Source organism: Agelaius tricolor, unplaced genomic scaffold, assembly GCF_023055355.1.
Source record: "Agelaius tricolor isolate 1412-34295 unplaced genomic scaffold, bAgeTri1.0.p SCAF_1, whole genome shotgun sequence".
NCBI classification, from domain to species: Eukaryota; Metazoa; Chordata; class Aves; order Passeriformes; family Icteridae; genus Agelaius; species Agelaius tricolor.
In genome coordinates, this window is record NW_027269261.1 from 108,351,457 (window position 1) to 108,475,412 (window position 123,956).

The window sequence follows — 123,956 nt, forward strand, 5'->3', positions numbered from 1 at the left end:
CAGTAAAGTTGTACATGGCTACAGTTCAGCTTGCACAGACAGAGCCTGGAGGGTGAATCAGTGCAGGATGATGGAGGTTCAGCTGAAATTCCCTCTGGTTTTAACAGTCTCTTTTTTTTTCTGACCATAGAGATAATGAAGGGGTAAATGCCTTATCTCCTCCTTTCCTCATTCTTGCTATTTACCCCCTCAAAGTTCCTGACTGATTATTCAAATTAAAAAAAAAAAAAAAGAAAAAAAGTAATTCTTTTTTACTTCAGACTTCCAGCTGTGTTAGCGTATCTGTTTATTTACATGTTTCCAGGTCTGGCTAAGCACAATAGGATGGTTCTACAGAGCTGAATGAGGCTTGTCTCCCCTTATTAAGTGTCAGTTTATAATTGAGTGGCACAGGGATTTTTAAGGAGAATTAGTTATCCAAACCCAGAAAAGGCCAAATGAAGGCTATAAGGAAGTGTTCTGTAACAATATCTATGTCTGTTTATATATCTATATCATCTATCTATAATAAGGAGTTACAGAAAATTCCTTGTTGTGGTTTGGTTTCCATAGAATTTTCCTAAGGGTTCCACTATTAACTTTTAAGTACCATATGTAGCATGTCACCAAGCTGAAGTGCATGAATCCCATTTGTCACCTATATTAAGGAAAGGGCATGCTGAGGCAGACAGTTGTCTAGGCTTTCTGACTGTTCCTCAGATTGGTAGTTATTTTTTTTAGAAAGGCAGTGAGAGTTGTGGTTAACAAATTTTGTGGAAAATTCTTTTCTCTAAGAGAGATTCTTTTCTCTCTTTCATTAAGAGATGTTTTCATTCTTGTGCAGTAAAAACGGAAAATGAGAGAATCTTATTCCCATCAGAGAAAGAATTTTTAGCAGGCAGATTAGACTTCCCAAATTCCATTGTACAAATTAGCCTTAATTTCTATATCCTTAGAGTGAGGTTAATATTTTTGTAAGTACCAAAAATAACTCCCTGGAAGTATGCTAAGTGGCAAGCAGCACTGATACACTGCATAACACGTACAATTAGGGGAGCGCTGACCTTACCTGATTATAATCTTCAACCAGTAACCAACAAATAGAAAAGAATTTCTTAGGCCATCAAAAAATTCTTCAGTCATTCAAAGAGTCTTGAATTACTGTCATGAAACACTCAAATGAACACTTATTTGAGATGAACTTTGAGTAATGAATTTACTTACGTTTAGTAAGCAAATATATATGTATCTATTATAGTACGCCTAATCTATAACTTTGGAATACCTTCCTTTTTTCAAAATTACTTTTTACTTCAAAAATGGTTGAATATTTGCCCCAATTTCCTTAATGTAGAATATTTATTTCACGTAATTACAGTGGTGTTCATTTCTGTTCTAGTAAGACATCTTGTGTTTGATATGTTTGTGTTTAGTGCATTGTAAATTTTATGATTCTTTTAAATTCATATTGTATGGTTAGAGGGATTTACCTCAAATCAGATCATAATCTGAGAGTATCTCAACTAGCTACTGTATGTAAATCAGTGGTATAGAAGTTACAACAAAATATGTAAATATAGGTACACACACTTTTTTAAACTGAAAGGTGATGAAAACTGAGGAAACTTGTTTTTATTTTATCAGATCAGATCTGTGATTCCCTTTGTCTTAATGCAAAGCTGAACACTTCCTTAAATATAAAATTCTACACATGACATTCTCAGATGTTTTCTCAGAGAAGCTTTCAAAGCTGATGTTTTATTTACTCAGATCTCTGTGGTCTATGGTAAATCTTTAAAAGTTCAGTTGTTTCAGCTTTGCTAATGGCCTAATTAACCTCTATGTTTGTATAATCAAATTCAATTTACTTAAATTTTTAAGGTTTTACTTCATAAGAAAAATAGTCTAATGAATAGGCTACTAAGCTGAAATTGAAGTTACAGCAGCTCACTTTTCAACTCAATCATATGGCCATCAGCAATAACAAGAAAATAAAGTATTTTAGTCTATGTTTCCTATCTGTAAAATTAGGAGAACACTTCTATTTCTTTCATGGTTGTCAAAAGAAATAAAATTCATTAATGGCTATGAGGTTTTCAGATCCTGAGATGAAAAACATACAGATGCACATACAGTAGTAAACTAAACAGTGACAGAAGATGGGTCTGAACACAGGAACCCATTCATCTGCATAAACATTGAACCAATTAGGTTTTTTTTCTAAGTAATGTAGGGCACAACTCACAAGTTAGAAGGAGAAGGCACCATTTCCAATTATGGGGTTGTACCTGGCCACTATTTGAAATTTAGAGAGTTTAATAATACGGACCTTGGCTACCCCAAGTCAACTGGCCAAGAGACAAAGACATGGAGCCAATTAGTCCTGAGATGCACTTTCTCTATGCCCATAACTGATGGGTGCATTTCCTGGTGATAAAATCAGATCTGCATGCCACAATATACAGTGCATTACTGTTTTAAGTGAGCAGATTTGAGGAAGGAAACATTTCCCATTCCACAACAATCACTTTTTGGAAAACTCTCTGGTCTGCACATTGTAGATGCTCAGAAAACAAAGGATTTTCCAATTTTTCTTTCTTTTTTAACTGAGAGACAGAGAACAAGATGCCACATTGGTTACCTCTGCTCCCAAAAAAACGTTTAAGAGACTTGTTTAAAGCCATTGTCTGGATTCAGCAGGCAAATTATTTCTTACTTGACCATCTCCAATTTGTACAATGCACTTATTATATCATATTAAACTCTAACAAATTCTGCTTGGAATTACCCAAGTATTTGACCAGGTGAGTTCATGTCCTAAGAGCTACAGTTTTTTCAATGTCCTTAATTTTGACACAGCCTTACATGAGCACTGATCTTGCAAGCTGTTCCACCCAAGTGAGCCCATGCAGCTCTGCACAGCTCCAGCAGAATTGCAGATATAAGTTTCACCTAGGTTAGCATTTTTTACCATAACTAAAGCCATCTTTTACATGGCTTGCCTTATTTCACACATCACAGAATCAAAGACTCACTGAGAAAGGGACCTCTGGAGATCATCCAATCCTCCTCTGCTCAAAATAATGATGCCCGTCAAAATTTAATTATCTTTAAGGATGGAGATTCCACCTCTCTGGACAACCTATGTCAGCATTTGATCATCTTCAAAGTTGTTTAAAAGGAATTTCCAGTATTTCTGCTTGTGTCCATTGCCTCTTGCGTTTTCACTGAGCATAACCAAGAACTTGGCTCTGTCTTCTCTCCTTCTCCCATTAGGTATTTGTTATATTCATTGCTCAGGTTCCCCCTGAGCCTTCTGTTCTTCAGGCTAAACAGTTCCAGCTCTCTCAGCCTCTTCTCACATGGCAGATGCCCTAATCCCTGAATCATCTACGTGGCCCATTGCAGGACTCACTCCAGCTTATCTTTCCTGTTCAGTTTGACATCAACCAGAACCCCCATCTCATTTACTGCCACGATGCTTTCCAGCTAGGCACCTCCAACATTTGCTGATGGGTGGAATTGTTCTTTCCTAGGTGCAAAACTTGTGTCTTCTCCTGGTTGAACTTAGGGGATGCCTCTCAACCCATTGCTCCAGCCCATCCAGGTCCCACTGAATGGCACTGTGACTGTCTGACCTATCAATCACTCTTTGCAGCTTTGCACTTGAGCAAGAAAAATGCTTTTATAACTCATCTATTAAATTTATCTTTAAAAAGCCTCTAATTTCTCTAAGACACTTGTTAGCCTTTGTGCAGGCTCTTTCTGGGTTTTGTCTCATAGAAAGTGTAAGGCAACTCAACTCTCTCCCTGCAAAAATCCACATCAAAGCTACCATGACTTTTAAAGAGAAAAGGGATATTTTCGTTGGGTCTTTTCTTCATGTCTGTTCCTTTTCATAGAATTCATCTCAAGTTTACAACTCTTGTCAATCCTGGGATACACTCCTAAAATGGACTGTTCTTCAAACAAAATTGTTGTAAGCAATAAAATGCCTTCAAGGGTCTTCCATTGCACAGGAAAGCAAAGTAATGCAAGGAAATAAAATCTTTGTCTTAGTAAATTCCCTTTCAAAAGTAAAACTGAATCTTTATAGAGTCCTGCAGGATCAGAGGAACTTGGTAGAAACCAAGACTTTGGAAGAGGTATTTGCAGTGTTTTTTAGTTTTTTTCTAGAAACAATGTTTGAAGAGAAGCTGGAAAAGGCAAAATCCTTGACATATGGCAGGTTCTGAAACAATGATCAGGATATCAGTATGTTTGAAAGGGTAAGAAGGGTAATGCAAGATCCAAACCAAGTACTATATTTAAAATATGCAGTTATTCCAGATGAGTGTCACTTAATTTCAGAGGATTGTCAGTTTATAATCTTTTATTAGTGTAACCCTTGATTATGCAAGGCAAAAACTAAAACAAATACAAACCATGCATATGGTGGCAAATATCTTCTGCTTTTTCCAAGAATGTCTTACCCACTACTTGCTTTGTATGTTGCCACTGGAGAGTTTATATCAATCCAGTCTTCATCTCTCTCATGAATGCTTTATCCCTTTACTTCTTTCCAGGCTTGTTTGTTAGATTTTCCTCCTTCTTCTGAAGAAAGCAATCTTGATAGGTTTTGCTAATGATCATGCCCTCTACACTAACTATAAAACACATATAATTAATGATGGAAGCAAAAGGTTAAGTAAACTAAAGGTCATGACAATTGAGGCTGATTTCATTAGACAGCATTGGTATGTTATTGCTCCCAATGCAGAAATCTAGGTTTAAAGATAATGCATTCATTAAACTGGGCCACAGGAAATGATCATTCTTCTGTTACTGTTGGGTCACCTGCAACTCTTAATTTAATTAGGGTCATAAGAAGACACTGCTAACAAATAACCTGAAAATTACATGTGAGTGTGCTTTCATCAAAATGACTCACATTTTGATCTTCCACATTTACTCATTGGGTAAAATTTCCCAGTATGAAAAATCAATCTTATATACAAGGGTGGAAAATTCAGTGACACTGATTTGTGTCACTTCCATTTTCATCTCTTGGTAATAAGAGAGGAATAGGACACTTGGGTCCATGTGTTTTGAAAAAATAACAAGCTAGGATTAGGAAAGGGATACTTTGTCACATGAAAACTGAAGCATGGTACTTAAAGAAACACACAAAAATGGCAACTTTCAGCTCCCTACATTAAGGATATGTTGCTGAAGTACAAATAAACTGCTTGGGAAAAGGACAGTATTTAAAACTAGAAAGTACATTCTTGGCTACTTAATTACATATTGGTCTATATAAATTGTAGCACTGGAGGTCCAGAATAATTTCTTTGATACCTCCAGTGCCTGCAGCGGAGTTTTTCTACCAACAAATTTAGCCAAAATTACTAAGCCTAATAGCTTCAGAGTCTCAGTCAGCTTATGCAGTGTTCTGTTCCTGAGAGAGAAAAATGTCAGACACCTAGATGTCTCTAATATATTCACAGTTCATCACTCAACTTTTCAGCTGCTGAGTGTCACTCCTGCCTTCTCTCTTCCTCCATGTCCACCTAGCTCTGGCATGGAGTCTTCTCTTCTGTGGCTTCATTAACCAGCCAAATATTACTGCTACTCACATAGCTGGTCCTTCAGTGACTGTCAAATTTTTGACGCTCCAGTTTCTCTGCCCTCCTTTTCATCATCAGGATTTCTTCCTTGATTGCTTGGAGAATCTTTGCCTCTGCCGCCATTCTGCAGCTAACCAATTTGTTCCCTTCATTTTGAGCCTCAGACATGGCTTTGTTATTTATACTGCAGAATCTGTTGGAAAAAGTTGTGAGATCTTTCTGTTTCCACAGAAAGCTGATTCTCCACTTCCTAGTTCAGCTTTTACTTTGGCCAAGGAACCCTTCTTTTTCTCTGCAATTTTTATTTCTGTCTGTTATCTGTCACGTTTTTGGGGGTTTTTTTGGTTTTTTTTTTGTTTGGTTGGTTGGGTTTTTTTGCATTTCTTGCTTTTTTACAAGAATAAATAAGTAGGATTTGTGAGGATCTCCCTTCAATGCTTCCTTCCCCACTCAGATTTTAACTTGGACTCTGCCTAATTGAAATTTTCCAAATTTCTTCTGATAGTGAGTACAATGGGACTTAAACTATTCTGACTTTTAGTCAGAAAAAAACTTCAAAATGTATTAAAAAGCCAAGCTTTTATTTCCATTGTCTTTTTTATTTATTTATTTTAAATGGTATGGGAAATATGAAGAAAGACTCTTCTGTATCAAAGCAGTCTCCATTTGAATCAGTGTCACTTTCAATCAGTTCACCCTTTAGCAATGTGGTTTATTTCTGCAATTAACCTATGGGTGAATTCTGATTGACTGAAACTGAAGTGGCAGAGGTAAGCCAGGAGTGAAACAAAATCTTTTGAGACAATATTTTTGAGTAGTTTAAGCCTTGCTTATCAATTAATGTTTCATTCTTAAAATTCAAGAGTAACAATAAGAGTGATGCTGCGAATGAAGGCTCGGACATTATTATTCTAGTTGCATATTATTCTAGTCCAGTGGAAATGCAGAGAAGCTCTTTTTAAATCATGTTAACTTCTCTGCTTGGTTTTTCAATATTCAATAGAATAGGGAAATGCTGACCTAACTGACTGTAATTAGTTCTTGTGATTGGAGCAATGGTAGATGAAGAAACAAAGTAAATGTATAAGCCAACTGTGCCTTTCCACCCACAGATGCATGAGGCAGGCACTTTCTCACTCTACGCCCCCAACTCCAAGTAATCATTTCCTTTCTTCACCACTGTACACTTTCAAAAATGTTCTGTAATTTTTTTCTACCAGTTAACAATTCAATTTTTTGAACCTGCAGTTCCCAAAGGAAACTAGTTCAAACTCCTTAAATCAAGCTGCTCTAAGGAGGCAGACAGTTTCAGCTGATGAAAACCACATCCAGTGTAATGCAATAAAGCCCACAGACCAGTCTCAGCCATAACATAAAATTTATTCCTAATGTTAACATTTTCTTATGGCTATTACTCTTAAAGGCTACACATATTGATTTAAAAAGCATTAAATAGTAAGGGTTAACCAAGTCCATGTCCCTGAATTCCTAAAACAGTATTTGAACATGACTGTCATCATTTTAAAGTAATTGTTTATGTGTGAAGATCTTGTGCACTAATTCAGCTTCACCATAAATCCCTCATCCTGCCTCAGACTCTTTGCTGTTACTGTTGATGAGCATTATATGAAAAGCTCCATATTATTTCTCCTTTTTAAAAAGTGCCATAAGCTCCACTCTCTAATTATTCTGAAGAGGAGCATTCTGAAACCTTTCTCTTTGAACTGATCCTGAATCCAGGAATCAGAAATAGAACAAACATTTAAAAACTTGGTCAAAGCTACCACTTTGGGTAATCAGCTAGACACAAGGAGACCTGTGTCCTTATTTCCTCCCTACTAACCTTTTCTTTAATGGTGGTATAATGTAAAATACAGAAGAAATCTGTATTGAGAGCAGAAACCACTCAAGTGGTTGAGTCTCATTTTTAAAGCTGGCTCTTATAAACAGAGCCCTCATAGTGGACACTCCCCTGCTCCCCTCCTTCTCTGCTTCCCCTCCTCTGACCAAACTCACTGTGGGGTCAAGGCCATGTCTCTACCAGTGAATAAAAAAGCCCAGGGCTCATTTTCTGCTACGCTGCAGCTGACTAGCCTGGCTCATCTCACAACCATACAAAAGTTTTAGCCAGTTGTTCCTAAAACCAGACCAAGAGGAATCTGCCCATTAGGGCTTCACTTTCTCCTATGCTATGGTTTGGCAGGGGCAAAATGTTTGTCTTCTTCCTTAAAACCAATATCTATGTGACACATACATGACATGCTCATTCCCATTAATAGGAAAGCTCAAGCTAACACTGTTTTTGGAGCTGCATGTGTGGCCTTGGCCTAAAAAGCAGAAAGCAGAATCTGCTTTCACTGTGGGGGTTCACACCTTCCTTTTTAGTTTGGTAAAGGTTGGTAAAAAATGGCTTAGAAAAGGTGTGGAGAAGTAACAGTTAAGGCTTGGCTTGGCAGAGCCCTCTGGATGTGCCTGTGTAATAAATTGACTATGCAGCAACTAAATAAATGCCTAAAAAGTCATTTTTTATAAAATAATTTTCTCTGATTACCATATTGAATGTTCATGTGCTTAGATATCTGCCTAGGTCTGCAAACAGAACATTTTTGAGAATCTCACATTAAAATTTAAAGCTTCATAAAATGCTGCATAATTTTCATAAGGCCACAAAATAAAGCAGAACAGCATATTTTGGCACAGCTTTTTCAAACAAACTTCTAAAGAAATCACTTCATTTCTTTGGCCCCACTGGCAAATGCAAATAAAATAGGAGAAAGACACATGGAAAATAGGAAACTCCTCTGTTACCAGCACTTTCATGGGATCATTAAAAAAATAAAAGAAACCCAAAGGCAAAGAAGGAGACTAATGGCTAAAAAGAGGACAGAGATAGTTATGTAACTGCACACAGCCATTGACAGCTAAGAAACAGTTTGGACCATGAGCATTTCTGGGGGAAAGAAAACAAGACCCTCACCAGTGTCCTTCTATAGCACATTTCACATCACTTTTGCTGCCAGCATGCAGGGAACATTTAGCTTTAAAACTGCAGTAATTTCTTTTGGTTGAGTTTTATAGCAGACTTGATGTGGTTTTAAAAAATAAATCTCTTAGTTAAACGAAAAAAAGACAAATGCAAGACCAGAATGAGGAAAAAACATAGATTAAGAGGAAGCTCCAAGGGGCAAAAAGTTAAGCCTGGAAACTGGGGAGCAGAGGCAGAGACTCACTGCCAAGAGCATCTCAGTCATATCAGTGTGTCCATTGGCCAGCATAGCTTAGTCTGCAATGTGTGAAAATGAATTTATGAAGATCAGCATTACTGTTGGCTAGAAGAGCTGTCATAAATATCTTCAGGAAGCAGCAGCATCTCTCCTATTAATTGTGAGGGGCAAGGACAGGGGAGGCTGATTAGAAAACCATGAGGAAAGTATGGGAAGTTATTGGGCAAATAGGATAGACTAAAAGAAGGAAGAGCAAAGGGGTCTGGGAATGCAGTGGAGGAGGAAAAAAAAATTTAGAAGCACATCTGCAAAATGTGGATTGGGATGGCAGGCCACTTTAACAGGTCACGTTAGGAAGAAATGCCATGGCTCATGAAAATGCCTAGTACTGTTTAATCTGCATAGGAAGAAACAAATTTTCCAGCAAGTTCTCAGGGGGAAACCCTATGAACAAGGTTGGTGGAAAAAAGCTGAAAAAAAGAGAAAGCAATAGGAAAAAAATGTGCAGTGTTTTCACAGTCTGATTTATTGAAGGAGTTCAATTCTGCTTATGTTCCATATATAATTTGTTTTATACAAACTTGCTATAAAATTAGGTTACATCGTATTCTGAGGGCACAGCAAAACAAAGCACGTGGGGAAGTTTCTTTTTCTGCAAAAATAAATACCTCAGCAGAAATAGTGGGTATCAGGAAGGAACTCTTCCCCATCTATAAGAAATAAATAAAAATTAGGTGAAAAACCAACTTCTGATCATGATTAGGTTTTGCTTGTTTATTTTTCAGAAAAGATTGTGTAGTCTCAGACTATTAGCCAAATACACCTAAAGCTGTGTTAAGGCAATATAGCTCTGTGCTAGGCTAGATTTACATATATGCACACACACAGAGTATGCACCAAATTCTAGGTAACAGAGTCAAATATTAGGATTCTAGAGAAATGCAGGCACTTAAAATCTATTCTGTGAAACATGAAGCAGCATTCTATGGCTGTGCTGAGATAAGTTGAAGTGAAACAGTTTGGTCATTTGGTTTCTGGAAGGCTGCCTCCTGAGCCTTGGAAGCATCTCTGTTCCACACAAAACCTTTCTGAGCTAAGTAAGGCACAGTATTTGAAGGATAGAGACATTTCACAGCTGCTTTAATCACAGGCTAAGATCACAGAGCAAAATTCTGTGTAAAGCTTTTTCTGTTGAAAGGAAGTTATAAAGCTATGTATGATAAGAATTTTAGTGCTGACTTTGTGCTTACTTATACCAAAAAATGCTAATAAATTATTGAAAGCCTTACTGTACCCTCAACAATTAAATCTACAAAGGAAAGCCCAAGAGTGGGAAGTTCAAGGCAAGCATACGAAAGCCTAATGATAGAAAATACATGAGAACTGGGCTCACTACAGTCTGTGTTTTTATCTTGTTCTCTTAAGAAAATGGAATTGCATTTGCTATCCATCTCTTTGCTCTCGGGCTAATTTTGAACCCTTTTCACAGTTTCAGCCCAAATCAACATAAAGGACCCAGAAACACTTCGTGTCATGAGGAAAACCAGCAATCAGGAAAATGAGACTGCTAACTGGTGTCCTCTCCAGATGGAAGATGGTGTGACTTCACCAGTTGCCTACTGTTTGACTCACCAGCTGGCTAATCCTCAGCACATGTAAGGAACCACACTGCTGAGAACCAAATCCATTTTGCCAGTGCATGTGCAAAGTGGTGACTACTGGAGCCTGTGTAGAGTGGATTGGTAGCAAAAGGAACATGGATCCATAGGTAGCCAAACTTTGTTAACCCTTCTATTTTTAGAACAAAGACAATATACCTTTGGGTGAAGTTGATGCTGGCTTATGACAGTATGTAAACTACCATTGGGTATTCCACAGTTAAGTCAGGACAAGCTAGAAAAATAAAACTTCGGCATTTTTAAAGCCTCATATACCAGTAAAGGAAACCAATCATGCTGCAAGGCTACTGGGAACAGACAAGTTCTGGACAAACCAGCTGTACAGTGGGAATCCAGTCTGCTTTGTGGATGTGGACTGTACATCAGCAGGTCGTGGCTGCAGCTGGTTAAAGTGCTGTTAAGACGCACAAGATCCACACAGGAGCGATGCCCTCCCACCTGCTAGCGGCAGATTTGGGGGTGAGCAGCAGCGCATGAGGACACCGCAGCTGGAGCGTCCGGTCCCCGGGGCGGCGGAGCCGGACGCGACCGCAGCTGCCAAGCGGCCTCCATGATGCGCGGCCAAGGAGGCGCCTGGGGGAGGAGGTTGTCGGCTGCATGCGGCGACCGGGGCCCTCGCCCCGGGCGAGTGCGGGCTCCGGCGGGGCCGTCGAGCGGCTCCCGGGGGCGCGGCCGGCCCCGCCCCGCCCGCCGGCTCCCGCTGCCCTGGAGCGCCCCCGCGCGCAGCCGCCGGTGCCGCCCGCCCGCCCGCGGGGAGGGCGGCGGGGCAGGTGCGCGGCGGCTGCGGCGGCGTGAGCCAGCGCCGGGGCCGTGTCCGCCCGCCGCCGCCGCCCCTCCTCGCTGGCTGCCGCTGCCGCCGCCTTCCCGCCGGGAGCACCGGTTCCCTCTGCCGCCGCAGCTCGCTTTCTCCTCCTCCTCCTCCGTTCCGTCCTCCCAGTGGCTCGGGAAGGCAGAGCCCCCCGCCGGGGCCGCCCGTCGGTGGGTGCGTGCCCCCCAGCCCCCGCGCTCGCCTCGCCACCGCGGCAGCCGCCGGCACAGCCCCGCTCAGCCCGGCCACCATGGCGTGCGGGAGGTAAGCGAGCTCCCTTCACCTCTCCCTTCGCGGGTCTCGCCCTCCCGCCGGCGCCGCACCTGCCGGGGCGCTGGTGGGCGGCCGCGGGGAGGGGACGGCCGGCGGGTTTCTCCAGTGCCGGCGGAAAAGTTGCGCTGGGCGGAGGCGGAGCGGCGCCGCATTGTTGTGTGTGCGGGCGCGGGTGCTCCCTGCGGGCGGCGGCGGGGCGGGTGTACTTCCGGGTTCGCACCTTTCTCCCTTCGCCGCCGCCGCCGCGCCCCCTCCTCCGCCGGCTGCCGCTGCCCCCGAGCCCGCCCGCTCCGGCCCCGGCTGCCCGCGCCCGAGCCGCCGGCACGGGGAAAGGGGGCGCCGGGCCGCGCCGCCCGTCAAACGCCAACGACGACGGCAGCCGCGGTGGAGGAAAGGGTGAAGGGACCAAGCTGCCCCCCGCGCCGAGCGGGGCGCAGCGCCCCGCCGAGAGCCGTGGCGGCCGGGGCCGGGGGAGCGGCCGCGGGGACGGTGCGGCAGCCCGACGCCAGGGGGCGGCCCGCGCCCCGCCGACAGCCGCCGCCGGATGGCGGTGACCGCCCGGCGAGCGGCCGCGGCCGGGAGGGACGGGCAGGGACCGGCGTGGGGCGCCCGCGGCCCGGCGGAAGGGAAGGCCGGGGGAGGAGAGCGCACTGACGGCGGGACGGGACCCGCCGGGCGACGCGTCCGCTCCGAGGCGGCTGGGGAGCGGAGGATGGGGCGGAGGCGGCGCGCCCCGAAGGGTGCGGGGCTCGACCGCCCTGCGGTAACCACCGGCGGGGCGGGCGGGGGCCGCGAGTCACGCGCGGCGCCGTGTGCGCGGTGCGGGGGGTTTAACGCGAGTGGCGGCCGGGCCGCCATCTTGGATAGCTCCCGCCGCGGCGCGGGGAGCGCGGGGTCGCGGCCGGGCGCTGCCCGCCCCCGGCCGGGCCGCGGGGACAGCGCCGGGGCCGGGGCCGCGTCCCCGCCGGCGAGGCGGCGGCCGGGCTCTCCGGGGCGCCGTGACACGGAGCCCCGCGGCTGGCTCTGAGGTGCCGGCCAGGCGCGGTGCGGGACGCGGCGCGGGGGAGAACAAATAAAGTGCCGAAATGCCTCACACACGCCTTGCTCCTCCCGGTCTGCTTGCGCGCCCGCGGTTCCGCGTGGCCGCTGCCTCCGCGGGGAGGGTACGGCCGCGGTGTCTCCGGGCTCCGCGGGCAGCGAGCGTGTCTGAGCGCCGGCAGCTCCGCTCGGCTGTTGTGTCATTGTAGTACACCCTACAGCGGGTCAGATAACCAGCTCTCGAATGAGAACGGTAATCTGAAAATAAGTAAACAGCAGCAATGCACGCATTTTGTTCAAGCTGTAATAAAATATGCAATTGGCGTAGCTAAATAAATTTTTAAAGTCTAATTAATTTTAAGTATCTTTTTAGCTTTAACATGAGGGAATTACGCATTTTAATCTGATAAACATATTACCTAAAGAGATTTGATTCATTTACTTGTTTCTCTCTTACCAGCCGGTTAGCTTATTAGTGATGGTGAGTAAATGATGTACGATTATCTTGCAGTGATGGGACAAAACCATAGTGCATGCTACACTGATTTGTTCACAGACTTGACTACTTTTCCTTATGTAACTGGTCTTGCTGTTCTTTTTAAATAGGCCGTTCACAGGGCTGTGGGTTTTTCCCCACCTGTTTTGGAATTTCCCATCTTGCATAGAAATTGCAAGTATGGAGAAGTGTCCTGTGATAGACAAGTCATCAGACACTAAGAAAATAGTTACAGCTAAATTTGGTCATAGTTAATTTAAATGTAGTTGTGTATACTTTCAGTGATATCTGGATATAACATTGTGCTGAAGTGCAATAGTGAGTGTTTACTCTTCAATTGATATCTGTATGCTTCACATTTGTTTTTTAAAACATACTGCTGAGAAAAAAAAAAAATAACCAAACAAACAGAAAACCCTTAAAGCTTCAGAGGAGGTAATACTGACAAACTTGTTTGAAAAAATATTTGTAATATATGCAGCTAAGCCATAATTCTTCAAAGGATGATGATTTCTTTTCCCCTTTGGTACAAGAGTAGTAAGAATCAATGTTGAATTAAATTATGACCTAAATTATTAATACACCAGGAAGTCAAGTTTCCTTTGCTGTAGTCAAATGAATCATGTATGTAATGGCAAAGGTAGTGATTATATCTGATGTTTGTCCCTTGCAGTAGCTACAAAAATGCAGCTGTACTAAAAACTCTGCCTGTGTGTATATTCCAAAAGTAACTGCCTTCTACTCTGATCATTTTAAAATACATTCTGTAAAGGACATGTGCTGCTATCTCACTTTTATCAAAACTTTTTTTTTTTTTTAATTTTTAATTAATCTGAAAATTTATTAGCTGGCATGTACTGAGAATTTCATGAGAGGGAAGACGGAAGGAAGAAGGAAACCCCACATGCTCTCCCTCCTAGGCCTGAGCAGGTGCAGTCTAGGCCATTTGCAGGATGCAGTGGTAGGTCACACGCAGTGTTTCATATTGCGTCGCCGAGCACAGAAGTGAATTTTAAAGCCCAAGCTGTTAAGCCATTTGTTCCTCCTCTTTTTGCGGTTTGTAACCCCGTGGCAGTGTTTTGTTTGGGCGGCAGCTGAAGCCCGCGGCGCGCAGCCGATCCTGGGCCGGAGAGGCGAGGCGCCGCTGCGAGCGGGGCGCTGGGCCGGCAGCGGCTTCCAGAGGAGCCTTTTCCCGGGGCGGGCGGGCAGCCGCGCATCCCCCGGGGGCGGCAGCGCGGTGCCCCGGGAGGGGCGGCCCGGGCCGGCAGCGCGGTGCCCCGCGGCCGGGGGCGGCCGGCTCGGCTGCGCGGGGCCCCGCGGGGCGCGGCCCCTCCCTCCTCGGTGTCGCGGCGCTGTCCGCGGTGCTGAACCCGGACGCGGCCATGTTACTGCCGAGGGCCGGCCCGCCCGTCCCGGCACCGGCTGCCGCCGCCGCCGCTCTCGGGCACTGCAGCGCACGGGTCACGGCAGCGCTCACCCACGGCCTTCATGTCATACACCGGATCGCGCCGCCGGTGTCGGATGCTGACAGCAAAATCAATGGCAAATGCCACAGCGCTTTCTCCTTCGGAACACGAGCGCTCCCAGCAACGCAGATTTTTTTGTAGCCAACTTGTAGCTTAACATTACCTATGTGAAATGGAAATGTGCAGGTGAAAGCAGCAACTAGACGAGAACTTGGTATTCGCTGTTTTTAACCACAGGTTCAATTCATGAAAGGATGTTTTGAAAGTGAATATCAAAACAGCATATCATCAGTGGGCACGAAATAACCACTCATGGCACAGGGAAGGTTCAAGGAAAAGCAGGTATCCATTAGCAGCAATGCAGACACAGGCATAAGGTTTTCTCCTTTTTTCTTCTGTTTAAAAAAAAAAAAATTTAGAAAGGTGTGCTGTCTAGCAGATCTTTTTTTCCAAATTCACTTTAATGTGCTGCAATATCTCTACTACATGAAAAAAAAAAAGCTTTTTTACATCTCAGAGACAAGCATTCATTTTCTGTAATTGCACACTGAATGTTTCAAATATAGTTGCACAATAAAAGGCAAATATGCTCCTCTGGTGTGATGTGTAGAGGCTGACAAAAAAAAAAGACAAAACCAACATGGAGTGTTTCTTATGGGAGGATTACACTTTTAAAAATATACATTCTGCTTCTAAAAATAGAATTAATTGATATGCAGAATGAATTGACCTTCAAATTAAAGGTCAGAGGTCACAAACCAGGACAAAGGTCATGCAGCTCATTTTCAAGCAATCAGTTTCTAGTTTTTTCATAGTTGAACAAAAGCTTAATTATACAGAAGGGTAAGGACTGTAATACCTAACTAGTCAGTTCTAACAGAGAAATAGAAGTAGTTTTACACAATTCCCTATTTTCTTGAATGTAGTTCTGTTAGGGAATTATTTGTGCTGTTACTGATGCAAAAATGTGTCTGTCTTAAAATATTTAAATGCATTTCTTAAGTTAACATGTAATAATCCACCATCTTTACTTAATATTACTGCTTCAGAGATAAGAGGGTTGTGTAGCCATTTCTGGTTTTTTTTCTGTGATTTTAGCAAAAAAAAAAATCCTGCTTATGCTATTTTTTCAATAAAGTTAGATTGCAGGTCCATTCATTTTGGCATTCATGCACATACTTCTTATTTCTAGCAAACCACTTCCCCATAATCCTACTTCCAGTCTGCAGCATGCTGTAAGTCCAAATGCAGTAATTAGAGAGACCTAATACCTGACTGTTTAACAAGTATGTGTATGTGATAATTATTTTGTTATAAGTGCTAAGATTCAGTGTTCTGACAATTTGAAGGTACTGGTTCAAGGTTGATATCAGTAATATCACATTTAACCTAAACCAAGCTTTCATAAATATTCTGAAGGTATTTAACAAATATTCTCTAGGCTGACCATATGCAGTAATGAAACACCTAAGGATAACTACTAGAAATTCAACTGTTAAAATGTGTACACTCACTCACTAATAATTTTGTATGACATATTAGGTTTTTGCTTTTTTTTCCTGATACTTTATATCCTGTACCTACTTCAGCTACTGATGTGTACATTGTTTTTAAAGTTTTCATCTTTTCTTTTAGAGATTGTGAATTTTAGTTATATATCACTGATGTTCTTGTTTACTTTTTTTTCCTGGTTTGAATTAATAACCTATCTCCCCAAAAGTTTATAAAAAGTGACTATTGCATTACTTTATTTGTTTGGTCGTTTTAAACAATGACTCACTTAGAAGCCATTGACATACAGGACTGATGTCCACTCCACTTGAAATGGGAAAGATGTGCCCTGAACTATCCACTCTTCTAGGAAAGTGAATATTGGTGTTTGAAATACAGACACTCATCTGCTCTTTACTTTCTACAATGTTTGATTTGATTATTTTAATGGACAATATCCATATCAGTACTTGATAAGCATATTGCAAAATACAAATTATTATAAAATCCATCATTAGTAGTGCTCTCAAGTAATAATTCAGTGATTAAAAAACCCAAAAAATTAAGAAATAGGATTCTGTGGATGAATAGCACATGCAAATAAGACAAAAGTTCTGTGCAAAGGAAGAGATATGTGAAGGTGTGTAAATTCCATCAAAACAAGTGTTAATGTAAAACATCTCAGAAAAGAGATCTGAACAAACCATAATAAAATTGTTATAAAAGAAAATCAAAATGATTCCATTTTTAAAATAAAAATTGTAGTGCCATCACTTTTGACAGGATGATATTAAAATCCTACTTGGCTGCAGTATTTTTATAACCTAGGTGAAAGTTGTAAGTTACACAAATACTGAATTCAGCTTGTCATAAGATTCGTTCTTAATTTGACCTTTAGCAGAGTTTTTTTTCAGTACTTCATTTGGCATTGTTTTGTTTGCATTATTTTTGTTTGAAATAAAATCTCCCTCTCTGTATGTAGTTTCTCACAGAAATAAATAACAAAATAAATCAGTGATCAAGCTCTGAAAAATGTTACCTACTTATGATTTGAGAATAAGGGCTTTTAAAGTTCTTTTCCTTACAAAGTACTGAGAGGAAGTAATTTAAGAAGTACAAAGAAAAATCCATCTGAAAACATGTAATAAGATCACAAGGTAGTTTTCTCATTGTTTCATTTGCTGTATAGCAAATCGATGTGCAGCAATTTCAAATGCCCTTGCTAACAGTAAACTGGGAACAAAATACTTTAAATATGTAGGAAGTAGAACAGTAGTGATCCATTTTTACGTTGTGTGTTTAAAAATTTCATCTTTGAATCACAGAATATTGTTTGAAACATACCTGGTTTACATTGCTTTTTAATTATATAATTATGATCATTGTTTAAGATATGAATATTCAAATGCAGACCATAAGAAATTGCAGATTTTACTAAATCAAATACACTAAATATGAAAATTGTATCTAATTAATTTCAATCCTTTAAACAAAAATAACCTTGTTCAGCATATTCCTTTGTTATGTATTATTAACATTTTAAACTAAAAAAATGTTAATAGTTTTGTTGCTTAAACAATTGTTAGTATAGTAGTAGCATTTAATTTTGAGGAGAAACTGATCCTAGAGTTGTCAGGCTTTGATTGGCTCCCATTCTGATATTGTGTGGAGTTCTTTACCCTTTTTATTGCCCAAAAGAATCAGATTCCTAACAATGGTGGAAGCACATTCAGCCTTTCTTTGTTCCAGTTCTCACTGTAGTCAAATAACATTCTTTCACATAATTAAAAGGTGTATAACTGGATGTTTGTTTGCTCATTTCCTAAAAACTAAGATATGCTTAGCCTCTTTCATATCAGAAAAAAACTATATCTGGGCTATTGCATAGCTGGGTTATTTACCTGAAGCTGTAGTTACCCTCCTTCAGATCAATGACAAAAGTGAGTGAAATTAGCAAAGAATGCAAAGTTTTCATTTGCTAGTTGTTCAATTAATTTCCTTAAATCAGCATTGTGAAAATATTTTTAAATATCTCACACATGCTTGCTTTCACCTTCACATGCTAGAAAAGTACTGTAATGGTGTATAAACAGAAATATGGAAGAAAAGCAAAGAAAATTATGGCTAAACAAAGAATAAAATTGTGAGAGCTTTCAACTTTATCCACCCTCTCATTACATAAGGACATTAACACTTGAGTGTACCTTTTCCGGAAATCTTAATTTTTCTGATATATGCATTTCAAAGTAACAATATTGAACTGAACAAAATGAAAAGGGGAAAAAAAGAGTTTAAATAATAAAAACATCTCAGGAGGAAATCCAATATTTAGAATTGCACATTGAGGAATCTGTGTAAAACATGTAAATTCAGAGTGCCAGACAACACTAATTTCTGAGTTTTGAAATCAAAATACTGTGTGCATAATGCTTCTATCAGCAGTCAAGAACAGTAAATAAGATTAATTTTTACTGACTGGTTCAAATGACAGCGAAGTTTGTTAATATATCTGACTGGTGTGTATGTGTATATAGATACATTTTAAAAGCTCATGTTTTATGCTCTTACTATGCTTAGGTTCTGTCCACAGAGTTTTAAAATGTTGTGTATACTTTGCAGCATTCATCTATTAAGTCTTCACTCCCAATGAGTTAACTAAAAGAAGATCCTTTCAACACTGGAATGTTTTCCCCTATTCCTTTGCATCACTATTGTCCTTGTTTGTTATAAAATAAAGGATTGGTGGGTTTTGTTTTCTAGTTCTTCTACTCTCTAATCATACTTAAAGTACCCAGCATTCTTTAAAAAAATACTGCTGGCTTTACTCTGGAAGAAAACAGTCCCCTGGCTACTTCTGTGAAAGAAACAAATTTAACATATTAATTTTTCTTTTCAACTTACTTTTAGAGGAAAGTGTATATCTTAAGTGGAATAACTATTTATGTCTGCTTTCTTCCAAACAAACGATGTTTCTAAATCCTTTGGCAGGAAACCTGCTTAAGGTAATGAATTCAAAACAATCCATATCTCAGAGAATTCATTTTAAATAGATACAAACTTGGTTTTATTTTTTACTGATCGATAAGTTTTCAAAAATAGCTTACATAAGCTGTAAAGTTAGTTGAATTACAGAATGTTCTACTTGTAAGGGGAAGTGGATTACCTTTGTTGGGAGTCTGTCAGTGTGCCTTTACCTGATACTGCACTTTTCATTGTATTTTCTATCCAGCAATAATTCCATATGGTGTTCTCTTGCATTATTTTTCATGCTTACTGTTACAGTGTCCTTCCACATGCTGTGAATGCCTGGTAAAAATAAGGATTGCTTTCAAAGCTAGTGACTTTTTTCCCTGAAACATCTTGCTGTCCTAGTACACAATTCCTCAGCAGCATTTATTTACTTACTTGCAGTTACAAAGTTCATGTAAATGCCAAGGTAGTTTCAGAAGTAAAATGCCAAAATAATTATTTGGTTTGTACAGCATAAGCAGGCACAGGAGAGTTCACCATGAGCCATTTCAGAGCCCAAACCTGCTTCTATTTAAATCAGGAACTGATTCTGTATGTCTTTCAGTAGGATATAGTAAAATACATGCCAGAATAATTTTTCATTTAAACTATCTATTTAAATGAGGTAATAAAATTTAAATGCCCAGGCTCTTCTACACTAACATATCTTATGCCAAGCTTTAGGTATTGTATCAGGAAGCTTTTTGTAATAATTATTAAAAAATTAGATATCCATGTTTCTGCTTAATAATCTAATATGTGACTCTCTAGAATATGATGCTTAAAAATGTGTTACAAAATGACAATACTGGAAACAACAATAACTTGAACTTGTCCTGTTTTCTGCTACAGTTTTTAAGAACTGTACTTTCCTCCTTTGAATCCCAACACCACTCCCCCAAATACTTATTTTTAATCCCTTCATAAACTGAAGCAGGCTATGTTCCAAAGCCAAGAACGGATCCTTTACTCTATGCTTGCATATTTCATTATGTTGCATAAATAATGCAAGTAAATCTGAAAGACACAAAAGCCACATGGCCACAGGTTGGCAGAACAAAGAAGCAGATACAAGAGATTGGGCTTCAGTGCTTGAAGGTGTAAAAGCAGAGTTAGGTTTAGTACTAGACAAAAGTCTACACAATTCCATTGGAAAACTTAGTTACTACAAAAGAAGAGGAACTGAATCAGCTTGCCAGTGTTGTTGCACTGAATAGAAAAATTGTTACCACCCCCTTTCCCCATTTCTGGTGTATGAAAGTATTCAGGATATTTAAGGGAAAAGAAGATAGAGAAAATGGGTTCTAATTTGTCTTTGTTCATTCTTGTGACTTTTCTCACTCCTACCAATTCTATTTTTTGGTTTTTAGTAAGAGAGCAGGGTAGCTGTCCAGATGTCCTCTTAAATTGGAAAAAAGATAAGACTCAGATTTCTCTAAAACAGAAGAGAAATGGGCTTATATCTAAACAGGTTGATACTACAATTCCTTGTTTCTTTTTGCATGGGTTTTAGTTAACATGGATTATTCAGAAAGATAGTAGGGTGACAGGAAGGCAGGCTTGTGGCAGGTGAGTTTGTGCATGCTCCTGTCTATTCATCCTTCACTTGTTAAGCAAACTGGACAACCTAAGTAAGAAGAATACTCCAAAACCAAGGTATTTTCCTTAATGCTTCATGCCATGAGCAGCGGGTTTTTTCTGTGTGATATTTTCGTTGACATTATACAAAATAAGCCAGGCCTTTTTCAACTCTAGCAAAAGTACACCTTTTATGAAGTTTCAGTCAAGTCACACATGTATATTTGTATGACTGATTGATTTTGTTGAGATCGACACCTAGAATTTAATATTATTACATACATATTATTACATAAAAGCATTTTTCTGCTGATCCTCAAAAGTTGGCATTGAGTTACTATTTTGACCATGAAAGAATCCTGGAGAATTATTTTTATTGGCTTTTCTTAAATCATATACAAGGTATGACTGGATTGTTTATTATGTACAATTTAAGCATAGTAAAGACAAGTCATTAGTTCTTAGGTTACCTACTGCGATTAAATATTTATAAAGAAAAATAACACCTTCCAATATTCCGCAAATCTGTGTCTTTTCCCTCTTGTCATCAATTGTGTAGCTTTCCTAAGAGATTAAAGAAAGGGGCAATGCTTTTATTGGTGCTTGGGGGCAGGGGGAAAGCAGCACTTAATTTTTTTCTCTTGGTTATCTCACTGTGGTTCTGATGAACTAGGTAAGTCTCAAACAGTAGGTTTACAGGTCACTTCATGGAGTCAATGCCCTGGCATTTTATGGCCTCCTAATGAGCCGTTAAACTGGAGCTGAGGTAATTAAATACGGTACTCTGGGACAGTGAACGCGGTACTGACTGCAGCTCTCTGATTTTAGGTTCCTCAGAAGACGATGAGGTCATTCAAGAAGGTCTCCTCAGGCTCAGGTCAGTCTTCTCTCCAGCGTCTTACGTGGCTGACTGTGTATCTGTAAAACTGAGGTGCTTCAGCACTTCTGTCCTGCTGACTCTCATGAACTAACCACTGGGTGGGATGGGAAAGAACCGCTAATTATGTCCATAGGCTTCAGAGTTCTTGTTGGATGCAGTCTTGAGTGTTCGGCTTCTGTAAGAAAAATAAACAATTACATAAGGAATTTTATTTACAATAACCCCATGTCACATACCTGTCACAAATGGTGGGAGCCCACGGGTTCGTATGAGCGCTGCGGGACCGCCACCGCGGCAGGCGCGCCGGTGGGCGCACACACCTCAATCATGGACTAAAATTTAAACCCGTTCTTTCCGTGCCGCTGCCACACTAGCGCCACGCAGCTCCTCCGATTGCGACGCCTCAGCAGTGCCGTCTGTCCAGCCCCTCTACTCGCCCGTCCGGCCCCTTTGCCCGCCCGTCCATCCCCCTGCCCGTCCATCCCCCTGCTCGCCCGTCCGTCCATCCTCCTGCCCGTCTGTCCGTCCCCCTGCCTGCCCGTCCGTCTGTCCGTCCCCCTGCCCGCCCGTCCGTCCCCCTGCCCGTCTGTCCGTCCGTCCCCCTGCCCGGGCGCCCTCCGTGCCCGCCGGGGCGGCGCATGCGCGGGCCGGGGCGCGCAGCTCCCCGCGGAGCGGCGCTGCGCCCCCGAGGGAAGGACGCGCGTCCTGGGGACACCGCGATCCCGCACCGCGATCCCGCACCGCGCTCCTGCAGCGGTGGGCGGCCTGGGGCGGGCGATGGCAGGCGCCGGGGGTTGTCTGTGTGCTGGGGCGGGAGGAGCTGTCTGTGTCACCGCAGGCCAGAGCGCTGGGCACTTGCCCGTCGGGGAGGATGACGCGCGCAAAAGCCGCGCTGTCCCGCCTGAGGGGACGGGCTGGAGCGAAAGCGCCCGAGGCGCGGACCCGTCCGCTCATCGTCCTGCGTCTGCCGAGCGGGCGGCGAAGCGGTGACACTGGGCCGTGTGGCCGGTCCCTCCGCGGTGGCCCGTGTTCCCTGCGGGGCGTCAGCCCTGTCAGACGGTCTCCCGCGACGACTTCAGAGCCTCCTTAAATCCCCCGGGGAAGCGGCCGCTATCAGTTGCAAATCCGCAGCTGGGAGACGGTTAATGTACGTGAGACCACATCCTGCACCCGAACTCTCTGAGGGAGCGCCTCCCGCGTCCTCCCGCCCGCGGATCCCACGCGGGATCACAGTAATAGGCAGTACTTTCAGGAGTTCCCCGCAAACCGCCGGCACGCCCGGCAGAGATGCACGGACGGCAGGGCGGGCCCGCGCCGCACCCACGGCCGCCGCTTCTCGTCCCAACAGAACGTGTTCGCAAAGCTCCTGCTTGAAACCGCGCTCCTACCCCAGTTCGAGTAGCGGCGCTTGCGAACCTCGGCCGGCGCTGCCCTGTCCCCATGAGGGAGCAGGGTCGGGCTCCGGGCATCCGGGAGCGCCCGCCTTGGGTGTGACGGCTGAGGAGCGCCGGGGAAGCTAAAAAAGCCGAGCTGCTGCGGCGGCCGGGACCGAGGGGAGAGAGGCGCTTTCTGAGCCCTGAAACTGCATTTCCCGAAAAGAGCCGCGGTTCGGGACGGCCGCGGTGCGAAGGCGCCTCCATAAAGCCTCTAACTTCATATCCGCAGGCGCACGTCGGGCAAATCCCGTCCCTGCTCGATCCGAGCCGTGGCACCGCGCAGTTCGGCCGGCGCTGTGTTGTTTAAAAAAAAAAAAAACAAAAAACAAAAAACTACAAATTGCATATTTTCTACTATTAATGCTCGCGTTTTAAAGGGAGGGGAATGAGCCCGACCAGGGGAACTGGCGGTGTCCCGAGCGCGTCCGACCCTGCTCTTCCAAAGGCGCGGGAAGGCACCCCGCCACGTCCCCGCCGGGAAGGAGCCGCATTTTCGGGGGAGTGTTAAACAAAAGCCCGGGGGCAAAGCCCGGCTTTAGGGCAGGGTTGGGGGGACAGACCCGCCGCCTCCCGGGCCCTGACGGAGCGCGGCCGCCGGACGCCCGAGCCTCCGCTGCCCGGCGGGCGCCCGACTCCCGCCCTGCCCGGCGGAGGCGCAGCGGTGGAAGCGGCCTCGGCTCCCCGGGAGCGGGCCCGGCGGCCACCCCCGACCTCCGCCCGGGCGCTGCGCGGCGGCGGAAAGGGAAAGCGGCTTTGGCGCCCAAAACGTAGGTGAGAGGGTTTTGGCGGGAACAGCTCCGCACCGGCACAGCCTCCCGGCCGTAGCGGCGGCGGGAAAGGCCCCCCTCCGGCCGCACATCTAGGAAGAGCCGGTGTCGGCGGAGACCGTGCAGATAAAAACACGACGGGCATCTCCTTCGGTTGGCCATCGGCGGGGCGGCGCCGAGCAGCCCAGCGCGGCAGCGGAGCGGAGAGGGGGCAGGGGCGCCGCGGCGCCGCGCCTGCCCCTCCTGCCCGCCCGCCCGTCGGCGAGCAGCGCTGGCTGTGCTTTGAAATGGGAATGGTAGCAGCACCCCGAGCTCTGCTTTCAAGTGTAAAACACGCGTTTTGTTTCAAATGCACAAATGCACGCGGCTCCGTCGTTTGTTTGGATTTTTGTGGGTTTTTTCCTTGTTTTCTTTTGGGTTTTTTTTCACTTTTTCTTTCTTTTTTTAATTTTTTTGAGATGGGGTCTTTTCTGAGAAGGCGAGCAGTATTTTCGGGGAGGGGGTTGTGCGGTTTTTGCCTTGTTTTGGTTTTGTTTAGGGGACTAGAAGAAACCAAAGTTAGGACTTTAAAAGCCTTAGGAAGGTGACAAATAGGAAATCCAACACCACTGGTTTTGGTTACATAGTTTCAGGCGAGGTCTTGCTGTGCATGTAGAAAGACAATGATTCCAGCTTCCTATAATTGTCTTTTCCAAAATTAGCATCTGTTTACCGAAATGTAAATGGATTAAAAAAGTAAACTATTACTATGAAACTATTTTTTTCCACGAACTGGCCTGTTCCGTAGGGTTTTCTTACCTCTTCCCCCCTCCTTTCAGAATGAATTTTGGAAGGGTGTTGGTTGGGGTTCCTTTTATTTCTTTTTAAATTTTTTTTTTCCTTTTACCCGGAGAGTTCCCAGCTGGCAACAGCTCTCTACCTTCCACAAAACTTGAAAGGCTGATGTCCCTTGCAGGAAATGAATGAGTCGATAACATCTGACACCAGTGACCAGTCCAGTGACCCCAACCTTAATTCCACTAATACTGGAGGCCTGAAAATCTCCGTAAAGACACATTGCAAATCCCACCCCCCTCCATTTTACAAAATCTGCACTTATTTTGCAACCTAAGAAAAACTTTGCAACCAATATATTTACATTCATTTATTTACGTGGTTTTGTAGTCGTTCATTTATTCATCGAAGAATATAGTGTGAATTTTCTTTTCACTGAAATTTGCTAACAAGACATTTTGTCCATTTAATGAACTCAATCAACTCGTTTGTGTCTTTTTAACCAATATTCTAGCCTCTAAGGAATTTTTTTTTAATTCCGAATACCGGTAAATTAAATCGATCTTTTAAAATAAAGACTTTAAAAACTTAATTAAACCGGTATTTTCTTTCTTTTCGGGGGGCAGAGGGAGCTTGTATTTTATTAATGTGACATTCTACCACATTGTAGATACGTAGTCTTGGGCAGTTCAAGTAAGAGATTGTTTTCTTCCGGTAACCCTAATTTCTTGTTCATAACTGAGGTTTCGCGTTTATTAAAATCGCGTACATGTATTATATATTAGATATCGTCCGGGTCATAAGATCCAAGCATATAAAATAACTGGCGATTTAATATTGCAAAATAATCGCTGTTGTAAGGGGGAACAGGAGGTTATGAGCCAAAAGCAGTGGTATGTAGCAGGAATGCGTAAGGCAGGTCAGTGTAGGAAGTCGACCTGACTGTTGAAATAACCTATAGGAAATTTACGGTTGAAGACTGCAAAGGAATTTCAGGATTTAAAGCTTCTGCTCCACTTGTCAGGGTGCTTGTATTTGTACACTCTTGCCCACCCTCGCCTCTTTCTTGCAAACGATCACACGGAGCCTCCACCTTGGTGTTTCACACAGAAATGAGGCGCTAGCAGGGGAATTGACGCTTTCCTGAAAGGCAACAAAAGGAGTAAACAGGCCCATGGGGGCAAAGGCGTTCCCCTTAATTGGGCAGACTGATCGACGCCACTTCCCAAACAACAGCAAGTGCTTTGCAAATGCATAAGCCCCTTGCATTCAGGTTCTGCACGGATCAGTTTGTTGCCTTGGCTTTTGTTTGTGTGTCCTTGGGATAAGAGAGGATGCTGGGGGAGGGAGGGGAGAGGTTAAAAAGAAAGTCGGAGTCCTGGTTTTTACAAGGTATGGGTAACGTTTAAAGCACATATGTATATGTACATATATATGCATGTATCTATATGTATAAATACCGCATGGAAAGACAGGTTAATGCGAGTAGGTGTTGATGAGGACAGAATACTTTAATCTGTAACTTTACACTAAATGAGATGGGCAGGTGGAAGAATAAAACTAATTCTCCGCTGTTTGTTTTTCACGTTTCTAAAATATTATTTTAAAAGCGTTTGGCTGTGCGTAGCGCAGCAGGAAGGGCAGGGCCATAGCTGTGTACCTGCGAGCGCGGAAGGGGAGTTCCTTTGCAAAGGGGCTGTTACCAAGCCCGTTACACATCACGCATTTCTTCTCCGAATTGGATCCCCCCCTCCCGCTGGCAGTGAAGACTTAAAACAGCAGTCCCCGGTCACCGTTATTTCTCCCCTCTTTGTCCTCTTCCCCCGAGGCTTTTTTTTTTTTTTTTCCGCCCTCTTCTCCAGTAAATCCCTCTCTCTGTCAGTCCTCTCCCAACTGCTGATTGAGGTTCACTCCAATTCTCGGCTTGAAAACTGGGCTCTTATTTAGGAAGTCATTAATCACATCCCCTCCCCCGGAAAGAGATGGCGGAGAAACCTGTGAAGTACAATTCCTCGCCCCATCCCCCCTCCAGAAATGTTGTGAAACGCTAGATCTCCGCACGTTCTGGGGCATATTAAGGTGATACCGCGTTTCCGGCGCGCTTCTAATTTGAATGCGAAATTAGTCACGATCCAGTTGCGCATCTGCCCGCGTTGTGCGCACAGGGTGCCACAGATGCCTGCGGGCGCTCGCCGTGCGTGTCTGCACACGCGTGTGTCCCCTGTCCGTGTCTGCACACGCGTGTGATCCCGGTCCCTGTCTGCACACACATGTGTCCCTGTTCCATGTCATCACACACGTGTGTCCCCCGTCCGTGTCTGCACACACGCGTGTCTGTCCCCACTGTATGTCTGCACACACGTGTGTCCCCTGTCCGTGTCTGCACACACGTGTGTCCCTGTTCTGTGTGTGCACACACGTGTGTCCCCCATCCGTGTCTGCACACACGTGTGTCCCCCGTCCATGTGTGCACACACGTGTGTCCCCCGTCCATGTGTGCACACGCGTGTATCCTGTTCATGTGTGCACACACGCGTGTCCCCGTCCGGGAGCATCTCGCCTCCGCGTGCGTGCGCGGATCCCGCCTGCGGTGGGCACAGATACCCCATAATCTCCTCCGCACGGCCGCCCCTGCGTGCAGCTGTTGTTCACTGGGCTGTATCTAGAAACACACGGATCTTCCTACGGATTTCTGCACGCACGGGAGGGCAGAAACCCCAGAATAATACGTCATCTCGATTTCCCGTAAAGAAGCGTGCAGATTAGCTGTCCGAAAAGGAAGGGGAGAAAAAAAAAAAAAAAAAAGCGCCGCGTTGGAAATTTCTTGTTCATTCATAAATTATTTTGGTGTGTCAGGCTACTTGAAATGGCGATTGGCTGCTCCTGCCTGCTGCCAACCCCTTAAGGATCCGATGCGAAATTAGTAGCAAGAAAGCATGTAATTGACCGAGTCACGTGTGCGCAGGGGGCCAGAAACGGAGCGAGAGAGCCGGGGAAAAATCAAAAGAGGGAAAGCACATTAGACCATGCGAGCTAAATTTGCGATCGTTCAAAATCAGGATGTTAGATTAATGCAGAAGACCACTTCGATCCACAGGGAAAGTTTTCATCTCACGAGTTTGGAGCAGAGGGCCCGTGGGGCAACATGGCCGAAGGTTAATTTTCTTTTTCTATTGTTTTACTATGATTTTCGCTCGCTCGCTCTCTCCCCCTCTCCCCCCCTCCCCCCACCCTTTTTTAACCCAACTATGCATTACCCTTTTTTAGCAGCTCGCGCAAGGGGGCTTTCTCCAAACCCATTGTTACCCAGCTCAGAAACTGTTCCGTACCGCCCACACCGATTCACAACTTGAAAAGCTTTCAGGGGGCTATTGTTTGAATTGTTCCTGTTTGATTAAGCACAGTTGCAGTGGTGGGATGAGAAAACGGCCGTACACCTGTCCCAACTTTAATCGAAAGTTTATTCCAAGGAGGGATGGATACACGGTGGAAAATAGTGGTTTCGGCGCTGCATGTGCAATAACCAGTTGTGCAATCTGCCCAATTTTGCTCATTCTCTCTCCTCCACCCCTCCTCGGCCGGCCTCCCCCCTCGCCCCCCCGGTCCTGCGCCTTGCGAGGAGAGACTAATTGGGCAAAGAATTTCTCTTGAGAAATGGGATCGGTCTTAAACCAGCAATATTCAAGTAAAGTATCGCGTTCCGTGCTGTAATGTGGCTGAAAGATGGAGTTAAATGGAAAAATACACGTATGTACAGAAACGTGGGCTGCCCTGGGCTCAGAGAGAGGGAGAGCCTCCGTGCGCAGTGTTTCCTCTCTGTAACCTCCGGTGATTTAATTTTTTTACGTATTTTGGGGAAAAGGTTGTTTATTTTAGGATTTAGGAAAAATACGCACTTTTCACCGTTTGCTTTTTTGATTTCGTTTTGTTCGCCCCCCTTTTTTTTTAATTTTTTTTTTTAAACCCCGTTCCGTTTGTAGTAACTCCTTTATACAGCGGCAAAAGGATGTTACCAGAATTTAACTCTTTGCTTTGCATCTTGTCCCTCTCTTCCTTCTTTTTCTCCCCCCTTCCCCCCCACACCCCCACACCCCCCGCCTTTCCCTCTACCTCAGCAGGGGCGAGTAAAGGTGGAGACGAACCCGGGAAGTTGCCGGAGCAGGAAGAAGAAGAGGAATCCCAGGTTTTGCACGGAACCGGCCATTGCAAATGGTTCAATGTGAGAATGGGATTCGGGTTCATCTCCATGAGCAACCGAGAGGGAAGCCCCTTGGAGTCTCCAGTTGATGTCTTTGTACACCAAGTAAGACCCGTTTTTGTCTTCCATCTCAGCCTGCCACATTTGGTTGAGCTCAGTGGGGCTCCGGTTTTATGTGAAGAGAAGTAACCTATTTTTTCTAGGTATTTAAGTACATCTGTAGTTAAAGAGTTGCCTTAGGTAGTGGTTTTGTTGGCAGTGTACAATTTGAGTAAATAAGGTCGTTTGATTGTGCTTGGTCTCTGTGGCTGGTGATTTGTGCAAGGGTATAATGTTTCTTCGTATCTTCCTCCTTGGCTGGAAAAGTCTCCTGTGGTTTTTATTTATTTTCAAATGTCACACTTTTTAACAAGGTTTATCATTTGTCACCAGACTGATCAGGAGCAGATATGCCTTTCCTTGGAAACTGTTTAAAATTAAGCTGGGAAAAGGATAAATAAATGTCGGGTTTCATTCAGATAACATTTGAGTACAGTTTTAAACGGTTTACTTGTAAACCTCGAATTACTTTTTAAAAGCTCATCTGAGATTAGTTAGTGAAATTAAGACATAATTATAGTGTTATTTTGCAGTAATTCAGACCTGAGACTGTCCCTGTGGTGATACTCTGAAGCGTGTATGTGGTTTGGTTGGTTGATTTTTAATTATTCCTTTCTAGGGAATAAAAAAAGGAATAACTATTAAGTATTCAGACCAAAAGCAGTGTCTCTGTAAGGCTGTTGGGTAGACAAGGGGTGTATGGTCCATGGTTTTAATTTTAAGCAGCATGGTTGGTTTCGTGTTTTGAATGTGGAAACTGGTATGAATGCCTTCATGTTAAACGAGTTACAGATGCAAAATAGGTATGAAATAATAAGGGAACTCTTTTTGAGACCTGTACTGAGGTTTGTGAAGAAGACCTTCCCTGGTCCTTCTGTAAGTCTCCAGTTGCAACAATGCTATTTTGAATTTCACCCATCTCCTCTGTGATCAGGGAGGAGCAGAGAGCTCTCAGGTAAAGAGACCATTTTGGGGTTGGCTAGGGCCATGTTAGGGAGGCAAAAGGCATCTTTTTACACTCTTTACGTGGCTGCCCGTTTGCTGTGACGTCTGCAATGACGGTGAAGGGGCTGTTCCATGGTTATAGAGTGACTCCCTTTTAATTGTGCTTTTGGTGGCCCGGCTTTATTCTGCAGTAGCTTTATCAGGCTTTTTTAAATCATACACCTTTGATTAGGTTAGTGAAAAGGTGGCTGAAGCTTCTGCAGAAAGTGCTGCTGTGGCCGGTTGCCTTGCAGTGCAGGGTGGGGTGGATTTCTGTCCTGGTGCCTTACACACACGAGCCCTTGCACCCAAGGGTCTGCACTCCAGTACAGCTGCTTGCATTTGAAATTATGCACAAAGCATAGAATCCAGTAGTGAACTCACTAAATTCCTACACTTCCTGCTTTGTACTGGCATATAAGCTGCCCCCTCTTTGCTGCTGCTTTTTCTCTTCAGAACTGAATGAATGAAACACTTATCAAAGAAGGAGCAGTCTTCCTCCTTTTCCCCTCTTCTTCCCTTCTTTGTATATTAAGTCACGAAGTTGCTCTGTGCAGTTCTATAAATTTACTTTAAAGATAAAACTCCCTCTTTCTTAATGTAATTTTGTTTTAATAGATGTAATTTTTTTGCTTCTTGAATAGTAGAAGACAAATATTTAAAACATAGCAGTGCTGTTAATAAAAAACACATTTGGAAACAAAGATATTCTTAGAGCTATGGAAATAGAGAAGTATTGAACTGCATGATAACCTGATACATTTAAGTAATACTAGACAAGGTTTTCGGTTTCATAATGGAAAGTAGTCATAGAAAATAATAAAGTAGTAGTAAATTTGAAGGTCTCTATTGAGTTGTGCTCCCTAAAGGAAGGGAAGAGAAGGAAATGTTAGACAAGTTTGTTTATTACAGTTTAATAATCTACAACTTATCCGTACCCTTGGGTTTCTAAGACAATCACAGTGTAAAATGCAGTGAAAAACACCATGTTTCATTGCATGTTAACTGTGTGCCTCTGTCATTTTGAGTTTACTTAGAGATATGTCTTACTGAGTGAAGTTATTATTAGTATTTTGCAATGAATTGCTCTTGCAGCAAAGAAAGTGTGGTTCACATCATTTTCATTCTGATGAAATCTAAGGTGTATATATATAAACTTCATGGTGACATGAATCTTGTTTCCATCAGTTTTCTGTGTAATGTAACAGGGAGGACTGCTATCTGTTGTGTTTCAGAGAACATTTTAGAGAACTGATATTGCTGCATAGAATGCTTTGTTAGCTAACTAGCTGACCAGTTCTAGCAGTAGCATCCAGAGCATAAAAATGTCTTTAATTCTGTAATGTTATTTAATGCTCCTGCTTGTACAACAGTCTGTTGCCTGAGCAGTGGTTGGACCCTATTCCTCTTAGTTTCTTTAATTAGAAAAAAATTTGTCATGTCAAGGGTCCTTTTCAAGGCAAAGATGTTAGTTTATTAATCTCTTGAAACAAAACCCTACTGTTCAAAACTGCTTTGAAAACACTTCACCATTTAAGTGTGTGCAGGTAGTGTTGCATGCATTCATTTGCTTTTTCTGCAGTGTTTGTAGCTAATAGTATAATTTTATAGAATTAAGCAGTGTGAGCAAGGGAAAGAAGCTTCTAGTTTACTTAGTTTAAGTCCTGTCAAAACTAGCTTGAACCCAACAAAAGTATTTTTACTTTCTTATCTTACCTTTTTTTGGTGAGGTTATGCCCAGTTTCTGAGATCTTGCTATGAGCAAAAACTTACAGTATGTCAAGTCAAAATTCCTGTAATAGTTTAAGCTCATTATACCTAGACTTTTGAGCTTGCAATAAATAATTTTGCTTTCGTCTTGGAGTTCCCCCTTAGCTATGTGTGGATTATAGTCACATTTTTCTAAAGTCACTGCTTTGCTAATTGTATATATTGATATATTTTTAGAGGACCATGCTTTTGTTTGGACTTCTCTTCCCCCTCACCCAATGAAAGTCCTATTCACGAAACAGCTGCAGTATTGAGTTTTTAACCCTGCCTTTTAAGTCCTTCCTTTGGTGTTAATCATTTCGATTGATCTCCTCTGAACTACCTTCAGACTGTTGTTACCCCTCTGGTAATGAAGTACCTAGAGCTGGATGCATTATTTAAGGTAGAAACACGTCAGCCATTATATATGTGCATCTGTGTGTCTGCAGTGTAATTTGGTACACTTACACACATCCAGTCTTTCCTTTTTTAGCTCTATTCTGATGCAGCTCATATATTTAAGTCTTGTGTTTGAGTCATTCAGGGTCATATAAAAATTATGAGCCCTAAAAACAATTCAATTTGATTTTTTGAACAGAAGCCATGCTCAGTGCAGCAATGTGCCAAGTCAATTCTGTTTCTTCTGAAAAAAAAATTGAAGAGTAGCAATGATAGTCCTTTGTAACCTTTTCAAATCCAAGGACTGTGCACCTTACTGAGTTTGGCTCAATATTATCATATGCTCTCTGTAAGTTACCATGGAATGAATCATACAGCTTGTTTCTCTTTTGTGATGTGAATTCTAGACCTAGTTATGTGTGAGTGGCTCTTACTAAATTTTAGAAGAAGTTCTGTTTGTCAAAGGGTAAAGCAGACTGGAGAGGTGAAATGAGGGAAACCTTTTGTGGTGCACATGAATAAAGGTCTTCAGTGCAAAGAACTCAGAAGAGCTGAAGTTCTCATAGAATCAGAAGAGGATAATGTTTGTTACATTTATTTTTTGCACATTCAAAATTAGACAACTTAAATATATACTACTTTTGGATGCAGGCAGTAAGGCAAAAATGCTGTACACACAAGTCCTTTTTCCTTTGCTTAGTGTGGAGCACAGATGTTAAAGATGATCGTGATCTGTAGGGTGCTGAATGTAAACAGATGCAATTAAATTCATGTTTGTGAGTATTGAGGGTTAAGAATTTATGTCTGTTTCTCAATAATGGAATGGATTGTTCAGTTTAGATGGAGTTTGTTGGGACCTTGCTCTGTAGTCCAAAATTCTTACCACAATAAGGGATTGATACAATATTTCTGAACTGGGACCTTAAACACAATCATTCTTTGGGATCCTCTTTTATGAGATGAGGAGAGGAAGGAAGGGAGGAGCAGCATGTAGGAGCTGGTGTATTTTGTCTTCTCATTAAAAGGAACATAGTTGGCTTGAGATTTTTCACTTTCATCTGAACTTTCTTACTGTTACTGCAGAATTTGATTAAAATGGAAAACACCCTTTTTTCTTGCATTGAATCCTTTTATACTGTACTATCATTTGTGTATTATAAAGATTGCTCTTACTGTTTCAAGTACCTATAACAAAATAAGGAGGAAAAATTATTGAGACCATTTTGATTGTAAACAGAAGAATAAATGGAAAATGAGACATATAAGCAGCATCTGAACAGTCTTTTCCCTTAATGAGACCAACTATCCTTTTCAAGGATGAATCAGATGCCTGTTCCTTTAATTCCTAGTTTTTAGGCACAGTTGAACTACTTTTTCTATGGCAGAGTAGGGCATGACATTATACACTCAATGCTGACTTTCTTATATTGTGAGCTCACGTGATCCTGTGCTTTTTCAAGGATGCATTCATTCTTTCATCTAGCATACCTTTTTCATTTTTGTTTTATTGGGAGCCTTTAAAAACTACTTAATTGCTCAGGATAACTGGAAGTCCTGGGCAAGCAACTGGAAGTCCTGGGATCAGTATTTCATTGCTCCTTATGTTTAATATGACTGTTGGGTCATAGGTGTGCCTGTTTGGAGTACAGAAGTCCCCAGGCAGAATGTGCTTTTACAGACTTCTCATCTTTGACTTCTGCTGGGGACCAGGCAAGCCCAGTCCTAATCAAAACAAAAGTGGCTAGCAGGATTTAGGGAGGGAGGCTGAGGAAGGAAGTGTGTCTGCAGTGAGCGTGTGTGGGGAAGATCCGGCAGGGATCAGCCACGGGTGTCCAAGTCTGCTCAGCAGCCTCTGCACTGAGTGCAGTGTCCAAATGGGATGGAGCTGCCAGAGACCCAGAGCCAGGCTTTGGCACTCACCAGCTGGGCTGAGAAATGATGGGGACCACTGATTGTGCTATGGAGTGCTACAGCAGTTTGGGATTTTTCTTTTTTAAATTTTGAAAAATTTGTTTTGGCTACTAATTATTGTATGAGTTAGCATGGTGTATGGACACATAGATGGCAAAATACTTCACTGACAGCTTGATGGTTTAAGATGGTTGGCTGAAGAAACTTGTAATTTGCTTAGTTGAGTTATGGACCTGCCATCTTCTTAATCTTCCATACTTCACATATTTACAGCTAACCCAAACACTGTAAATTGTTATTAGTAAACTCTTATTAGTGTTTAAGTGAATGGCAGCACCATTAAACCTAAGTGATGTTGAATCAGATCAGACTTGGGTGAAGAGTTTTAAACCTTTGCATGTTGACAAGTAGAAATCACAAGTGGCCCAAAGGCAGAGGGTTGCAGTGGGACAACTTTGTTTGAAGAGGTATTTCCCTCTTTGGCAGAGCAGTAAATGCACCCTTTCCAGAGCAGGCTATCCTCCTTTTCTCCAGGACTGAGGAAGTTGTGCACAGGGGTTGGGATACTGGAAGGAAGAGGATATTTTGTCTGGGGCACAAACATAAGATATCAAAGCAGATGTATGAACCAAAGCTAAAAGGAAATGAATTGTCAAATTGCGAAAAATGTTGTTAATGTTGCTTGTTCTGGTTTGCAACTACATTACCAAGGCACATTTAGAACCATCCAGAGTTTTGTTTCACAAAGTATACTCCCATGTAAATATTGTTTGAGTCATCTTCCTTAAGTAACCCACTGCAGTAAAGGCCTGCCATATTTCCCCACTAATTATCAACAGAAGCAAAATTCGGCCCACCAGTTTCTACAAAGGTGTATAAAAGTGACTATGAAAGTGTCATTTAAGAATGATCCTAGGAACTAGAAACTAGATGGTAAAGACCATTTATGGTGCTTTTTAAAACCAACACAAATAAATAAGGATGTACTGTTTAAATTTTTAATTCCCTGTATGTAGGAGTGCTTTTTTTGACTTTTAAAAAACCAGCTGAAAGTAACCAGGACTGTTAGAGAGGTATTGTGTGATATTGGCTCTTTTTAAAGGAGATATTGGCTCTTTTTAAAGGACAGTTCTTCAGGACAGATTGGGACTGGCTTTTGCCTGATGGATATCACTGGTGAAAGCAGTGAATCCTTAAATTGCTTTTACATCAGCAGAGTATCACTGAACACCTCTGCATGGAAGGTGGGGAAGCCTATTCAGTTGAAGAAACTGGTGTCCATGCTTTTCCCCAGTTTAGTCTGGATGGTTTTGACTTAAAATGGAGGGGGGGTTTAACTCCTTGAGAGATGGCTAAAGGGAATTCCACATCTCACTCCAGAGATGGCTTGGCTGCTCGTGGAGCAGCTGTGGACCTTGCTGCAAGCATCACAGCCTGCTGTGTTATGGAAAACTGGCAGTGAATTTGGTTTTTTCTGAACATGCAAGGCTGTATCATGCAGCAGGTTCAGCAGCTGCTCTGCAAGCAGCTGAGCAAGGCTTTGCAGTAGCAGTGTGGGGTGAATAGGTGGAGGCTTAAACTCCTACAGCCACCCTTCTCAGTGGGAATTCTATGGAGGTGACTTCTCCATTTGGCAGCAGTGCCACTGCCTCAGTAACTTCCAAGAGCTTTTGCATCACTCCTCATGTTGGGCTAGGATAAGTGCTTGGGGCTGCATTGTAGACTCAGCTGGGGAAGTGTTCAGGTTTGTCTCTGATTTTTGTATCATTTTTCGTAGCAGAGAATCCCCATGCTCCCCACAAATAAGGGTGGGCAGTGTTGGCACCGTGGAAGGGTGGCCAAGGGTGCAATCCAGCAGCAGCCAGGGTGGAGGTATTGGAGGAAAGAGCTGGAAGCTGCTCTGACAGAAATGTGATGAATGGAACTGCAGTCTCCTGGTGCAAAATAGCAGAGTTGTTGTGTTGCCACCTTCAGCTGGGGATGGAGAGACAACGAAAGTGATAATGACTTCTCAAGGAAAAGGGCATTTGAGAGTATTGGCATGAGAGTACAAACATCTGAGCTCTCTTTGGAAGTGAAATGTTCCAGGACTCTTGGTGTCACACTTCAGTCTTCCAGTTTCTCTTTTTCTTGTTTAGAGATTACGGTTCAGAGGTGGCACTGAAATATATCGATTGCAGTTTTTTAAAAGCACTATTTATAAGGCAGACAAAAAAAATCAGGGAAACTTTGATACATGTAAATAATATGGGGGCTTTTTCTTCTACAGAACTGAAATAAGCATGTTTACAGGGCATATACATAATAATTTGGATAGATCATTTTAGCAGATAGGTGAGGTCTTAGTGAAATTAATTGATAATCTGGAAAGTACAGCTCCTTAATTATTCCATATGTATGGAATTTCAACTTTGAAAATTGAGTACATCAAAGAATTTGAGATTATTTGTCTGAGCTTTTAAAATATTCTATTATCAGTGCAGGAGCCAAGAAAATCATACAGTTTCTATTCCAAAATTCTGATCTGGTGCTAGAATTGCATTTTTTGGAAGGAACAAGGCTGAAAAGCTTGGATTAATTTTCTAGCATCATAAATTAATATTTTCACTGGTTAAAATTTTTTAACACATAAAATCTGAGTAAAGGCATATGTAATCAATATTTGGAGTGTATGAATTTATCTACAAAATCAAAGTAATATTTCATTACTATAACAGATCTTGTGCACTCTCAGAAAATGCTAATGTTGTTATTACATTCATAAATGTGTAATTCTCATCAATTTAGCTGATTTGATATCTATCCCATCAAAGATAATCTGTTCCCAGAGAGGCCTTCTTTTAATTAGCCATGCTAATTTATAGGAATGCAGTGCTGAGAGAATTTCTTTTTCTTGATTGTTTTTATTATAGTGCCACGTGAGGCTACTTTAACATTTGTGTTACAGCTCCCTGTTTATGGTCATATAAATACATGGCCCGAAATAAACCCTGGTCTGAGACTGAGAGTAGAAGTGATAGACATTGTGTTCCTTAACAAGACCAAAATAAGCATAATTTTGTAGTTTTTTCAAAGTACAAGTGTCTTTAAAATCCCTAAATTGTGCACATGGGCTATAATTTTAAAAATATTTTATTTCATTTTACAACTGTGTTTTGCAAGGTGGTAATCAAAACCTTGGTTAGTTTTATGAGCCATTTGTAATAATACAATCTTAGGGGAAATAAGGGGGTTTAAAAAGCCTCTGCTGAACACGTGTAATAATTTGTAAATATTCTTAGACTCATTGTACTGGAAATACTAGAAATATATAAAAATAGTAGTATCAAACGTACCCAGTAGACCCAAGCTGACTTCTCTAGATGTTGGATTAGACCCCAAACTGCATCCTGTATTTAAAATACATATTATCTCGCCCAGTTTAATTACCTGGTCTAAGACATGCAGATTATACAACCTGAGAATCAGTCATTTTTGACATAAAGTGGAATAAGATCCAAGAATTATTTACAAACTTGTTTGCTGCCCTCTTCCCCAGATATTAAACACAATTAAACACTTCTTCCTTAATGCAATGAAATTATGACATCCCTTCCCTTCTTGTTGACTACAGACCTGGTGGGCCCAATTCTGCTCAATATTCTCTTGTGAATATAGGTCCTACTGACCTGTAAAACTTAGAAGTGGGTGTTAAGACTCTTACATGAATGTTTTTACTGAAACTCTGTGGTTCACAGGCTTTTGTTTTCATAGGCTGTAAGTGTGCATTTTGTGCTCAAAAATGATCTGAGCTGTACAGCGCCTAAAATGTAGGGTTGTAAACAGGATTTGGGTTACTGTTGCATAATTAAAAGTTGACTAAAAGTGATACAACTTGTTGAGTTCATGCATACATACTATGTTATGTTTGTAATTTGTATATACTTTTCACTGGTATGCTACTTCTTTCCTACTGTGAATGTGTAATATTTAATGTCTTACCTAAATTCACCTGGCCACACATCTACCAGTCTGCTCTGATGCTGAGATATAATATAATAATAATATGATAATGTGCTTTTTTTACATCTTGCTGTTGAAAAATTGCTCAGTCCCAGATAAGTTCCTCACAGTAGGAGAAAGTGGGAGAAGTATGTGAGATACTCCCAGTGTGGAAAGAACCCCCAGTGTGGGCACAGGCAGGTTCTGTTGGAGGTGAGTGCAGTTCACCCTTGCAGTGAATGTGCCTTTGGGGTGCTGAACAGTTTCTGAGCCCCTTGCAGGGCCTCTGATGTCTGGCAGGGCTGATGATGGGATGCAGTAGGTATTGGGAAATTTTTTTGAAAACCTTGTAACTTGCAGTGTTGCATATCTGCGTTGACGAGGGGGAGGATGGGAGTCCTGCTGGCTGGATCCTTTAGGATCTGTCTTCTTCCCAGGCCCTGGGGTTAGGGATGCAGAGGTACTACTCAGAGACAAGGGAGAGCACTGCCTGGTGGGGAGGAGGAAGTAGCTGAACCTTCTGCTCAGACAGGAGCAGGTGGACAGTTCACAGATTTGGAGGCGTTGTGTAATCCTCAAATATTTGTAAATGCAGTTAGTCAAAAAGTTTCCATTTTAACACAGTCCTCAATGGGTCTCCACTGCAGTGAATACATTCTCCTTTGGCTGTGCCAAATCTGCTTTGTTTGCCTGCTTTGTTGTTTGGTTTTGGAGGTTTGTGTGCCTATGTGTGTGTGTTAATTAAAGAAAGCACGTTACATTTGTAATGGCTGTTTTACATGAGTCAAAATCACATTTGTTCAATGTTTTCATGTAGCATGTTTTGCAGAAACTTTTTATTGGGTGGGAAATGTAGGGTGGAAGTGAACCCTGTAAGGAATGTGTGGTTTCTTGTGTAGGGGTCTGGGTGGGTCTGGCATGCAGGCTGATCTAAGGGCATCCTGTTTGTTGTGCGTGATTCTGGTTTAGAAAGTACTGCAACTTGGGAAAAAAAAGATGAAATAATTTCTACTGGATAATTTCTACTGAAATAATTTATTCTGGATGTGAAGCAGATGCATTAATAAACCAAGAAACTCTTCATTTCTGATACTGTAGAGAACTTTGCATGTCACTATTGACTTTACAGCACTAGTCACAATGAGAGGACTGTGGGATTGAACTGTAGAGAATAAGAGAGAGAAAGATTTTAAAGGTGCATTGTTAACATGAAAACAATATTCAAGATTTTTAGGCAGAAATATAGTAGATAAAATACAGATAATTTTATCTGAAGATAAAATTTTTGCTTAGACTTGCAGGAATAGGATTTTGTTAAGTGTTAGTTCCTGCTTTTGCAAACAGTAAATGGAGCAGTAATTACCACATCTTTCACTAAGGAGTGCTTAATTATCCTGGACTATAGTCTATTATCTACACTATGAAAATAGGTTATCAGATTCTCCTCTTAGCAATGCCTTCTCTTCCTCAAGAATCAAAAAAAGAAGTTTACAATATTCCAAAAGACAATCAATTTGATTTGAAAATGTTTAAAATTATATAGATTCAAGACACTGATTGGGAAAGTCCCTTTAAATTTGATCTGTGCCTACATTGTCTTCAGTAGAAATTATTAAAGACTTCTATAAAAAATAAAAATGCATATTCCATTTTATATGTATTTACATTTAGTAACTACATTTTTCAAGAACGTGGATGCTTTTTAAATTAATCTGCAGTCTGCTTTGAGCAACATCTTTTTATGTTTGATAATGTAATTGGTAGATCCAGATTCCCTGAAGAATTTTCACGTTAATTTTCATTAATTTATTTTAATTGAGCAATTACATATTTTCTTCAAATGGCAGATTAATTTATTCTTGCAGTATAGTTTCTTTTTTACTGAGGATAATGATAAGTAGTTTATTGGGAAATGATAGCCATAGTTCCATGCTTGTGTGGGTTTATTGTTAGTCTTCACACAGCACTTCTTCTTTGGATGATCATTCTTTAACTGGTGACAGCTGTAAATGGACTAAGATTAGACTGCTGAAGCAGCTACAGTTGGAGCATTTGGTGAAAGATGAATTATTTTTAGTGTTCATTATTAGATAGTATAATCAATGTTTAAGATTTTCTGTGATCCACATATTAATATCTTTTTAATGGGAATCAGTATATTTTAAAAAATTATATATAAAACACTAAAATGTTTTTATAGTTATAATTTGATTTCCTTTTATCTGAATGTCCATTACAAGGGATCTTAGCCAGCACTGACCACAATAGGTGTCATGAAATGCACCTATTGTGTATTATATTCTCTTGAGTGAGCTAATGGCATAACATGGTTAATTTTGTTGCAGCATTTGTGGTTTCAGGATGATAAATATAATTTATTTGTTAAATTCTTAAAAACTGGTAAACCTTATCTTCGTTTCTGTTTTCTCCTTCCATCTGATGTGCATTTTGAAAGTACAGCATGTTTTATCGACATTTCAAGGACCAAATGTTACTAAGAGATGAAATGTTGAGCTGTATGAAGTCGGTGAAATAGTTGTCAAGGAGTTTCAGTGCATATACAGTTTGTCTCAAGGATTTTTTATCTGATAGTTTCATTTGGGAGCTTAGATACTTAAACCAGAAAACCTTGATTAAATAAATGAAAGGGGGTTTTGTGTGTATAAGCTATCATTCAGTGGACTTGTTTTTTACTGTCTTTGTGGCAGCTTTGTAATCTTTAAAATGCCCCCAAAACTAATTATATAACAGTATTATTTGTATGAACTTATCATACACAAATGGTCATCTGAGTTTCTTGCAGCACATTCAGCAGGATCTTCATTATTTTAAGAGTAGCTGTGCCACTTTGTGGACAAGTTTGAAATTCCTGGCATTTCAGGTCTGAAAGAGGACTTGGCAGATAAAAATGTGTACTGATCCACAATTTTCTCCACTTACGTGAACATGTAGAAAATTTAGTACAGGATTTTTTTTTTGTTACTGTTTAATTCCAGTGATTTAACTAAGTTAATCTGAATTTGTATGTCTTATGAGCACATTGTTCTGGGCACACTAACAACTAACTGCCAGATTTTTAAATACGATGGACAAAAGAGCAAATTGCTTCCTTTTATTAAATCTGTATGGAAGTAAATCATCAAGAAACATGCTAAATAGAGAAAAAAGACATTAATACTTTCTTCCTTTAATAATTGGTTTGTTGAAAAATACTGATTACATTATTGTAAAATAACTTTTACACATTTATTAAACAAAATACTGTTGTGTCAAAAGCAGCTATTAAGATTTTGAAATGTGAAGGTTCCATTAATTTGACAAATTTTATCAAAAGCTTTCTGGTAGCAATGTTGCTATTAAAATTTTATATTAAAAAGCCACATTCAAGCATTAAGGAATCAAATCAGAAGAATGAATTTTGAAATTATGCAAAAAACCCACAATGAAATATTCATTATGAATAGATGCTAATATAGGAAATACAAGATCCCTGAGATATCTGCATACAAGCAGTTGTTTTCATCTTGTACAGCATTCCTGCGTGTTTCAGGAAACAGGTTTAACAATGTAGGTCAGTTTGGATTCTGCCGGCCGGAGGAATGGCAGAGAGTGATGCAGACTTGAACCGCGGCTTTCACACTTGCCAGTTCCCTTCTGGATCAGTGCAGGTCTGCAAGGGGCCAAAGGAAAAAATTCTGGGCCTTAATTTTTCTGCTCGCTGGCAAGATTTGCCAGTCAGCCGCTGACTTTGCTGCTCCGCAGTGGGCGCGGGGGGCGGAAAGCCTCCGCTCTGCTTTTCCTGCGGCGTGGATGTTGCGTTAATGGCGCGGCCAGTCGGGAATGCCGCAGGCAGGGCAGGTTGGTCCTGCTGCAGGAGCTGCCTGCGGCTGCTCCGGGGATGGAGGCACCGCAGGATGGAGCTGGGTTCGGGTGGGCAGGGGGTGCTGGGTTTGGGTGGGCAGGATGGGGCTGGGTTTGGGTGGGCAGGATGGACCTGGGTTCGGGCGGGCAGGATGGAGCTGGGTTTGGGTGGGCAGGATGGGGCTGGGTTTGGGTGGGCAGGATGGGGCTGGGTTTGGGTGGGCAGGATGGAGCTGGGTTTGGGTGGACAGGATGGAGCTGGGTTCGAGTGGGCAGGGGGTGCTGGGTTTGAGTGGGCAGGATGGAGCTGGGTTTGGGTGGGCAGGGGGTGCTGGGTTCGGGTGGGCAGGGGGTGCTGGGTTCAGGAGGGCAGGATGGAGCTGGGTTTGAGTGGGCAGGGGGTGCTGGGTTCGGGTGGGCAGGGGGTGCTGGGTTTGGGGGGGCAGGGGGTGCTGGGTTTGGGTGGGCAGGGGGTGCTGGGTTCAGGAGGGCAGGATGGAGCTGGGTTTGAGTGGGCAGGGGGTGCTGGGTTTGGGTGGGCAGGATGGAGCTGGGTTTGAGTGGGCAGGGGGTGCTGGGTTCAGGAGGGCAGGATTGAGCTGGGTTTGGGTGGGCAGGGGGTGCTGGGTTTGGGTGGGCAGGATGGAGCTGGGTTCGAGTGGGCAGGATGGAGCTGGGTTTGGGCGGGCAGGGGGTGCTGGGTTCAGGAGGGCAGGATTGAGCTGGGTTTGGGTGGGCAGGGGGTGTTCGGGGCGCGGGTGCCGCGGCGGCGCCGAGGAGGGGCCGGGGCCTCCCTTGCGGCGCCCTCGGCTCCCCTGCCCGGCCCGGCTGCAGCGGGAGCCGCAGGAATTTGCCCCCTCCCGGCTCAGGTTGCAAGCCCCGAGCCAAGCGGGGAAGCGAGGGTCAGGGCTATTCATTGCCTATCGCTTCCTCGGGCCATTTATAACCCGCTCCTCCCCGAGCAGCTGACTGTGGTCCAAGGAAGTGATTGATATGAGAGATTCAAAGATTTTATTTCTCTCTAAATACGGTTTAAATGTTCGGTTTGTTTGTTTTATTTAAAAAAAGAAAGGGAAAAAAAGTTAATTTGGCACATGGTGCAGAGCTGGAAATGCTGATTAATATTTTTGAGGATCAAATTAATGATAGATCAAAACTGTCTGAAGGGCAGCACTGCTGGAACTCATGGGTTTAGTGCAGCGTATGCCCATGTCCCCACAGTGACACACAGTGCAGTGTGTGCCCATGTCCCCACAGTGACACACAGTGCAGTGTGTGCCCATCTATCTCCCCACAGTGACACACAGTGCAGTGTGTGCCCATCTCCCCACAGTGACACACAGTGCAGTGTGTGCCCATGTCCCCACAGTGACACACAGTGCAGTGTGTGCCCATGTCCCTGCAGTGACACACAGTGCAGTGTGTGCCCATGTCCCTGCAGTGACACACAGTGCAGTGTGTGCCCATGTCCCCACAGTGACACACAGTGCAGTGTGTGCCCATGTCCCTGCAGTGACACACAGTGCAGTGTGTGCCCATGTCCCCACAGTGACACACAGCCTGCCCTCCACTGGGGTGCAGGTTTGGGACAAGCAGAGACAATCACAGCTCCCTGTGCTGAAGGACCAGAATCACAGAATAGTTTGAGTTGCAAGGGATCCACAAAGATTGACTCAACTTTCAGCCTTGCACAGGACATCCCCAGGAGTCACACCATGTGCCCAAGAGCCTTGTTCAAACACTTCTTGAGCTCTGTCAGCCTTGGTGCTGTGACCACTTCCCTGGGGAGCCTGTTCCAGTGCCCAGCCATGCTCTGAGGGAAGAAACTTTTCCTGATAGCCAACCTAAACCTCCCGTGGCACAACTTCAGGCCATTCCATCAGGTCCTGTCCCTGACTGCCAGAGAGAAGAGGTCAGTGCCCCTGATCTCTGGATCAGGGATGGGTATTCCATCAGCCATGGCCAGTCCTCCATCAGCCACAGGGCACACTGATACACAGGCAGTGTGAATAAAAGCTCTGTGCAGCAAACACTTTTCCCTGGAGCTTTGCCACCACTTTTCCCTGGAGCTTTGTGGCAGCACTGTCCATGCTGAGGTGTGGAAGAAGCTGAGCTGGGGTTCATTGAGCCCTGCACCCTGCATTTCTCTGCCTGGCCCTCAGGAGCTGCCACACACCAAGATGGCAGCAGGGTGACGTCAAGAACAACTTTGAAAAGAAATGCAGCCTCCCTTTCAGGAGCCATTTGTTTGCTTCATTGATGCTTGGAGGAAGAGTTAAACTTGGGTAGTCACAGAATCACAGAGTATTCTGAGTCAGAAGGGACCCACAGGTGACATCAAGTCCAGCTCTTCAGTGAATGCTCCCTATGGGGATCAGACCCCACAACCTTTGGGTTTATCATCACCCTGCTCTGACCAACTCAGCAAAGATGACAAAAAAATGGGCACATCACAATTTTCTGTGACCTCCCAGGCTTGCCTTCCTAATGATCAAACAAATCATACTACTGAATACCACACCACCTTGAAGCAGTCATATTTACAGAAATATTTGAAAAGGAATAAAATTTTAATAACAAATTATTCTCCTTGAATTGTTAGAACTTTTCAGTGATGTTTTACCTCATATCTTATATTTCTTTTTAACTTCTGAGTTTTGCAATGTGACAAGACAGAACTTCTGAAAAATATTCAGTGGAATTACTTGCTTTTGTTTATTTGGAAGGACAGCAAAGTCCTTCATGCTAAAAAGTCTTTCAGCAAGATTAATGATTGCTGGATTCCAATCTTGCAAACACTTGTTCTTTAAAGTAAGACCTGTTCATGTAAATAAAGGTTTCAAGATTAGGACCTTAAATATGCAGCTTTTATAACTAAATGGTCTTCTGCTTTTTTCTGTCCTTGGGTGAAGTTCCACATGGACTTGACGGGATGTTTTTTCCTTGTGTTATGACTATAGCTTTACTACTTAAAAATACTTTTTTTGAAAAAAGAATTGATGATCTATAGAATTTTTTCTTTATTAAAAACTCAAAAAATAGTGCATATAAATACTTTATGTACTATAGATGAAATATATCTATTTCTTCACAACAACAGTTTTGCTCTAATGGAAATAAAGTCAAGCAATCTTTCCCAATGCAGGTCCCATTATGCTGGTTTTTCAGTCTCTGTGGGTGAGTTGTGCAAAGCTTTTACAAGTTTTCTGGCTGTAGTTTATAACAGCATAATTAAATCCAGTATTTTTTGCATTCCTAAATATAAAATGTACTTCCAGGCTGTCAGCAGTGTTTAATGATTCACCCCTCTGGGACAGCCTCTCCTATGGGATGAGTTGGGTGTAACGCCATTGACTGTGATGCATTTGTGTCAATTGCTCCTTCCTCCTCCATCAGAATCCCACTTGTTGGAATCTCATGGTTTTTTCTGATAACGCTTTTTACTTGCAAACCATTTTTTCTAGAAGCATATGTTATGAAAGGAGTTTTTACAGACAATCATAAGGTTGCTTTGGTTGTTTCAAAATAGTGCAGGGATTAAAGGCTGCTTTACTTTTATTGCTGCCTTCAAATAAGTGGCATGTGCTTTTTGAAAGTGTTTTTCAAGCAGAAGTATTTAATGTTTCCAGTACAAAGTAAGTTGGTTTTCTGTAGTTGTAGTTAATCCATGTGTGCCTTATATTTACATATTTTCAGCTAAACATAGGGTTGTTTTACAAAACGTACCAAAATTGTTTTTTTAATATACACATTAGATAACAGGAATATTTTGATGATGTTTTGTATGAAGTTAGCTACTTATTTTAACCTTTCTGTGTAAAATTCTTTGTCTGTTTTTAACATTAATGTTACATATTGCTTTTACAATGCCAAATGGGAGAAATGCTTTTCACAAATCTCAAATCTTGGAGAGCCCAGTAATTGTCATTTCATACACCAGTGCATAATTACATTTGGTTGATAGACATTAAACTTTTCATTGCTGTTGCTGTGAGCGCTTGAATTATTCTGCATGGTTATTTTTAAACTAAGCAAGCATCCCTATTAATCTTGAAGAAAAAATTCCTTGCTGAAGATATGATCCATGCTAGGCTTTTGTGATTGTTTGATTTGGTTAAGTTTCTTTTTTTGTTGTTGTTTTTGTGCTCGCTTATTTGGTTTGGGTTTTAGCTTTTTGCTTTTTCTTCTCCTGGATGAAATCCTTGCTTGTTACAACCCTGCAGTTTCATTACTGCCTTAAGCCACAAAACTGTAGATTTCTGCTAGAAGAGGCAATCCTTCCCACTCCATCTTCCACCCTGGCCTCATGTTCCCACCCAGACTCCCGTGTCAGTTCCACTGCTTTGTAGCTGCAAGAGTTAAAATACTTTTCTCCTTAAGCTGCAAACTAGTATTTCATTTTCCATGTTTGAGTTTCATTTGTATCATGAAACTCATAGGGCTTTGGCTTTGCTGCATGAAAAACTGAGCTAACTTGAGGAAAGCAGTAGAGGCATGCAGCCTGAGGAAATGCAGGATACACCATTCCATTTGGTATCAGCACAGTGGTGGAGTGCAATTTTTGAGGAACTGAGCCAAAATAAGATGGGAGGTCTCGTTCCCTGAATGTCTTGTTGCTCTCATTGATCCAACATGCTACCTAGGAGAGAAATGGCAGAGCAAGACTTTGCACAAGTGTATCTCATGGAGCTGCCACCTCTGTTGGTGTGTGCTCACTGTGACTGCACATTATACCAGTGCCAGCCTTGGTCTGGCATTCATTTCTCCAAAAAGAGATGCTAAGAGTCCAGTCCTGCAAATAGTGGGTGTGTCTTGTTTCTGTAACTTTAAAAAAAAATAGAGTGAGTTTCCTGTTGGCAACTTTTAATTTGTGACTGCCCCTCTGGTGTGTAGCTAGCAGGTATAACAGAGCTGTTTGCTTTACTGGGCACACCTTTCCCTTAATAGTACAGGAGGATCATGTTAAGTTCCCTGGAAGTGTCTCCATGATTTGAACTTTCTTAGTAGAGTCAGTGTAAGTTTATTAACTGATCTCAGTGACTACTTTAACAAAGGTTCAGCCATGAACAGCTTCTCTCCTGTTGTGCAATCTGCTTCAAAGCAAGCTGTAGCAGTAATTTAAATTTTTCTTTTAAGGACATTTGAAAAATATTTTCACTGAAATAAACCTGAGTTGTCCTGAATGACATAAAAGATGTTCTTAAAGAAATACTTCTCATGTTAATGCACATGTTTTGTCATTCCTGCTGTAAGTCCAGTGCTGCACAGCACTGTGCTATACTTAAAAAGTCACTTGGATTTCATTGGATTTGGCTGCTGATGAGTGAAGCCTGGAAGTGAGCTCTGTGCAGGACTCCCTTGAGTGACAAGTGGCAGAAGGGGTCCTCAGTTTGTGTGAGAGCAAGTGGGACAGTTTTGTCTGTACAGGACAATGAAATTATGCTGGGTGCTGCATGCATGTAATGTGGGCAGACTTAGCAGATACATTAAAACATTGAGTTCTGCTTCTTGCTGATTTAACATGAGGTCAGAAGGATGTTATATTTAATAAAAAGCAAGAATGGTTGTCTTGAGATTGTTTATTGACACAAGCTCTGCTGTGACTGGCTAGAGAATAGTTCTTCTTACTACATGTTAGTGTTCACCCTGTCCCCAAGGAGATTGGTGAGGAGGTAATACAGATGTAAATAAATTGAGGGAGCCTTTATTTATATACATATATTCTCTGTTGTATGTGCGTGTTTTATATAATAGAAATTACATATATATATACAAATACATATACATATATAATTTCTATCAAAGTGAGTGCCCTCAGGCAGCTGGGATGGGCAGTGTAGGAGCTGTTTTTAATTGAGCAAAATGTATGTCCTGACATTTTAGGAAATATTTCTCTTCTACAGAGAGAGATTGCCACTGATGAATGGAGCCTGTCCAGTAGCAAATCTCTGTGTAATCGCATTTGATCAGGATCCTCACAATGAGGTTGTCTTTCATCTCTAAAATTTCAGATGGTTTGAATTTGTAGCTACTTTTCTTATAAATGCACCTATGTATTTATTTTAGAAAGAAAAACTGATAAACTAAAAAAATTCTGTTCAAGTGCAACATGTAACTGAGAAAATCATTAGATTTTTCAGTGACCTTGATTTATTGTGTGGATTAATGGTTGATTAAAGTAATTTTCTTTTGCAGACAATTATCTGTGTGCCTTGTGCACAGATATTACGTGTTCAGTGTAGGCTGACCACAAGTTGCCTTAATAAAAGGGTGACCAAAGTGTAGGTATGGATGCTTCTGGTATACAGATAAGAATCAGGAGAATATCAATATTAGGCATATTGTAACAAATTAAATTATTTGGCAAATTATTCTAGCAAAGAGTAAGTTAAGTTAACAAAATACCATTTCTCTTTATTTGTAAGTTGTTCTTCAAATCATAATTGATTTTCAAATTTTGGATAGTTATAATAAGTTACAACACTGACATGAAAAGTAAGCAATTTTTTTCCCCCAGGGCTTGGGGGAGGGTTGCAAACAAATGGAAAATTCAATGTAAGAAAGAATAAGCTGTGTGTGAGAAAACATTTTTAAAAGTTATATCAGTTGTGAAAGTAAAATTTGAAAAACTACTATGAAATGTAAATTTATTTTCCATTTAAAGTTATTTGCATAGCACAGAGTTTTTTTATTTAGCAAAATTAAACAATGTTTGCCCTTTCTGAGCAAACATATATAAATCACTAATTGCAAGAGGAAGCTGTATAAACTTATTTTCTGTCCCATCAGCTTAGCATTTGTGAGCCAGCATTTTACAATAAACTCTTGATTGCTTTACAAATAGAATATAACCCACAATAAATAAATAATTTCCAAATTGTTGCTGGAATTTTGTGGAGGTTGGCCAACGAAGAGTTTTTCTTTAGTATCTTTTTTTGTTTTGTTTTTTTTAAGGTTCTCAGGTAGCGCTAAGGACATGCATGAGGGCTGACAAAAATGCTGCTGCACACTGTAGGCATTTCTGCTGGCTTTCCCTCATCTCCTGCGGGTGCCCCTCCTCCATTTTGTTTTCCTTTTTCACAAGTTTTCTGGTTGTGCTCTCTCTTGACCTCACTGTGTGAGCTTGTAGCCGCACAGGACACTGGCAAGATCAGAAAGCACCACTGCTGGATTAAAGTCAGGAAAGGGTCTGCAAAGGCAGCAAAAGGAAGCAGAGCTCTGCAGATTTTTTCTATAAAGTAATGCAGTAGTCTTAAAACAGGGCTTGAGTTTTGTACAGATTGCTTGACATGTAATTTTGCAAGATAGCACAGCTATTTGTGAAAAATCCCTAAATAGATTTCGTTAAGATCTGTTTTTTTCTCTTGTGATTTGTTATTACAATTCAGAAAAAATAAGACTAGAGAAGTAAGAATAAGCACTCTGAGTCTAAAAAGACCAACAAGCATCAAATAGAAGGATTTGATGATTTTTCTTCATAATACAGTGGATGAAGAATGTGCTTAACTTTAGCCCCATCCACAGTCTGAGTGGAACTTAGGATGGTAGTTTGTGTTTTCTTGCATGTATTTTCTTTATATTTTTTCATTATATTTTCTTTATATTTTTTCGTTGTAATTTTCTTTATATTTTCTTTATATTTTTTCATTGTAATTTTCATTTTTTCATTTTCATTTTTATATGTATTTTCTTTATATTTTTTCATGGCAAAGAAGTTTCCCCAAAATAAACCTTTGAAAACCATGTGACACAATTTAAATATTAAATTGTCCTTGCAAATTAATGCCTTTTATTTATTCCTAAGGTATGACATCTCTGATGTGTATAAATATGTTTCTTTATTCAGAAGTTGACCTTAACTTAATGTTTTGTAATAATGATATTTTAGAACCTTGTATTGATATATTTAACCTATTTCTTGGCACTAGTATTCCAGGTTCCATGTTTTGTAAAATAGTGTGTCCAAATACAGAATGTAAGCAGAAGGTACTTGTATTTTTGTGATAAAGTGTGCTTATTCCTGCCTAGTGAGTGAGTACCTGGTTAAACTCTTCAAAAGTGTTTTAGAAAGTGCTTCTTGAGACAGGCATAAGAAACTTTCATTCCTCTTGTCCTTCTGTCTGCAAAGTCATACCCACCTTTAGTTTGATTTTCATCTTCCCTTTGACAGGATTTGAACACCACCATTTGTTAACCTTGTCACACACCTGGACACCAGGGGACATTTCCATGTTTATCAGGCATTCCTCACGCACAGTGAGCAGAGGCATTCACAAGTTTTGTGAATATCTGATAACAGTCTCCTTAATACTGTGTTCAGTGGCTCTGGGCAAGTCTTTTAAGAGAAAGGACATTACTTTATTTTGCTGTACCTGTGGGTCTGATTTTTACATGTCTGACTATGGATTCAGTTTCTTGGCAACTGACTGTTAGTTATATTAAAAAGTAATGCAGAGATTTCTCTCAGGATGCAGAGATGAGCGAGGAGCACTGCTGAGCTGTGCTCAGGGTACAGGTTCTTGCTTAAATTAAAGCATGGGCCAGCTATATGTAATTTCTGCAAGCACCTTCCCGACCAGTAACAGAAACTCTCCCAGTTAACAAACCAGTATTGCTCAATGTGGGCTTTGAGACTGCATCTGGTGATAAATAACCCTGGGTGAGGGCAGGCTGAGTGTGATGCTCCATCATGTGAGAGGCTGCACGTTATTCCCTGTGTCTGTTTTTGCCCTCCCCACAGCAGCTTTTACTGCATTTGGCACACAGAGGAGGGCATTGCTCCCATCAGCAGTCAGAGCACAGCCACCCTGCCTGTTGGGAATGGGGCAGAAGTGGAGAAGGAAAGAATGCTGCCAGATGAATGTTAAATTATGTTGTGCCACCTTGCTTCAGAAGCAGGGAAAGATGCCCAAGCTGTTAATTAGAGGCACATATGTAGCCTGAGACTGCAGAGATGGGTGCACATGTGGCTGCCAGCAGATGTTGGCAGGAGCCAGTGAAGCACCATGTTTGTGGTAATGGTAACATCTCTGTAACTCACACAGGTTCATTGATTTGTTAAAAATTTATTTATTGCTGTTAATGTTCTCTTCACCTTTAAGGTTAATAATAACAGGTTGCAAAAATGGGTATTTTTGTTCCCTTTCCAAAAGGAATAGGACATTGTAAGTTTTAGAAGATGAAAGGTGCTACAGTGGGTAAATCCACACCAGGGTTAGTCTGTACCTGGTTCAGGGCAGCTGTGCAATAGGTCTCCCTCTGTACAGGAATAGAGGCATTTGACAGCAGTGTGGTGCCTTGAACTGCAGGTGAAAGTGTCCTGAGCTGTGTCCTGTTTAATGTGATTGAGCAAAAGATTTGTGCCATGTGGGAGGTAACAGCAATTCACTCAGCACACGTGCAAATGCCATGTGTGAATGCACTGACTCATGTTAATGTAATTACCTCACTGTAATTGAGTTAAGTACAATTGATTTAACAGTAGTGAAGATGAGCCCACAGTTACAGTCTAAAATGTGAGTATATATTTGATTGTCAGGTTTACTGTTTCTTGCTGGAGGTTGAAATTTTTCTTCATAATACAGTGAAATGAAGAATGTGCTTAACTTTAGCCCCATCCACAGTCTGAGTGGAACTTAGGATGGTAGTTTGTGTTTTCTTGCATGTATTTTCCAATGCTGTGTGAGCTATTGATAATACACCGTTTGCAGAGCAGGAGGAACCAGCACAGTGTGCTCAGCACTATTTTATTTGTCAGCTGCTGTGTAGGATGGGCTCTGATACTGAAGTAGAATGTCTTTTCTTGTCACTTAATTGCTTTTTGGGGGATCTCATGGCAATAATTTTTAAAGCCCTGTGGTCCACTGCTCCACAAACTCGATCTTTTCTCAGAAATGTTCTTCATTCCTGTTTTATATTAGTTCCTAGCTGCTAAGAAGCTCAACTATTTACTCAGACTTAATCCTACAGTACTTGCCATTTCTAGTTCAGTATGTTGGCACATACTAATTCATGACTTTAGAGGCAATAGAAGTGTGAAGATGATATGAAAAGGGTTGAAAAAAATTAGCATCTTGATTGGCTCATCAGTTACTAAGCTTACCAGATCTTAATTGTATAGATTCAGTACATTATGTTAATACAAACAAACTTCCCAGTGAAGTGCAAAGTAAACTTTGAATATTTTTTTAGAGGTCCTAAACTGGTCTTTGTCATTATTGATAGAAAGGCTTTGTGACATATTCAAAATTTTCCATGAAGAGTTCATCTGTGTCCCTCTGAGTTCTGACCTCAGTGTGTGAATACCTAAGTGAAACATCCCACGAAGAAAATATTTTTAATTGCTTTTAATTACTAAACTTGATTTATCTTTTAAAGTTAAATTTAACTGATAGTCTTAGGGTCTGATTTGACATAGTTTAGCACATTTAGATTCACTGCATCAGGAGGAGCAGTCTTACTTTCTTTACTCTTTCTGTGCTGGCCCAGGCTCCAGCATCAAGCAGTTCAGCAAGTTGAACTTGTTTTAAAAACAAAACACACACAACCCCACCTTTTTCTTTTTTTTTTTTTTTAATTACATTTGTGTGGACATTGCTACCTAAATTGGTGATGATTCAGATGATTGCCAAACCTGGTACAGTGGGTGAAGAAAAGAATCTGCATTTCCAGCAGGAAAGAGCAGAAGGGAGCTTCTCCTTTTTCCTGACAAGACCATTGTTTAAATTAAAAGTTACATTAATGAGTTTATATCATTTTAGTTGTGTTGGCTTTTCAGAAATAGTTTCTGAAAACAGGATATTCTGAAAATAGGATATTCTGTATGTATCTACACACAGATATCCATATCCCTCTCTTTGTCTACACATACTGATGGAATTTTGTAAGATATTATAGATTCAGGCTGCTGTTTAAAGAGCCAACTGCTTTTATTTTATGATCAGTTCATTTGCAATGGGTTGGTTGGTTTGTTTTTAAGAACCAAAATGTCATATTTGGCCAAAAACCTTGCCTGGATTGCTTCTTATATTAACTGTAATGGAGCAGAAAAATATCAGGGACAAGCCCACAATATTCTATACAGTTGTGATTACAGGTTGTTACAGCATAAAATACAGTTAGTATATCTTATAAATCAAATCACATTATTAAGCATATTACCATTTCTTTATTAGAAATTCCAGTTAAGCCCTGAAGTTGAAGCATGTTAAGGAAGCTAAAAATAGCCTTGATGTTTAGATGATTGAGTCAGAAGATGTTCAAGACTTGGGAGTAGGCTGTATCAGAAATGATGCAGTGCAACTATTTGATGTAGAAAAACACAAAACAGGTGCAGCAAATGTTTTTATCTATATCAGGTCATTGATAATGCATTCTGGTGGGTGAGAGCTCCTCAGATTTTCAGAGAAACACCACTGATGGCATCTATCTAGCAGTGATAGTTTACACCACGAGATTTGGTGAGTGAAGCTCCTGTTGGCTGCTCTGAGTTTTATCCTGTTTTGGAGCATGGAGCCATTTTGACCAGCCAAGAAAGATACCTTTTTCTATGAATTTCAGGGCTCAGATAGTTGTTCAAACACCATTAACTGTAATTGAGACCAAGCCCTGAGTGAATCTTTGCATAAACAAATCCAGTGTTTCTGCCTTTGTGTCCTACTGGGGCATGAAGGCAGAAAACCAAAGGCACCAGTGCAAGGAAAGGGACTCTGTGTGTTGAAATAACCTAGTGATATTTGAAGTGCAAGCAATCCAGACCTTCAGCAGGCAAGCTCTGGGCTCTGTATTTACAGAAACTTTTAACAACACTTAAAAGCTTGTCCCTTCAGCAAAATTTTTGCTCCCTAAACAGGGGAGCATCATGTGCTAGCAAGCACTGGGGCAGGCTGCATTGGTAACCTGTCCAGCCTCTCCCAGGCTGAATCCATGACCCAGCTGCTCCCTGGCTCTGAGTCATCCTGGCTCTTGTAAAAGGCTCCTGTGATCTTCCTGCTCAGCAAGTGCAACTGGGCTCATAACTGCCATTTTTTCCCCTTAAGAGCAGTGATGTGTTAATCAGTGACCAAAAATGACCTTCAAACAGAAGTATAATTTTTATAGAACCAAAAGCAACAGAGGGAAAAGCATCTTAAAATCACAAGCCACAGAGCATGTGACTGAAGAGCAGCACTGTGTAATTTCATGGGCTAAGTAACACCCATTTTCTCCAGATGGCTGTGATGGAGTCTCTTTGGGCTGGTCCATCTTTCTAGTTTCTGAGCAGGGACCCTGCCCTTTCCTTTGAGAATGACCTTTCTCATTCTTCAGTTAGTTTTTATTTTTTCCAACTTTTATCCAGGGTCCTAGGGTTTGTCCCAGTTGTTGCATGTGGCTTTGCTGGGCTGTTCTTAAGCCAGCACTGCTGGAGAGCTCTCTGTCACTGTCCTGGCCATGTGCTTGTTTGAGTGATCATACATAGCCAGTTCTGTGTCCTTTTCACCAGACAACAAACAAATGGCTTTGCTACTGGTTTTGATTTTATATGTGATAAGCCTTCATTGTCTGTCATATCAGGAAATGAGAAATGGATTGGATAAGAGTGTTATTTCCCAGGAGAGACAGCTGTGAATTAACTACCTGTGAGTACATTCACAGTATGTTTTCTTTGATGAGAAGGAAAAGTTTTTAGATGCCTATTTTTCTTCTGTGCCCTTTGGAAGACAGGACAGTAAGATTTTTAGTTTTTAGAAGCTGCATCGATGGAAAGCAGTCAATCTCCATTTTTACTCTCTAAAAAAGTTTCTCATTCACATTAGGTTATGTCATTTGAGAAAAAATACCAGGTCTTAAAGGTGTGCTTTGATATCACACGGATGATTTTTACTTAACTCTCTTCTAAACAGCTGAATTGAAAATAGAAATATTTTACTGATATGGGACTAATTCTTGTATCTTCAGGTATTCTTAATTTTAGTACAGGAGGGAAACCTGAGGTCTTGAGTCTGTGAAAATCATATATCTTCCAGTTCTGCAGCCATTTTTATGGTGCCTCTTCTCTATGTATTTGAATGTCCTAACTGCCAAGCACTGCCCCTCTCTCACTTTTAAGTTTCCCATGTTTGTTGTTAGCTTCAGGGGCTTATTTCTCTGGAAATACTTGAGTGTGATTAACAAGTTAATATGTGTTAACAGTAAAAAAACACAACAATCAAGGCTTTAAATTTTTGTAGTCTTGACTTTCTGTTTTCTTGTAAACAATTTTTTTTTCAATTTCTTATCTCAAAAATATCTTGCCTGTCTATACAACAGACATTTATGCACCTGGATATTCTGAAAAATATTCCCATGTTTACAGAACAAAGCCAGCCATAAGAAATCCCACGTGCTATATGAACTGCAGAAACCTGACAGGTGAATAATCATAAATATAATCTTATGATTTCCTTGCTTTTCTTAAAATAACTGTTTGCATGAAATAGAGGTCACACCTAAGTGGTCTGGACATGCAAAAGTACCATGGAGCTATAAAGAAAAAATGCTGGTTTGCTAATTTGTCCTTAAGATCTGTTGAATTGAAATGTTTAGGAAAGTGAGATAAATTATGTCAGATTGGACTCAAAATCCATCACTGTCCTAAGTTTTGTGTTGTTTTGTTTGGCTGGTTTTGTTTTTTCCTCCTCTCTCTCTGTCCATGAGCCCATTTTGCTCATGAGTGGAGTGGTTACCAAGCCTACAGTGTCCTGTAGCCCATGATATTTACTGTTCTTGGAGGAGGGGGTTCTTGGTCTGTGGTTCCTTTTTTGCCAGGGTGTGGAAACAGATTCCAAGTACACTTCATGCCCATGGTGTCCTGCCCAGCTGTGCTGTGTCCCAGTGCCTGCCTGTGGGTACATGGCTGCACAGCCTGCCAGCTCTTCATGCAGCCTCATGGCCACTCCTGGAGAATCCTTCTGTTCTCTGACATGGAAGAGGTAGAACAAAGCTTTGTCATCTTCTTCCTGCTGTGTAAGGTGGTTGTCAGCTTCTAGAATTAAAGCACTACTTCTTTGTGGATACAGACATTAGTAATGTACTATTTTAGCCTTCAAAACACCTAAAAATCAGATTTGTCAGGTTAAATTTGCCAGCATAGTGAATAGAATGGCAGTATGTTAGCATTTACTAATCCATCATTATTTTTTGCAAGAGCTCTACCACAGAATATTTTCTTAGACTGTGCCTATCTAATTAAACCTACTAATTGTGTTATCCAAAATTGCTGAAACATTTTTCCAGAGGAGATCATAGCATCACATTGACACCTTTGTTGGTTTTGGTTAGTGAAAAATTCTTATTTGCTCATCTGTTTGTGCCTTTTGTCCTTTATGTTTTCTATGAGAGCAAATGAGACCCTCTGTTGTTCATGTTCCCATCTGGCCAAGGCAGGCAGGTCTGCTCACTAACTTATCCCTGTGCTCTCCCCATGGCTCTCAGGCCTCCTCATGCACAGCAGGAGTGGGAATTGCAGTCAGAATCTGTATTTCCTCCCTCCTTTTGCCTGGATGGAGCCTGGATGAACCAACACCTGTTGGATCCTGATCTTCCCCTTCTTACCTGTAGCAGCTTTGAGTCCCCACCTGAAAGTGGAGATGGCTTTTGGCTGAGTGTGCAAAATCTGACTTGGATTTAAAACTGTGTTTTACCAGCTGTCCACACCTGGTGGAAATAGAGCACAGCTATTTCACATTACAGTTTCACCTACCATCTTTTACCAAGGCCTGAGTCATTCCCACACATAGGTGACTGTTCCTGATTTACTTCCCTGCACCTTCACAGCTGTTTACAGCTATAACTGAGTCAAAGACTGCACCAATGGATGTTGGCCCATGCTCAGGTGAATCTAGTGATAATCATTGGAGTTTATTTAATGAGTGCTTGAGCACTTGGTCAGAAATCTTCCTTCTCCTGTAGCTTTCTTCCTGATCCTGCTCTCTTCCTCTCCCAATGAGAGCTGTTTCTGCAAGAACTGCTGGGCACATGCATCTGGTGTAGGCATTGCCTGGATTTAAACTGCCTGGAATTAAAAAAGCCTTTGTGGTTAAATACTGCAACATAACTCTTCTGCCATAGTGTAGTATGTACAAGAGACATCTGCAGAAGTTACTGACAAGTCACATTTTCTGCCAGCAGGAGCTTCCTAGCTCCTTTTTTATACTTTGCAATGGATACTTTGTGTGGCCTGGTGTTTAATTTGGTTGCTGTTTGATTGATAAATTTGGTGAACTAGGTTATGGTGTTGCCTTTAAATGACATGTGTGTTTTCACATGCTCATACATGTGAATTGTGAACTGTGATAAGGGAGTACTGAGTTCATACAGTCAAGGAGGAGCACATAGATGATGCTGAAGCTGAAGTCACACACCTAACAAGTCTAACCCTTTTTTACTTCTCTCACTTTAATTTGTAGTCACTTGATTTTTATGATCACCTGTTACCTGCCTCCTTCCATTCCATAATGTGTTGTGCTTTCAGCTACAAATGGCTGCATCTTACATAGTAGCCAGAAAATAAATCTTGTATGTCACTGAAAGGAGTCTAGGGAAAAAAATGCTCAGAATTTGTTTCCCACAACTCAGCTGGTTTTCTTGTATTATAGTTACTATATGATTATAGCTCTATATGATTTTAGTCTTTGGAGCTTTTCCTTTCAAACAGTCCTATAAAAATGAAGCCTGGGATTTGTTTACTTCTGGTATTAAAAGCAAACAGCATGGGGAGCAGGCCACTTTTATTGGACCTGTAAAGGAGTAATACAGATGGTAGAGATTTTAGGCTGCATTTTGTTTATTATGGATTTCAGGTTTTTGGGGGTACTGAGCTGTTGGTGTAGGTAGGGAAGGGGAGGGGTGGAAGCTTTCACTGATGTTATGGTTGTCTGTGAGAACAGACCATGACACCAATGCAGCAAAAAGACTGAATGGAAACATAAATATGTTGTAGTGAAAAAAAATACAATTTTATATAGTTCTGGGGTTTTTTCTCCAATATGAAGTGTAATGTTATAAGGAAGAAAAGTCTTCAGCCAGAACTGGGAGGAAGAATATAATTATGACTGATTGAATCTTACTAAAGATGGGTACAATAGACATAAATTTCTTGGAAATTAAGAAAATACTGCAAAGCCTGGTCTTGTGATCCCTTGGGCTGGAAAGGGTATCTGGAAGAGAATATACTCAACCATTGTTTGGGCTCCTTTTGTCAGGCAGGATCTGTGCCCCTGACAGGCAGGGGAAACCTGAGTGTGCCATACATGCCAGCAGTGCCCTGTGAAACATCAGGCTTCTAGTAATGAAAGAAGGACAGATTTTGGAAGGATGTTTCTAGGTGAGGCACATAAACCATAAATGTGTGTTTGGAAGGATTTCTCCTATGGATTGTTTGCCTTACAACTGTGTCAGAACTCGTCATTGCCTGGGTTTCATGTGAGATGTGTCTGGCATGTGTGAGGTGTAATCAGCCCACAAAGCAAACACGTTCAGAATCAGCAGGGTGACACTCCTGGCTCTGCTCTCCCCCACCAGTGCTGATGGGAGCTGTGTCAGCACACTGCCAGAGGAAGGACTTGTCCTTAAGGAACCCTTTGTGTCTTCCTGCTGCAGCTGCTCTGACCCTCTTTCAGGAGACCTCGGAAAACATTTACATTCTTTGCCAGAGCATGCTAAAATTAGGACATAAAAATGACAGATTCAGTAATGGAGTCTCAAATCATGTTTAAGTAGTGTTGTATTCTCTGCAATCTGAGCTGAAGCCAACATTATTGTCATTTGATTGATGCAGTTGCCTGCATGAGATTCCAATTTCACAATTACTTCCTACCTAAATAAACATAATCATAGTAATAAAACAGTATTTTAAAAGTTAAGTTTTTCAAGCATTTCTTAGCACCTCTCCAATACCTATGCTATCATCAAACAGTTTATAATTTATAATTAAAATCCTTAGCCCTCTTCCATAAAAATCACTTTAATCTGCCTTCCATTTACTTGAGAAGGGTTTTGCCTTTTCTCATTTTTATCACTGTAAATTCAGAGGTGTTTAATTGAGACAGGTTGTGTCTTTTGTCACAGAATATAGATTTGATAACAGAAGTGGCTCCAAACCAACAATTTCTGTCAGTTTTAAAAATGCAGCTGTTTAGGGAACTAGTTCACAGTAAAGTTAAAAATTAGGTATTCACCCAAGTACTAAGGTAAAAGTGCTGCTGAGTTCAAGTTACTTTTTGGACCCTCAATTCTATCTCCTCCACTGCTGTGTATTTCTAAAAAATAGTTTAATTTGAAGTCAGCCACTCATTTCCTGTTACATCCAATGAGACTTTTATTACTAGTTTCACTGCTATCTGATACCTTGATTATCATGTACTTAGATCATCTGCCATTCCTTTCCCTCAAAAAGAAAAAATGATTAATGTTTGAAGTATAAAATAACCTTCTGCTCATTCTTCATCCAATCCAAATGGGTTCTTTTGTTCAAATATCTGAATACCTAATACATACTTGTAATTCTGATAAAATTGTATCAAATGAAAATATAGCTGCCTATAAGTTGGTAGAACTGATGTCATGCTAGATTATCTTGTTCTAACAAAAAAATTTAAAAGTTGAGTAAATGTGTATTACTGCTGTACAAGAATAGCTAAAGAAGCAATAATTAAGGAATCATAGAAGTACTAGGGACCTTGAATTGTAAGTTAGGAATTGTTAATATAGTATAGATGTTGCTGTTAATTTTTCTTTTATTGTAAAGGGAAAAGGGCTTTCATTTACAGTACAGATAAAGTTGTGAAAAGAAGTAATCATCCCCAATAAAAATTTCAGTCTATTTATTGCTTGTTTTATAGGCAACATTTGAACCACACCAATTTTGTCAGATAATCTTGTTTTATTCTTGCGTGTATAGTGACTTTGATTTTAGTAAACAAATATTCTAACCAGTATTTTATTTTTGTTTTGCTTTTATATTGGCATATTAAGTAAATGGAATTAGAAAATAGATGGTAAATACAGGTTCTGACCTCCAAATGGTTTAGCAGCATTGATGTATTGCCTGTGGATGGCTTCTTTTGTCATTTGTGTAGGACCTTGCACAGTGCAACGTGTGAGTCCTTGGTGGGAAGCAAGGACACCTGTACCATAAAAGTGAAAACTATGTTTGCCCAAAAGCTGGTGAATAGTTCAAGAGAGGTGTCTGTTTACAAGAAAATGGATTTTTACCTTGGAATTGCTTAGGGCATGGTTACTCTCAGTTGGGTAAAATACCAAGCGTGTTCACTTACTCCTCACTCCCTGGCTCAAAGGAGCTCTCAAGCAGACAGCGCTTTTCTCTTTTCTCTCAAGAATTAGAAGAGGCCATTGAAGCATGGAGGAGCTTTGCACTAAAGCAGCTGATGGCAGTTTTCAGAAAACATTCTCTGCAGCATGATCTGGGGTTTCTGAGGTGAAGTAGCAGTCACAGCGCTGTGCTGGGCTGGCAGGCTCCTGTTCTCAGCGCCTGGAGAGGGTGGAAGTGATATGAGGACAGCTTTTCAGATTCCAGCCCATGGGTAGCTGGGGAGGAAGAGAAAAAAGGAGGTGGGGTAGGGGTGGACTGCCAGCATGACCCAAGTCAGGACTGGCCTGTAAACCTTTATTCTGCTCCCAGTACTTGAGTGGGAAGAGGGTGCAGTTGGCTTGTCTGAGGCTTTGAGACCCTGGAGATGCTGTAACTATCCACCACTTCTTTTTCACAGCTTGGTTTTGGCTTCAGGCTCAGCCAGACCATTGCCCTTGCCCATTCCCTGTAAGGTACCAGCCCCATTTTTCTGGCATTACCCAGCCCTTCCACCACCCTGTGCCTGGCCTGTTGAGAAAGTCCAGTTGCTACATTCCATCAGGATCCAACAACCATCCGCTCTCTTACCTCCATCCTTACCACCCCAGAGTCCTACCTCAATTTACTCCTCACAAGTAAGATTCTTTTTGTCCTGGTTATTAGCCTGTGTCTACAAACATAACCCTGCTACCCTTGCCTTAATCTTCTGTTTCCCTTCTGGGCTGCAGAATTGTTGGTGGCTACCTGTTATACAATGCTTCAGAAGAAGGAGGCAGGTCAGGATAACTGGGATATGTTTTGCCATGAGAATAAGGGGAGATGGAGGTTTTGCCATGAGAATAGGAGGTTCAGGACTCCATATGTATGCTGATTTGCTGATTCATTTGTTTGAAGTGCAGGGGGTTTTTACTGCCAGCCTGTGGCTTCTGTAGCTGCCCACAGTGTTAGCCATTCTTCTGCTTACCAGTGAAGTGTGAACCACTTAATTTTCTCATGTGAGGGGTTACAAAAAGGTGGATGAGCTGCTTTCTCAGAATTTTCCTGGTGCCATTCTGCAGCTGGTATACAATTTAAAAGTTAAGAACAGCTTCCTCAGAGATGGATATTAAGGGTCTATAGTAAGAAAACATCACTCTCAGGCCACTTTTATGCAGAGGAAGGGAAAGGTGCATGTGCAGAGAGACATCCTGCTACATCTGAATTAGCAGATCACAATGTAAGCCTAATTTATTTTTAATTATATGCAGTGTCTTGGGATGGTGGGAGGTTGTGAGGGAGGTGGATAAGAAACCTTTATATAGCTTAAACATCTCTTGACACAGGGGTTGTCATTCTTGTGCATGGGGGTGTATAGAGGAGCACAGAAATTAAGGTCACAGACATCATAGGGCAGGCATGGAAAATAGAGGTGCTGCAGTTGTTTCTGGAAACATGGTTAATGACACCAGAAAGGTGTAGTATATCTGCAGGAAACTGTGGTTTAGGTGACATAACTCTACCATTGACTCTGCTTTCTACCAGAGTACATTTTCAGTACTTGAAAAATGCAGCAGACTGTGACTCGTACATTGCGCCTTCCTGTGCTTTTGATTTCCACCTCTGTGGAATGATGTACCCTGAAGTTGGCTAACTTTTAGATCTGCTAGAAGAGAACTGTGTTTCAGTATATTCAGTATGGTTATTTTTAAAATAAGTCAAGCATAGCCATGCTGCGTTCTGTCCTCACTATTAAACTTACAGGAGACATCTTACCCGAATCCATCTTGCAGGTTTTGCTCTATTTGTATCCATTCTGGAAAAAATTAGAGGAGTGGACTTGGTGGTATTTATGGATTTTCTGGTGGCCCACTCTGTTTTTTGTTCTTTCCTTTTTTTTTCTTCCTCCCAGAAGAGAAAGAGAAAAGGTCTAGGATTCTGTATGATACCTCCTTTCTTCATGTAATAGATGAGCTGCAGGAGTGGCTTGTTTTGACCTCTGCCTTGGAAGTTTGTGATTTTTAACAGAGAGGAGGTTTGAAAAATACTATGCCTAGGTGGACACTACAAAAGTATGCAGCTCATTAATTTTTCAGTTTATTGCACATTGTCAGGGGAAGAGGTACACCAAAGAGTCTGATGATGGTGTTCTTCCCTCTTGGGAAGTTTTCCACTAAATTGGGAAGCATCACTAAAATGGATTGAATATCAGGATGCCTTGGAGAGTCTGGTCAGCTGGACATCAGGGCCTCATATCCTGGAAGAATAAAAATTGGGGGGTGGGGAAGATAGAGCCTCCTCCTAATGAAAATAGAAAGAGGATAATCTGCCCTGTTTATTGATTGCATAAGAGGTCATGTTTGTTTGTTCCTAATCTTTGTAGAAAAGAGCCTTTGGGTTTCTGCACAACTGCATTACAGCAGATGAGTATTTAGGACAGAGAAAGAGGTGGTTTCAGTTGCATGGGGTGGCTGCACTTGCCTGAGGGTGGAATAGCTCAGTGGTGAGTGGAGGAAGGAAAGGGCCCCCATCCTGGGGTGTCTCTGGGGCTCCCAGAAGCAGTACAGTCAGCTGGTAGCAAGGGAACACTTGTGTGGAGGGAGCTTGGAGGTATTTGACCATTGGGAGACCATCAAGAGGAGAAGATGCTTCTCAGTGGGGGAACTTCTGAGGGACTGGGATTGACAGTATGAGATTAAACTATCTGAGATGAATAATGTGGTTTCAGGAGATCACTGAAGTGATGTAAGTGTTGGCAAGGTGCTGCACAGGACAGCCTTACCTACCATGGCTGCACATTCACAAGGCTTCTTTTGAGGTGTGCTGGTGGGTTTTTTGACTGCATAGAACTGATTCAGGGAGCAGAAACAAAGCAGAAATCTGGCACTGCCAAGGAGAGCTAAACTGTTTTCTTCCTGAGTCAATGTGAGGCTTTGGTGGGAAAAGAGGAACTTCCTTTTTGAAACTGACTGAAGTGAGTCAATTCTCTCTTGTGCCTAGTGTGACTGATGAGAAAATACTTAAAGACATGAGAGAAGAGACTGGTTTGATTTTCATGCCTGGTATTAAAGCAGAGAACAATGAAAATTGGGTAAATGAGAATTGCATATGCAGTAACATAAATGGTCTGTGAAAAGGAGAAAAGGGTGAAAATTACTAGCAGAACACTAGTTATGTAGGGGCTACACTAATAAAAAATACACTTACTATAGCAGGAAAAGAGGGTTAGGTTGAGGAGGAAAAGCAAAAGATATGTTTGATATCCAGGCTCTTCTTATTAGTATACAAAATCAGGGCAGCCACTGCTGGATGTGTAACCAGAGACAGAGAGAACACGGCCAAATTGCATTCATGGCCTGAACACAAATACTTAAAATTATGCAGAAAATTGGTATGGTGTCATCAGTGAAGTTGGCACCTTGGAAAAAAAAGAGTAGCATGGACACAGTAGAATCTATTTGGCCAAAATCACTTTGTGAAGGAATTATGAGAGACTTGTTGTACATCTCTAGCTTGGATTTATATACAGACAACATGTCTAATACTATGATATAATAATGTTTCTTTATATACACAACCACCAATAGCCTTCTTATCAAAAGAGTAATTCAGAATAGAAGTTATTTTGGGCTTGAAAGGAATTGCTGACCCTACAGAACACATGCTTGTTTAAAAAATGAAGGTATAATATGAACTGTGTTTACTTGGTGTAAATTAAATGAGATAAATGAGATGACAGAAAGTTGTAATTTTTTTAAGATATATGTGTTAAATTTAAGAGAACTGTTTAGTAAATATAGGTGAGCTGAAGTACTGGAGACTTAAATAGAGAAAAGGCTCAACTTGAATCAAAAGTAAAGGAAAAGGAGAATTGTGGCAAATTACATAATCATTCTAGCAGAGACCCTTTTCTTGGGAGGGACATTGGGTTGAGAAAAGGTAATGCAAAAAATGAATATATTATCAAAAGAAATCACTTCTTGAAAGTTGTGATGAAACAAGAACTGTGAGTATTAAGCTGAATTAGAATTAATTTAAACTTCTTAAAAGTTAAAGCAGCAAGAGAAGTTTCTTAGATACATAAATTGAGAAAGAAGAAATCCTTCTGTTGTATAGGGAAGGTGGTTTTGAATTAGACAGAGCCTTTTGTTCAAAAGTTAAATAAATACCTTTGCACACTTCTCAGTAAGAAAAATAACAGTGTGAGGACAGCGACAGGATGATGAATGGAAACAAGGTTATGAACATGACTACGGTCATGGTGGAAATTCAAGACAGAAACAAATTCCAAGTAAATAAAGGTGTGAAATTGCAGTGTACCAGCTGCATGTGGTTACTGCCTACATACCAGCTCTTTCCCTACTGTAAAGTTATTTGTGGTAGCTCACCCTTTCTCATAAATATTTTATACGTGTAGTGTACATGGCTCTTCCTTGTCTTAGAGCTAAAGTGCAAATCTTTGAGAAATAGTGTTTTGTAGCTTTTTGAAAGTTACCTTGTGTTATGTTAAGCTTTAAAAAAAACCCTGTGTGATGCTGTAGAGTTTTCTTTTTTACATAAAATATTAAGGAGCACGTTTTCATCTCAAAAAGTTGCTGTTTCCACTGTCTATGCCCCAGAGCTCGTTGAACTTCTCTGTGAATAGATTTAGCTCACTGGAAAAACAAAAATCTATCTCTGTTTCCTCTTCCTCTTATCCTCCCCCCTTCTTTTTAAACTGAGTTTGTTTCCTGTCAGATTAGCGAGTTAAATTGGTTTATGGGGAGGACCAAAAGAAGTGCCAGATTTGGTGCAAGATAAGCCTCTAGGAGCAGGAACAAGCCCTTGAGGGTCAGCAGGAGCAGTGTTGAGGTGTTTTGCAAGTTCCCAGTCTTCAAATCCTCTGTTAGTGCAGCAGAGCTGCACGTTGCCCTTGGAGGGGCTGTTCAGGGTAGTGAGTTTTTTGTTGGCTTTAGCATTCTGCCTGCAAAAATACATGGTTTTCACAAACCTCCTAGAATGAACTTTTGGTCAACAGCAGAAGTCCCTGTAGCAGGACTTGTGTCATGGACCTGATACTATTCTGCATGGGTTTTGGTCTAATGCAAGGAAGGGCACAAGTATGCATCCAGTGTAAATTGTTTTATTTCTGGGTCCTCTCACTGCGTGCCCTTGCTTTACTCAAAGGTTGATGGCTCTTGATGGAACTGTACAAGGTTGTTTTGGAGAGATTTTCTTACAATCTTTGTTGTAGTTGGGCTTTAGAATATGCTTTCCTTCATGTCTGGATTTAATTGTAGATAATTTTGGAGGAAAAACAGTTTTCTTACCTAGGGAAACTCAGCATACTGGTGGCATCTGGTCATTGTACTAAGCAATCAATCAATCGCTAGATAAAAAGGGTCAGAAATGAGAGATACAGAAAATAAACGAGGTAAGCAGAATGCCACCAAATAACTTTTCCCCCTCGTCCCGCTAAAGGATTTAATGTCTGCAAAAGCTGTTGTCCACAGCCCTGACTAGAAATGGCAAAGTTGTGATGAGGCACTTACTCCCCACACTTATTAAAAGTAATGCACACATATCTGGGGCAATCAGGGCCCCTGTAATGATCCTTAATTCCAAACTTCCGTTCTTTTGTAGAGCCTGGTGAAAGCTGTAAGCACTCCCTGACACTGCCCAGGAATTGGTGCATTTCTTTGGGGACCATTTTACTACTACAGTTTATACTTGTTAAGTTTTAATTTTTGTTTTGTAGTGGGAAATGCTTCCATGAACTTGTGATCAAGGGGTTTTCTATTTATATTTGTTGTTACCAATACTACTACAAAATTGCCAGCATTTTGGATCAAGCCATTGCTTGTAACAGAGAGGTGTGAGATTTTACATTAGGATATCTATTTAAAAAAAAAAAAAAAAAAACAAAAACAAAACAAAAAAACCAACAAATCACCATAAATGGTCTTGTCAAATTTAAAAAGAGAAAAAAAAGCTCCAGTCTGAAACCACTGTATTGACTGCTGGTAAAAATAACAGTCAAGTCTCTGACAGCTGAAAGAGAGAAACGAGGAAAAGCATGTTGCTTTTAAGTTTTTCTCTTTGTTTGTTGGCGGTGTGCCCATACATCCCATTCAGGGCTCTAGAAATGGTTCACTGACTTGAAACTCTGGCTGCTTTTAATTGTGTCAGTTTTATTTGTTTAAGTAATGTGGGGAAAATACGGAGCTAGGTCTCTCAACATTAAATTATCAACTTTACAGATATTTTTTGTCCAACTCTTTAGACAAGTTAAGAGGGATTCAGGTTTTAGATTTGTTTTGCTGGTTTCCAAATGCCATTTTTTCACAATGGCTTTGAATTGTTTGTTACTGCACCCTCAGAGAATCTCACCATGAGCTATACATTTGCTCAGTAAGTCAGACAGCACCAAATCCATCTCTAACATTGAAAAGCTGTTGAGATCTATTCAAGGAGAGAACTGTGCAAGTCATTTGAAGTGGGGCTTTTTCAACATTTTTTGTTGTTAAAAGTGCTCGAAAAAAACACATGCAAAAAATGTACACCTGCATAACATGTGATTCATGAAAGCATGATTGTTGCTTTACTTAGGCTTTTAAATGTTTAAAAATCTCTTGTAAATAGAGTGCTTTGTTTAGAAATCAAGGTCTGTTGTTAAAAGTGAAATGAGAAAAATAAAAACATTCTAGAATACTAATAATGCCCTGCTTTAAGTTGCATTTGGAGCAAGTATTTATTTTGAGGTAAAGTAGAAGATAATGTTATATGTATCAGGTGTTAACCTTTTGGCATTTTTTAATAATGGTGGAATTCAGGAAAAAAATGCATAACTCTTACTGAGAATTAACTGTATCTTCATTAAGTTGTAATTAAACAAGTAGAGAAGCATCCATGCTGTGTTGAGTGTTGCAGGAAAATAAGGGCTTATGCCTCAGAGGGTCCCTTGTGATTATCACCCATCTGTGTTGTACTGATTGTCTGGTTTTGGAACATTCAACTGTGTGCTTATTTTAGGACAGAATGCACATTGTTCAGTTCTTTCCTTTCACCAAGATGTCCCTGGTGGCCACTGAAGACTGAGGAGTTGTGGACAGACCCAGAGATGAACTCCCACCACAGACAGTTCAGGGCTGTCTGTTGTTTCAGTTGAGGAGTGGTGGTGTCTTCTTTTGGCACATTCTGAACTTGGGTGTTTCTTCATTGTGGCAAAGATCCCCTTATTGCTATACAGGCATTTCAAAGTGGAGAGCTTGCTTGAAATAATGCTTGAAATAATAAACCACCCCTGGGTGGTTTGTTTCATTGGTTTGTGTACAATTACTGTCCTCCAGTTGCATTAGGAAGAACATTTGCATATTTATTTTTTCATGCCTTAAATTTTAACATTTCAAAAAAAGCCAAGGTAATGATTCAGGGAACAGATATTATATATTTCTTCTTTCATGTGTCCCACAGCCCTTCCATGCTATTCCCCCCACCTTTTAAATAGTGCTCAACCTCCAGCCTATAAAATCAGCAATTTGTCTCGTGTTTCACACTGTGACATTTGTGTTTGAGAGCCAAGCCTACTAGTACTGCACAACTGGATAAACAAAACAATCCTTTTTCCTAATGAGTGAAGCTGTGTTCTTGGTTACTTTTGGCTACTGGAAAAATTATAAGCACCTGAGCCACTCAGTCAGACCAGCAGCAGTGGTGTCTTGTGCTGGGTGCACTGAGAACTTGGGGTTTCAGGAAGCTGAGGCATATGTGCTTTCACATGATTTCATTAAAATAAATATTCCAGAGTATTTTATAATTTATAATTTAGTCTTTTAGTGCTGTGAAAAATAGACTTTTCAGTGGCACCCCTCTTCAGAAGAACAGGGAGAAGTTAAGTGACTCAGGTGCCCCAAGGTAGCTCTGCTGCAGAACCAGGAACTATAATCCTGTTCTGCAGTCTCACCAGCACTGGGTTAATAAATCAGAATCAAAAGAAAGCCTGGGTTGGAAGGCTCCTCTTGATTTCATCTGGTTGAACATCTTGCTGAAAGCAGGGCCTTGGGTTGGGTGCCCTGGTAAGACGAGTCTTAACTATTTCCAGCAAAGGGAGCTATTACTTTGGGCTTCTCTGTTTAATTCTTTTCACAGTGAGCAATTTCTCCTTGTGTCTGAAGCTAGTTTGCTCTGCAGCAGCTCAGGGGGAGCTGCTGCTCTTGCTCTTGGTCCTGTTCTCTGTGCATCCTTGTCAAGGATGCTCCCTCTTTGTGTGGAGCCTGAGCTGAGTCGGTGCCAGTTCTTGTGCTCTGTCTTGGTGCTGCAGAGCCCCCATCAGTGGCTGCAGGGAGCCCATGTCAGGGATTGCCACCTCATTTCCACATGTTCCTAGTTGCACTTGTCAAGTAGCAGATGCAGGTTGTGTGTCACTTGGCTTTTTTTCACGTGTGACTGATTTGGGGTGGCACCTGCAGTGGAGATCTCCTTCTTGACTCCGTCATTCAGCCAAGTGAATGTCAGAGAATGGATTAAGAATCAGTCAGGATACATTTTTTTCTCTTTCCTTTGAGGAATTCATGAGCAAAGCAAGAAAATATGTGTTATAGCTCTCCTGAAAGGCCTCTAAATGTGTGTAAATTGAGGCATTTTGTAATATTCTCTGTGAGTCCAACTGATTTCATTCTTGTACTGTGTAATTTCTAAAATAAAAGTGTACTGCAAACACTTTATCACACCACCCCTAAAAGCCTCCCTGTCATTTAACTCAATTATCATTTTATTTAAGAGTTTGATTAATCAGATTTGTCCAAGAATGCTTACTTACTATTGTACATAATTTGTTTGGAATCATGATGAAAATTTTCATTGTATCAGAATCAGTGGCAAGCTCCTGTTGACTTCAGCATATCCAAGATTTTTCTACTGCATTGTATTATTAAAATATTTATCAGTATTTATTTCACTTGCCCTGATGATAAAAATTTCCTTTTCTGTGAATGAAAATATAAACCCATACATAAATCATGCTAGGTAGATAAGATTTTTGGTGTAGTCAACAGAAATTCAGCAGCTCACTTGGGATATTTGAACTGCTCATGTCAGGAGACTGTTCAGAGTGCCTTCCTCGTGCCTCTCATGCTTGCTGTATCTTTGATTCATTTTCAGAGCAGCAGACCCATGTCTCAGATATAAAGAATGCAAATTATTAAAACTTTGATCATAAATTAATTGGCTCTGAAGTGAACACTTGCTCTCTTTCCAGACCATTTCACTTCCTGAGACCAGTTAGGAGTTTTTAAGGGTTTTAAGAATACAGCATTTTTTCGGAAACATCTATAGCATTCATCACAGAAAAGGAAAATGTTATTTCAGTTTTGCTGATACTGAAAATAGGTTATTTTTACTTGTTTAGTGTTGAAGGGAGTTTTCAGTGTATCCAGGACTATAATTTGGAATATCATCTGCTACAGCTCATGCAGAGGAAACTGTTACTCTACCTGTATGTGTTGTAGGATGGTACATGGGGTAATTTGTCGTGTTGATTATAAATGTAAATACTGTTTTTAAGGCAATGGTAACCAATAGTGTTTTTCCTATTTACAGAGCAAGCTTTACATGGAAGGATTTAGAAGCCTAAAAGAAGGAGAACCTGTGGAATTTACTTTTAAGAAATCTTCCAAAGGCCTTGAATCAATACGGGTAACAGGCCCTGGTGGGAGCCCCTGTTTAGGAAGTGAAAGACGACCCAAAGGGAAGACAGTACAAAAAAGAAAACCAAAGGGAGATAGGTAATTACTTTACTTTGCTATTCCCCTTTTTTTTCCTTTGCAAATTTTTTCTTGAAATTGTGTTTTCAGCATTTATTTGTTTGTGAAAGGAAACTCTTCTATGTACATTTGGCTTTTACATGTAGCTTAGTAATTTTATTAAAGCTGTATCTATACACCTACATCAATCACCCACTGATGAGTTTTACTGGAGAAGGTTCTATTAAATTAGAGGGATCCTGCAGAGGAATATATTATTTTGAAGATACTGCTATTAGACTGGAGAGAGGTCAGTCTGAACACAGGTGAAATAATGTCATGTGTAGATGAGAACTGTGCATGCTAAAGAGACTATCAATACTATCATTAAACTATCAATACTATCATTAAACTGCATCAGTAGTTTTATATAGAAAAAAATGTAGGTGCTGCAGTAAGGGTTGAGGTGTGTATAATTTGGTTAATTATGTTTTTACTTAGTGAACAGAGCATAAGGTGTTTCAAAGGTTGTAATTCCTGGTGGTCTGAGGGGCTGTTGCAATAATGCTTTACAAATTTCAGGTTAATTTTGATTGCTGCACTTGTCTCCACACATGTGCAGCAGTCTGACTTGCACTGCACTATTAGCCTTTATTTTCCACTTCTGATGGCTTCAAGAAATTCTGAATCCTCTCCACTACAAAGCCACCTGTGCCTAGTTCACCAAGGACAGCCTTCCTGCTCAAAAGGTTATTTATTTATTTATTTGTTTAGGTGAATTCACCCTTTTTCCCTCATGTTGTTTCCCAACCCTGACCTGTAATGACTGAGGCCAAAGGAATTACATACTTAGTGAGGATCCTAGTAAGAACATCTAAACAAGGTTCTGCCTGCAGTATTTGATGTATGGCCATCACTGGGGGGTGATTGCTCTCTTCCTTTGCACATTCTGAAGCAAGGAGTAGCTTAGAAAGATAGGGTCACCTTGAAAGGCAATGTAGCCCAGGTTTGAGAAATTTGGGATCAGGAACCTTTACTAGCTACAGATGAATTCCATTTGTCCTCACCTCTGTTAAAAGGCTCTTTTTTTTTGTCCCGCCCACCTCATTTTATAATTTTTTTTTAGTTAAGGAGTGGAGACAACATGATATTTGTCCCTCTTTCACCTTCTTTGTGAAAGCTAAAAGCCATACATGAAATTTATTGCTGCTGTAACAGATCAGAGTCCATAACCACAACAAGGAGAGACTTTGTAAGCTGGACAAAGCTTTCTTTTTGATTGCTCTCCATATCTGGCCTTATAGAGTCATGTTGCATGCAATGGCTGGTTTTTTGTGGTTTGGTGGGGGGTTTTTGTGGGTTTGTTTGTTTGTTTGTTTGTTGTTTTGTTTTGTTGGGTTTTTTTTGTTATTTCACCATAGGCTTTCAGTATTATCCTTATTTAAATCGTTGGTTTTTTCCATGAATTCTAATTGCTAATCTGTTTAGGGTATTAGCATTACCACTGTTCTTGATGTTTCATACTTTGGCAGCAAATAAAGGCCACAGTCATGCTGGGGTGATCCTGTTTACCTATTTGTTGCACATGTATATGAAGGAAGACAGTCCTTGCTTCAAAAACCTTGAAGTTTAAATGGGCTGGTTTTAGGCAGTCAGGGAAGGGTACATATTGAAAGAGGCAGGGATTTAACAACCTGTAGTATACAGTGTAGTAGATGCAGGGGGAAGCAGTGCTTTCCAAATGGAATTCCTCTCATCCTAGGGAAGCACATAAAATGTTGGGGTTGAAACTTCCCTTACTGCTGTTCCTCTTCAGGGATTACAAAGGGATCCTAGCTCCAATCCTGTAAATGCTTCCCTTACAAATCTCTAAAATGAAATGAGATGAATTCTGCTTTCAATCATGTTTTTTTCATAGCTGAAGCATAGAAAAAGTTGAACAGATATACCCTGGAAAACAGTGTGGGGGGCTGATCTATGAGACAGTGTACTCTCTAATGTTCACTTGCCTTTTAAAAAAGGGAGAATTTAAAATTAATTTGAATTAATTTGAATGTGAAAATGTGGGCAAAACCATCTACCCACTTCTGTCTCAGAATTCTTACACTTAAGTCATAAGACACCCAAAAAGGCTGAAATTTGAAATGTTTGAAGTAGCATTGACATTATCACTCAGTGAAAAGCAGTGTCTTTGCTTGAAGGAAAATTAGTTTTGAATGCCTAGACAATTAAAAAGGTGCACCTCCAACACGTCTAGTGAAAAGTTTCTTGAAGATTGCTCTTGTACTGAGAACTGCCTCCATTTATGAAAGCTAATCCCAGCTTCTTGTGTTCATCTCTTTGTGTGCTACCAGTGTAAGAGTGTGAGGGCCCAGCCTCAGTGCATCTTTTTGTCTGCATCCCATTTGAATGGATTCTGTTACTCTAATTACAGAGAGGAGTTAGAGATAGCAAAGGTGGGGGCAGAAAAAACAGAAAAGCAGCAATATGTACAGACAGGGAGGGAAAAAAGTCCTGACAGTGAGGTTACCAACACTGGTGGATTTTGTGAGGCTTCCATGCTAGACTGAGGGTCCCTGTAATTTGCAGTGTTGTTGCTGTGGGGACCTTGCTGTGATAATATTTGTGAGGAGTTGCACTGTAAGCAGCTGCAGGTGGCTTTGTAGGAGCTCCCAACACGTTCCATCCACAAAAGTGTTCCATGCTCTCTAGGAATGACCATGGGGATCTGATGCAGAAAAGATAAAGCACTCTGAAATCACACTTAATCAAGTACTTAGTAATTGGTAGGCACATCTATGGTTTAGAGTAGAACAAATGAAATCAGAACCTAACCCACCAGAGTAAAGTGGAGAGGAAAAAGGGAAGAAGGAAAAAATTACACTTTCTTTCTTCTTTTTTTTATTTTTTATTTTTTTTAAAAAGCAGTCCCAGTGTTTCTATGTCACCTAAAGTGAAACCTGGTAAAGGACTCTTTTATGAGTTGTAATTATTTATATAATATAGATGGCAGAATATTCTTTAGTGCAGTGTACATTTAAATAATTTGACCCAGAGACTTTTGGGACAATATTAATAAAGGTGCATGATGCTCACAGGACTAGAAGCTAGAGTTATCTTTGGGACCTAGAGGTATTACCCAGTATCTGTAAATATTCCTGCTAGGAGCTCAAACTGGGATACTTTTTAGCAGAGTGTCTGTTATGCTGTATTTGCTTAGCTTGGCACTTGCTTCATGTGGAGTGTTTTGGGGGAGATGGGGAGGTTGGCAGCTTTCTTTTTTTTCTTCATTTTTTGGTTTTGAAATCTTTACACCAAAATGGAAGCAATAAAATAAATCAAGAAGAAGGGAACAAGGAAGAAATATTTAACAGTATAACTCCATCTCCCAGGTCTAATTTATGTTATTTCAGTCCTCTGATACCTTCTGCTAACATCACACTTGGGGCAGGGAAACTTCTAGTACAGGTGACCTGTGTCAGTAAGTAGTTTAGATTTAAACATGTAATAAATAAGTTCTACATTGTGAGATTGGACATTGACATGAAACATTTCACTGGCTTGGTTTATAATACAGCCCTGCAGGTGAGCTGTGAGGAAGGGATTTGGGAGCTGCTTCAAATGATGGAGCTCAAAGAACCATTGCCACTGGATAAATGGTGATGCTGAATTAAACCCTGGGATATGACTGGTGAAACAGCCATGTATTTGCAGCTCAGCTGACTAAACAGTAATGAGTGCTGCAGCATGGATACAGCACTTTGAAAACTTTTATTCCAATATAGATAAATATGAAGGAGGAACAATTAGAAAAGAAGAGGTTTTGTGTTAAGATGTTATAAAGGGTGTTCACCAGTAACTCTTGAATGTGACCAAACCCATAATTTTCAAATGAAGAAGAACATAGTTCTAAACCACCCACAGGGTGGAAATACAGCCACTTAGGGAGGAGGGGTTGTAATTAAATAATATAATTCTCCCTGGGTGAACTGTCACTTAAAACTAGTTTGTGTCTGAGTCAGACAGAAAATGGTTTTAATATCTGAAGACATTTTGTGGATGATCTGAAGTCAGACTATATTAAGAAAATCTTAAAGGTCTTCTTTAAAAGCTCGTGATCTGCACAAACAGTCTCTAGGCTGGTGTGATGCAGGAGGGGATGACACATGGTGGCATGCCATGGAGGACATTTGAATTGAAGTTAAATGGACTAGGACAGCTAATTTAGGACAGCAAAGTTACTTCAAACTTGATATGATATCAATTCCATCTCTACTGATTGAATCACACTCAAGTGTATAATCTGACTTTCATAGACAAGCCTCTTACAGCTTGAGCTGAGCAGGTTTTTGTGAAGGAGATGTGAATAATGGGAGTGGTATGGGCTGGGCAGGAGAGCCCTGAGCTAGTGCCAATGTGGGAGAAGCACATAAAACCTGTGCTCAGCAGATGGGTGGGGAAAGCCTGTCAGTCCCTTCTCCTGAGAGTAAGCAAGGCCAGGCTGGCTGTCACCACACACTGCTCCAGCAAAGGGGATCCATCCACTTGGGCAGGTCCTGAACAGCACTGGGGTGAAGTGGGGAATGGACAAACTGAGTCATGCAGCCAGGGAAATGGACAAGTTCAGGGAGTTGTCACCTTTGGCACAAAATGGTGTCAACATGTTCTGTCAAATGGTGAAATTTTCCTACTCCTCTTCAATGTAGATTGCACTCACAGTTCTGCCATTTTCCAAAGAGGAAACTGACACACAAGTAATGCAAATATTGAATGGTTTGCATCAGTTTCTTAGAAATACAACCTTGCATAAGGACCTTATTTGAGGGTGGTGTTTCAGCAATTAGAACATGAACACCTCCTCTATGGCTCCCTTGCACCTGGTATTAGATGGCAAGAATCTCTTAATCCAATTTTCATTCTTGCTTTTTCCATTTTTCAAGCATAGGGCATTTTCTTGACTGTTTGTTCTTCCCCTGCATCATAATGATTTATTTTGTTGGGTGTTGAGTTGCTCTTTCCAGTGTTGTCTGAGACAACCTTTTAAACTTAGCCTGGAAAGACAGCCATCATTTTGTTCTCTTATGTGAAAATTGCCCTATGAAATGAGGTCCCTCTGGCCTACTATCATCTTTCCAACACAGGCACATATTTAAGGAGAGACTGTAAAAAGCAGGGAGGTATAGCATTCTATCTCTGGCAATAGTGGTTTAAGCATTCCTTCAGTATCACCAACTAATCTGCAAAAGACAATTAGATGAAGTGTTAAGTCCCTGAATTTTCTGGATGCAACTTTCTTTTGGATCCTCAAGGAAAGCTTTCTATTACTTGTGCAGAATTTTATAGAGTTAACAATTTGTATGTCTAGACAATGGGTTAGCATGGGAATAAACCACTCTTTGAGTTATGCTTCCTTACATAATTTTAGGATTGATATTTGCTGACTGTGCCATAATAAGCCACTAAACTGGCATGAAATGCTTGTAACAGGAACTGCAGAATGCTGAATTTAAAAAAAAAAAGGAAAAGAAAACAAAAAACCACCTTGAGAGCTTTGCAATACTCCAGGTACTTTAAGAAGGTTTTATCTTCACAGGGCTACAAACATTAGGGACAAAGCTTTTCATCCTTGGTTTTTTTCCTCAGGCTGGCAACACTTCGGAAGTTTTAGCAACATTTTGGGTTTTCCAGGAGTGAGATAAAACCAGAACACCAGAGGGTCTTGTTGATAGGGTTAAAAAGTAGGTAAATTTTAAAAATAGCTACCACTTGGTGCTGTGGATTGGAGGCTTGAAAGCTGGCTTGGAGATGGATCTCTAGGGCAGGAGGTCAATCTTTGCTGGTCTTTGTGCAGACCCATCCAAGTCTTAAGTCAGAAGCCTCTGAACAGTGTCACTGCATATATTCATTAGACAGCCCTTGTTAAAATCCACATCATCCATCTGTGTTTAAAGGGAGCTCAGCAGTCACAGCCCTCCTGCATAACAAACACACAGTGTGCTTCCAGGACTTGGTCTGTCCAGTCTAAGAACAGAAGCAGATCCTCAAGAACAAGTATTTTTGGCATTAAAAAAATGAAAAGTGGCTTAAGGGAGAAAAGAGAAAACAACTGCCACTGCCTGGTGTGTATAGCTCCCAATACCTATGGACCACGCACTATGTGTTGTGATTTCTCCTCTGGCACAGGATGTAACTAAACCAGTCTTCCTGAAATGCCTGGTGTAGTACTATGGGAAGGTGTTCCAGAGTGAGAGCAGAAGCAGGAAAATCTCACCTCTTGGAAGACAGCAAGCCACAGCTAGGCTAGCTTCTACCCCCAGGTCCAGCATACAGCACTGGGAGCTGCCTTTCTCAAAAGATACTGGATTTCTCTTCCATGATTCTGTAGCTCAAGCAGTAAGGAGCCAGGATGCAGAGCTGAAAGATCAGTGCTTGCATGTTGGAGCAAAATGTAGAAATTGTTACAGTTGTGAATAATAGCATGTATAATATTTGAATATAAGGTTTTGTTTTTCAGAAGACGTGGAAGAAATCCCATTCAAAATTTTAAATTGTGGTTAGATTTGCAAAGCCAAGTGCCCATAGTTAGATGCAGGCTACAAAGCTTAATTTAATCCAAGGTTGGTTAGATATTTTGGGGTACCCTGGCACACTGTAATGTGCTGGGTGATTATACAAGCAATTCCTCATTCATTTGAAAGGCCATTTTCTGGTTTCAGACAATTTAATTGCCAAATTCATCCCAAGGCCACTTAAAGTAAGATCTCTTTTCAGATCCTCCATTGCTGGTGAACTTGCATGACCATGCAGGGTTTCAGCCTGCTCACTTGGGTGCAGGCAGGAATTGGGTTTTGCACTTAGGCCTACAAATCATCAAAAGATGCAAAAATATGTGCTGCCTTTCCATCATGTGTCTTCTGGTGGGGCTTTTCATGTGCTTCAAGTAAATGCAGATATCTGTGCCAAGGGAAGAGCCTGGAACCTGGTAGCCATGACACCACTAAGCAACATCCAAGTGTGATTTTCATCACTGCAAGCTTAGAACAGAGTAGAGCCTGGAAAAAGTTTTTTGGTATCTGTTTGTATGCATGTACAGTTAAGAAGAGAGAGGCCCCAAATTTTTCACAGTGTTTATAATAAGAAATCCAAATTTGATGCTAAAGTAAGTAGATTCAATTCTGAAAACATACCAGGAACAGATGAAGTGAGTAGGAAGGTGTCATTTCTGTGCAGCCTCATGGAGAGTAAAGCTGTCCCTGCACAGCAGATGGGTTTCTTAAGTACATACACTGTTTTTGGAACGCTGAATATTTTTCTTTAATCGGGTGTCTTCTCTAGGCCTCATGTTTTCTGACTATTCCACTCTCTTTAATCAAGGGGTGAGCTCTCTCTCACTTACAGTAAACTCTCAGTGTATATTCAGGCCCTTGCCTGCACTGATACACCTAATGATCCCACTGCATTCCTACCTGTACTAATGATTGCATATACCAGAAGGAGTTTAGAAGCAAAAAGAATTGAGAACTTTGCTCAATTTAACAGACATTATGCATAAATCTAGTAGAATATATGTTAAAAGTATCTCAATAAATAATTTGCAAAAAATCATTCTGTTTCTAAAACAATCTTCCTGATATAACTGGCATCTTCTTCTTTAATTCATATTTGTTTCTCAGTGTTTAATTTCTTACTACTATACTATTTTCAAGTAGTCAAAAATAAACAAAAAAGTGCATACATTTTCAGGGGCCAAACCAGTAAAAACTTACTCTTGTGCTTTGAAAATAGCAGGGAACAGAGAATTATTTGAAGATATTGTCCAGATTGTGAAAAATCTGTTTTAAGTTGATACTGATGACTACAGACTGTGCTGCTTTGAGCTCATGAAAGAGCTGAATGACACATGGTGGCATGCCATGGAGGACATTTGAATTGAAGTTAAATGGACTAGGACAGCTAATTTAGGACAGCAAAGTTACTTCAAACTTGATATTATATCAATTCCATCTCTGCTGATTGAATCACACTCAAGTGTGATGCTGTAGCTGTCAATGGACTGGGAACAGACCTGCTCACAGGATAAGCTGCCTTTTCAAAAGGTTCAGACTGCCTGTGCTGTACTTTATGACAGAAATATTCAGCATAATTAAACAATTAAACCCCAAATCTTCTATTTTAGGAAACCTATTGCGTTTCCTTGCTTTTTATTTTTTTAACATATGTTGCACTGCAGCATCACCTAGCAAACATACTCAAAACATAATAATAAAAGATAAAATGTAATAAATACACAACACTGAGGACCCATTATAATGGTGATTCCAGATAATGGAAATAATTGTCATATAGTTTGGCCTGTTGAAAAAGATACCAAAAACTTAAAAGCTGTAGAAAAATGAATTATAGCATATTTGCTAAATCCCTGAAACATTGCCTCTGATTTACCACTGTGGATGAATCTGATGCTCTTTAGAGGGCATAAAAGTTCTGGAGCCCTTTAACTTCAAATTAATAAAGACTGTGTGGTAATGTAATTCCAAATCACTACAGCTGTTTCTTTTATTAGCTGTGGCTTCATGTTTCTGTCCTTGACACTTAAAGATCAAACCTACTTAAATATGAATAATTTAAAATGTGAATTTACTTCAATATCTTATTTTGCCAAGAAGCTCAGCAGCTCATTATGTAAGAGGAATGTGTCACAGAGGTAGTCATCTCCATAGTGGTGGTGCAGGCACGATGCTGCTCTTCCCACTGTGCATCCCCCACCCCCAAAAGTGCACCTGTGCATTTGTCAGGCAGGTAGTGACACACAGGCTGTGTCCTGAAAGAAGTCATGAGTCTGTAAGGGCATACTTGCACCAGGAAAGGGACTCTTATTTCAGGAAAAACATACCAGTTGAAGCCACCCCTGCACAGCAATGTTGCATCCTCCATCCAGAAGTAGCAGGACTGAGTGGGACTTTGCAGTTGCTTCTTCTGGTTATGACAAGCTGCTCAGTGAAGAGACAGTGGAGCTCGAATGGAAACGCTCCTGTGGTATCCACAGTCCCTCAGGCAGGGTAATGGGAAGATATTTCAAGATAAAAGGTAGGGTGAAGATTAGGAAGAAGCAGGAATAGGAAAACAAACACAGGGAAGATGAAGAAGGAGGTGGATGAGAAAGGACTTAGGGAAGGAAGAACAGACACTGAAAAGAGTGTCAATGTGAGAAGCCCAGATCTTTTCCAGGCTCCAAATGGTTGCCTCAGTGCTGGTAGTTCTGCTGCTCTTCAGGGACTACAGAAAATCCTGAATCTCCCTGCACACACAGTCAGGGATTCAATTGAATTTTCCTGCATTTTGAAAAATTGCTGCAAGTCAAGAGCTGAAGCACAGGTGGTATGTGAGCTCCTGCTCTGCAGCCTTGCAGCAGCTATGGTGATTCCAGTGGATCTGGGAGGGTTGACCTGAAATGGGACTTTTTGCAATATTCTACTTATGTGTGTTCCTTGCTTACCAGGTGACAAACGTAGCACATCTGACAATCTGGAGTTTGTCTTGCAGAACTACCAAATGCAGCCTTCACAGGTGCTCAGTTTGAGCTTCGCCTTAAATGCATCAGGTGCTATAAAACAGTGAGTGCTCCAAGGGCACTGGTATTTCAAATTGGGCACTTAGAATAATTCCCCTCTGGAAAATAATTTTGGCTTTTTTTTCTTGTGCTCCAGAATCCTGTGCATTTCTCTGAGACCAAGTAAATCACACAATTTTGTAGAGACATTGCAAAGTAATTAATGTTTGTAGTGCATGAAGAGATCTTAGTGTGAGCCCCAAAATCAGTATATTTTTTGTTCATGATTTAGCTGGATTTAGTGGTGAGTTCAAGCATTGAATTCAGTAGGAATTCAAATTCATTAAGGAAGAAGGATACAATAATTTGTATTTCATACAGCAAATGAGAAAAGACAATATAGGAGAACTCACATGTGGGTTCACAGGCTGGTACTGCAGTGTAAATTATTTCCATCTCTTTCAAATAATGAATGGGTAGATAATAGGATTTGTAGAAATTAGCCTGCATACTCCTCTCACTAGTTTGGGGATTTGGACTCGTTTTTGTTTGCACTGTAGGATGAGGATGAAGAGGGTTCAGGGAGGAGGTGGAACACTGCACAAGAGAGCAGAGGTGCTGTGGCCAAGCTGGAGGAATAGCGAGCCAAGCATGGCATTGTTGATTGGGAAGAGGGAGCTGGGTTTGCTCAGTAACAGTGGAATGGTTAAGGAGGAAAGAGTTGTGAAAGTTCACTATGAAATATGGGAGTGAGTGAAACAATTTCTTTTCTTTGATCTCCATTAATTTATAATCTTACAATGTTGAGTCTCCCAGCACTAGAGCTTTTACAATGAATAGCTGAAAGTAAAAAAATTGATTTAAATTGTACTGGTCTTGTGTTGAATGGCTGCCTCTATTCTAGAAGTCACTTGGAGTTTTAGCCTTTTAGCTGTTAGGTAGTTTAAATGCTAAACATTTAATTTACTTTAGACAGCTCTGCAAACAACAGATAGCTACAGACTGCTCAATTAATGTTGCAACAGTCTTGGCATCAAAGTTTAACCAAAGTGCTTTGATTTCTTTTAATGATAAATGAATATATTCTCACCAGTATAACAAGCTGAAATACTTCAGTGTTTTAAATTAAATTTCTGATTTGCTAGTGTTTAGTATCTTTTCCTTTTTGTTATGCTAAACTAATAATGTAAAACAAAACAATGGTGAGTGTGTGTCAGTGTGTGCCTCAGATGAGTTGTATTACAGAATTGTGCGGTGTTACTTCTTCCATCAATGAGAAGGAGCCATCAGTGGTTGCAATAGGATTAGAAGTTGTATGTAGCTCAGATGTAAGCCTATTAATTTACCTTTTTAAAGGTTTCATTGTGTTTACCTTCTTTCTCCTTAGATTTTATAAATCACTTCTTTCTAGTAAGTAAATGAAAAATCTGCCATTTCCTGTTTATCAGACTAATTCTTTCAAGTTCTTATGTTTTGATATATTTTTTTGAAGAATAATGGTTAGCCAGTCAAATAATAATAGTTAGAAATATATACCTACACCTCCTTTTAATAATTACTTAAAACATGTAAGCAGTTTAGTTTTCTAAGTCAAAAAATAATCCTCATTTAATTTACACGGTAAATAATTCAATGCGATTTTATGTTATTAAATGTGGGAATATCATTACTCACTTCACTAGTGAGAAATTCTGGAATTTTTGTCTTTATGTTCATTGTGTAACAAACAAATTTTCCTTGGACCCCAGAAATAATTTTATCAAATTGTTCTTTCTTATTATCTCTGTATTTCTACCTCCCTGGAGCCTCCTGAAGTTATCTTTCTCCTTTACAATTTTATACATTTCTCTTATACATAGAAAAGAAACATCTGGCTTTTTTTTTTTTTTTAATGAGAGCTGTTCGCTCATTGACCAAACAAGCAGCGAGGAATCTGTTGTGTGGCTAATTACTGCAAGAAAATGAGGCAGTAGTCTCACTAATAATGACTAAAATTTGTATTAACTGGTGCTGTTTCATTTACTGAGTCAGCTAATCTCATACTTTCACCCTTACAAGAAAACAAATCGTGTTTAAAAGCGCCTGGTGTGGAAAAATGGTACTTTCAAATGTAGAGATTAGAAACATTTAAAACATACATCTCTGTGGTTAAAGATGCCGACTCTTAACTCTCCTCTGTCTAGAGCTTTCCTTTTTTATCTTTGAAGTTCCGTCATTATTCCGTGTCTATGCCTTTGGTTTATTTTTGTACCCTATCCTACAGAAATTAATTCACACTGTTTAGATCCAATCTTTTTAGAATATTTATGAATGCAATTTATCAACAAGTTTACATTTTATGCAGCCTGTGGAGTTGGATTTTGGAATTTGCTTTTTTAGTAGTTCTTTTGTGGAAGAGAAATCTTTCAGGCATGAATTGATAGTCCAGATCTTTTGAGGTCTGTCTGTGCTAACCTATGACCTCTCTTCTTAGGAGGTCAACATCTGAGGGCAGGAGATTAAGGCAGTTAAAAGATTGGAATGGGAACTGGAATGGAAAAATTAGCCAGCACATTTTGGGTGGAAAACATCAAAGTCATCAAACAATTTGCTTATTTTAAACTCAGTTTAAGGGTAACAAGCTAATTGTACTGTGTTTGTTGACGCAAGCAATTTATATTATTTGAGAACATGAACACTGAAGAATTTTTTTTTTTTTTATTGGAGAAACATAATGCCTCTTCAGTATAAATGCACTATGTATTTTGTATTCTAAATGTTTTTAGTGCAACATTTTTAGATAATAATTCAGGATCTGCTCATACAGTCAGTGTGCATTTAATTAGCTGTATTGCTTACAAACAGCAAAAGTATTGCAGAACCTGAAACTTGCTTGTAGTCTGCTGAAGACCCCTTGCTGTTGTTGGAGAATGCAGGTGCTCTCAGTACAAGGGAAAAATTATTCCCAAATTAAAATTTTCTAACTCCAAAATTTTCAAACTCATTTGTAAGCATCTCTCCTTGTTTCAGTTTTTGAAGTGTGAATTCCTTTCCCATACAAATTTGTGACCAAGACATGTTCTTTTATAGATTATAAATTGACTTACAAGAAAAGACACCATTGTCTCTTTGTTCTTGTCTGACATAGTTCAAAATTCATTAGTGTGTGTTTTTAGAAGAGTGACAACTTCATCTTTCATCTGTGCATTGATTTCAAAAATGTTATTATCTAGAAGACAACTTCCCACATCTGAACAATTATGCAAGTTTAAGGATTTGTGTAAGCAATCACATTTTCTTCTTGGTTGTTTAAAGTGCAAATGAAAGTGGTTTCAGTATCATAGGCAAAAGCCAGAGTAGTGTTTCAGCATGCAAACCCATCTAGCAGGAAAGAAAACAAAAGTTCCAGGTACCTCTCAGCTCAGGCTCTGACTCACAGCATATGGATTATAGTACTTCTCCTATAGGTATGGCTGCTAATTAAATTAAAGTACTATAATACAGTTAAACTCAAGAAGACAGCCATCTGTAAACCTCAGTGTAATTTCCACATGTTTTCTTGTTCTTTGGATAATGAAGGATATGAGATTTAAACCCCTTTGCAAGTTTATAACTTTACAAACTCTTCCTCTAACTGTGAAAACCTTTATTTTGGAATAGCTTTTAGCCCTGATTTGTACCTGAGGGTAAATTGAACAAAATTATCACCGTAATTTCTTATTCTTTCATGGAGGGCAAAGAAAGGAAAGCAGGAGGAGCTGCTCCCAGGGGTGCAGGGAGTGCTTTGTTTCCTTCCTGCCATTTCCCTGGGTTGCTGGAGAAGCTGTGCCAGCTGCAGGGGTGGCTGTGCTCCGCCATCCCCGAGGCACTGGATGTGTCCTGGATGTGTCCTGGATGTGTCCTGGATGTGTCCTGCATCCTCACTGCTGCTGCCACAGCTGCCTGCATCCCTAGGAGTGCCACAGGCACTGGGAATCAGAGAGCATTTGAAGGGGCACAACCAACCTTGAAGGTTATTGCATCTTCGAGACCTGTTCCCTGTTTGAATTCTTGGGATAAAATGGGGCAGCTTCTGATCAGCCATTTTGGGCTTCTTGCTTGTCAGCACTCTCTGTGGTTAAATAATCCATGGTTGGAGAGCCAGTTCTGTTTTACAGCATGGTTTTGGTTACCCACTCGTGAGAACTCGTGAATCCTTGTGAAGGAACAGAAGATTTGTTAATTAGTAAAGAAAAAATGTTAACTACAAAGATAGTGTGCCTGACTTGACTTAAGATAACTTTCTTGTTTGCCTGAGCCATTTCTATACCTTCCTTCTCTTCTGTATGTTTACCAGTAAACTCTTCAATGCAATCCTTCCTAGTCCAAATAATACTTAAAATCACTGTAGTTTTTTATTACAATAGAAATTGTGATTCTTGGCTATTTGAATTATTAGCCAGCAGTGATGCACACTCATTTTTTGATCTGGAAGTACTGCTCCCCAGGATTTTTGCTGGATTTGTGTAGCCTCTTGTTTCATGATGTTTGATGATTCAAGCACTCTGTCCACAAGCCTGCTTTTCTTAATATCTTTTCCCACCCTTTGAAAGTAATCTGTAGATATCTGAGATCTGCAGATTGAAAACTACTCCAGTGCACACTCTCAAGGTGCTGGAGGTTTTTCATCCCTTAGTAATTGTGGCATTACTTCTAAATGTGCTAAGAGCTGCCTCCAGCAGCAATAGCTTATGGGGCAGAATAGACTGCTTGCTGAGTTTGTGGAAGGGTAATTCAAAACTCAGAGAAGTTATAATGCAATTTTTGAATGACTTAGAAATTAATTTGACTTCCTTATGATGAAACTCTGCTTTGTTTTTGCTTGGCCTTTTGAGAAATAGCTAAAGGATATATCCTCAGTTCCCTCACATCTTCTTTTCACAACAAAAAAACACTGTAGAGATAGACAAAACTGTTTAGAATTACTGCAATAGTAAAAAATAGTCTTTTTTTACTGAATAATAGTATTTTTCAGGCTTATGTGTTTGTGAAGGTTGAAATTTCTGGCAGTGCAGCTGTGCCAGATTCCTGGCTGCAGACCCTGGTGCTCTTGGAATCAGTGTCTCCAAATGGACTCTGTAATTTTCCTCAGCTGAGTCACTTCCTTACCATGAGCTGCCATAAAGAGATTATTACTTCTGGTTTGCTTTCTAGGGTTTAGCACTGCCCCCCTCCTTTTCAAAATAAGAACTCATCAGAAAACACTTTTTGTAGAAAGTTGAGTTCAGAGGATTTCAGAAAACTGAAATTGGTGGGCTTTTTTTTTAAGGGACTATTGAGGTTTGTGTTCCTCATCTGTTTCCAGCTGCTGATTTGAATGAGAAGCCAGCAAAAAAAGCATGTTAGTTTTGTTTCTAAGTAGTGGTTGAAGTTGTTTCCAAATGCCAGGAGAACATGAATGTGAGAGATACTTCAGGTGACAGCTGTCCATAAAATCTTTGGGAGTATATGGTAATAAATCTAAGATGTTGTATATAATTTTTCTTCATGACCCACATTTCTTGCTTAATTCTTGGATAAAATACAAATTAGTCAAATCTGAAAGATTCTGGATTTATCACAATAAGTGTTTACACCACTGTAAAGTTAAGATGCATTTTATAGAAAATTGACTTTAATTGTCAAGAGGAAAAAATAATTATTCAATCTGTTGTATACACGTGTTGTACACACATATATGGTATATACAACAGATTTATGAAAGGTTGCCTCAGTTGCTTTGAAGAAAGTGGGTGCCAGAAGAAAGATAACTAATAAGTTTTAAGGTATCAGCCAAAATGAAGCTGTAATAATGGAGCTGTGTTAGCTCATTAGGCCAGGTAACAACAGAAGTAAAAATGTCACCTGCCCTTTTGTCATCTACAGTCTTGCCTGTGTAAGAAGGTCAGTTGAGAGTTCCAAAAACCTGCAAAAAAATTCTTGAATGACAGATTCAAGAACTGAGACTGTAAGTGAAAAACTATATGAAGGTGGTGTTAGTTCTGGAAATTACTTGTGACACTGTGTGCACACTAATCACTGTAGTGAAACATCCAGCTGCAATAATGAGATGCTGTGTTGTGAGCAGGATTCCACCATGTTCCCTTGCTATGGTAGCAGGTGGTAAATTTGCTTAAGCTTGCATATTTTGTTACATTGCAGAGTACTACAGTTTGTGTGTGGCATATAACTCCATTTTCATTTAGCATGGAAATGTTTTCTTCAAGCAGATTCTCATTTAGTCAAAGAAAAAAAAAAGATTCCACAGAGACAGGTTTATGTTTATTATTACCATTATTATTAATTAATTAAAACCTGTTTCTAAAAAAAAAAAAAAAAAAGCACTTCTTTGTTAAATGATAGTTCAAGTTTAAAAATCCTTATTTCCTTGAAGTAGCCAGCCATGACCTCTGAAATGGTTCATTCCAATCAGTGTGTAAAGGCTAAATCAGTACATAAAAGCCAAATGTGCCTTTTAGGAGCAGAATCAGCATGGAAGTGAAGGTAGGGGTGTGCAGAACTGGAGAGGGGAAGGAGATGTGGTAACAGGTAATACTGGATGTGAGCTAGGTCGTTTGTGGGACTGGGGCTGACTGAATAAAGAGAAGTGGTGGGTGGCAGTGTTCACCTTTTGTGACAGACAGAGGCAGGGCTGCTTCAGATCTGATGCTTTCTGTGGACTGATGACTTCCAGTGCTTGTAGGCAGGTCTGCAGCATGCTTCTGCCCCAAACCAAAGCTTTTACCCCCATTTCCCCCACAGAAAGCTAGAGAAGCTTCTTTAAAGTGCATATTTCACATGATGCAGAGGAAGGGGAGTGCCAAACACGGGTCAGCTGCTGACCAAGCTGACCAAGAGAGAAACCAGCCCAGATGTAGCTGAGTGGTGCAGGGTGCCCAGCTGGCCAGGGCTCTGCTTGGCTGGGGTACAGCTCTTTGCTGGCACAGGCTGGGGCTCAGCCCCTTGCAGCCACCCAGGAGCCCCAGACACTCTATGCATGGGGATGCACAGTGTCTGTGGAAGCCAGCACAAATGAAAGTGTGTGGCACAGCTGTGGCTGCACTGAAGTGTGGTGAGGCCATGGTTTGGTGCTGAGAACCTGTGGGAACTCAGCACATCGCTCCCGATGTCCAGAGATGCCAGGAGAACCCTTGGGGGTCTCGGAAATCCTGGAATGTTGCCAAGAGTGTTTGGTGGCTTGATTTTGATCCATCCACAGAAGTGACAGCAGTTTGAGGACATGAGAATCACTTTAGAGTGAAGGGTGTAAAAGGGACACATTTAGAGGGTGAAATATAAACTTTAAGGTTTTTGGTTATGGAGACAAGATGGAGGGATCAGGGCGTGTCTTGTCCTTCTTCTTTCTTCTTCTTGTCTTCCATCTCCTGTGGTGATGTTGGCACTTGGGGATTGGTTTATGGTGAAGGTGCACTTGCCAACATGGGTGAAAAGTATTGGAAAATAAAGGTAAATATAATGTACGTAGATTTTAGTATAAAAAGACATGACCGCCCCGTGGGTGGTCAGAGTGCCCGTGGCTGCCTTGCAGATCAGACCTCTGTTGGGCAGACAGAAAATTTTGTAGATAAGAAACAATAAACAATCTGAAGATCGAAAAGCTGAAGAGTCCAGACTCGTCCTTTGAATCGCGTGCCACCCAAGAACCACCCTACCCGTGTCGGGGCAGAGACAGACAGCCCGACCCGACAAGAACCAGGCTCCCTGTAGGTGACTGGAGTCCCAGGGTGCTCCCTCCTGGGACTCGGCTCTCTCTGACAAGACAGGCACTTGTAAAATTTCCCCTCCTGGTTTGCAGACAGACAGCACTCATGACAATGGCAAACACAGGCAGAGACTGCTCAGATGGTCAAGCAATGTGGCCAGGAGAGTTCTCCTGGATGCTGTAATCGACACAGTCCTGGAGACCTGCTTGGCAGAATCTGCCAGTAAGATAATTCTGCATAAGCCACAGTCTCTTTCCACAAGGGAAAAGAGCCACTCTGAAGGAAAGAAAAAAATGGGGAAGGTACACAGGTGGCCTTGGCCCAACCCTAGGCTATACCCTTTCTCAGAGGTATTCAAGACAGATTACTTCAGATTTTTGAGTTAACTTAAAATTGCTTGCATCAGTAAGTGTTCTTAAATGTGCAGTAAATTGAGTACATCTAGGTTATTCTCAATCTAGGCATTGAACATCCTGAGATTTTTTTTTCTTTATATGTACTTGTAGATCATATGTATGGAATATCTAGAGTGTAAACTTTCACCCAGTGGTTCTGTATCTCATGCCTGTATCCATTAATACATAGTTGGGTTTTGGGACTCTCCTCATCCCATGTTGACAGTCCCTGGGGACACACAGTTGGTGTTTAATTATGTCTGATCTAAGTTTGCCAAAACTCTCCCCAGCAATTGCAGCAAAATTCTTCAGCCAGAACTGCTAGAGAGGCACCATTAAGTTGAAAGTAATGTCAATCTCAGAAAGCAATGCTTCTTTAAGTATAAAACATATAGAAGGTTTTTTAGCTGTTGTTGATTTGTCTGCACTACTCTGTACAAAGCCGAAGTAATGGGAATCTCCATTACTGTGTTAACAGATTGAATCCCTATTTATTATTTTTTCCTGAAGGGGAACTGTGACTTTAAAAGAAAGGGATGCTGCCCCTGACTCTGAAGCCGGGGCTCTGCCAGGGTGCAGTTTCAAATTACCGAGGCTGGGCAGCTGCCTGGCCCCCCTGCACCCACAGCCGGCCTTGCGGTCCTGTGCCTGCAGGGTCACCAGTGCCGATCTAATTCCTCAGAGAGCCACTTCAGGGAGCGTAACTGAGCAAAAACTAATCCTGCAGGAATGAAAGGTACCGAGCAGCAACCGGACAGGGAGGTGGCCGATGGGGGACGCCTCTGGTAACAGCTCAGTGCGTTTGTCTGGAGTGAGGAGCCCCACGGGCAGCTCGGCGTGAGCCGTGTTGTGCTCTCTGCTCAACGTGGCAGAGACATTCCCTGCTGGCAGCAGCTTTTTGGCCTCTGCAGTAGGAGCCATAGGAAGTCTGCCCTCACTGGTGGCAGGTGGTGATTTAAGAGCCAGCGGGGTTCACGGGAGGAAAGTGTCAGGAACACAAAACCCAGCAGGGAGTTGGGTTTGGCCTCCAAAAGGCCAGAGGTATAATTAGGCATCAGCAAGACCTCGCAGAGGGTTTGGGGAGTGTCCCAGGCGAGGTCTTTTCTATTTGAGCTTCCTCTGTCAGACTGCCAGTGGATCCGGCTGTACACAGCTCCCCTCCAGAGCAATGGTCCCTGCTTCTGAGCAGGGCTGCAGCCTGTGGTTTCCCTGGCCAGGGAATTAAAACAGGATGCAAAAAGCAATCCTACCTAGTTTAGATGCTTTGGTGCCACCACGCCATTAACTTGTCTCTGAAGCTGTACAGCAGCAGAAGGTTGGCAGCTGGCTGGGGAGGTGAGCAGCGTTCCTCAGCTCTGTGCCTGACATCCCTGGGAGGCCAGGGAGCAGCCTTTAAACGCTGCAGTGCTCAGGCTTAGCTCACTGCTAACTCCCACTCTGGTGTTCTAGTACGTGTGCAGTGGTCATTTCTCAGTTCCCTTCCTGCCTTTCAGCAGCTGCTCCTCAAAACTTGCAAAATGCAAGCAGTAGGCTTGGAGGAGTCAGCTGTGGTGTCATCACAGCTCTTCCTTCCCTGCCAGCTTCAGCCAAACAATCTGTGTCATTTTTTTTTCTGCTTCTGTTGCATTAGTTCGAAGTGGTGTGAACGATGTGAAGACAATTGGAGATATGTACAGACACTGGCATTTCCCATTGCAGTGTTCTGCTGTTCCACAATCATTATATGAAGGGTGTTACAGTTTCAGAGGTTCATTGGGAGCTTAAATGCACTGAAATTATAGCCTGCATTCTTCATGACAAGGGAAAAAATAACATAAATTTCACATACAGTAACAGAAAACCATATTCTTCCCATCTGATTTTACCACATGCTCCAATTACAGAGTGTTTGTGTGTCATACAGAAGTTGTTAATATTTCAGGTTTCTTAATGGCACATCTTCAAAGGAAGTTTTCCCACCAAATGGGAAGGATTATACAGAAGCAGCACTTGAAGTTAGTAGTACTGTAATGCTGGAAGGCAGACCTAAGTGTCAATAACTTTGTGAAACTCAGTCTACAATGTTGAGTTTTCCAGGCTTCCAAAAAAAAAAGGGAAATATATATTCCCTGGTATTTCCAGATATGTGTATTTTCCTAGTCATTGCGAGGAATCAGTGAGTTTTCAAAGGATTTATAAGTGCTGCTCAAGTATAAAAGCAAGTTATAAAATGCCATTTTGCAATGTTGAGATAGTAAACTAGCATTATTTTGAATCTTTCAAATGCCCTCAGTTACTAAGAAAATGGAACAGGTGTCTTAAAAAACTTCAAACAAACAACCAGTTCATTAAAAAAAAAAAATTTATGGTAAAGCTCTAGAGTGATACTAATGTTATTCAGAGTTCCTTTTGTACAAAGAATGTGGTACTGGCAACTAAAGTCCTGATTTATTGATGACTTCCCTTTCTATAAGACAGCTTATGGTTTTCTTCTTATCATCATCAACAGAGGAAAGTTACCAGCTGACCTAATTAATTCTGCAAGACTTCATAGGAAAAAATAATTTTGCATGTATTTTTTTCTAACTGATATGCATGTGATTTAAGCTCTGGAGGCAAGAGGCAGGGTAAGGTATGGAAATGCAGACAGCTGCCTCTGAAAGAAACAAAGCTTCAAGGAAGCTTAACATGCTGAAATCAAGGGGGGCACATAATCTCCATCCTAGGGTGCTAAAGTACTGAGTGTCACATCAGTCCAGGGTTATTAACAGTTTTTGCTTTGAGATATGGACTTAGGACTAAAGAATGTTCATGAAAAAAGGATATAAAAACTGCAGGCAATGGCAATCAATCCTGTCCAATCTCAAAATATTTATGACAGCTTTGCATCCTGCTAATAGAGAAGACATGGGAAAATTAGAAAAAGTGGATGAAGTGCAATGTTAGTTTATCAGTTCCAAATTGTGCCTTATTTTTTATTATTTACTTTATCTAGTATTTCTATTCTGTTAACTAGATAATTTTCTTAGAAAATGGAAATATACTAAAGGTAGTCTGGCCTTCAAAAATGAACTGTTACAATGTGCAAAGGAAAATTATTAGTTAAAAGAAAGTCCAATACCTGAACTGTGAAATAGGTGAAAAATAGTTTACTGAGCTTCACTTGGTTTTGAACCTTCCCCTGTAATTTATTATTTAGAAATGGAAATGGTTTTAACTACACTGTGAATATAAAAGTTCTGTGCCTTGTGCAGCATCTCACACTTACGCCAGCACCACCACACAGATAACCTTTAAGAACAACAATAATAAAGAAATATTCAAGAAAAAATAACTTTCCTAAGTTACACCCTGCTATTTATGTAAAAGATAAAGGGGTAAGGGACAGAATTTAAACTTGACATTTTGGGGGAAAACAGAAGTTGCCACGTCCTGCCTTTCCTGCTGGTGTGTCTCCTGTGGTTGCCCTTGGTCACTGGGGAACATTGGGGTAGATTGATCTTCCCTTTTTCCTGCCTGCCATGGTTGCCCCCAGGTTTTTGTGTCATGTTACAGGAACTCTAGGAAAGAGTAAAGAGTTTGGCTGGAATTCTGCTGGTTTTTGGGAGCCTGTAGAACAGTGGAAACAGCTCTTTTGACAGCATCTAGAGCAGTTTGGGAAAAGAAGGTAAATGATTTTTATATTAGAAAGAAGATAAATGGTCCTTGATTCTTACTCCAGTTCATGCCTACAGCAGGCTAAGCTCTGCTGAGCTTCAGGTGCCTCCTGACTCCCCTTCCTAAAGGCACACAGACTAACTGGGAATGGCAGGGGTATAATGTATTTCAATGAGTTGTGTGTCTCCTATACCAGATGAGGCTGGGAGTCAGGTAGTAGGATTTCCTTCCCTTCCTTACTGTGCCAGTGTAGTGCAAAAGCAAACCACTTTGAACAGATCAGGGAATTTCCTCTAAAGTATTGATTATGGTTTCTCAGCTCTTTTAATAGCCTGCTCAACCTCAGTGTTGCCGAAGCCTTTGTGCAGTTTCTGTAAGAACAGATAATTGTTTGCAGCATCCCTCTAGTGCCATTCACAGGTTGTGCTAACTGCAGTGTCAAGTCCTCTGCAGAGGGGGAGGCACATTGTCTGCTGCTCAGTGGTGCAATTCAGTAACTCCTGGCTGCTGCCTCCTTTTCCTGAGATGCAGTTTGCTTTCCTGATGGCAGGCCCATTGGGTAGGAAGGGCTGGAGAGATGGCTTTGTGCTTTTCTCATCCTGTGCAGAGCAGCATGCACCACAGCTGGAGTAGACCGGGAGAACAGTACTCCTCTCTCCCAAAATTATGTTATCTTGCACAGCAGCTGGAAACCTGCTAGGCAGCCAGCTGTAGTCTCGTGGGTTTTCTATTACCTCTGTTAAGTCATGTGTTGCAGCTTTTCATCAGCAAATGTTTGACAATTCTGCATCATTGCCCTGGCACTGCGAGGTATCATCTTCTACATCACAAATGCTGTTCAAACGGGTCTTGGCATGTAACAATTTGCAAGTACCCCCTTATTTCTCAGGCTGAGTCACTGGCTGTGGGCTGTCTTTGCTCAAACTCCTCTTACTTCCTTTTTCATCCTAAAGGCACAAAGGAGGTCAAGACAGGAAAATTTGACCAAATTTTCAGAAGGCAATGGTCATTAACAAAAATGATGCACTCACAGGTTACCTGGGTTTGGTAGGAAAGAAATTACAACCTGACTGTTGATGAAGTCAGTGATGATTACTTGTGTGATTAAGAACTGCTGGGGCAGGATCTGAGGCTGCAAGGGAGGGAGAATCTGAGGCTTTTGATGAATATTTGGGGTAATGACCCTGAGGTAATGTATGATGTGCTATATAGGTCAGAGTTAGGGTTTGGTTTCCCTCAAGAACCAACAGATCAGGATTTTAAGAAGGGCAGAGGAAGAATAGGGGAGTAGAATGGACCTGCTGCTGCTGCTAACAACCATTAAAAAAATACAAAGCCAGCTGCTCTCAGAGCAGAGCTTGATCCTTTCAGTGCCTTTAACAGCACAGTATATATTCAGAGGAGGGGAATTCATGAGGCCCTGTGGACCTACACCATGGCATTACAAAAAAATGCAACCCGAACAATGGGTGGCCTCAGCGGTTCCATCTGGCTCGCCATTAACAAGGTTAAAGTAAAGTGGGTTTCCTTGGCTGTGTCACACACAATTTACACTTCAGATGCTTTAACTTTGGAGCCAGACCGAAGGGAGCACCACTCTAAACGCACGCGGCAAGAGTCGCCTAAGATGTGTGGTAAGCACATTTGGTATTGCTCTTTCAAAGATATGGAGTGGTAGCATTTAGATCATTTTAAAGTACTATTTCCAAGTGCAGATTTTTTTTCCTAAATAATTTTTTTTTAATCCTGTCAACAAACTAGAATTGCAGTCAAATATTGTTTACTCCAAGTAATTTACAGGCACGGTAATATTCGAGGCTGGATTCAGCAACAGCAGAAATCATTTGAGGCCCTAGAAATGTTGACACCAGCATTTCTGACATGAAAACCTCAAAACTTCAAACTATACATTGAAGCTAAAAGGGATATTGATACATATAGGTGTATTCTGTTGTAAAGCACTCTGCTTTCAGAGGCACCAAAGTACTTAGGTAGTAGCAGAGTTAACCATGGCAGGTAACCTCTAAAAACATTTTGCTCTAGAGAGGCAGTGGTATGTCAACAGGTATGTTGGCCTGTTAACTTCTATGCCATTGAATATAATAGGGCATGGGAATTATCCCCGCATTTTGCAGAAATCAGGTTCTTTGTCTCAGCTTTGACATATTTAAGGGAACCCAAGCATCCTCTATAGTGTCCCATTCTTCAGTAAAAATCAAAATTGTTATTGAATGAATATCAAAGTTGATAATTGAATCTCAAAGCTATTTTGTCTGTAAGACAAGCATTTGAGCAGTTAAATCCATGGTAAAGAGCCAAGGTAATTTACAGAGTGAGGACAGACTATCGTTGCTGCAGAGCTGTGCAAGGCATTCCTCAGAATGGAGCGAGTGTTGCCCGAGATGACCTGGCCATCTTGGCTGCCTTTGACCATGAATTGTGAGTTCAGTAGAGGAACAGAAATTAATGCTGCTCCTGAAGTTATTCAATTAAACTTGCATACCATAAGACCAGCAGACATGGTTGACTCGCAGTTATCCTGGCAGTGCCAGCAGGCTCACGTGGGAAGGCCTTCAGCTCATGCCATTCTGAGCTTCCTCCTTGCTGAGCTGTGCCAGTACTGCTGTGATGGACACACTTCCTCCTGAGCATGCTGCAGAAGGGTTGGCATCAGCCTCACCAGGGCTGAGCAGTTGCTTTGTGCCTTCCAGGCTTTTCCAGCAGGTGAGACAGAGCCATTGCTGATGGCCTCCCTTGCCTTTAATAAGGGGCTTGGTGTGGATGACCCTCTTCTTGTTTATCCCTCTTCTTACTCAGTTGCTCAGCTTCCTGACCCACCCTTATGGCCCCTGTGTGCTGCCTTTTCATCTCTCTTGCAAAGACAGGAAAGCTAGAACATGACACTTGAGTTTCTGGCTATATGCATCAGTCCTGTAATCATAGCCATGCTTATTGAAACATGCAGTAGTTTTACAAATTTACAATACTGTAAATTTGAGAGGCATGTCAAAGTTGCCAAGCTCCTCTCAAAGGTTTCCTGCCCACTGAATTTGAGGTAGCTACAGGTAAAATAAATTGAGCTGAGAAGTCATCTCATGTAATTGGTGACAAACCATTGACATTCCCTTCTCCTATCCCTTTTTAGCTGCTGGTCTGTCCATGAGCAGCAGCTTTTTACTCAAGCCCTACCTTAACAATAGCCTCAAAAGGAAAATAGAGAACTATTCTTGCTGAGCCCTGACAGGTGCAGTGCTTCCACATGAAGCATTGCAGTGGTAGGAAAATGAAGAAAGAATAACACAGCAAGGCAGAACCTGGGAAGGGGTAGAAGGAAAATATGCTGCAAGTAAAAGCATATGTCCAGCTGCAGCTTGCATGAGCATGAAGTGGGTAATGCCCCAGCTATGGTCTGCATGAGTGGAGGGATAGTTCATAAAAAAAGCATTAGTTAGCCTGAAGTGGGTCTGGTTGCTTTATGGGGAATATGTAAAAGAATGGTGTAAAAACCTATTTCCTTAGAGGAGGGATGTTAAGCATCTCTGTGCACTATATTTAGAGTGTATTTAACTCAAAGCACACAGCTCAGCTACTTTTTGTCAGTTAAGTTCTTTTCCAGCTCATTGTCTCTAACTGAAAGGAAATTCAGCCACAGCCACACAAAACTAAGCTGAACATCTGCATCTTCTGCCTGGACTTGGAGTGTGTGATTCTTTCATCCACTCTTCACATACACACACCTACTGCTGGGGATCAGTTGGGATATTATGAGATTGACAAATTCATGAATCCAGATAGAAATCCAGTATAGATCTGTGTAAAAGCCATGTGTGTGCTGTGACCAGGGGTAAATCCCAGACAGTGTGCCTGTTCCACATTGTAATTCCTCTGCAAGAGTGTTTGAGGACAATGGGAATTGCATTGCTTAATCTACTCCCTCCCACCTCCTGACAGTGTTTATCACACCCACAGTTGTGCCAATGCAATGATTTATGATTTTGTCTCAAAACTGGAGGTGTGATATGAAGCAAGCTAAATAAATGCTACAAATAGGGAAAAAAAAAAAGTAAGTGAATTAACTGAAATTTTTTCCTTTGAGAATTGGCTAGCATTTTAGTGACTGCATGGATCATCACAGGGATCATCCTTAGCAGTTTTTGAAAGCAGTTTATATGCCTTTGGAAGCATTCTTCTTGGAAAGGAGGCTGTTTACTCAGTAATTATCTTCCACTTATTTTTACATTCCCAAGGAAAAGCTGTGAATGCAATGCAAAATAGTTGAGCTGGAGTCCTGGTCACTTGCTGATGGTTCTGGATGGTTTGCAGCATTGGAGCAGGGTCCCTGACACTCCCTGCAGTCTGCCTGGCACAGCACACTGTTGTTGGCTTGTTTTGGAGTACAGAGTATGAAAACAGAAGGGCACCCTGGGAACTGCTCCTGATGCTGCCAAGACAGCAAGCAGTGGTGGCACTCACTGTGCAAAGCTTTGCAGGAAACTGGAATGAAATCTAAGCACAGTAGCTTATTGAGGACATTCTAGTTTAGATTTTTTCATCATTTAGAAAGTATGTGCTTTCTTCATCTAATTCTCAAATCTGTGCTGCCTGCCAAGAGGGACTTGTGGAGGGGATTTCAGCATTTATGTGAAGTCCAATTAAAGTCATGATAGCCCTCATTTTCTGTGTAATGTTTCTGATGTAATTGAAATTACTTTTCACAACTTGTCTATGACTTTTCATGATAATAGTTGGACAGTGGTGAAATAGCTGTAACAAAGAGAACAGTTTTAAAATCAGGTATGTTATGCATTTTTCAGGATGTGCTTAATTCCTGCACTAGTGAATGGCAATTTGTGGCCTGATCACCATATGGTTGTACTTTGTTGTACCATAGCTTTCCTTGGTGTACCAGATATAATCCTGAGGGGCACAGACTCAGATCTTCTAAGCTATGAGGACCTTGCTTAGCTCTGAAGTCAGTGGGACTTAGGCATGTAAATACCTGTAAGCATTTGATTATATCTAACTGTGTCACAGAGGCTGCCTGTGACAGAGAAAGAAGTTTCTATCACCAGCTTCTGAGCCTGGGAAGGATGAGACTTTTCATAAGGGAAGTTTGTGGGCTGTGCTTGAAATCCAGAGTCCTGGGTGGCAGACACAGTTTCCCTTCATTTTGTGGTTATGTGGGATTGTGTATTTCCAGGAAATTTGGATATTTTGGATAGAAGGTTTGTAAGGAGGAGAGCCAAAGGGATCTTGCTTAGGAGCAAAGTCCTTTTAGGTTTTCAAGAGAGAGGTTGGTTTAATAAACAATTGATTTGTTCCTGGAAGTATCCAGGAATATTGTAGGAAGTGAGATTTCTAAAGGTCTGGTCCCTTGTCTTCTATGGCTAACTCTGTTCAGGTGTGACTATTTCCAACCTCACAAAAGGCATTTGGTTCCTAGATTTGATGTTTAGGTGCCTCCAGGAGACTCAAATGCCAAATTTAACTTGCTGTCTGTGTCTTGTGTCAGGTGGGTTTTTACTGGACAGCAGCAACTCTGTGCTCTAGCTTTTACAGCTGAGTCCCTCAGGAATTACCAGGTTGGCTTCTGAGTTCTCCTCTTCACTTTATGGCCCAAGCCAGTGAGAACACTTCTAACCTACTCAAAAAGTCCCCCAGTTCACCACATACCTTCCCCAGTGTGAAAGACAAGTTTGGATGCAAATCTTCCCTCCATCAGCAGGTTGCTGTAATCTTCAGATGGTTGTTCAGCCTTTTCAAGGAGGATTAGTAGGTTGTAGGTGAGACACCCAGGTTTCTCATCTTCACTCTTTGTGGAACGAGGGTCAGTGACCAGTTGCAAGACTGGGGCATTACACACAGTGATGGAAGCAGCACAAGATGTGGGTGAGACTGTACCTGACAAGGACAGGCAGTGATGGAGGCTCTGGGATTCCATCGGGTGCAGAGGGTGAAGAGTTCAGCTACAAAGCAGCTCCTGAGATTGGTGGTTTGGTTTTTTCATTGGTGCAGTGATACAGATATCCAACACCCACAGCCAGAGCAATTTGTTACTGCACTCACTAAGGATTGTGGCACCCATGTGCCCCCCCTCAGGAGCAGCTGTGGGCAAGGACACTGTCACTGGGGGACACTGCCACTGCTCCAGCCTGGTGCTGAGAAGCTGTGCTCCCTCACACTGCCTGCCAGAGCTCCCTCCTTCCTCAAGTGCTGAGTGTTTATCCAGACTGAAAAAAATGATAAATTCGGTTTGCTGTGAGTTCAAATCCCCTGTCTCAGCTGTGATATTTTAAGGTCTTGTGGCAGAAGGATACTCTCAATTTTTCCTGCGGTAGATCTGTCACTAGAATAATTAACAGCTCAATGAATAATAAGAATTGTCTCCATAACCTTGTGGCAGTATGGTAAATAATCATTAAAGCAGGAAGAAGCTGAGTTTCAGTCAGGGCTAATGAAGTCCTATGGATTTGACATGTTATATGTTCCATTCCTAGCCCCTGCAGTATGTCACAGTCACCTTCCTGTGTATTCTAACGTGCCCCAGAGCCTGGGATCTGAGGAGAGCAGACAGGCTACCAGCATAACTGAGTAATCCTCTATTTTACTGGAAGTCAAGATTTTCCTTCCAAATTGGAAGAACTTGTAACCAATCCCCTTGTAACCGTTCCCCAATTCTTTCCTGTGGCCTTTGCACACTTCACTGAGTGACTGCAGAGACACACATGCCTTCCTCCACCCCTACCAGTGGTCTTGATTTATCACTAACAACTTTTGGGCTTGCATTAAAATTTGTTGCCCTTTCTACCTCCGTGCACTTCCACTCTTAAATGTACATTGTTCCTGCCTTGCACAGTGAGTGCTACTGGATAACTGGAGGGCTGTTTCAGAGTATAAATGAATTATTAAAACACAGACAGGATGCTGACATTAATCATTCCTCTGGTTTGTGACTGCTTTCAAAATTGTAAATTCAGGGCTTTCATAGTTGGAGTTGCAGCTTGGGTGTGAATTTCTGATCAAAACTACAGGAAGTTGGTTGTGCTGTGTTCAGTGAGCATATCCACTGTGTTTTCCTGTGGTAGCTTTACTCAATGTCCAGCTTGTAATCTGTTCTTCCCCTGCCATGATCACAACTGAGGTGCTCTTATCTGAATTGTTCTTTGCTTTCAAACATTTTATTTAAGTGTAGGGCTCCTGTTTTATCAAATCTCCTAATTCAGAGTTCATCAGTCCTGCCAGAAAAGCTGACCCTGGCCTATAAACATCCTTAATTTTGAGATAATTCATTCTTTCTTAGGCTGAAAGGCTGAGCAAAAATGGGCAGAAGACACATATTTCCTCCACTCTTGCCACAATTCTTTGGTTTTCTTTGTGATTTATGCTGTGTTCTGCTTTCAAATGTTACATCAACCAGCAAACACAAATTTACAGGTGGAATGAAGGAGCTTCAGCCTACATTGTTCCATGGCCTCACAGCTTGTACCAGCCTGACCTCTGCAACCAGCCTTGGCTGCTGCTGTGTGACTTTTCAGAATTTGTACACAGTGGGAAATTTTCTGTGTTACATTATTAAAGAGAAGAGAAAATAAGTTCGGTGAAGTCATAAAAATTGCTCTGGATCTATGCCCTTGTGACTGACATGAGAACTAAGACCATTAAGATGTTCTGTTGCTGGGAACTAGCAATATTTAAGAAAACTTTTATTAACTTCATTGTTATAATTTTACTGCAGTGATATCACTTAATCTAAATAATCCCAGCCAAGAGGATAAAGTGATCTAGTTTACAACATATAGGGAAACTATTTTTGTGCCATTATTTTTAACTGTACACAGAATTAACAAAATTCAGAGATATAGGTATTAAACATGCGCATGAGATTTGCCATTCTGAGGCCAAACAAGGAAAAAGGATACACCAAATTCTGAATTAACAATAATTTTTATATGCATAAATTGCTTTATATTCTTATGGACACAATTAATAGTGAGAATTAACGATGAGGATTAATCTGGTGGTGATATAGGGCAGAATAGTAGAAAATGGCATTATTTCTCTTTTAATGCTCAGGGATCAGGCAGTGTGGGACAACAAGAATACCTGCCTCAGGTGGGAATTAAAAGCTTTAACATATAAGGCTTAATCCTGTTGCAGCCGAAATCCTCTTTTCACGCTTTACTGTTGCTTCCGCATTTTAATGTGAAAGTTGCAAAATATTTTTTTTCTTCAAGATACTGAAAGCCTCTTAAAAATATGTTACAGAAAATGCTCAGCCCAGCCATTTAGTAATAATGTCAATATATGAAGCTAGTCCATTTTAGACATCTTATGATGCAAGTTGAGAAAAGTGAATAAGGTGACTGCTTCCTTTCTCAGTCAGTGTAATCAGAGTGATGCAGATTTTCCTTACCATTAAAGTGTGGCTATAGAGCATCTGAATTCTTTAATTGTTCTTGTGGGTATTGAATGTGTGAACTTACAGGTGCTATTTCAAGCAAAACCAAGCACCATGTTTGATGCCCTTTTGTTCCACATTTGGGATGGGAAGCCCTCCATGTGATTCATGTGACATGACTTAATCAGTGCCATTAGCTCTGGAAAGAACCCCTATAGAGATAGCTGGCATGGTCTCCTCATAGAGAGTGTGTCATAGAGACAGTAACCATCCCTTTGCTTCTGAAGAATGAAATGAAAATGTGAGCTGCTGGTTAAATCCTGCAATCCTTAACACTCATGAAGCCTGTATTCATGCAAGCCATCTAACTCAGTGTATGTAATAGGAGAATCCATTTCAAGGCCAGCATCTAAGTCAGTCCATACTCCTGTCATCAGATATTTCTGAAACTTTGTGTGTGAAACTGATTTATATAAGGTACCTAAAGTCATACCACTCACAGCTGGTATTTGGGGAGGAAGAATAGGTTATGAACTTCCAGAACAACCTTTTTCTTCCTCTTTCTCTACTGTGGCTTGCTTCAGTGCTCCACCCTACTGCCAGGATGCCATTTGCTGTTTCCTGCTGTTGTGAGTTGGCGTCACTTGCATTTGCTGTATTTATTGTATTTGCTGCTAATGTTAGTGATGAAATAAGGAACAAAATTGAAAATGCAATTTTTAACAACTGATTCCCAGTTACCCACTGCCTTTTTATCCCATCTGTGGATTAACTGATCAGTGGATGTGGAAACCCTGGAACCAGCTCTGCTGAGAGGCAGATAAGGTCAGGCATGCCTCTTAGCTCATGACCAGCACCTCACTGACCCAGAAAGAGTTGAGCCGGTTTTATGCAGCATGCATCCTTATCCACATGGCCAGGAGGCTCAAGGCACCTCTGTGAAAGGCTTCTAGTGTTACCGAGGCAGGCTTCTGTAAACAGGGGCCCTCAGCAGTGCTCTCAGGCACAGGCAGCAAGGTCTGCTCAGCCCTGGCCAGCCCAGCTGGCGCTGCCAGAGCGCTGCAGACGTGGGTGCACACAGCAGCAGTGCCCACAGCAGAGCCCAGGCAGCCTTGCCACCACCAGCAGCAACTGTGCAAAATGTGTACTTTAAAAAAAATTACTGCATACAGAGCTGCTCTTGTTGAAAAACTGGGTTCTTTTATTATTCCCACAGAAATTAAAGCTTACAAGGGAAATTTGTGGTTGAGAGTATTTGTGTGTGTGGTTTCATAGTGCAAAAAGATTTGTCGTAGTAGACTTACTTGAAATCATTTCATGTTTGAAATGTGTGATATATGACTGTTTAAAACATAACTTCCTTAAACCATCGCTGATTTTTTATCTGCTTTATCTGGATGGATTAAAGCCATTAAAATACACACATTCTTTCCATGCTATATTGATGCTATAGGAGCAAAACCATCTTTCATGTTATTTAGAAACAAAGCTTTGCTTTTGCAAATTGTTATTTCAGGAGTTTTTAGCTCTTAATATAAAGAAAAAGCTTTTGTTGTAATAAATGAAAATGCATCCAAATCATTCCTCCATGAAGATGAATTTCTTAAGGATTTTTGTGTGATTGCGTGAAAAATAATTTTCCTCCATGCCTGTAAAGGGAGCTGAGTGGATAGTAGAGATAAGGTTTGGTGGAAAGGAAGAATGGAAAGACATCGTTGAAGTTATTTTTTAAGATCTGCTGTCTCTGCAGTCCTTTCCATTTTTGTGGAGAAAAAGCTGCATTTTGTGCTTTTTGAACCACCTTTCTGTTCCATTGTTGCTCTTGGCTGTAAAAAAAACCGAAACAAACCCCATCACCTTCCAGTAAAATTGTATTAGCAGATTTTAAACAATTTTATTTCCTCCTGAACTTAAGCTAAATTGTATCCTGACAGGCCTGATTTATCAGGCAAAATGCCCCACGTTGTTTGTCAGCTTCTTTGTTGGGGGGAAGGGGGAGGGGAAGCCCGAGCAACAAAAGACCGTAACCTATTGATAATACTTCTGTGATACACTGGGGAAAATAGATTGATTTAGAACTAACCACAGAAAACTAGTCGATCTGATGAGTTTACAACAGAGCATTTTTATTTATTTATTTGTAACAAGAGTAAACATCATCAATATTCCACCCTGCGTTATTGGAAGCCTCGCAGACAGTGCGGGTTTGTGTCAGCATGATGGGGCTATCTGTAAAATAAAAGAAGGCAAGCTTAAAAAAAAAAGGAGGGACCTTGTTTTACTCACAAAATGGAAAGTCTTGGATCTCTGGTACATTATCATGAGTTGTAGGATTCACAGGACAAATAATAGATGGGTGAGAATTTTTATTGTATTTCATCTTTTTTTTTCTTTAAGAGGTTATCTTTTTTTTATATTCCTGTTAAATATCTCAAAAAGCTAGTAAAGCACAGGAAATTTTCTAACTGAATTTCACTGGAGAACGCCAGCCTGCAATTAACTTTCCCAGCATGTTGCCTCTGCACAGTGTTTTGCATGAACGAGAAGTTCAGGGTAGCAAATACTCACAGGACCAACACAAATCTAAATGTGGCACCAGTGTGCCATTTTCTGCATTGACAATACGCTGTTTAACAACATTCTTGATTAAAAATACTTACAGTTTCAAAATTAAACTGATTTTTTTTCCCATGGATTGATAGATGAGGGTGCTAGTGAGGTTTTCTTCCTCGTTGTAAGCCTGCTTGATGGACAAGCCATAAATGCTCTGATGAAGATTGTAAATATTCCTTTCTCTAGTTTATTTAACAAGATAATTTCACTTGACCTTAATTATTATTTCAGTAGTATTTCAGTATTCACTACTTTTAATTCTAATAGCCGTTTAGAGTGTTTTCAAACTTGGCTGTATTCTCTCCTGCATTCAGCTACAGTTTAAGAATTAAAGGTTGATAACCAGAGTGGTGTAAACCCCAGCAATGCACATGTGAGCAGAAACATCCCATCCATTTCCCTGTCAGAGGGCACGAGCAGAGTGTACATTCCACTCATCTTCTGTGTGTCTTGTTAGCTCACCAAAATGCTTTGGGTTGAAAGGAGCCTTAAAGCCATCTAGTTCCAACCTCCCCTGCCATGGGCAGGGACACCTTCCACTAGACCAGGTTGTTTAGAGTCCCATCCAACCTGGCTTTTCAAGCTGCAGCACAGACAATTTGAAATTAGCAGATCCTCATTAGTCGGGAAGATCCTTTCTGAGGATCCTCCAACACCTGCTGAGGTGTGGGAGGTCTCTCTCACTTGTCCCAGGTGGTACCTGAGCAAGCACCCTGAGCTTTTTTAAGTGTCACATCCAGATAGTGAGAAGCATCCCTTTGCAGTATTTCATGGCCTTATTTTCATGACAAGTCACTGTAGCCTTAAACAGAGGAACTCTTAGTTATGTCTAAGACCCATTTCTCTGTTAGATCACGGATAGTTTAACTTCCCTTTACAGCCATTTACAAAATAGAATAATTGAAGTGATCTGCTGCCTGTTCCATCTGCCTTTCTTTAGGTATGTTGTGAAAGTAATGGCAGAAAAGGACAGCACATTTAGGTACGATTTTAAACATTTCCTTTGTGCTTTAACTGCACAGTTGCATTCAGTGTATTGTAACAGCATCTCATGTGCACACACTGCTAGGATTCCATGCCATTTTCAAGGCATTAATGTTGCAAGATGGAGTATTGTTAGCCAAGAATCATTTTCTTGTGGTCTGATAGCATTCAGAAAGGAATAACAAAAGAGGAATTGGTGTGGGGTATATCCTGGTGAATTATTTTAGTCTTCCTCTGAGTGTACCCCCTTCCCTCCCTTTCCTATCCCTGTTACATGTTAACCCCTTATTCCCTGCCTCCCCTCCCCCAAGTCAGTCACTTGGATAATTTTACAGTTTTTTCTCTCAACAGATAACAGTCTGGGGTTATACATATTTTTTCTCTACTTGTCATATGTATTGGATTATCATCTAAATTATATTATAAAACAGCTCAAAGAAGCAAGTAGTTGTGTTTAACTAGTGCTGCTTAACCCATCTGAGTTGTTACTATGGAAAATGTATTTGCAAGGCAAGGGTATTGTTGTTTTAAAAAGTTTAGGGCTGGGTTGTGCTTCCTGAGTAGGAGTATCTGATTGCTGGAACAAGAAAAAAAGGCTAAAGACTAGATGATATTATTTGGTTGTAAAATTGAGTATTTCTAATCAATTTCAGTCATCAGCTTTTTGCAATTAATTCAGCATATTTTATGTTGGAATCTGTACACTTCTGCTTCTTCATGTTTCCTTTAATATGTATAGTTTTATGCAATCACAAATCCATAGTGAAGGAGAATTTAGGAGGTTTTCTTAACCTTGCTATATGCTCTCTTTTTTCTTCATTAGTGGGTGTTATTGTTACAGTTTTTTTGAGAGTATTGAAATATAATGCTAGACAAGTTCCTCAAGGTGTTCTTCTATTAAGATGTTCATCTTTTTTATATAAAAAAATCACCCTGATTCACCTTCCTGTCAGTACTGTAGAGAAGAAAGGATTTCCCGTTAAGATAATTGCCATCTCTTTATATTTTTGAGCCTGAAGCTAGCTAGCAAATCATGGAAGCCTACTGTGAGAAAGACAATCCTATTTTAACAAATCCTTCTTACTTTTGTTCTTTGTAAGTGCTGATTCTATTATAATTGCACATTTAAGGGCTTTTTGTGTTTTATTCACCTCACGGTAGAATTTACATATAAACTTGTGTTTAAGCTAACATACATTCTTTCCGTGGTGCTTCAGAAGAGAAGAGGTACTTGCTGTGGTTGCACTAATCTTGAGTTTCTGAGAGCAGAGTGGAATGAGAATTGGTCAGTTTTCATGGCAGGATCAGCTTGTGTATTGTTCTGTGTATGTGTGTAGGTGGAGATGTGAATGTGTGAGCTCCCATGTGCGCATCGTGCTCTCGGCTTTCGTGATGTTGTAACCTAAGTACAGGCAGCAGAGAGGAGCAAAGGGCTGAAGTGCTGAGGATGAAAGGGTTAATGACATACCTTAATGCCTGGGGATGGTGCCATGCTGTCATTTGTGAGCTCTGAGGTGGCTGACCACCTCCATTTTGGGATAAATCCCTTGGAAAGGGAGGGCATTTCAGTGTAAGGTGTGATCTGTTCTCCTGGCAAGAGTGGTTGATGAGGAATGAATAAATAGTTAAAAGAACTGAATAAATATCACCCTCCTCTGTAAGTCCAGGCACACCCTGGCTGGCACATATGTACTTTAATGTGACACTTTACCCAGATGCTTGAATTGGTTGGTAACAAAAAACATCCCCAAAAAACCAAATGAGAGTTTAATCACAACTGCTTGTGACAGAGTTTTTCTTTTACAGTGACATTTCAGTGAAAATTTAAATAGATGCAAGGAATTACAATATTTTGCAAATAGGATGTATTGATTGAGTATATATGCAAAGGGTGAGAGAGGCTGCTTGAATGGAAGCAGGGGCCCTGACAGCAGGTTCTTTGCCAACTGGTGAGGTGAAATGGTCCACTGAATTGGATAACACAGAGCATACCACAGTGACTGATTAAATTGATTTGTCCATGGCTACTGCCTATCCTGCTACTGAGGCCCTTTACCCTATTTTCAAACTTTTTTCTTTTTTTTTTTTTTTTAACTGTTCTAAATAGTTGTGGTATTAAGGGAGAAAAGAAATGTGTTGATGCATTCACAGCCATAAAATTCCATGTCCTGAATTAAGACAAAAACCACAATTTCCAGAATGTCTACATACTCCTATGCTATACTGTGTTATAATGCATTTATCCCAGGAACAAGTACACTGCTAGAAACCAATGACAAAGGTAATAATAAACATCATTCTCTAATATAACCTAATTACAATCAGTACCACATCTGTGAATCCTTAGATGTATTTATTGGAAGGGGAGAAAGTAAAACACTTAAAAATTTTTACCTGCTGTTGTTTCATTTCTCTAATCGCAAGGCTTATTTCCATACTACTTTTTTCAGAAGGTGTTAGGAAAGCTTGTGGTGGAAACAGCTGAATGCCAGTTAGGAAGACTGAATGCTGAACATACTGCCAAGTGAGGGTCACTAATTTGAAAATACCTGCAATGATTTGGCAAAAAGTAGTCAGAGGGATAATGTTCAATAACTTGAAAATTATTTTTTTAACCACGGGAGAAAAAAACTTGATGTTTTGGTCTTAGATCAGGATGTTTGGATTTTACAATGTACTTAGTATGTCATTTCCCTTCCTGTGCTAGGGAAATCAATACTAACTGATAATGGGGCTGGTACATGTTATTTTCTTTGTGATTCAAGGGAAGCTTTGTTAGACTGTGTTTGTCTTCATGGGTTAGTCTGTCGTATATGCAGACAGAGTAGTGTAAGCACAGTCTTCAAATTCCACTGAAAAATCACATCAAACTTCAGTGCAGTGGTGACATCAAAATGGAACCTAAAATATGTTACTGCAGTTGTTGTAGAAGTGCAGAGTTCATTGTACTTAAGAAGAAACATTGGTTTCTTCTTACTCATTTTTAGGGAAGATGCAACAATAAATCACAATGATTTCTGAAAGGACAGTGAAGTTCTGTTCATTATTTAACTTTTTAAAATTATTGGCCAGTCTTGTAGGACATGATGGCATGCATCATGCCATGAGCAACTTGTGCTGGTTTTTTGTTTGTCTGTGGAAATGAAGATATGATTGGTATCTTGCTACTAGTGATGAAGAGATGTGAAGTGGGAGGTGCCAGGGATTGTTTCTTGGAGTGGAATTACAAATGTTGATATTTGCAGTCTTTTTTAAAAAATTATGCAGGTTTTATCAATAGCATTTCTTTGCAAGGTAAAGCAAATTCCGTAGGTGAGACTTCAGTTATACAAAAGCTTTGCTTGGATTAAACTTCTTGATATTGTATAAACTAGTAGGGTCTACTAAATCCTGGGTAAAATAGTCAAATGGTGCTTTGTTACTTTTCAGGAATCTGAAAATGTAACGTATCTTTATGTGGGCTTGATCCAGAGCACGTTGCAGTATTTTGTTCACAGTTATAGTTACAGTCTTTTTTTTAATCCTTACATTGACTCTACAGACTAAGTATTTGTGAAATAATTGTTTTTAATTGGTCGGTGGTTAAAGGAAAGCAAAAAAAACCCCAAAAAAACAGGTTTAGTTTTTTCCAGTAAGGTTTGATTATTAGAAATGAAATGTCTATGCATTCAGTGCAAGTTTTATAAAACAAAGAAACAGAAACCATACAAAAGCAGCCAAAGTTGAAAACTCAGTGGTGGACATAAGGTCACCGTGCCAAAGGCGTGTAATTATTTCTTTGTATCGTATGTTAGAATAATGTAATCCAATAACTGGTGTTCCTGGTGTGTGTTACAAAGGATTCAGTAAGGAATTGCTGGAGAGTTCTTCAGGACTCCCCTGGCTAACAAGGTTAAATAGAAGAGGTTTTGTGGGCTTTAGCCATTTCTGAGAAGTGTGGGAGAAGCTGTGTCCGTGCGGCTGGAGGGGCCTCTCTGCACCCACGGAAAGTGGCACCGTGGCCACAGCCACGTGTACATGGGCTGGGAGTTTTGAGAGGAAACACACAAACACAGATTCATGACTATTGCCGGGCCTTTACTGATGTTATTTTGAATCGAACCCCTAAGTGCCATTACAGACCCTGTGTCCCGGCTGGCCTGGAGCCTTGGCCTGTCGTGCCCGGGCTGAGGAGCTGAGGTGCCGGGCCCTAGGACAGAGCCGGTCCTGGGACAGAGCCGGGCCCTAGGACAGTGCTGGGCCCTGGGACAGAGCCGGTCCTGGGACAGAGCCAGTCCTGGGACAATGCTGGGATCTGGGGACAGAGCCAGTCCTGGGATAATGCCAGGATCTGGGGACAGTGCCGGGCCCTGGGACAGTGCTGGACCCTGGGACAATGCCGGGATCTGGGGCAGAGCCGGTCCTGGGACAATTCTGGGCCCTGGGACAGAGCCAGTCCTGGGACAGTGACGGGCCCTGGGACAGTGCCGGGCCCTGGGACAGTGCCGGACCCTGGGATAATGCCGGGATCTGGGACAATTCTGGGCCCTGGGACAGTGCCGGGCCCTGGGACAGTGCCGGGCCCTGGGACGGAGCCGGACCCTGGGACAATGCCGGGATCTGGGACAATGCCGGGATCTGGGACAGAGCCGGTCCTGGCTCGGGGCGGGCACCGCGCCCCTCCTCGGGCTCGCCTTTCCCCGGCTGCCAGCACCGCGTCCCTCGGGCCCTGGTTCCGGGAGCGGCCGAGCCGGAGCATCCCCGCTCGGCGCGGGACGGCGGGACGCGGGTGCCGGGGCTCGCAGGGACGGCGGGGCGGCCATGGCTGGAGATCTGGTGCCCTCTAGTGGGGCCGGGCCCGAGCCCGCAAGAAACCTTCCCGCTGGACGCTGCCTTGCGTAACTCCATCTCTGTCTCTGTTTGGTTTTAGATGCTACAACTGCGGTGGCCTCGACCACCACGCTAAAGAATGTAGTCTACCTCCGCAGCCAAAGAAGTGCCATTACTGTCAGAGCATCATGCACATGGTGGCTAACTGCCCCCATAAAACTGTCTCGCAGCAGCCCACTAGTTCTCAGGGAAGACACGAAGCCGAACCGCAGCCTTCCACTTCTGCCTTGCTGAGAGAAGGGGGAGGGACGCACGGCTTCTCGTCTCCATCGTACTCTCAGGAAGGCAGGTCGGAGATGTCGGAGCGCTCGGGCAGGTCACCACAGGAAGTGTCGTCGAGTAAGTTGTCTGCGTCGCCTGAAGAACCAAACAGAAAGGGGCCTTCTGTTCAGAAAAGGAAAAAAACTTAATGCATTTTTCATAATGTTCCGTTTTCTTTACCCTCTTGGGATGTCTACCTCATGCAAGTACAGGGGAAATAATTCATTATCAGTAGCTGACCTGGAATTTTAACTACTGTTGAGGAACTGTGAATGTTTTGTTGTTTTTTGGTTTTTTTTCTTTGATAGACAAATCACTCCAAACAAAATACATTTGAGCAGGGTGCATTATGTTTTACTTTCTGTGTGTATGTGTGAGTGTGCATGTGTGTGTATGTATGTGTACATATCTATAAATATATATTTTTCCATCAGACCATTCTCCAGATCCCACCAGGCATTACTGTGAAGCAAAAGTCACAGTACCCACTCAATGTTCCTGAACTCATTCCTAGAACCAGTTTCTAAACGTCTTCAGAAAGCAAACAAGAAAACCCAATTTTCTGAAATTTCACTCAGAAACAAACCAAACCTGATAAACCACACAAAGAACTGAGATCAAGACTGTTATGTGTCTTGTAAACCAAAGGATACTTTCATATTTTAAAGCTGCCATATGGTACTAAAGATACTAAGACATCCCCCGTACCATCAATTTGAATTAGTTCCTTTTTCATCTCCACAAAATATCAAAACCCTCCCCTCCCCATGCCAGTGCAGGGCAGTTTCATGACTCAATACGACTCTCATTGCCACCACCCTTTGTTGGTGAGGAGTTTAAAGCTCCAGAAAAGACAATGAATGTGTAGTTTCTGTGATGGTTTCTCAAAACGTTTTGTTAAATTAATATGATTGTAACTGTAATTTAGATGTCTCTTGTGTAGGGGAGAATGTGTAAGTTGTTACCAAACAGACCCTTTTGAGTGGTGTCAGGATGCCATCCTGGTTAGCCATTTGTATACTGTGAACATTTAGGGTACCTTGGTGGCAGTAGTAGCCGCAGCAGCAGCAATTTCTCTTGGTCCCAAGTAGTGTCCCTCAATTTGAAGGGTCTTCCCCCTTATTTCCTGTTGAAATACCATGGAGAGAACTCCCTAGGGATTTTTATTGTTGTTGTTGTTGTCTGTTTGGGTTTTCAAGAAAACAAAATGCAAAGCTAAGGAGATCCTGGGCTGAATAGAGACTAAAGGTTGATGGGCACGTGGGGTTGCTCAGCTGGCCTCCCTAGATGAGGATGCAGCATGGGTGCAGACCAGCCTGAGTGGAGGGACCTGCAGATTTGCCAGAAGCCCTGGGCATCAGCTGCTTCTTGTGAACTGGGGGCTGCAGCTGACCAGCCTTGGTCCAGAGTGCCCTAGGACCACACACTTCTGTGTGGAAGAGGAGGAAGATTGGTGGCCTCAGAGTGAGACTCCCTGGGCTGCAGGCCTTGCTCAGGGTTAATAGAGTTGGAGCCTATCAAAACTTCAAGTCGCTTTCCATTTGTAACTTTTGAATTACCAAGTCATACGTAAGATAACGTACTCTGACAAATCCCATTGTGGATGTAAGTTAATTAGAGAAACCTGTATAATCCTTAACATTGGCAATAAACACAGGCTGTTAAAGCTTGAAAGTGTCGGGTAGGTTTAAGCTCGGATAATCAAACTAAAGAAACAGCCTGCATGAAAGGCCACAGCGAGCCAAAGTCTTACCCTGGTAACTCCTCTGCAGCCGATGGTTACAACAGGTATGCAGCTGGCTCACTGCGTGGCCTTTCCCCTTCCCACTTGTCCTGCCAGATGAGACTTTTACTGGTGCTGCTGCTGCTTCAGTGAACAGGTAGTCATCAAACTCCTCAGTGAAGGGCACAATTCTGAGAGAATTATTTTGTGTGAATTCCTTGCCAGTGTTTGCAAGAATCTCAAGGTTTGTACTGAAGTTCTCAGTAATGCTAATGCAAAGCTTACCTTTGACGATATTGAATGTGATATATCTATAGAGAACGTCCTTGCCTTACGTAAGGATAGTAAACTTATTTAAATTATGTAGACAAATCAAAGTGGCATTGCTTAACCTTCTAGTCGGTGTAAAAACCAGGTTAAACAGCAAAGATGCAAAACTTAGGTCACTTTGAAAATTTAAACCAAAGTTCCTTATAGAAATAGGCAACTGTGGATTTGAAAACTGGTCATTCCCTGTTTATATGTAAGAAGTTCAGAGCTGAGATAAAGAAATGTTTTCAACATGTGGATTTTTGTAGGTGCTGTTTGAAATCACTGTGCGCACCAAAGTCAGACTGAACTGCTAAGAGCACATACCAAACCCTATCTTATTGTTGAAAGCTTAAGGTTTTATTTTTATATATTAGAATGTTATCACTGTTACATAACATACTCAGGACAAAGAACTTTGCTCAGGGAATATACCACGTAATGTTTTTTCTTTACAGAATAGTCTACAGACCTGCTTACTCAGAACAAACCAAATAGTCTTAGACCTTTTTATCTCTATATAAGTATTATGTACTGATGTTAGTAACTACCTCTGAGTTGACATAGACCTACGTTTCTGATAATCAGATCTCAGCGTTTTGTATTATAAGTTCCTGTGAAATGATGAAGTGGTATTATGTACTGGTTGCTTATGTGAGCATTTGTGTCTTTATATCCACAGGGTCTGAGTTTTCAGAGATGCTGGGCAACCACAGCTCCCACTGACTTCCAGTTGGAGTTACTGGTGCTTGGCTTTTCTAGGAGGGGAGGGATGGGGGATGGGGGTGGAGGGGGAAGAACAAAAACACGAAAGCATCAAGCCCACTTTGTTTACATGGGTGACAATAAAATTATTATTCTGTTTACAGCAAAAGGCTACCTCATATCTACTGCATGAACACACCTTTGTGCTGCTGTGGCCTTAAAGGTGGCTGTTGATCTATGGTACATACTTTTTATCTGTACTGAATATGTGACTGTTAGTTCACCACTGCAGACGTTATGGTAAATACTTGTTTAAGATGAAGCATCCATTTGAAATTATGAGACCTTTCCAAACATTTCTTTGAAAGTTTTTATTTTTCTGTCCAAAGGATTATGGGCACTGTTCACGGGAATAAATACAGCTCCAGAAGAGACAAAAACGTACATGCCTAAGTTAAACATATCGCAGCATAAGCTGCAGCAGGTAACTACTTAGCACTGGGCTGCAGTAGGGAAAAAAATCTAGTTACACTCCTTCAATTGGCTGCTCCAAATAAGCAAAGAACCTTCTAAAGGAGGAGGCACAGACTGAGTTTGGGATTCTTCCTTCATGCCTAAGGACAAAATTAATATTCGGCAGCATTCACTCAGGCTGGATTTCCCCCTGTTCACCAGCCTGTCCTTGCCAGAGCACTCCACAATAAAACTCGTTTGAGTAGAAGTAGTTCAGTATCTGCTCAGACAGATGTATTTTTCTCCTAACAATAGTGGAGATAAGGTTAAACCTGAAGCAAGAATCTCCCTCCCTCCCCTTCCCCCATCCCAAAATGCTCAATGTGATTTAATTGTAAGGGACATTTTGAGATATTTTTTGCTCTTCCCCAAGGAGAGGTCACAATATTTAATTACACGCTACAAAAGATAGGCCATGAGGAAGACTTGTATTTGGAGGAAGAGCCAAATAACTTTTTGCTGCAGTTGATGGTAGATCTGGCATTGTAATACCATTTGCAATATTTTGCCTTTAGCCAGCTTTCAGGGAGTGCCAAATACCACATTCAGATCCTACCTCTTCCCGTTGTAGGCCTTCTTTTTCAGCCATTTTATTCTGCACCAGTGTTATCCTGGAGTTCCTGCTTGGTTCCTGCTAACTTAGTTTTGTTAATAGAACCCCATTAAAAAAAAAGTGCTTATAGATCTTGTACCATTCTTTGTAAGAAGAATTATAAAAGAACATGGGAAATCACATGGAGTCTTAAATTTAATTTAATTAATTTATCTGTAAGAAATGTTTATCATAAAAATATATATGTATTCCCCTGTGCTAGATATAAAAGTAATTGGGAAGATGTGTACATGTGCAGATGCACTGATTTTAATTTCCTAGAAGTCTTAATGAGATTTGAGTATTGTTTTAGAAACAAGCAGAGCCTTGTTAAATGCATCGATCTTATTTTGCTTAGTTTTATCAACAGCCTCTTTAAGATCCAGTGGTTGTGTTACCCCTGTTACAACTGTTGACTGATAACAAGAGGTTGATCTATGAACACACACTTCCTTTTTTTTTTTTTGTATAAACCAGGGCTGTGTATCAGCAGCTGTGGCAGTATTTTTCTGAGAATGTTGAAAAGTAGCAAGGTATTTGCTACCGTTGTCATTGAACCAAATGTATGAATATCTTTACAAAGGACAATGGTTTTGACTACCTCTTGGATTACTAAGTTAAGCAACAACTGTCTGACAAACATCACCAGACTGGCTTTAACTAGTATGTGTTGCTTGTGATAATAATAACAATAACCATACTAGAGACCAAAGTGAACACTGATTTCTATATGTCTTTAATACTGTGTCTTATCTAGTGTTTTTAAATTATCTTCTGTAGTATAGATTACCTCATTGTCCATTTTGACTTGTATGTTGTTTACAGGGTGAAATAAAAGAAGAATCACTTGAATTTTATGTTGTAAGAAAAAAACCTTGAGTTGAAGTTTTGAAAGTCATTTCACCTGTTTACTGTCTTGAGGGACTAAAGCACTGATTGCCTTTCTACATATCATGTATTTTATATTCTCATTTCATGCCTAATGTCTTTTTTTCCTGTCAGTCATGGATATTGTGAGGTTGAAAAGAATTACTTGATTAAAAATAAAACATATAACATTGGCATTTACCGTGAGCCTTTGAGATTTGCTTTATTTGCATGATAAAAACACACTGCATGTCACTGGGTAGTTTTCTTTTGCACCTATGCTCACTTAGTTTTGGGATGTTACCTTCAGAAAAAATAATTTGAGTTATATAAGTCATTGTTGGGGGGAGGGAGAAGTAAATGATTCATTCATACCTGAATCATACTTGCAGTGCTGAAAAAATTGTACCCCAAAACCTATTCAGCTATTGAAATTAAACTGCAGGATTACAGCTTTTGGTACTTACTCTCTGTGAGAATACACTGGACATTAAGGCTATCAGACATTTAGACATTTAGGTTATTATCTCACCTGAAAAGCTTTTGGTATTTAAGCCTCATCCCATCTTTATTACTGCTTCCATAACCTGTAAGCTTGTATATATCTATTTCATGGTAATTTAAACTGAGTTGAAGAGGGGTTTCTTTTTAGAAAGGAAAGTGCTGTCATTTTTCATTACCTGGAAATTCCTTCTCTAAATTACATAAAGTGTTATTAATGACTTGGATAGCATTAGCCCATCATTCTGTATTAAAATATTTGAGGACATGTATGTGCCAGCTCCAGGGCCTCTGTTTTAACACAGGGCTCTGCATGCAGTGATTAATGGCAAAATTTAAGAACCTCTTCTAACACAAGGAGGAATTTTTTTTTTCTAATTGCACAAACACCTGCATGAAAGGGTGACTATCTATTACTCTTCTAGTCACAGAAAACTTCCATTTACTTCCCCTTACCTCACCAGTCTAATACATGTCCTCAAAAAAGAGTGAGCTATGAAGATGTGTCCCAATCACGTCCAGTCACATCCAGTCACTCCCAACCTGTAGCCAAGTGGTTTCATCACTCTCCTGAAATGTGGAAGAGGTGATTCACAATCCCCTTGGCTGAGATCCTGTCCCACTGCTGGTGTCAGTCATGAGGAGTGAGGCTTTCTGTGAAAGATCTGATGAGTGCTCTGTGAAGAGCACAGTTCACACCAGATGCTTAAATGAGCTCCTGGCCAGCCTTAGCCCAGTGTTTCAGGGAATGGGAGGGGACACCTTGGGTGTGCCACCACCTAACTCCTGGAACACCCTGCAAGGTGACACAGGCAGGAGGAAGCCACCTCGGGGAGCACTGAGCAGCTCTGGCCATGCACAGATGTGGGAAACCCTTGGAACAAGTGAAATGAAAACTTCCTCTCCAGCAGTGTCTAATGTTGACTGAGACCAAAGCGCCACCTAGTTCTTCCCACCTCATCTCCCAAATGAGCAGCCCTCCTTCCCAGAGCCACTAAAAGTCAACATCTTCTTCCTTTCCCCTTTTTAGAGCTAATCCTTCACGTTATGGACAGGAAGCCTTGTCTTGTGCATTAGGCAAAGACAGCTCATCAGCAGTACCTAAATCCACTGCTGCAAGGCAAGGCCCCCCTTCCTAACCTTGCAGAGAAGTGATCACTGCCACACAGCATTAACAACAGCATTGCTCTGTGCCAACAAGAAGAAATCTTTGGGTTGAAACTTCTAATTTAGTCAATAGAGTAGCATCAAAACCACGGAAGCCTTTTGAAATAACAATAAAAGTAGCATGTTTATTTTCTTCCCTGTTCAGTGGGTCCTGGGACGCCTGCTTCCAAGCTATCTCCTGCCTTTCTGTAACCCTAAGTGCCAAAACAAATGTGTCCATTTTTGAAAGAATTGCATTTTCCTTGCAATCTGTTGGGAGCAAGAGCTCCCACAAGCCATTACATTTACACAAGCTATTAATTTCTAAACTACTCCTAATTTATGGTAGACTCAGCATACCTATCTCCTTCCCTCAACACCAGTCAACTTTTCTCCAATAACAAAAATACCCCAGATGCAAGTAATTTCACATACTTTCAAGCTGTTTACATAATTACCCCTCACACTTCCTGTATACTTGCACAGGAAGACACTCTGTGGTGGGCAGGAGGCAATTCATTCTGTGGATGAATATGTGATGTGAATTCTCCTGATATTAGTGTAATTCAGGTGATGTCCCAATTAATAAATGTAAACAGCATTTTGGCAAAGTGCTCTGCTGTTTCCAGTGTTGTCTGCTGCCTGCAATGTTGTTGACCTCTAGGATGAGCAGTCCCCTCAAGAGCATGTTACTCTGCACCAGTTATTATTTTTTGCAGTCATTGGCCACTGTAGCTGCCATCGAGCCCCAGGCACCTTTTCAGGCTGCTGGTGCTCAGTTAACATGCAGCTGGTCGATTTTTGTTTGCTGGCTGTTCAATATCTGGCCCTGGGCATCACTTGCTGCACAGCTCTTAGCCCAGCTATTCAGGGCTGGAGCAGCCAAACACTTCATAAACCAACAAAGATGGACTGGTGGGGTTTCTAATGTTCTCCAGCCAGGAGAAGGCAAACCAGGCAGAAAGAATGACAAGCCCTGAGCTTAGGTATCCATCCAGGTTTAGATGCTTACAACCCATTTACTTCCAAATAATCCAGGATTCCAGGCCAGGAAGTACCAGTTGTTGATCTACATTGACCTGCTGGACCTCCCAGGCTATTAAATTCAAAGCAGTTACAAGGGCATTGAATTTTAGCACTCGGCTTTAACTGGAGCCATGTTTGCTTGGGTGCTTTAAGAATATTTTCTAATAGGGCTTCAGGTCAGGCCTGAATGCTTTTGAGAAAAAAAAAGAGATGGTCTGCTCCATGACAGCTTGTTTTAATCACCTGCTGCTAACAAGTAGTGCCTCATTTTCCAGCTCCACTGGCTTCAACTTCCAGCTCTTTGTCCACTGTACTGAAAAGTCCTATGTGCACCAATAAGGAAATTCAACCCCCTTTCTTTAGTTTTTTAAATTATAGACATGACCCAGTATATATATATATATATATATATATATATATAAAAATGTAGAATTGCTTCCTCCTTTATCATTATTTTAAGAAACTTGCAACTTGCCTCATTCACAATGAAGTAAGGATATGCTGGGATAGCATATCAGCTCTGTCTTTAAAATCAGCCTTATTGAGCTGCCAGTGTTGGTCTTCAGTGTCCTAGAAAACTGGTTCTTTTGTCTTCTTTCCCTTTTGGAAACATGCTGGATTATCATGCGCTGGGTTCTTTAAAGCAATTAGCTAAAACTGCCCCGCCAAAACCAAATCGAACAAAATAATAATAAAAAACAATGAACAACCAAATCCACTTCAGTTGGAGCACCCAAAATACTTGAGGCAATCAGACTAATCAGACATTTTGGGAAATACTGGCTGAAAGTTACTAGAATGATGTAGATTAAGTTGAATTTGGAAGTATTTTGGGAGTTGCCTATGAAAGAAAGCAGCGATGCCGTTTCTCCCCCAAGGCAGCACAGCAAGGGTGGGGGCTTGAAGCTCAGCAAGTTCCTTTCCATTCAGGCCCTGTTTCTTTCATCTCTCCTTGACCTACACTGACAGCTGTGACAAAAAGTCACAGTCAAGCCTGCTGAACCGTAACTTCTCTGGAGTTTCAAGCCTGAGAGTTTCTGAAAAGCAGCTGTCTTGCACAAAGCTGTGCAGAGAGGAGCAGAGGCTGCCCCCACAGAGACCCTCTGCTCGGCTGCTGCGGCGTGGGAGGGTGAAGGGGACAGGCACAAGCACCACACCAGCAGTGCCTGAGCCCTAAGATCTGTTTGTCTGTCAGCAAAAGCCAAGGGGAATTAAAGCAAAAGAACTGCAGGAACAGACATATGGTTTCAGCACCAGGTGATTAAGAAAAAAAAAAAAAAGAAAGAATAGAAAAGGAAAAAAGAGGGCAAGGTTTGCTAGCCACTCTGCCCAAAGAATCTGGAAAAAATAGGATTAGTGGCAGCTCCTGGAGTCTGGGGACAGCAAATCAGGGGGCTTCAAAGAGCAGCAATAGGCTCAGGTGCCTTTCCATCTGTTTCAGTAATGCTCCATTTTCAGACCAGGGTTTGGGGTTGTTTCTCCTGATGACTCATGAAGAAGTGATGGCCCTGAATTGACCTGAGTACTAAAAGCTACAGCCTTGTTCCCCTGCCCATACTGGGTTTGCTGCCAGGTTTGGGGGTGTGGGGGCAGGGGCAGCTGTGCCCCTCCAGCCCATGGAAGTCCATGGGGCAGCAGGTGGATGCCCAGAGGATGCTGTGAGCCCGGGAGAATCCCACACTGGAGCAGGCTTCTGGCAGGACCTGTGGCCCCATGAAGGACCCACACTGAACCCTCCTGTTCCTGAGGGTCAGCAGCCCATGCAAGGCACCCACACTGGAGCAGTGCATGAACCACTGCAGCCCATGGGAAGGACTCACTTCACTGGAGAAGTTTATGAAGGAATGTCTTCCATGAGAGGGACACCACTCTGGAGCAGGGGAAGAGTGTGAGGAGCCCTCTCCCTGAGGAGAAAGGAGAAGCAGAGACAACCTACCTGTGATAAGCCTACCACAATCCACAATGTCCATTCCCCTGCAATGCTGGCAGGAAAGAGAGAGGTTTTGGGAATAAAACTGAGCTCAGAAAGAAGGTGTGGGGGAAAGAAGTGGGGAAGTTATTTTTAGATTTTGTTTCTCATTACCCTACTCTGGTTTGATTGGTAATAAATTATGCTAATTTCCCCAAGTCAAGTCTGTTTTCCCTATGACAGTGACTGGTGATTGATCTCTCCCTGTCCTTATCTGGACCTGGATGAATCTTTTATTACATTTTCCCTCCCCTGTCCAGCTGAAGAGGGAGCAATAGAGCAGCTTTGGTGGGCATCTGGTGTCTAGCTGGGGCAGCACACTGCCCAAAAGTCAAGAGAGGCTGAGAGTATTTCCCCTTGAGCCAGTACTAGTGAGAAACAGCCAGAGAAACCTCTGCAGAGCATCCTCTGGCTGCTGTGCTCTTCTGAAGAGTCACCACAGTCCTGCTGGATGAAGGCCATGAACCACAAAGGGGAAGGTAAAATCTTGTTCCTAGAAACCTCACAAAGCTTCCCAGAAACTGCAAGGGAGGGGCTGAAGTTCCAGCTGTTTGACCAGACAGCATCATCTCTACAGGCAGTGGTGTAAAACCTCCCTTCTTTTGTCTACTTATGATTTCCTGCCCTTCAGCTTGACAAAGTGGCAAAGGTAGGCCTAGGGTTCTTCACAATTTTTCTGCAAGATTAACATTTTCTGAACACTGGCAACTGGTAGGTTTTTGGGACTGGGAATGACAATATGCTGATCTATTTCAGAGGCTTAAAACAGGTATTTTTCTCTACAAACAAGAAGTATTTCAAATCAGCAGTACTGACAGTGTTTTCCACAGCAGGGATTAGGACCGATTTTCAGGTGAATTTTTTCAGTGAAAACAGCCCACCTGCCTCTTTTTACATGGATTTGAAGCCCTGCAGCAAGACACAGACACCACAGGAGCAGGGAAGGTAATGGAAGGAAATGCATCAATCAGCACCCATCTTGAGCCCCTTAGGAGCACAAGGTATTTATGAGCTTGCAGCTAAGAGCTACAAGCAGCTACCAGAAAAACCTTGTCACCCTCATGAGTCACACAGGGACATGCTATACTCACTCAAAATCAAAACAAAATCATCCATTTCCTGGAACACTACCAGCACAAAGCCTCAGTGAAGTGACAGGATACAAGAAGAGAGGGCTGGTAGGAGAATAAAGAAGGTCAAGAGTCTCTTTCAATTGGTTTCCTCTCGCTGCAGAGAGGCTCTGGCAGGGCCCAAGAGCCACAGGGGCTCCTGGGGTCACCCTGAGCCCCCAGCTGAGCTTCCCAGGCCCGTGCCAGGGTCCAGCCACACTCATCACCCGGTGCCTCTTCAGTGTCCATCCAACCCATTGCTTCTGAGCCTGGCTTTGTCCCCACTGAGTCAAAGGGGCAAGGATTTGGGTCACTGTGAGCCTTTGTTGGAAAGGTTCCCTAAATTAGCTCCTCTGTTTGAGATAAAAGAAGAAAGGGGTCCATCTTTATTTTCCCCATTCACCCACTGTAATTACTCCATCTCATCCCTGTCTGCTATTCACTGGCTCTCAGCAAGGCCTTGGCAGCCAGGTCACAGGTCAGCAGGGAGGACAAGCCCCTGCTTCCCTGAAAAGGATTGAAATGTTTTAAGTGCAGCTTCCAGAACGTGCCAATCCCTTCTGGAAAAGTGGGCTTGGTGAACCACACCTGCAGTGACATGGTGAGGAGAGCACAGGTCTGGAAATCCCTGCTCCTGCACTTCATTCTCTGGTCATCACTTGCTTTGCTCAGGTTCTCAGGAAAACAGTTCATGTACCCTGAGTCTCTTTATTGTGCACTGCTTTATTTCTCCAGATTACATAGCAAGGTACTTGCCTGGTGAAGTTTCAGATCTGCTCAGCTGCCTTGTTTGTATCTTTATTTTTAATGCAATGTGTAATTTTGCTGTTGTTTGTAGAGGGGCTGTTGGACAGCTCTGTACATGTCAAGTACCAGCTCTAATATGAAATGTACAGGTAAGATCTCCCAGGCCTTAGGAAAAAAAGTGCAATTGCCCTGTGACTATTTGTTTGTTTGAAAAGATAGACATCAAAACAACATAAAACAAAAACTGGGGGAATTAGCTCTGTTCTGGCATCAGTGCCAAGGATCCAGCTGGAGCTGCTTCTCTGCTTGAAGGTACCACACACCATAAGGTGACAGCTTCTGGTACAAGCAATAAATGCAAAAACCCACAGCTGTGGGGGTGGGCTGAAAGAAGAAAATGTCTCTCTTTTAGCAGTTTCCTTTTACAGAGAAGGCTGGCTCAAAGGGATTAACATACAGGTGTTCTCCAAGCCCAAAGAAGAGGGGAAAGACCCCAAAACACTAAACCTAGTTTCCTTTAACAGCACTTTGAAATGGGTCAGGCATAGGTGAGCACTGAACACCCAGCCCTCTGACCTTAAAGAGGGGAGCCCTGGGCTGGGCCAGACAAAACCAGCAGAAGGGGTTTTACCTTTCCCTGTCCCATTCTGAAGGGGTAGGAGCTGTCAGGGAAGAGAAGAGCTAGCTGGAATCTTGAATGCCTTAGGATTGCCACAGCAGCAGCTGCAAAAAAGAATCTGCTGCCTCCCTGCTGTAATTCACAGTGTACAAAATCCTAATGAGGCAGGTTTTGATGAGAAATATCCCATTTACCTGGCCATGAGGGTAGCACTCACTCTGCAAGAGCCATACTGCAGATGCCAGAATTTTCTCTCATAACAGCTCAGTAGATGTTATCATTTTCTTTTCACAGTAAAGCCCAGAGCTGGGCCTGGATATTAGTGCATTACAGCTGATGTATTCATCATTCAGTCAACAGAGCTGGTAAGCAGAACAAAAGGAGGGTAAGAAAGCATATAAGAGGCTTTGATCTTGCAAACTGAAGTGCTTGGAAGTGCCAGATGACTGTGGAAATTCTCTCAAAATAAGAGAGAGAATTTTATTGGAAAATAAGAATTATTTTTTCCTCACTGCAGGAGCCATTAAAATATTTCCCATAATATTTATATACAGCATCCCCCTTTCATTCAGATTTACTCTGTTGGGGATTTCCATTAATTTCAGCAGTCAGCACTTTTTAGTGCTTATAAATGCAGTGTAGAGCATGATAAATATGGAGCTGGACAAGAGCAGACCCCAATCAGCTGCCTCAAGACACAAAGAGCAGAGTGATCATTCTTTCCATGACATGGTTATGCTAGTGCACAATTGATTTTTTCTCCCTGTCTTTCCTCAGTAGGCTCTACTGCACCTGTCTCAGAGAGGCAGAGAAAGCCTCTCCAGGAGGAAGACAAGAATCAGAATAGGAAGATGTGTCTGGGAAAGCTGTGCAGGGGCAGCTCACAGATCTGCCCCCTATCCCCACAATTCTATTCTCCTTAGTAGCTTCCCCCAAAGGTCTGTGATCACAACTCAAGCACCCCAGCCTAGAGCAGTGTTGCCTCCACTGCTTCCTTTGGCTCCACAAGACATACTCCAAGCTCATCTGGCTCATCCCCAAGCCTGAAGCTTGCATACCCTACCACAGCCTCTGCCAAATCCATGTCTTTTCAATTAATGGGTTTTGGTTTTCTTTCCTTCTGGCTTCCCCACTGATACTGACAGCACTTGCAAAAAGCACAGGAAGTTTCTCCCCAGCAGAGGCTGCTGTTTGTCTGCATTCTTGTCTTCCAAAATGAGCAATTTTTAAGATTTCTCCTCTCACAAGCAAAACAGCACAAATTGCAGGGTGCTCTAGCACAGAGCTCATTTCTGCTCCCCTGTCTGACAGTCAGCCAGAGCTCATCTGCACTGGTGCCATGGGGCTGTGCTGGAAGAAGCCTTGTGCTGGCTGAGTGCACTCCAGGAGCAGTTCAGGACAGGCTTGGCCACAGTACAGCCTCCCAACCTCACCTTCCCTGACCCTGGGGAGGTGGCTGCAGCAGAGAAAAGGTACCAATCCAGTTCTCTTTGCTCCTTCCATTTTTAAGGCAACTCCAGAAAGCAATTAGTTTTCTGAGAGGTTTGTGATGAATGGAGATACAATTTAAAAGCAGGCTCCATCCATTAAGATAGTCAATGTAAAAAGAAGCTGGTTTGAGCTGAATGCAATGAAAACAACTTGTGGACAAACTCCACTCCAACAAAGTTGGATTAGCTCCAGCTGCCTGATTTAAATGAATGTCACAAAAAATTCTGTGGTAATAACTCTACCTGTGTGTTCATGTGTCATTTAGGATACAAACTAAATATGCTGAACCCAAAGCATTGATTGTTCTACAAAGAAAACCACAGTTCCCGGCCCACTAAAACAAAACATGAAAACAAACCCCACTCATTTTGTTACTGATTTGCTCTCACAGGTTATTTTAGGGGATTTCATTTGTCTGTTGTTTCTTCACCTGCAGAATTTCAGATCACCTTTTCTAGGAAAAGGCAGCAGAGGGAGCAAACATTTGCTGCAGTGTTAAGAATCCCAATTTCTCCAGGGATCACACATTAGAAGTGTATTTTCTTGGCCTTTTACTTGTCCCACCCTCTTCAAATAGTACCACAGCTCACAGTAGTAGGTTTAAGCAATTAAAGGATGTCCAAGACATACCAGGAGAGGAGTCTTTTTTCTCCCAAAATAAACCCAAAACTTTTTAACAAAGTCTACTTTTGTTTTCTATATAAGTGCTATGATTTCCCCTTTGACATTTAAGTAAGGATTTGTATTTAAACTTTCACATTCTGTAGGATGTTTTACAGCATACCCTGTGCACATAAAAAACATTTTCTATTCAATACACTCTAAATCAAAGAAGCAGTAATCTGTTAGGCACTTAGTCCTCCAAATATAATGATAATTTATGTCAGTATAAATCTTTTTTTTCCTGTTGCTAATTGTATAGTTTAGTGGTGAGCACATAAAAGCTACAAATGAACATAATAAAGTTTCATTTGATACCTGTCTCTACTGCCAGATGTGTTCAAAGAAGGAAATAAGGAAGGCAGAAGGAAAGACACAGGGAGCCAAGTAATCCCCACAATGCTTGGATGAGTCTCATTTCTCTATGGGATTTCCAGAAGAGCAATTCCAGTTTTGCATCCTCACCACAAGCACCTTTGTATTTTGGACAAAGTTGTGTCCTTCCTCCATATGCTTACAGAGATGAAATACCAGCTGGAAGATAAGGCTAAACCTGCCTTAATTCTCAGAAGAACAAACCCCTGTGGATGTATAAGGGGCAGGGAGCCTGCAGATCTTTGCCCTGCACTCAAGATCACTTACCTGGCCTTAGATGGCAGGTGACAACCCCATGCAGCAGCTTAAGCACATCCCAGAAATGCATTTCAGTGGATTTCCCCAACCCCAGAGAACAAGCTCAGCTCCAAGAAAGCAGAGATTGCCTCTTACACATCTGTATGCTGATTTTATCCTGCTGGCTCTGGCTCCTCTTTCCTCACACCCAGCCAAATGAATCAGCCATCTCCACCTGGATTTCCCAGTTGCCACTGATTTTAGTACAATCCCACTGCTGAGATACAAGCCTCAGTCCACCTCAGAGCTCAGTCCTGACTGTGCTTTGGCACAGGCCAGTGCTGTGCCCCAGGAAAGGGAGGTGGTGGAGGTGTGATGGGGAAATGTCCACAAAGCAGTAACGCTGTGATCTTAACATTTACTTACATTTAAAAAGATGCTTCTGAAGTGCTGCCTCTGGGAAGGTTTCTTTCTCTCTCCCCTGAAGGTGACTGCATGGCTCATGCCCCAGACTCATCCCAAAGCCCTTAGAGGTCAGCACAAGTCCAGTTTAGCCAGGAGCAGGTATGTTACCTGTGCTTTCTAAGAGAGGTAGGTATCTAATATACCTGCCCTTAATTCAGCAACCCAGCCAAAGAACAGTGCCACTGCCAGCTTTCCTGAGCACACCTGCATGGAGAAGTAGCATCAAGAACCAGGTTGTGGACTTGACTGGAAGGTGAAATTTGCAGCCTTTCAGAAAGGATTCCTTCCTCTCTTGTCTCTTTGTGGACTTATGGCAGCTTTTGAAAAATCAAACAGTGAGGAAATGCAGAGAAAAACATAGATGGCTGTTTGGTTTTCTAAGTTGTAGCCGTCATAAAGTGTCCCTGAAAGCCTAACAAAGCACTTGCAGACATGAGTCATGAAACCCTGGAAATTTTTGGCCACAAAAAGTTTTTATAGAGAAAGCTTTCCATAAAGATTTGGAGAGAAGCCCAAGTACACTGAAAGATAAAAAAATTTACCAAGTAAAACTGCAGAGCATGGTGTGATCAGGGAAATTATTTTGAAAAAAACTGCAGAAGAACAGGCATTTAAAAGCTTAGAAGATTCATATTTCTTCACAGTATTTTGGCAGACAATGTCTATACTATTATTAAGTTCCTTAGTTTTCTGGAAGAGGATGGAGCGCTGAGTGACAGCGAACACAGGAGTGTTGACGGAATAGCACACAAGTGGATGCATGTCA

At 41.4% G+C, this 123,956-nt stretch overlaps 1 protein-coding gene across 1 annotated transcript; it reads left to right on the forward strand.

Moving 5' to 3' along the window:
* The first annotated feature begins 11,243 nt into the window (after window positions 1-11,243).
* Window positions 11,244-113,047, forward strand: LIN28B (lin-28 homolog B). The gene is made up of 5 exons (XM_071446559.1): window positions 11,244-11,560; window positions 21,476-21,524; window positions 28,623-28,807; window positions 69,567-69,751; window positions 107,916-113,047. Exons 2-5 carry the CDS (start codon window positions 21,491-21,493, stop codon window positions 108,283-108,285), a joined length of 774 nt encoding a protein of 257 aa, XP_071302660.1. The 5' UTR covers window positions 11,244-11,560; window positions 21,476-21,490; the 3' UTR covers window positions 108,286-113,047.
* Window positions 113,048-123,956: the final 10,909 nt, after the last annotated feature.

Excerpts from the sequence above, each read along its gene's own strand:
- LIN28B (XM_071446559.1), top strand. The coding sequence starts at position 21,491 with ATGAGGTCATTCAAGAAGGTCTCCTCAGGCTCAG. Across the intron at positions 21,525-28,622 it reads GAAGGTCTCCTCAGGCTCAG|GGGCGAGTAAAGGTGGAGAC; the intron begins GTCAGTCTTCTC and ends CTACCTCAGCAG. Across the intron at positions 28,808-69,566 it reads TTGATGTCTTTGTACACCAA|AGCAAGCTTTACATGGAAGG; the intron begins GTAAGACCCGTT and ends TCCTATTTACAG.